The sequence below is a fragment of the Oncorhynchus nerka genome, linkage group LG16, assembly GCF_034236695.1.
Source record: "Oncorhynchus nerka isolate Pitt River linkage group LG16, Oner_Uvic_2.0, whole genome shotgun sequence".
NCBI classification, from domain to species: Eukaryota; Metazoa; Chordata; class Actinopteri; order Salmoniformes; family Salmonidae; genus Oncorhynchus; species Oncorhynchus nerka.
In genome coordinates, this window is record NC_088411.1 from 49423537 (window position 1) to 49567715 (window position 144179).

General features: G+C 46.0%; 1 protein-coding gene across 3 annotated transcripts; it reads right to left on the bottom strand.

Moving 5' to 3' along the window:
* Window positions 1-9735: 9735 nt before the first annotated feature.
* Window positions 9736-92444, bottom strand: LOC115125706 (striatin-like). Of its 3 annotated transcripts, XM_065002720.1 has the most exons (17): window positions 91875-92442; window positions 70949-71052; window positions 49945-50018; window positions 47665-47743; window positions 43233-43373; window positions 42500-42647; window positions 38719-38878; window positions 29172-29282; window positions 22617-22757; window positions 15536-15672; window positions 14441-14616; window positions 13968-14137; window positions 12842-13006; window positions 12594-12734; window positions 12128-12229; window positions 11500-11586; window positions 9736-11152 (listed from the first exon to the last, which is right to left on the bottom strand). In XM_065002720.1, the coding sequence occupies exons 1-17, from the start codon at window positions 92079-92081 to the stop codon at window positions 10983-10985; spliced, it is 2313 nt and encodes a 770-aa protein (XP_064858792.1). In that variant the 5' UTR covers window positions 92082-92442; the 3' UTR covers window positions 9736-10982. The 3 variants fall into 3 exon arrangements, with proteins under 3 accessions (XP_064858792.1, XP_064858793.1, XP_064858794.1); XM_065002721.1 differs by lacking the exon at window positions 29172-29282; XM_065002722.1 differs by lacking the exons at window positions 22617-22757; window positions 29172-29282 and having other exon boundaries at window positions 91875-92444.
* Between the last annotated feature and the right edge of the window lie 51735 nt (window positions 92445-144179).

Here is a 144179-nt window from a genome sequence, read left to right on the forward strand (position 1 = left end):
TGTTGATATAGAAACATAGTCTTATGGGGACATGGTGTTGATATAGAAACATAGCCTTATAGGGACATGGAGTTGATATAGAAACATAGCCTTATAGGGACATGGTGTTATTATAGGGACATGGTGTTGATATAGAAACACAGCCTTATGGGGACATGGTGTTATTATGGGGACATGGTGTTGATATAGAAACATAGCCTTATGGGGACATGGAGTTGATATAGAAACATAGCCTTATGGGGACATGGTGTTGATATAGAAACATAGCCTTATAGGGACATGTTGTTATTATAGGGACATGGGACATGGTGTTATTATAGGGACACAGTGTTATTATAGGGACATGGTGTTATTATAGGGACATGGTGTTGATATAGAAACATAGCCTTATGGGGACATGGTGTTATTATAGAAACATAGCCTTATAGGGACATGGTGTTATTATGGGGACATGGTGTTATTATAGGGACATGGTGTTGATATAGAAACATAGCCTTATAGGGGACATGGGGACATGGTGTTGATATAGAAACATAGCCTTATGGGGACATGGTGTTATTATGGGGACATGGTGTTGATATAGAAACATAGCCTTATGGGGACATGGTGTTATAGGGACATGTTATAGAAACATGGCCTTATAGGGACATAGCCTTATGGGGACATGGTGTTGATATAGAAACATAGCCTTATAGGGACATGGTGTTATTATAGGGACATGGTGTTATTATGGGGACATGGTGTTATTATGGGGACATGGTGTTATTATAGGGACATGGTGTTGATATAGAAACATAGCCTTATAGGGACATGGTGTTATTATAGAAACATACCCTTATGGGGACATGGTGTTGATATAGAAACATAGCCTTATGGGGACATGGAGTTGATATAGAAACATAGCATTATAGGGACATGGTGTTATTATGGGGACATGGTGTTATTATAGGGACATGGTGTTGATATAGAAACATAGCCTTATGGGGACATGGTGTTATTATAGAAACATAGCCTTATGTGGACATGGTGTTATTATAGAAACATAGCCTTATAGGGACATGTTGTTATTATGGGGACATGGTGTTATTATAGGGACATGGTGTTATTATAGGGACATGGTGTTGATATAGAAACACAGCCTTATAGGGACATGGTATTATTATAGGGACATGGTGTTATTATGGGGACATGGTGTTATTATAGGGACATGGTGTTGATATAGAAACATAGCCTTATGGGGACATGGTGTTATTATAGGGACATGGTGTTGATATAGAAACATAGCCTTATAGGGACATGGAGTTATTATAGAAACATAGCCTTATAGGGACATGTTGTTGACATAGAAACATAGCATTATGGGGACATGGTGTTGATATAGAAACATAGCCTTATGGGGACATGGTGTTATTATGGGGACATGGTGTTATTATAGAAACACAGCCTTATAGGGACATGGTGTTATTATAGGGACATGGTGTTATTATGGGGACATGGTGTTGATATAGAAACATAGCCTTATGGGGACATGGTGTTGATATAGAAACATAGCCTTATAGGGACATGGTGTTATTATAGGGACATGGTGTTATTATGGGGACATGGTGTTATTATGGGGACATGGTGTTATTATGGGGACATGGTGTTATTATGGGGACATGGTGTTATTATAGAAACACAGCCTTATAGGGACATGGTGTTATTATAGGGACATGGTGTTATTATGGGGACATGGTGTTGATATAGAAACATAGCCTTATGGGGACATGGTGTTGATATAGAAACATAGCCTTATAGGGACATGGTGTTATTATAGGGACATGGTGTTATTATGGGGACATGGTGTTATTATGGGGACATGGTGTTATTATGGGGACATGGTGTTATTATAGGGACATGGTGTTATTATGGGGACATGGTGTTATTATGGGGACATGGTGTTATTATAGAAACACAGCCTTATAGGGACATGGTGTTATTATAGGGACATGGTGTTATTATGGGGACATGGTGTTGATATAGAAACATAGCCTTATAGGGACATGGTGTTATTATAGGGACATGGTGTTATTATAGGGACATGGTGTTGATATAGAAACACAGCCTTATGGGGACATGGTGTTATTATGGGGACATGGTGTTATTATGGGGACATGGTGTTGATATAGAAACATAGCCTTATGGGGACATGGAGTTGATATAGAAACATAGCCTTATGGGGACATGGTGTTGATATAGAAACATAGCCTTATGGGGACATGGTGTTGATATAGAAACATAGCCTTATAGGGACATGGTGTTATTATAGGGACATGGTGTTATTATAGGGACATGGTGTTGATATAGAAACACAGCCTTATGGGGACATGGTGTTATTATGGGGACATGGTGTTATTATGGGGACATGGTGTTGATATAGAAACATAGCCTTATGGGGACATGGAGTTGATATAGAAACATAGCCTTATGGGGACATGGTGTTGATATAGAAACATAGCCTTATGGGGACATGGTGTTGATATAGAAACATAGCCTTATGGGGACATGGTGTTATTATGGGGACATGGTGTTATTATAGAAACACAGCCTTATAGGGACATGGTGTTATTATAGGGACATGGTGTTATAATGGGGACATGGTGTTATTATAGGGACATGGTGTTATTATGGGGACATGGTGTTATTATAGAAACATAGCCTTATAGGGACATGGTGTTATTATGGGGACATGGTGTTATTATAGGGACATGGTGTTATTATAGAAACATAGCCTTATAGGGACATGGTGTTATTATAGAAACATAGCCTTATAGGGACATGGTGTTATTATAGAAACACAGCCTTATGGGGACATGGTGTTATTATGGGGATATTGTGTTATTTTAGAAACATAGCCTTATGGGACATGGTGTTATTATAGGGACATGGTGTTATTATGGGGACATGGTGTTGATATAGAAACATAGCCTTATAGGGACATGGTGTTATTATAGGGACATGGTGTTATTATGGGGACATGGTGTTATTATAGGGACATGGTGTTATTATAGAAACATGGTAGTTATTATGGGGACATGGTGTTATTATAGGGACATGGTGTTATAGGGACATGGGGACATGGTGTTATTATAGGGACATGGTGTTATTATAGAAACATAGCCTTATAGGGACATGGTGTTATTATAGAAACACAGCCTTATGGGGACATGGTGTTATTATGGGGATATTGTGTTATTTTAGAAACATAGCCTTATGGGACATGGTGTTATTATGGGGACATGGTGTCACTATAGAAACACAGCCTTATGGGGACATGGTGTTATTATGGGGACATGGTGTTATTATAGAAACATAGCCTTATGGGGACATGGTGTTATTATGGGGACATGGTGTTATTATAGAAACATAGCCTTATGGGGACATGGTGTTATGATAGAAACACAGCCTTATGGGGACATGGTGTTATTATGGGGACTTGGTGTTATTATGGGGACATGGTGTTATTATAGAAACATAGCCTTATAGGGACATGGTGTTATTATAGAAACACAGCCTTATAGGGACATGGTGTTATTATGGGGACATGGTGTTATTATAGAAACACAGCCTTATAGGGACATGGTGTTATTATAGAAACATAGCCTTATAGGGACATGGTGTTATTATGGGGACATGGTGTTATTATAGAAACATAGCCTTATAGGGACATGGTGTTATTATAGAAACATAGCCTTATAGGGACATGGTGTTATTATATAACACAGCCTTATAGGGACATGGTGTTATTATGGGGACATGGTGTTATTATAGAAACACAGCCTTATGGGGACATGGTGTTATTAAGGGAACATGGTGTTATTATAGAAACACAGCCTTATAGGGACATGGTGTTGATATAGAAACATAGCCTTATAGGGACATGGTGTTATTATGGGGACATGGTGTTATTATAGAAACATAGCCTTATAGGGACATGGTGTTATTATATAACACAGCCTTATAGGGACATGGTGTTATTATAGAAACATATCCTTATAGGGACATGGTGTTATTATGGGGACATGGTGTTGATATAGAAACATAGCCTTATAGGGACATGGTGTTATTATGGGGACATGGTGTTATTATAGAAACACAGCCTTATGGGGACATGGTGTTATTAAGGGAACATGGTGTTATTATAGAAACACAGCCTTATAGGGACATGGTGTTATTATAGGGACATGGTGTTATTAAGGGGACATTGTGTTATTATAGAAACACAGCCTTATAGGGACATGGTGTTATTATAGGGACATGGTGTTATTATGGGGACATGGTGTTATTATAGAAACATATCCTTATAGGGACATGGTGTTATTATGGGGACATGGTGTTGATATAGAAACATAGCCTTATAGGGACATTTACATTTACATTTAAGTCATTTAGCAGACGCTCTTATCCAGAGCGACTTACAAATTGGTGCATTCACCTTATGACATCCAGTGGAGCAGCCACTTTACAATAGTGCATCTAAATCTTTTAAGGGGGTGAGAAGGATTACTTTATCCTATTCCTAGGTATTCCTTAAAGAGGTGGGGTTTCAGGTGTCTCCGGAAGGTGGTGATTGACTCCGCTGTCCTGGCGTCGTGAGGGAGTTTGTTCCACCATTGGGGGGCCAGAGCAGCGAACAGTTTTGACTGGGCTGAGCGGGAACTGTACTTCCTCAGTGGTAGGGAGGCGAGCAGGCCAGAGGTGGATGAACGCAGTGCCCTTGTTTGGGTGTAGGGCCTGATCAGAGCCTGAGGAGGTACTGAGGTGCCGTTCCCCTCACAGCTCCGCAGGCAAGCACCATGGTCTTGTAGCGGATGTACACACACACACAGTCTTCAACTGGAAGCCAGTGGAGAGAGCGGAGGAGCGGGGTGACGTGAGAGAACTTGGGAAGGTTGAACACCAGACGGGCTGCGGCGTTCTGGATGAGTTGTAGGGGTTTAATGGCACAGGCAGGGAGCCCAGCCAACAGCGAGTTGCAGTAATCCAGACGGGAGATGACAAGTGCCTGGATTAGGACCTGCGCCGCTTCCTGTGTGAGGCAGGGTCGTACTCTGCGGATGTTGGAGAGCATGAACCTACAGGAACGGGCCACCGCCTGATGTTAGTTGAGAACGACAGGGTGTTGTCCAGGATCACGCCAAGGTTCTTAGCGCTCTGGGAGGAGGACACAGTGGAGTTGTCAACCGTGATGGCGAGATCATGGAACGGGCAGTCCTCCCCCGGGAGGAAGAGCAGCTCCGTCTTGCCGAGGTTCAGCTTGAGGTGGTGATCCGTCATCCACACTGATATGTCTGCCAGACATGCAGAGATGCAGTCGCCACCTGGTCATCAGAAGGGGGAAAGGAGAAGATTAATTGTGTGTCGTCTGCATAGCAATGATAGGAGAGACCATGTGAGGTTATGACAGAGCCAAGTGACTTGGTGTATAGCGAGAATAGGAGAGGGCCTAGAACAGAGCCCTGGGGACACCAGTGGTGAGAGCACGTGGTGAGGAGACGGATTCTCGCCACGCCACCTGGTAGGAGCGACCTGTCAGGTAGGACGCAATCAAGCGTGGGCATGCGCACGGAGATGCCCAACTCGGAGAGGGTGGAGAGGAGGGTCTGATGGTTCACAGTATGAAGGCAGCCGATAGGTCTAGAAGGATGAGAGCAGAGGAGAGAGAGTTAGCTTTAGCAGTGCGGAGCACTCCGTGATACAGAGAAGAGCAGTCTCAGTTGAATGACTAGTCTTGAAACCTGACTGATTTGGATCAAGAAGGTCATTCTGAGAGAGATAGCGGGAGAGCTGGCCAAGGACGGCACGTTCAAGAGTTTTGGAGAGAAAAGAAAGAAGGGATACTGGTCTGTAGTTGTTGACATCGGAGGGATCGAGTGTAGGTTTTTTCAGAAGGGGTGCAACACACACACGCTCTCTTGAAGACGGAAGGGAGGTAGCCAGCGGTCAGGGATGAGTTGATGAGCGAGGTGAGGTAAGGGAGAAGGTCTCCGGAAATGGTCTGGAGAAGAGAGGAGGGGATAGGGTCAAGCGGGCAGGTTGTTGGGCGGCTGCCGTCACAAGACAGATTTCATCTGAGAGAGAGGGAGAAAGAGGTCAGAGCACAGGGTAGGGCAGTGTGAGCAGAACACGGTGTCGTTTGACTTAGCAAACGAGGATCGGATGTCGTCGACCTTCTTTTCAAAATGTTGAACACAAGTCATCTGCAGAGAGGGAGGAGGGGGAGGGGGAGGAGGATTCAGGAGGGAGGAGAAGGTGGCAAAGAGCTTCCTAGGGTTAGAGGCAGATGCTTGGAATTTAGAGTGGTAGAAAGTGGCTTTAGCAGCAGCGACAGAAGAGGAAAATGTAGAGAGGAGGGAGTGAAAGGATGCCAGGTCCGCAGGGAGGCAGTTTTCCTCCATTTCCGCTCGGCTGCCCGGAGCCCTGTTCTGTGAGCTGCAATGAACGTCGAGCCACGGAGCGGGAGGGGAGGACCGAGCCGGCCTGGAGGATAGGGGACATAGAGAGTCAAAGGATGCAGAAAGGGAGGAGAGGAGGGTTGAGGAGGCAGAATCAGGAGATAGGTTGGAGAAGGTTTGAGCAGAGGGAAGAGATGATAAGATGGAAGAGGAGAGAGTAGCGGGGGAGAGAGAGCGAAGGTTGGGACGGCGCGATACCATCCGAGTAGGGGCAGTGTGGGAAGTGTTGGATGAGAGCGAGAGGGAAAAGGATACAAGGTAGTGGTCGGAGACTTGGAGGGGAGTTGCAATGAGGTTAGTGGAAGAACAGCATCTAGTAAAGATGAGGTCGAGCGTATTGCCTGCCTTGTGAGTAGGGGGGGAAGGTGAGAGGGAGAGGTCAAAAGTGGAAAGAAGGAGGCAGAGAGGAATGAGTCAAAGGTAGGCGTGGGGAGGTTAAAGTCGCCCAGAACTGTGAGAGGTGAGCCGTCCTCAGGAAAGGAGCTTATCAAGGCATCAAGCTCATTGATGAACTCTCCGAGGGAACCTGGAGGGCGATAAATGATAAGGATGTTAAGCTTGAAAGGGCTGGTAACTGTGACAGCATGGAATTCAAAGGAGGCGATAGACAGAGGGGAGAAAGAGAGAATGACCACTTGGGAGAGATGAGGATCCCGGTGCCACCACCGGAGTGCTGACCAGAAGCTCTCACATGGTGTTATTATGGGGACATGGTGTTGATATAGAAACATAGCCTTATGGGGACATGGTGTTATTATGGGGACATGGTGTTGATATAGAAACATAGCCTTATGGGGACATGGTGTTATTATGGGGACATGGTGTTGATATAGAAACATAGCCTTATGGGGACATGGAGTTGATATAGAAACATAGCGTTATAGGGACATGGAGTTGATATAGAAACATAGCCTTATGGGGACATGGTGTTATTATAGGGACATGGTGTTGATATAGAAACACAGCCTTATGGGGACATGGAGTTGATATAGAAACATAGCGTTATAGGGACATGGAGTTGATATAGAAACATAGCCTTATAGGGACATGGTGTTATTATAGAAACACAGCCTTATAGGGACATGGAGTTGATATGGGGACATGGTGTTATTATAGAAACATAGCCTTATAGGGACATGGTGTTATTATGGGGACATGGTGTTGATATAGAAACATAGCCTTATAGGGACATGGAGTTGATATGGGGACATGGTGTTATTATGGGGACATGGTGTTGATATAGAAACATAGCCTTATAGGGACATGGAGTTGATATGGGGACATGGTGTTGATATAGAAACATAGCCTTATGGGGACATGGTGTTATTATGGGGACATGGTGTTGATATAGAAACATAGCCTTATGGGGGCATGGTGTTGATATAGAAACATAGCCTTATAGGGACATGGTGTTATTATAGGGACATGGTATTATTATGGGGACATGGTGTTATTATAGGGACATGGTGTTGATATAGAAACACAGCCTTATGGGGACATGGTGTTATTATGGGGATATGGTGTTATTATAGGGACATGGTGTTGATATAGAAACACAGCCTTATGGGGACATGGTGTTATTATAGGGACATGGTATTATTATGGGGACATGGTGTTATTATAGGGACATGGTGTTGATATAGAAACACAGCCTTATGGGGACATGGTGTTATTATAGGGACATGGTATTATTATGGGGACATGGTGTTATTATAGGGACATGGTGTTGATATAGAAACACAGCCTTATGGGGACATGGTGTTATTATAGGGACATGGTATTATTATGGGGACATGGTGTTATTATAGGGACATGGTGTTGATATGAACACACACACAGGGCACTGCATGAAACACAGCCTTATGGGGACATGGTGTTATTATAGGGACATGGTATTATTATGGGGACATGGTGTTATTATAGGGACATGGTGTTATTATATGAGGATTGAATTAATAATAAGGCTGTTACGTTCACTGTGACGTCAAGGGCTGAATACTTCCCGAACGCACTGCATGTACACACACAGTCTGCACTGCATGAACACACAGTCTGCACTGCATGAACACACAGTCTGCACTGCATGAACACACACACAGTCTGCACTGCATGAACACACACAGTCTGCACTGCATGAACACACAGTCTGCACTGCATGAACACACACACAGTCTGCACTGCATGAACACACACACAGTCTGCACTGCATGTACACACAGTCTGCACTGCATGTACACACACAGTCTGCACTGCATGAACACACACAGTCTGCACTGCATGAACACACACAGTCTGCACTGCATGTACACACACAGTCTGCACTGCATGAACACACACAGTCTGCACTGCATGTACACACACACACCGTCTTCACTGCATGAACACACAGTCTGCACTGCATGACACACAGTCTGCACTGCATGAACACACAGTCTGCACTGCATGAACACACAGTCTGCACTGCATGCACACACAGTCTGCACTGCATGGACACACAGTCTGCACTGCATGAACACACACAGTCTGCACTGCATGAACACACACACAGTCTGCACTGCATGTACACAACACACAGTCTGCACTGCATGTACACACAGTCTGCACTGCATGAACACACACACAGTCTGCACTGCATGAACACACACACAGTCTGCACTGCATGAACACACACACAGTCTGCACTGCATGAACACACACACAGTCTGCACTGCATGAACACACACACAGTCTGCACTGCATGAACACACAGTCTGCACTGCATGAACACACACACAGTCTGCACTGCATGAACACACACACAGTCTGCACTGCATGAACACACACACAGTCTGCACTGCATGAACACACACACAGTCTGCACTGCATGAACACACACAGTCTGCACTGCATGAACACACACACAGTCTGCACTGCATGTACACACACACAGTCTGCACTGCATGAACACACACACAGTCTGCACTGCATGAACACACACACAGTCTGCACTGCATGAACACACAGTCTGCACTGCATGAACACACAGTCTGCACTGCATGAACACACAGTCTGCACTGCATGAACACACAGTCTGCACTGCATGTTACTGCAGACTGAACCTGAGCCTGGTCCCAGATCTGTTTATGCTGCCTTACCAACTCCTATATAGTCAATAGCAAAACTGCACCAAGATCTGGGGACAAGGCTCATTTCCACTCATGCTATTTATCAAAAATTAACACTCAAACATCAACACAGTAAGTTAAGACTTAATATAGATTTATTATAGGTATTTGCAATTTTACACCCAATGTTTTGTAAAAACGGACACCATCGTGAAAACCTTTCCTCATTAACTCCACCTCCCTCAAAAAAACAGTTCTGTAAAATAACTTCTGTTTCAAGACCTTTTTAAAGCAAAGGCACATTTGTCAATAAGTGTTCTTAAAAGGAAAGCAGAGAGAGAGAAAGGCTGGCTGGAGGCAGGCAGGCAGAGCAGAAGCAGAAAAGAATAGTGAGATGCCACAGCCAGTCTTCAGTAAGTACCACACCTCTCCATCACAACACAACTCTGAACATGACTTGGAGGAGAAGGAGAGGAGGGACCAGGGAGCAGACAGGGGTCTAAATGGGAGAAGCCTGAGCCTAGAGATTGGGGAAAGGAGAGGCCCGGGGTTCTGGGGAAAGGAGAGGCCCGGGGTTCTGGGGAAAGGAGAGGCCCGGGGTTCTGGGGAAAGGAGAGGCCCGGGGTTCTGGGGAAAGGAGAGGCCCGGGGTTCTGGGGAAAGGAGAGGCCCGGGGTTCTGGGGAAAGGAGAGGCCCGGGGTTCTGGGGAAAGGAGAGGCCCGGGGTTCTGGGGTAAGGAGAGACCTGGGGTTCTGGGGAAATGAGAGGCCCGGGGTTCTGGGGAAATGAGAGGCCCGGGGTTCTGGGGAAAGGAGAGGCCCGGGTTTCTGGGGAAAGGAGAGGCCCGGGGTTCTGGTTAAATGAGAGGCCTGGGGTTCTGGTTAATGGGCTTGTTGACATGGGGAGGGGGTAGGGTTAGGGGGTTAGGGCATGGTGCTCCACTTCTCCAGTGAGTCTACACTATAAAACACCTGTCAGTCTATCTTCAACCCCTCGCTAGCTGCAGACAGACCATAAGATTAGTCTGAACCATAGTCAGTCTTTGTGGGTGTTCATTGGATGCAGGTTGAGGAGGAGGGTCTCTGTGGCCGGTCACACCCAGGGGCCTGCCTGGATTATAGAGGGAGGAGGAAGCCTTGTGCCCAATAGCAGTTCTCCTAACAGACCTCCCAGTCAACCACATCCCTGACCCTCTCCCTCTGGAGGAGGGCCTAGTCTAGGGCTTAGTAGAGGCTATTGGCTGCACCATCCACCAGTCAAAACAGGGAACCAGTAGCGTGAGAGGGGATATGTGTGAGATGAAGTCTGCGTAGCACCCCACACGCCCACATCTATTGGTCCCTGGAGCTGGGAAGCTGTGTCAGTGGACTGTGATTGGTCCTCGTCATACGAACACCTTGGCAAGAGCGTCTGCCCCGGCGGAGGCGATGTAGGCCTTAGAGGGGTGGAAGGCCACGTCATGGATAGACTCATCATTCTTCTTCCTGTGAGCTGTAAACTCCTGGATACACGTCTTAGTCTCCAGGTTCCACAGACGAATAGAACAGTCATGACCTGAGGGAGGAGAGGAGAAAGGGATTAGGGAGGGGAAAATGATCAAAGAGGAGGAGAGCAGGAAGAAGTTAGAGGAAAGTGAACAGGAGATGGGCGACAAGGCAGTTCATATAAAGTGTACAGCTCTGGTGTCCCCCAGGGCTCAGGTCTAGACCCTCTCCTGTTCTGGTGTCCCCCAGGGCTCAGTTCAGGGCCCTCTCCTGTTTTATAAAGTGTACAGCTCTGGTGTCCCCCAGGGCTCAGGTCTAGGCCCTCTCCTGTCTGTCATATCATCACATGCAGAATGACAAGGTATATATCTAGCTGAGTATGTTAGAAATCATTGTTATGGAGAGTTAGCTACTTACTGCCAGACATCAGATAGAGACCATTGGGGTCGACAGCTAAACTGGTAACAGCATCCAGGTGTGCCACCATCGAGTGGACCAGCTTTCCTGAAGAGTTCAAATGGACAACATTTGTTAATTGAATGTTTCTGCTTTCTGTGTGAAGGCTAAGCTCTCTGTGTGAAGGTTAAGCTCTGTGTGAAGGTTAAGCTTTCTGTGTGAAGGTTAAGCTTTCTGTGTGAAGGTTAAGCTCTCTGTGTGAAGGTTAAGCTCTCTGTGTGAAGGTTAAGCTTTCTGTGTGAATGTTTCTGCTTTCTGTGTGAAGGCTAAGCTCTCTGTGTGAAGGCTAAGCTCTCTGTGTGAAGGCTAAGCTTTCTGTGTGAAGGCTAAGCTCTCTGTGTGAAGGTTAAGCTCTCTGTGAGAGCTGTAATTAAAATGTGAATTCATTCCGCTTTTAAAAACATCTATAAAATAAACTGCCATGAGAAACCAAACGGTCAGGTCGAGGTAAAAACCTGGAGGACCGCGAGATTCCACATAGTTTCAGATTGACGGAGGACCATGAAGACATTTAGTTCTGTGAGGAAGACACTGTTGGAGTGAAAAACTCATAGAAAGTTTATATGTAGACCAGCAAAATGGCTGTTACCCGTGTTATTGTCGTAGAACTTGATGTGTTTGTCCTCCTCAGCGGTGATGGTGATGGGGAGGGTGGGGTGACTCAGCACCTTGTTGATCTGACAGGGGGTACCTGGGGAGAGGAGAGAGAGCTTGTTAGGTCATATCTGGCTCCAAGGACCATGTACATGAATAATATACCAAGGCTTCCAAAACTGGCTTCGAATAGCTTCCTTTACTTTTTAACAAAAAGGTCTGGAGGCTTCCCTCCCTCCCTCCTCCCTCCCCCTTCCCTCCCTCCCCCCCTCCCTCCCTCCCTCCCTCTCCCAGACCACGTCCACTCCCTCCCCCTCCCCTCCCTCCCTCCCTCCCTCCAGACCTACCCGTCTCCGCAGCAGACTCCAGGCTGAGCACCAGTTGCTGTGTCTCCATGTTGAACAGGCCGACCTGATCATCCCTCCCTCCCTCCCTCCTTCCCTCCCTCCCTCCAGACCTACCTGTCTTCGCAGCAGACTCCAGGCTGAGCACCAGTTGCTGTGTCTCCATGTTGAACAGGCCGACCTGACCGCTGGTGAACGATGTCACCATGTGGGCGGGGTCACTGCAGACCACGTCCACTGACGAGGGCACGCCAAACTCTGAAGCAGCGAACCATAGTTGTTGATTTCACCACAGAATTTGAATATGATAAACATACAACACAAATGAATCAGCGTAGGATTCTGTTGACATGAATGAGGAGTACCTTTAGTGTGGAAGGTGACCAGGGCAGGCTTGGTATCGGAGGCGTCCCATAGTTTGACGGTGCCGTCTCCAGAGCAAGACAGGAGTCTCTGATGAACACCACTGTACACCAGACCCCACACAGAGTCAGTATGACCACACAGCGCCCCACGCAGGACAGACGGCTCTATTACACACAGGGAGGAGGACAGGTTACACACAGGGAGGAGGACAGGTTACAGACAGACAGACAGACAGACAGACAGATGGAAAAACAGGGAGAGCGAGAGAGGGGGCAGTGTGAACAGACAGACACAGACAGACAAACACACACAGACAGAGACACAGACAGACAGAGACAGACAGACAGCCAGAGCACAGCTAGAGAGAACAGAGAGAGAGAGAACAGAGAGAGAGAGAGAGAGATAACAGAGAGAGAGATACCAGAAAGAGAGAGAGAGAGAACAGAGAGAGAGAGAGAGCAGAGAGAGAGAACAGAGAGAGAGAGAGAGAGAGAGACAGAGAGAGAGAGAGAGAGAGAGAGAGAGAGAGAGAGAGAGAGAGCAGAGAGAACAGAGAGCAGAGAGAGAGAGAGAGAGAGAGAGACAGGGAGAGAGAGAGAGAGAGAGAGAGAGCAGAGAGAACAGAGAGAGAGAGACAGAGAGAGAGAATAAGACAGAACAGAGAGAGAGAGAGAGAGAACAGAGAGAACAGAGAGAACAGAGAGAGAGAGAGAGAGAGAATAAGACAGAACACAGAGAGAGAGAGAGAGAGAGAGAGAGAGAGAACAGAGAGAACAGAGAGAGAGAGAGAGAGAGCAGAGAGAAGCAGAGAGAACAGAGAGAACAGAGAGAACAGAGAGGAGAGAGAGAACAGAGAGAGAGAGAACAGAGAGAGAGAGAGAGAGAGAGAGAGAGAGAGAGCAGAGAGAACAGAGAGGGAGAGAGAACAGAGAGGGAGAGAGAACAGAGAGGGAGAGAGAACAGAGAGAGAGAGAACAGAGAGGCAGAGAGAACAGAGAGAGAGAGGCAGAGAGAACAGAGAGAGAGAGAACAGAGAGAGAGAGAGAACAGAGAGGGAGAGAGAACAGAGAGGGAGAGAGAACAGAGAGAGAGAGAGAACAGACACAGCCAGCCCTCTGTTCTTACCGTATGAATCGTATGGGTCTAGGTTAGGGTTCGGTGTGTTCCAGCTCTGAATGGTGCCGTCCAGCCCTCCACTGAAACACTGCTCTCCTGTACTGCTCATCACAACACACAGCACTGCACCCTGGTGGGCCCTGAACGTGTGCATGGGTTCCACATCTACAGAGGCATTCCTGGAGATAGAGACTTAAACAATTTCTACACAATATAGACTGTATAAAAGGTAACATAGATGTCTTGTGAGAGACATTGGTCTCACCAAGTTTGGAGTCAATTCCTTTACCATTCAGTAAATTCAGGAAGGAAACTGAAATTCCGACTCTCCCCTGGTGAGAGCAATGTCTCAATGTCTTTAGTGAAGTAGACACAGGAGGGTTAACATTATAGTACTATTAGACAGGGAGGTTATCATTATAGTACTATTAGACAGGGAGGTTAACATTATAGTACTATTAGACAGGTAGGTTCAGTCTTACTTCTTGGTGGGGGAAGTCTTCTGCAGGTTCCACATCTTCAGCGTGTGGTCCTCTGAGGCGGTGACCAGAACCGCTTCTACGGGGTGGAACGCCAGACCTCGGATCCCGTCAAAGTGGCTCCGTAGGGTAAACTTAGGGTTCCATGTCCTCCTCAGGGCATCCTTGTTGTTGGACATCTGAGGGGAAACACCATGGATTATGGGTAGATAAAGTCTAAGTAAACTGCAATCCTTTGCATCCCCAAGGACAGCAGCAGAGCTGTAGTACTGTACACCCCCCAGGACAGCAGCAGGGCTGTAGTACTGTACATCCCCCAGGACAGCAGCAGGGCTGTAGTACTGTACACCCCCCAGGACAGCAGCAGGGCTGTAGTACTGTACATCCCCCAGGACAGCAGCAGGGCTGTAGTACTGTACATCCCCCAGGACAGCAACAGGGCTGTAGTACTGTACATCCCCCAGGACAGCAACAGGGCTGTAGTACTGTACAGGACAGCCCCACCAGGACAGCAAGCAGGGCTGTAGTACTGTACATCCCCCAGGACAGCAGCAGGGCTGTAGTACTGTACATCCCCCAGGACAGCAGCAGGGCTGTAGTACTGTACATCCCCCAGGACAGCAACAGGGCTGTAGTACTGTACATCCCCCAGGACAGCAGCAGGGCTGTAGTACTGTACATCCCCCAGGACAGCAGCAGGGCTGTAGTACTGTACATCCCCCAGGACAGCAGCAGGGCTGTAGTACTGTACATCCCCCAGGACAGCAACAGGGCTGTAGTACTGTACATCCCCCAGGACAGCAGCAGGGCTGTAGTACTGTACATCCCCCAGGACAGCAGCAGTACTATGAGAGCACTATAATACTAACCCTAACCTGAAAGCATATTCATTGAGGAAGGTATTGAGTGGACAGACATCGGTAATGTAAAGCACACAGATCATGTTCTTGGCTAGTGGAGAGTGCAGATTGTATTCCGGGTACCTAAGAGATTCGACTCATGTCGTAGGCCAGACTAACAGCCTCATTAGCTATGCTGAATCCAGCCAGTTCTCCCTCTGCAGTCTTCCTCCTCCCATAGAGGTATATGGATACTTACATCATAGGCCAGACTATCAGCCTCATTAGATACAGTAAGACCAGCCAGCTCTCCCAGGCCCAGTTCAGCCTCCATGTTCACACCAGGACCCAGGATAAAGGCCTTCCCAGAGGAAGGAGGGACCGTCAACACCTCCACTGGAAGAGAAACAGAGACAGTCAATTAATCAATCACCTGCAGGACACTTAAGATGTTAACACTGAGCAAATACATGGTACCATCTAACAGCCCTAGCCCTGGGTCCAACACCTAGTTGAGACTAGTGGTCCAACACCTAGTTTAGACTAGTCCTGGGTCCAACACCTAGTTTAGACTAGTCCTGGGTCCAACACCTAGTTTAGACTAGTCCTGGGTCCAACACCTAGTTTAGACTAGTGGTCCAACACCTAGTTTAGACTAGTCCTGGGTCCAACACCTAGTTTAGACTAGTCCTGGGTCCAACACCTAGTTTAGACTAGTCCTGGGTCCAATACCTAGTTTAGACTAGCCCTGGGTAGACTAGTGGTCCAACAAAGGCAAGGGCAGAGGAGCAGTACCTTTGTCAAAATTCAAGATGTGCACTGGGCAAATTTGTGACCTGTTTCAGGAAACTAGGCGTATGTCGCGGGTCCACTACAGGAGAGACGTTGGAAGGCAGAAATGTCTTCTGGAACATGTGAACTTTCATGTGCCTTAACCTCTTCAGTCGACCCTCTACTTTTTTGAACATTTTGTTAAAAATCGCCCTGCTACTCATGCCAGGAATATAGTACGTTCATATGGTTAGAATGTGTGTATAGGAAACCCTCGGACGTTTTTAAAACTGGTTAAATCACGACTGTGGCTATTACATAACGTGCGTTACATCGGAAAGCGCAGGAAAACCTGATCACAGAAAATGGAAATAAATATCCTTGCGCCACTACCGCAATTGTTAACAGTGAGCCGAATTAGATAAGACCGAGCATTCAACTCCCACAGCATCCCCATGTAGTCGAGTATCTTGTGAATTTAATCCTCTTTGATTCTTGGTTGAACCGAAAGAGGGGCACGACGTACCTCCGGTCTCCGCCCAGATCATTCCGGAAGAGCTCTTTCCTGAAATTTTTTCCAAGACGACAGCTAATGATATGTACATCGCCTACGGATGATTTTTATCGCTTATTAACGTTTACTCATACCTAAAGTAGCATTACAAACGTATTTCGAAGTGTTTTGTGAAAGTTTATCGTCTACTTTTTGAATTTTAAAAAATGACGTTACGTTTTGAAAACGCTGTTTTTTTCGTTTATCACACAGTCTACATATAACGATATCTTGGCTTTATATGGCCCGATTTAATCGAAATAAAGACCCAATAGTGTTTATGGGACATCTAGGAGTGCCAACAAAGAAGATGGTGAAAGGTAATGACTGTTTTCTATTTTATTGTGCGGTTTGTGTAACGCCGAAATGCTAATTATTTTGTTTACGTCCCCTGCTGTGCTTTTCTGTTGTAGTGTATTGGTGCATGCTATCAGATAATAGCTTAATAGCCGAATAGCATTTTAAAAATCTGACTTGTTGCCTGGATTCACAACGAGTGTAGCTTTAATTTGATACCCTGCATGTGTATTTTAATGAACTTTTGAGTTTTAACTAATACTATTAGCATTTAGCGTAGCGCATTTGCATTTCCAGAGCTCTAGTTGGGACGCAAGCGTCCCAGGTAGAGGTAAGAGGTTAATAACAACCGTCTATGCCGTCTGTAAATACGAATACAATGGTTAAATAAGGAGCCTAGTTGGTTTAGCCACAGAAAAATACAGCTGCTTTCTCACTAGCCATGATTGGCTGAGATAATGAGTGGGCTGGACATGCCAAGTGATGATGATGGTCTCCGGATTACATCTTCAAACTAAGGGCAACAATGGCAACAGGAGACGCGTCGATCCTTGAATGATGTATAAGGGTAAGATAGTCTAGCGAGCTATATTTTCAGATATTACATGTTTCTAATTTTGACAGAAAGAGACATTTGCTTGGCTAGCTATAGCCTAATGTTAGCTAGTGTCATGACGCTAGCCCTTACAGTGAATTGGCTAGCAGAGATGTTTAACAACCCCCCCACATCCTGTTAGGAGGGGAGGGGGGGCAGTTTTACATCTTAACCCCACGTCATAAATTCCGTAAAGAGACTCTCCCTGGCCACGCAGTATGGAAAGAGATTTTCACAGTAAGACAAAGAGATTCTCCCGCCCAATTCTACTCCATTCCCAGAATTTGAGAACTGAAAAAATATTCCTATTTTGGAGAATGTGTAAACGGTCGGTGGTGGAGAAGCCATGACCCGGTCCATTTCGTTTCATGTTTTGTGACCTCATGAAAGACAACACAGCCACATTACCCTAACTCTGTTTATACAGGTGGCTCAGTTATGAGGTTTGCATCTAATTTGTTTGGTTTGCATTTAATGAGTAAAGATGAAACTATTTGCGAAATTATGTAATGTGATGTTAACCTTCTAAACGAGAGAATCGTAAAATATGCTCACTCGGTGGCCACGCCCACGTGAATACGCATTGGTTGGAAATGATGAACCAACCCCGTTTCTACATTTTTACAAGAGCCCCGTTGACCCAATTCATGTCAGACTAAGCCAACCCCAGCGTGAGATGAACCTCTCAGACGACTCCCCAGCGTGAGCTGTGGTGGCGAATAGTTGAATAGCCACTCTACGTAACGAAAAGCCACTCAAGTGCTCACGTTTAAAAGGGCTAATTCTAATATCAACCACACAGGCCAGGAAACGTGGGAGCCAAGGGGTCTGAATACTTTCTGAATGCACCGTATAACGAGAGAGAGAAAGGGACAGAGAGAGAGCGCTACATGTGAAATGGTATCAACTCTGAACTAACTGATGACTCAAGAAGAAGTGAGTCCTAGATGACAGCCTAACAGACTGCAGCTGGAAAGGTAGTAAATCTAGTACGACAACACTGCCATACATGGACGACTCTCCAGAGTGAGATGAACCTCTCAGACGAATCTCCAGTGAGATGAACCTCTCAGACGAATCTCCAGTGAGATGAACCTCTCAGACGACTCTCCAGAGTGAGATGAACCTCTCAGACGACTCTCCAGAGTGAGATGAACCTCTCAGACGAATCTCCAGTGAGATGAACCTCAGACGACTCTCCAGAGTGAGATGAAACTCTCAGACGAATTTCCAGAGTGAGATGAACCTCTCAGACCACCCGGAACACTCCACAAAGGACAGGACAAACTCGAGCCTCACATCACCAGCTTCAGGTAAATACTATGCATTGCTTTTCCGAATGAGCGATCGTTAGTGGCATATGTATTTATTTGAGAATAGCTTCCCAGGTCCAATAGAGACCCATGTTCCTTAGTCTTCCTTCCCGAAACCCCCGTCTCTTCTCTCTGAATCTATCGTGTTATAGCTGTAAAGAATTGCTATTTCTTATGCAAGTGACCAGCCTACTGCTAAATACATGGCTACAACTCACAGTAAAGCCTGTGGGGTCCCCTACAGGATAGCTCCCACATTACACACATAATCTCCCTTTTAACCAAACACTGTGCCCGAAGAGGATTCTACGATGACGGACAGACAACTGAGCCAATGGCGGAAGACTACAGACTACACACAGCTGAACCAATCCGGAGATCCGATCTTCTGGAGTCAACCTACTTTCTGTGCCGTATATTAGGGCTGTACTGATTGTTGGCGGCCTCTTTTCCTGCTGTTCTGTGCGAGCGAACGGGAGAGCCGTAATTACGCTGTACTAGATATCTTCACTCTGAATAAACTGTCACTTGTCATAAAATTTACCACTTTGTCTGAATCGATCCTTGACTAGCTCACCCATCTACATATTTAATTACTAACATAGCCCAAATGTTTTTGTTGAGTCCACTAGGGACGGTATTTATTGTATAATGTTATGTATTGTATATTCTGTAATTGTTAAGTTAGTTAGGAAATAAATCATTGAGCCAATTGGTGTATAGCTGATTTATAGTAAAGGCTGGGTTCGTGCAGATAACCAACAATTTCTGACGTTCAGATGAGACTGAAGATAAAAAATATAAAAAATAATTAATGAATTAATAGAAGACTAATTGATCAGATATTAAAATATCTGAAAAGTTATATTATAAGTTATATATTAAGAAAATTATAACTATGTAATCTGAACATTTTCCTTGGTGCCCTGACTTCCTAGTTAATTACATGATTAGTTTCATCACGTAATAATAATCACAGAGATGATAATACTAACAGAGATAATGATACTAAAGACAAGACACTAGCTAAGATTCATGCAGGGCAGTAACATAATGAGTTGTGATTATGGTTCATTGTTTGCCTAGCAAGCTGGCTGGCTCGCTAGCTAACATTGCGTGTATGACCTTATTATTCGTATTGCAGAGTCATTTGCTTAGCTAATTATAGCCTGATGTTAGCTAGCTGACATTGAACCTGGTTGGTTAGCTACCTGCAGATTCTTGCAGGGTAGTAACGTCATGAGTTGTGATTATGGTTCATTGTTTACCTAGCTAGCTAGCTACATGTCTTAACAAAAGACTCCACCATGCAAGTAACCATTACGGGTGAGTTCATAAATTCAGTCTGGCCATCTACTCCGATTTCAGAGCACTCTCTTCTGAGTATGCCAGAGAGAGCAGAATAACTGCTGATTTTAAAAACACCCGTTGAATATGGCCGGTGTCAGTAAACGTCAGTAAACTGATCAGCCAGAGCATCCAACGCAAAACGCTCTGAACTTGGAATGGACAATCTGACAGCACGGTTACAGTCACCAACACTCTAGATAACATAACAGCCTAACCAGCTCTACTAGGGCGAGTAATGTTCAGTGAGCTGTTCTCTCTCTCTTAGATGTCTGGAAGTAGCTGGCAAGTTAGTACAGAACGGTTGGATCAACCCTTAAAGAGATGGGTGGGGCTAAGGCTTAACTTCTTGGATATAGGGGGCGCTATTTTAATTTTTGGATGAAAAATGTTCCCGTTTTAATCACGAAATCACGTGAAGATGCTCGACTATGCATATAATTGACAGCTTTGGAAAGAAAACACTCTGACGTTTCCAAAACTGCAAAGATATTGTCTGTGAGTGCCACAGAACTGATGTTACAGGCGAAACCCAGATAAAGATCCAAACAGGAAGTGCCGCATTTTTTTAAACAGCCTCATGCCAATTACTCCTTATATGGCTGTGAAGCAGCTAGGAGTCAGCTTACGTTTTCCACGTTTTCCCAAGGTGTCTGCAGCATTGTGACGTCTTTTTAGGCATTTCCATTGGAGAATGGCTCTAAGAGACCATATAGGGCGAGTGGACGCATGGTGTCTCCCGGAGAAAACGTTGCGTAAAATACTGAGCATTATGCCATGCTAAACGAGTGAAAGCATCTGAAATTCTTCAAAGGTAAATTATTTAATTTGGGTGCGTTTCTTATTTTTTTGTGAAAAGGTTGCCTGCTGCCAGCACAGCCTAGCATAGCATTATGCCATGCTAAACTTACACAAATGCTTGTCTAGTGTTGGCTGTAACGCATATATTGAAAATCTGAGATGACCGTGTTGTTAACAAAAGGCTAAGCTTGTGTTTCAATATATTTATTTCATTTCATTTGCGATTTTCATGAATAGGAAACGTTGCGTTATGGTAATGCGCTTGTGGCTATGATTACGCTCCCGGGAGCATCGCTCGTCGCTAGAGGTTAAGAGGGTGTGAACCACACAGAGGAGCTCTCCAGGAGGAGGACCAAAACATTCAAGGGCCATTTTCTCAAAAGTGTTTATCAACAAGTTTATCAACTTTCAAAGCAGAATGACTTTCCCATTGCTCCTCAAATACATTGTATAATATAAAATGTTCTAGCTCTGAGTCTCTACTTTTATCCAAAAAACACCATTTCAAATTTTGCTACATAAGACCGATGTGAGCCGGTCACATATGGTAGTACAGGGACAGGGACAGAGACAGGGACAGAGACAGGGACAGAGACAGAGACAGAGACAGGGACAGAGACAGGGTCAGAGACAGGGTCAGAGACAGGGACAGAGACAGAGACAGAGACAGGGACAGAGACAGGGACAGAGACAGGGACAGAGACAGAGACAGGGACAGGGACAGGGACAGAGACAGGGACAGAGACAGGGACAGAGACAGGGTCAGAGACAGGGACAGGGACAGGGACAGAGACAGGGACAGAGACAGGGACAGGGACAGAGACAGGGACAGAGACAGGGTCAGAGACAGGGACAGAGACAGGGACAGAGACAGAGACAGGGGACAGGGTCAGAGACAGGGTCAGAGACAGGGACAGAGACAGGGACAGGGTCAGAGACAGGGACAGACAGACAGGGACAGACAGGTACAGGGACAGAGACAGGGACAGAGACAGGGACAGAGACAGGGACAGAGACAGAGACAGAGACAGGGACAGAGACAGGACAGAGACAGGGACAGAGACAGGGACAGAGACAGGGACAGAGACAGGGACAGAGACAGGGACAGGGACAGGGACAGGGTCAGAGACAGGGACAGAGACAGGGACAGAGACAGAGATAGGGACAGAGACAGGGACAGAGACAGGGACAGAGACAGGGTCAGCGACAGGGTCAGAGACAGAGACAGGGACAGAGACAGGGACAGAGACAGGGACAGGGTCAGAGACAGGGTCAGAGACAGAGACAGGGTCAGAGACAGGGACAGAGACAGGGACAGACAGAGACAGGGACAGACAGGTACAGGGACAGGGACAGGGTCAGAGACAGGGACAGGGACAGGGACAGAGACAGGGACAGGGACAGGGACAGAGACAGGGTCAGAGACAGGGACAGAGACAGGGACAGAGACAGGGACAGACAGGTACAGGGACAGACAGGTACAGGGACAGACAGGTACAGGGACAGAGACAGGGACAGACAGGTACAGGGACAGAGACAGGGACAGAGACAGGTACAGAGACAGGTACAGGGACAGGGACAGAGACAGGGACAGAGACAGGGTCAGTACCTTCATCAGTAGTACAGAGACAGGGACAGAGACAGACAGGGTCAGGGTCAGTACCTTCATCAGTGTTGTTGTCCTGGTGGTTGAGCCTGGGTGCGTTGGAGCGGGACTGGGAAGTAGAGGAGGGTTCTTTGGGATTCATGTCCTCCTGGTCCCTCAGGTTGGCCAACATGTCCTGGAGCTTAGACCGGTTAGGTCCTGAGGGAGAGCAGACAGGGGACAATATAATGTTGGGTCAACAGAGGCTGTGTCCCAAATGGAAGCCCTATGTGCCCTGGTGAAAAAAAGAGCACTAGAAAGGGAACCGGGTGCCATTTGGGATGCAAACAGAGAGAACTTGGCTTGGAAAGGTGGTACAGCTACCTGTCCCCTCCCCCGAACACACTTCCTGAATACTCACCACCCCAACATAAAAAAATGAACAAAATAGAATTTGACGAAAAAAAGTGAAAGAAAGATTTTGGGAAGAAAAGAACAGCGACACAGGCTGTAGTGATCAGGGATGAATCTGGACAGAATGGAGACAGGCTGTAGTGATCAGAGGATGAATCTGGACAGAATGGAGACAGGCTGTAGTGATCAGAGGATGAATCTGGACAGAATGGAGACAGGCTGTAGTGAATCTGGACAGAATGAGACAGGCTGTAGTGATCAGAGGATGAATCTGGACAGAATGGTGACAGGCTGTAGTGATTAGAGGATGAATCTGGACAGAATGGAGACAGGCTGTAGTGAATCTGGACAGAATGAGACAGGCTGTAGTGAATCTGGACAGAATGAGACAGGCTGTAGTGATCAGAGGATGAATCTGGACAGAATGGTGACAGGCTGTAGTGATTAGAGGATGAATCTGGACAGAATGGAGACAGGCTGTAGTGATCAGAGGATGAATCTGGACAGAATGGAGACAGGCTGTAGTGAATCTGGACAGAATGGAGACAGGCTGTAGTGATCAGAGGATGAATCTGGACAGAATGGAGACAGGCTGTAGTGATTAGAGGATGAATCTGGACAGAATGGAGACAGGCTGTAGTGATCAGAGGATGAATCTGGACAGAATGGAGACAGGCTGTAGTGATTAGAGGATGAATCTGGACAGAATGGAGACAGGCTGTAGTGATTAGAGGATGAATCTGGACAGAATGGAGACAGGCTGTAGTGATCAGAGGATGAATCTGGACAGAATGGAGACAGGCTGTAGTGAATCTGGACAGAATGGAGACAGGCTGTAGTGATTAGAGGATGAATCTGGACAGAATGGAGACAGGCTGTAGTGATCAGAGGATGAATCTGGACAGAATGGAGACAGGCTGTAGTGGTCAGAGGATGAATCTGGACAGAATGGAGACAGGCTGTAGTGGTCAGAGGATGAATCTGGACAGAATGGAGACAGGCTGTAGTGATCAGAGGATGAATCTGGACAGAATGGAGACAGGCTGTAGTGATCAGAGGATGAATCTGGACAGAATGGTACAGGCTGTAGTGGTCAGAGGATGAATCTGGACAGAATGGAGACAGGCTGTAGTGAATCTGGACAGAATGGAGACAGGCTGTAGTGATCAGAGGATGAATCTGGACAGAATGGAGACAGGCTGTAGTGATTAGAGGATGAATCTGGACAGAATGGAGACAGGCTGTAGTGATCAGAGGATGAATCTGGACAGAATGGAGACAGGCTGTAGTGATTAGAGGATGAATCTGGACAGAATGGAGACAGGCTGTAGTGATCAGAGGATGAATCTGGACAGAATGGAGACAGGCTGTAGTGATCAGAGGATGAATCTGGACAGAATGGAGACAGGCTGTAGTGAATCTGGACAGAATGGAGACAGGCTGTAGTGATTAGAGGATGAATCTGGACAGAATGGAGACAGGCTGTAGTGATCAGAGGATGAATCTGGACAGAATGGAGACAGGCTGTAGTGGTCAGAGGATGAATCTGGACAGAATGGAGACAGGCTGTAGTGGTCAGAGGATGAATCTGGACAGAATGGAGACAGGCTGTAGTGGTCAGAGGATGAATCTGGACAGAATGGAGACAGGCTGTAGTGGTCAGAGGATGAATCTGGACAGAATGGAGACAGGCTGTAGTGATCAGAGGATGAATCTGGACAGAATGGAGACAGGCTGTAGTGATCAGAGGATGAATCTGGACAGAATGGTACAGGCTGTAGTGGTCAGAGGATGAATCTGGACAGAATGGAGACAGGCTGTAGTGAATCTGGACAGAATGGAGACAGGCTGTAGTGATCAGAGGATGAATCTGGACAGAATGGAGACAGGCTGTAGTGATCAGAGGGTGAATCTGGACAGAATGGAGACAGGCTGTAGTGATTAGAGGATGAATCTGGACAGAATGGAGACAGGCTGTAGTGAATCTGGACAGAATGGCGACAGGCTGTAGTGATTAGAAGATGAATCTGGACAGAATCATGTCAAATGGAGAGAGGATAGAGACTGATACTTAAGTAGGGAAATGGGACTGAGCATCGGTCTTGTTTTGTATCATGACATCAACTTAAATAGTCTCGTCTTTCAAGGTTGCAGAGTTGATTCTAAGTGCTGTTTAAGCCCAACCGTCACTTCTATGAGACTCTACTAGAAGATGGGTATGTTGAGTGCAATATGATTCAGTCAGGGTTTGATTCCTTGTCTTCTATGCGACTCTACTAGAAGATGGGTATGTTGAGTGCAATATGATTCAGTCAGACAATTCCTTGTCTTCTATAAGACTACTAGAAGATGGGTATGTTGAGTGCAATATGATTCAGTCAGGGTTTGATTCCTTGTCTTCTATAAGACTCTACTAGAAGATGGGAATGTTGAGTGCAATATGATTCAGTCAGGGTTTGATTCCTTGTCTTCTATAAGACTACTAGAAGATGGGTATGTTGAGTGCAATATGATTCAGTCAGGGTTTGATTCCTTGTCTTCTATAAGACTACTAGAAGATGGGTATGTTGAGTGCAATATGATTCAGTCAGGGTTTGATTCCTTGTCTTCTATAAGACTCTACTAGAAGATGGGAATGTTGAGTGCAATATGATTCAGTCAGGGTTTGATTCCTTGTCTTCTATAAGATTCTACTAGAAGATGGGTATGTTGAGTGCAATATGATTCAGTCAGGGTTTGATTCCTTGTCTTCTATGAGACTCTACTAGAAGATTGGTATGTTGAGTGCAATATGATTCAGTCAGGGTTTGATTCCAAGATGGGTATGTTGAGTGCAATATGATTCAGTCATGGTTTGATTCCTTGCAGACTAACTCCAATAGAGGTTCTATAGACTGCATTAAGACAGACAATGATAATATACATGGGGAATGATACACTGTAGCTAGCAGTGAACAAATGGATATCTAAACTAGAGACAGAGTGGAGCACTGAAGGAAATGAAGGAATAACTCAACAGATACACAGACAATGTTTACACAAAGAGTCAGAATATAGAGAGTTGAAGACAGAGTTATGGAATTAAGGGAGTTGAAGACAGAGAGTTGAAGACAGAGAGTTGAAGACAGAGAGTTGAAGACAGAGAGTTGAAGACAGAGAGTTGAAGACAGAGAGTTGAAGACAGGGAGTTGAAGACAGGGAGTTGAAGACAGGGAGTTGAAGACAGGGAGTTGAAGACAGGGAGTTGAAGACAGGGAGTTGAAGACAGGGAGTTGAAGACAGAGTTATGGAATTAAGGGAGTTGAAGACAGAGATATGGAATTAAGGGAGTTGAAGACAGAGGTATGGAATTAAGGGAGTTGAAGACAGGGAGTTGAAGACCAAGAGTTGAAGACAGAGATATGGAATTAAGGGAGTTGAAGACAGGGAGTTGAAGACCGAGAGTTGAAGACAGAGATATGGAATTAAGGGAGTTGAAGACAGAGGTATGGAATTAAGGGAGTTGAAGACAGAGATATGGAATTAAGGGAGTTGAAGACCGAGAGTTGAAGACCGAGATATGGAATTAAGGGAGTTGAAGACAGAGAGTTGAAGACCGAGATATGGAATTAAGGGAGTTGAAGACAGAGTTATGGAATTAAGGGAGTTGAAGACAGGGAGTTGAAGACCGAGAGTTGAAGACAGAGATATGGAATTAAGGGAGTTGAAGACAGAGTTATGGAATTAAGGGAGTTGAAGACAGAGATATGGAATTAAGGGAGTTGAAGACAGAGATATGGAATTAAGGGAGTTGAAGACCGAGAGTTGAAGACAGAGATATGGAATTAAGGGAGTTGAAGACAGAGTTATGGAATTAAGGGAGTTGAAGACAGGGAGTTGAAGACCGAGAGTTGAAGACAGAGATATGGAATTAAGGGAGTTGAAGACAGAGTTATGGAATTAAGGGAGTTGAAGACAGGGAGTTGAAGACCGAGAGTTGAAGACAGAGATATGGAATTAAGGGAGTTGAAGAGATATGGAATTAATTAAGGGAGTTGAAGACAGAGTTATGGAATTAAGGGAGTTGAAGACAGACAGAGTTATGGAATTAAGGGAGTTGAAGACAGGGAGTTGAAGACCGAGAGTTGAAGACAGAGATATGGAATTAAGGGAGTTGAAGACAGAATATGGAATTAAGGGAGTTGAAGACAGGGAGTTGAAGACCGAGAGTTGAAGACAGAGATATGGAATTAAGGGAGTTGAAGACAGAGTTATGGAATTAAGGGAGTTGAAGACATGGGGAGTTGAAGACCGAGAGTTGAAGACAGAGATATGGAATTAAGGGAGTTGAAGACAGAGTTATGGAATTAAGAAGGAGTTGAAGACAGAGTTGAAGACAGAGATATGGAATTAAGGGAGTTGAAGACAGAGTTATGGAATTAAGGGAGTTGAAGACAGGGAGTTGAAGACCGAGAGTTGAAGACAGAGATATGGAATTATATGGGGAGTTGAAGAAGAGTTATGGAATTAAGGGAGTTGAAGACAGAGATATGGAATTAAGGGAGTTGAAGACAGAGTTATGGAATTAAGGAGTTGAAGACAGGGAGTTGAAGACCGAGAGTTGAAGACAGAGATATGGAATTAAGGGAGTTGAAGACAGAGTTATGGAATTAAGGGAGTTGAAGACAGGGAGTTGAAGAAGACAGAGTTATGGAATTAAGAGTTGAAGACAGAGATATGGAATTAAGGGAGTTGAAGACAGAGTATGGAATTAAGTTGAAGACAGAGTATGGAAGACAGGGAGTTGAAGACCGAGAGTTGAAGACAGAGATATGGAATTAAGGGGGAGTTGAAGACAGAGTTATGGAATTAAGGGAGTTGAAGACAGGGAGTTGAAGACAGGGAGTTGAAGACCGAGAGTTGAAGACAGAGATATGGAATTAAGGGAGTTGAAGACAGAGTTATGGAATTAAGGGAGTTGAAGACAGAGATATGGAATTAAGGGAATTGAAGACAGAGTTATGGAATTAAGGGAGTTGAAGACAGGGAGTTGAAGACCGAGAGTTGAAGACAGAGATATGGAATTAAGGGAGTTGAAGACAGAGATATGGAATTAAGGGAGTTGAAGACAGAGATATGGAATTAAGGGAGTTGAAGACCGAGAGTTGAAGACCGAGATATGGAATTAAGGGAGTTGAAGACAGAGTTATGGAATTAAGGGAGTTGAAGACAGGGAGTTGAAGACCGAGAGTTGAAGACAGAGATATGGAATTAAGGGAGTTGAAGACAGAGTTATGGAATTAAGGGAGTTGAAGACAGGGAGTTGAAGACCGAGAGTTGAAGACAGAGATATGGAATTAAGGGAGTTGAAGACAGAGATATGGAATTAAGGGAGTTGAAGACAGAGTTATGGAATTAAGGGAGTTGAAGACAGAGATATGGAATTAAGGGAATTGAAGACAGAGTTATGGAATTAAGGGAGTTGAAGACAGGGAGTTGAAGACCGAGAGTTGAAGACAGAGATATGGAATTAAGGGAGTTGAAGACAGAGTTATGGAATTAAGGGAGTTGAAGACAGAGATATGGAATTAAGGGAATTGAAGACAGAGTTATGGAATTAAGGGAGTTGAAGACAGGGAGTTGAAGACCGAGAGTTGAAGACAGAGATATGGAATTAAGGGAGTTGAAGACAGAGATATGGAATTAAGGGAGTTGAAGACAGAGTTATGGAATTAAGGGAGTTGAAGACAGAGATATGGAATTAAGGGAATTGAAGACAGAGTTATGGAATTAAGGGAGTTGAAGGCAGAGTTATGGAATTAAGGGAGTTGAAGACAGAGAGTTGAAGACAGAGATATGGAATTAAGGGAGTTGAAGACAGAGTTGTAGAATTAAGGGAGTTGAAGACAGGGAGTTGAAGACAGAGATATGGAATTAAGGGAGTTGAAGACAGATATGGAATTAAGGGAGTTGAAGACAGAGAGTTGAAGACAGATATGGAATTAAGGGAGTTGAAGACAGAGATATGGAATTAAGGGAGTTGAAGACAGAGTTATGGAATTAAGGGAGTTGAAGACAGAGATATGGAATTAAGGGAGTTGAAGACAGAGCTATGAAAGAGCAGCCTCAGTAAAATAACAAGATGCTTGTTCTTGATATAAGGCTTTTGTTTATATTTTTCTTACTCTACAGAGAGAGAAGAGGAAGATGAGGAGGAGGAGGCATCGAGAGAGGACTTACTCTGCCCTACTTTTTTCCCCTTGCGTTCCTTCCTGTACTCCTCTTTGAGTTTGGATATCAGACCCTGGTCCATGTCCCAGGCCCCTGACATGGCAGTCTGCTGCTCCTCCTCTACAGGGGGACAAAACCAGAGCGATAGGAGAGGCTGTCCAGGATCTAGATGTGACCAGGAATGAAGTAGCAACCAATTCCTACTGTCCAGGAGGGTTTGCCCTGGTCTTGGATAGTCCCTCCAGTAAAAGTCGCTAAGCCCAGATACTATTTCAATAGTTATAAAGGAGTTGAAAGGGAAGGAGAATACCCCAAGGAGTGTAGACCTTTAGGAGTCACAAGGAGCTCAGAGACCCCCCCCCCCACATGGACAAGTCACTGTGGAGACAATCCTTAACCAAAACCACTCTGTCCATCTTTCTATCTTTCTTTTTATCAATCTTTATTTCTTGCAATCTTTCTAATCCATTTTCCAGGTTTTGGTTAAAATAAAAACTGTATGGTTCACAAAGCATGTGACAAAATGGTAAATTCCTTTGAAAGACCAACATTGAGTCACTGATGTGATCTTCCTGTCTGGGTTGGCGCCCCCCCTTGGGTTGTGGCGTGGTGGAGATCTTTGTGGGCTATACTCAGCCTTGTCTCAGGATGGTAAGTTGGTGGTTGAAGATATCCCTCTAGTGGTGTGGGGGCTGTGCTTTGGCAAAGTGGGTGGGGTTATATCCTTCCTGTTTGGCCCTATCCGGGGGTATCATCGGATGGGGCCACAGTGTCTCCTGAACCCTCCTGTCTCAGCCTCCAGTATTTATGCTGCAGTAGTTTATGTGTCGGGGGGCTAGGGTCAGTTTGTTATATCTGGAGTACTTCTCCTGTCCTATTTGGTGTCCTGTGTGAATCTAAGTGTGCGTTCTCTAATTCTCCCCTTCTCTCTTTCTTTCTCTCTCTCGGAGGACCTGAGCCCTAGGACCATGCCCCAGGACCACCTGACATGATGACTCCTTGCTGTCCCCAGTCCACCTGGCCGTGCTGCTGCTCCAGTTTCAACTGTTCTGCCTTATTATTATTGGACCATGCTGGTCATTTATGAATATTTGAACATTTTGGCCATGTTCTGTTATAATCTCCACCCGGCACAGCCAGAAGAGGACTGGCCACCCCACATAGCCTGGTTCCTCTCTAGGTTTCTTCCTAGGTTTTGGCCTTTCTAGGGAGTTTTTCATAGCCACCGTGCCTCTACACAAAACCTGGGTTTCTGTACAGCACTTTGAGATACCAGCTGATGTACGAAGGGCTATATAAATAAATTTGAACACAGAGGTGGAAAAGACCTGATTACCACAGACTTAGAACACACAATGGAACATAATACAGGCTACATAGGGGTAAAGACAGGCTACAGAGGGGTAGAGACAGGCTACAGAGGGGTAGAGACAGGCTACAGAGGGGTAGAGACATGCTACAGAGGGGTAGAGACAGGTTACAGAGGGGTAGAGACAGGCTACAGAGGGGTAGAGACAGGTTACAGAGGGGTAGAGACAGGCTACAGAGGGGTAGAGACAGGCTACAGAGGGGTAGAGACAGGCTACAGAGGGGTAGAGACAAGTAATACGTCTAAAGTAATGAGTTGGTGGATTATGGTGATGGACACCAAATCTCTATCAACAATCTGCAATCTGAACAAAAAACACCAGAGAAAAATAACAGAAAAATGACGTGAAATGACGTGTTTCAACAGGTTTCAGAATGAAACAATCAAATATATAATAGTTAGTGTGTGTAAAATAATGAATATTATATTTATATTATTTAAGGTAGTAAATACAAGTGATGTGCAGTTATTCATTAAAAACACTACAGTCTACCAGGTTGACAGTGACCTGAGCACTACAGTCTACCAGGTTGACAGTGACCTGAACACCACAGTCTACCAGGTTGACAGTGACCTGAACACTACAGTCTACCAGGTTGACAGTGACCTGAACACTACAGTCTACCAGGGTGTTGGTTGACAGTGACCTGAACACTAGTCTACCAGGGTGTTGGTTGACAGTGACCTGAACACTACAGTCTACCAGGTTGACAGTGACCTGAACACTACAGTCTACCAGGGTGTTGGTTGACAGTGACCTGAACACTACAGTCTACCAGGTTGACAGTGACCTGAACACTACAGTCTACCAGGTTGACAGTGACCTGAACACTAGTCTACCAGGGTGTTGGTTGACAGTGACCTGAACACTACAGTCTACCAGGGTGTTGGTTGACAGTGACCTGAACACTACAGTCTACCAGGTTGACAGTGACCTGAACACTACAGTCTACCAGGTTGACAGTGACCTGAATACTACAGTCTACCAGGGTGTTAGTTGACAGTGACCTGAACACTACAGTCTACCAGATTGACAGTGCCCTGAACACTACAGTCTACCAGGTTGACAGTGACCTGAACACTACAGTCTACCAGGTTGACAGTGACCTGAACACTACAGTCTACCAGGTTGACAGTGTGACCTACAGTCTACCAGGTTGACAGTGACCTGAACACTACAGTCTACCAGGTTGACAGTGACCTGAACACTAGTCTACCAGGGTGTTGGTTGACAGTGACCTGAACACTACAGTCTACCAGGTTGACAGTGACCTGAACACTACAGTCTACCAGGTTGACAGTGACCTGAACACTACAGTCTACCAGGGTGTTAGTTGACAGTGACCTGAACACTACAGTCTACCAGGTTGACAGTGACCTGACCACTACAGTCTACCAGGTTGACAGTGCCCTGAACACTACAGTCTACCAGGGTGTTGGTTGACAGTGACCTGACCACTACAGTCTACCAGGTTGACAGTGACCTGAACACTACAGTCTACCAGGTTAACAGTGACCTGAACACTACAGTCTACCAGGTTGAGAGTGCCCTGAACACTACAGTCTACCAGGTTGACAGTGACCTGAACACTACAGTCTACCAGGTTAACAGTGACCTGAACACTACAGTCTACCAGGTTGAGAGTGCCCTGAACACTACAGTCTACCAGGTTGAGAGTGCCCTGAACACTACAGTCTACCAGGTTGACAGTGCCCTGAACACTACAGTCTACCAGGTTGACAGTGACCTGAACACTACATTCTACCAGGTTGACAGTGACCTGAACACTACAGTCTACCAGGTTGACAGTGACCTGACCACTACAGTCTACCAGGTTGACAGTGACCTGAACACTACAGTCTACCAGGTTGACAGTGACCTGACCACTACAGTCTACCAGGTTGACAGTGACCTGAACACTACAGTCTACCAGGTTGACAGTAACCTGAACACTACAGTCTACCAGGTTGACAGTGACCTGACCACTACAGTCTACCAGGTTGACAGTGACCTGACCACTACAGTCTACCAGGTTGACAGTGACCTGAACACTACAGTCTACCAGGTTGACAGTGACCTGAACACTACAGTCTACCAGGTTAACAGTGACCTGAACACTACAGTCTACCAGGTTGAGAGTGCCCTGAACACTACAGTCTACCAGGTTGACAGTGACCTGAACACTACAGTCTACCAGGGTGTTGGTTGACAGTGACCTGAACACTACAGTCTACCAGGTTGACAGTGACCTGAACACTACAGTCTACCAGGTTGACAGTGACCTGAACACTACAGTCTACCAGGTTGACAGTGACCTGAACACTACAGTCTACCAGGTTGACAGTGACCTGACCACTACAGTCTACCAGGTTGACAGTGCCCTGAACACTACAGTCTACCAGGTTGACAGTGCCCTGAACACTACAGTCTACCAGGGTGTTGGTTGACAGTGACCTGAACACTACATTCTACCAGGTTGACAGTGACCTGAACACTACAGTCTACCAGGTTGAGAGTGACCTGAACACTAGTCTACCAGGATGACAGTGACCTAAACACTAGTCTACCAGGATGACAGTGACCTGAACACTAGTCTACCAGGGTGTTGGTTGACAGTGACCTGAACACTACAGTCTACCAGGGTGTTGGTTGACAGTGACCTGAACACTACAGTCTACCAGGTTGACAGTGACCTGAACACTACAGTCTACCAGGTTGACAGTGACCTCAACACTACAGTCTACCAGGTTGACAGTGACCTGAACACTACAGTCTACCAGGTTGACAGTGACCTGAAAACTAGTCTACCAGGGTGTTGGTTGACAGTGACCTGAACACCACAGTCTACCAGGTTGACAGTGACCTCAACACTACAGTCTACCAGGTTGACAGTGACCTGAAAACTAGTCTACCAGGGTGTTGGTTGACAGTGACCTGAACACTAGTCTACCAGGGTGTTGGTTGACAGTGACCTGAACACCACAGTCTACCAGGATGACAGTGACCTAAACACTAGTCTACCAGGTTGACAGTGACCTGAACACTACAGTCTACCAGGTTGACAGTGACCTGAACACTACAGTCTACCAGGTTGACAGTGACCTGAACACTACAGTCTACCAGGTTAACAGTGACCTGAACACTACAGTCAACCAGGTTGACAGTGACCTGAACACTACAGTCTACCAGGTTGAGAGTGACCTGACCACTACAGTCTACCAGGTTGACAGTGACCTGACCACTACAGTCTACCAGGTTGACAGTGACCTGACCACTACAGTCTACCAGGTTGACAGTGACCTGAACACTACAGTCTACCAGGTTGACAGTGACCTGAACACTACAGTCTACCAGGTTGACAGTGACCTGAACACTACAGTCTACCAGGTTAACAGTGACCTGAACACTACAGTCAACCAGGTTGACAGTGACCTGAACACTACAGTCTATCAGGTTGACAGTGACCTGAACACTACAGTCTACCAGGTTGACAGTGACCTGAACACTACAGTCTACCAGGTTGACAGTGACCTGACCACTACAGTCTACCAGGTTGACAGTGACCTGACCACTACTGTCTACCAGGTTGACAGTGCCCTGAACACTACAGTCTACCAGGTTGACAGTGACCTGAACACTACAGTCTACCAGGGTGTTGGTTGACAGTGACCTGAACACTACAGTCTACCAGGTTGACAGTGACCTGACCACTACAGTCTACCAGGTTGACAGTGCCCTGAACACTACAGTCTACCAGGGTGTTGGTTGACAGTGACCTGACCACTACAGTCTACCAGGTTGACAGTGACCTGAACACTACAGTCTACCAGGTTGACAGTGACCTGAACACTACAGTCTACCAGGTTAACAGTGACCTGAACACTACAGTCTACCAGGTTGAGAGTGCCCTGAACACTACAGTCTACCAGGTTGACAGTGCCCTGAACACTACAGTCTACCAGGTTGACAGTGACCTGAACACTACATTCTACCAGGTTGACAGTGACCTGAACACTACAGTCTACCAGGTTGACAGTGACCTGACCACTACAGTCTACCAGGTTGACAGTGACCTGAACACTACAGTCTACCAGGTTGACAGTGACCTGACCACTACAGTCTACCAGGTTGACAGTGACCTGAACACTACAGTCTACCAGGTTGACAGTGACCTGAACACTACAGTCTACCAGGTTGAGAGTGCCCTGAACACTACAGTCTACCAGGTTGACAGTGACCTGAACACTACAGTCTACCAGGGTGTTGGTTGACAGTGACCTGAACACTACAGTCTACCAGGTTGACAGTGACCTGAACACTACAGTCTACCAGGTTGACAGTGACCTGAACACTACAGTCTACCAGGTTGACAGTGACCTGAACACTACAGTCTACCAGGTTGACAGTGACCTGACCACTACAGTCTACCAGGTTGACAGTGACCTGAACACTACAGTCTACCAGGTTGACAGTGCCCTGAACACTACAGTCTACCAGGGTGTTGGTTGACAGTGACCTGAACACTACATTCTACCAGGTTGACAGTGACCTGAACACTACAGTCTACCAGGTTGAGAGTGACCTGAACACTAGTCTACCAGGATGACAGTGACCTAAACACTAGTCTACCAGGATGACAGTGACCTGAACACTAGTCTACCAGGGTGTTGGTTGACAGTGACCTGAACACTACAGTCTACCAGGGTGTTGGTTGACAGTGACCTGAACACTACAGTCTACCAGGTTGACAGTGACCTGAACACTACAGTCTACCAGGTTGACAGTGACCTCAACACTACAGTCTACCAGGTTGACAGTGACCTGAACACTACAGTCTACCAGGTTGACAGTGACCTGAACACTACAGTCTACCAGGTTGACAGTGACCTGAAAACTAGTCTACCAGGGTGTTGGTTGACAGTGACCTGAACACCACAGTCTACCAGGTTGACAGTGACCTGAACACTACAGTCTACCAGGTTGACAGTGACCTCAACACTACAGTCTACCAGGTTGACAGTGACCTGAAAACTAGTCTACCAGGGTGTTGGTTGACAGTGACCTGAACACTAGTCTACCAGGGTGTTGGTTGACAGTGACCTGAACACCACAGTCTACCAGGATGACAGTGACCTAAACACTAGTCTACCAGGTTGACAGTGACCTGAACACTACAGTCTACCAGGTTGACAGTGACCTGAACACTACAGTCTACCAGGTTGACAGTGCCCTGAACACTACAGTCTACCAGGTTGACAGTGACCTGAACACTACAGTCTACCAGGGTGTTGGTTGACAGTGACCTGAACACTACAGTCTACCAGGTTGACAGTGACCTGAACACTACAGTCTACCAGGTTGACAGTGACCTGAACACTACAGTCTACCAGGTTGACAGTGACCTGAACACTACAGTCTACCAGGTTGACAGTGACCTCAACACTACAGTCTACCAGGTTGACAGTGACCTCAACACTACAGTCTACCAGGTTGACAGTGACCTCAACACTACAGTCTACCAGGTTGACAGTGACCTGAACACTACAGTCTACCAGGTTGACAGTGACCTGAACACTACAGTCTACCAGGTTGACAGTGACCTGAACACTACAGTCTACCAGGTTGACAGTGACCTCAACACTACAGTCTACCAGGTTGACAGTGACCTGAACACTACAGTCTACCAGGTTGACAGTGACCTGAACACTACAGTCTACCAGGTTGACAGTGACCTGAACACTAGTCTACCAGGATGACAGTGACCTAAACACTAGTCTACCAGGTTGACAGTGACCTGAACACTAGTCTACCAGGGTGTTGGTTGACAGTGACCTGAACACTACAGTCTACCAGGGTGTTGGTTGACAGTGACCTGAACACTACAGTCTACCAGGTTGACAGTGACCTGAACACTACAGTCTACCAGGTTGACAGTGACCTCAACACTACAGTCTACCGGGTTGACAGTGACCTGAACACTAGTCTACCGGGTTGACAGTGACCTGAACACTACAGTCTACCAGGTTGACAGTGACCTGGACACTACAGTCTACCAGGTTGACAGTGACCTGGACACTACAGTCTACCAGGTTGACAGTGACCTGGACACTACAGTCTACCAGGTTGACAGTGACCTGAACACTACAGTCTACCAGGTTGACAGTGACCTGAACACTAGTCTACCAGGTTGGCAGTGACCTGAACACTAGTCTACCAGGTTGACAGTGACCTGAACACTAGTCTACCAGGTTGACAGTGACCTGAACACTAGTCTACCAGGTTGACAGTGACCTGAACACTACAGTCTACCAGGTTGACAGTGACCTGGACACTACAGTCTACCAGGTTGACAGTGACCTGAACACAACAGTCTACCAGGTTGACAGTGACCTGAACACTAGTCTACCAGGTTGACAGTGACCTGAACACTATAGTCTACCAGGATGACAGTGACCTGAACACTAGTCTACCAGGGTGTTGGTTGACAGTGACCTGAACACTACAGTCTACCAGGTTGACAGTGACCTGACCACTACAGTCTACCAGGTTGACAGTGACCTGAACACTACAGTCTACCAGGTTGACAGTGACCTGAACACTACAGTCTACCAGGTTGACAGTGACCTGACCACTACAGTCTACCAGGTTGACAGTGACCTGAACACTACAGTCTACCAGGTTGACAGTGACCTGAACACTAGTCTACCAGGTTGACAGTGACCTGAACACTACAGTCTACCAGGTTGACAGTGACCTGAACACTAGTCTACCAGGATGACAGTGACCTAAACACTAGTCTACCAGGTTGACAGTGACCTGAACACTAGTCTACCAGGGTGTTGGTTGACAGTGACCTGAACACTACAGTCTACCAGGGTGTTGGTTGACAGTGACCTGAACACTACAGTCTACCAGGTTGACAGTGACCTGAACACTACAGTCTACCAGGTTGACAGTGACCTGAACACTACAGTCTACCAGGTTGACAGTGACCTGAACACTACAGTCTACCAGGTTGACAGTGACCTGAACACTAGTCTACCGTGTTGACAGTGACCTGAACACTACAGTCTACCAGGTTGACAGTGACCTGGACACTACAGTCTACCAGGTTGACAGTGACCTGAACACTACAGTCTACCAGGTTGACAGTGACCTGAACACTAGTCTACCAGGTTGACAGTGACCTGAACACTACAGTCTACCAGGTTGACAGTGACCTGAACACTAGTCTACCAGGTTGACAGTGACCTGAACACTAGTCTACCAGGTTGACAGTGACCTGAACACTACAGTCTACCAGGTTGACAGTGACCTGGACACTACAGTCTACCAGGTTGACAGTGACCTGAACACAACAGTCTACCAGGTTGACAGTGACCTGAACACTAGTCTACCAGGTTGACAGTCACCTGAACACTACAGTCTACCAGGATGACAGTGACCTGAACACTAGTCTACCAGGGTGTTGGTTGACAGTGACCTGAACACTACAGTCTACCAGGTTGACAGTGACCTGGACACTACAGTCTACCAGGTTGACAGTGACCTGGACACTACAGTCTACCAGGTTGACAGTGACCTGGACACTACAGTCTACCAGGTTGACAGTGACCTGACCACTACAGTCTACCAGGTTGACAGTGACCTGACCACTACAGTCTACCAGGTTGACAGTGACCTGAACACTACAGTCTACCAGGGTGTTGGTTGACAGTGAACCTGAACACTACAGTCTACCAGGTTGACAGTGACCTGAACACTACAGTCTACCACGTTGACAGTGACCTGAACACTACAGTCTACCAGGGTGCTGGTTGACAGTGAACCTGAACACTACAGTCTACCAGGGTGTTGGTTGACAGTGAACCTGAACACTACAGTCTACCAGGTTGACAGTGACCTGAACACTAGTCTACCACGTTGACAGTGACCTGAACACTAGTCTACCAGGTTGACAGTGACCTGAACACTAGTCTACCAGGTTGACAGTGACCTGAACACTAGTCTACCAGGGTGTTGGTTGACAGTGACCTGAACACTAGTCTACCAGGGTGTTGGTTGACAGTGACCTGAACACTACAGTTTACCAGGTTGACAGTGACCTGAACACTAGTCTACCAGGGTGCTAATATTTTAGTCAGAGGGACAGGTTTTAACCTTGTTTATTTACGTGTGTAACTCACCCCAGTTGGTCCCGTTCCCTGCGCTGCGGGACTCAGGTGATGTGTCCATATCATCTGGACCAGACAGGAAGTCAAAGCCCTTCAGTGCATCCTCAGTGTCTGGGTCCTCACTTGTGTCCATACTGGTGGACAGGGCAGATGATGGCTTCTTCCTCACTATCTAAGAGACAGAGACAGAGGCAGAGACAGAGACAGAGACAGAGAAGGAGGCAGAGACAGAGAAGGAGGCAGAGACAGAGGCAGAGACAGAGGCAGAGACAGAGACAGAGACAGAGGCAGAGACAGAGGCAGAGACAGAGGCAGAGACAGAGACAGAGACAGAGACAGAGAAGGAGGCAGAGACAGAGAAGGAGGCAGAGACAGAGAAGGAGGCAGAGACAGAGACAGAGAAGGAGGCAGAGACAGAGAAGGAGGCAGAGACAGAGAAGGAGGCAGAGACAGAGGCAGAGACAGAGACAGAGACAGAGGCAGAGACAGAGACAGAGACAGAGGCAGAGACAGAGGCAGAGACAGAGACAGAGGCAGAGACAGAGAAGGAGGCAGAGACAGAGAAGGAGGCAGAGACAGAGGCAGAGACAGAGAAGGAGGCAGAGACAGAGAAGGAGGCAGAGAAGGAGGCAGAGAAGGAGGCAGAGACAGAGGCAGAGACAGAGACAGAGAAGGAGGCAGAGAAGGAGGCAGAGACAGAGACAGAGAAGGAGGCAGAGACAGAGACAGAGGCAGAGAAGGAGGCAGAGACAGAGACAGAGACAGAAGGAGGCAGAGACAGAGACAGAGAAGGAGGCAGAGACAGAGGCAGAGACAGAGACAGAGGCAGAGACAGAGAAGGAGGCAGAGACAGAGGCAGAGACAGAGGCAGAGGCAGAGACAGAGACAGAAACAGAGGCAGAGACAGAGACAGAGAAGGAGGCAGAGACAGAGACAGAGAAGGAGGCAGAGACAGAGGCAGAGACAGAGAAGGAGGCAGAGGCAGAGACAGAGACAGAGAAGGAGGCAGAGACAGAGGCAGAGACAGAGGCAGAGGCAGAGACAGAGAAGGAGGCAGAGACAGAGAAGGAGACAGAGGCAGAGACAGAGACAGAGGCAGAGAAGGAGGCAGAGACAGAGACAGAGGCAGAGACAGAGGCAGAGACAGAGGCAGAGACAGAGACAGAGGCAGAGACAGAGAAGGAGGCAGAGACAGAGAAGGAGGCAGAGACAGAGAAGGAGGCAGAGACAGAGAAGGAGGCAGAGACAGAGACAGAGAAGGAGGCAGAGACAGAGGCAGAGACAGAGAAGGAGGCAGAGAAGGAGGCAGAGAAGGAGGCAGAGACAGAGACAGAGAAGGAGGCAGAGAGAGGCAGAGACAGAGAAGGAGGCAGAGACAGAGAAGGAGGCAGAGACAGAGACAGAGAAGGAGGCAGAGACAGAGACAGAGACAGAGGCAGAGACAGAGGCAGAGACAGAGGCAGAGACAGAGAAGGAGGCAGAGACAGAGAAGGAGGCAGAGACAGAGAAGGAGGCAGAGACAGAGAAGGAGGCAGAGACAGAGAAGGAGGCAGAGACAGAGAAGGAGGCAGAGACAGAGAAGGAGGCAGAGACAGAGAAGGAGGCAGAGACAGAGACAGAGAAGGAGGCAGAGACAGAGACAGAGACAGAGACAGAGGCAGAGACAGAGAAGGAGGCAGAGACAGAGAAGGAGGCAGAGACAGAGAAGGAGGCAGAGACAGAGACAGAGAAGGAGGCAGAGACAGAGAAGGAGGCAGAGACAGAGAAGGAGGCAGAGACAGAGACAGAGACAGAGGCAGAGACAGAGAAGGAGGCAGAGACAGAGGCAGAGACAGAGGCAGAGACAGAGGCAGAGACAGAGAAGGAGGCAGAGACAGAGAAGGAGGCAGAGACAGAGAAGGAGGCAGAGACAGAGAAGGAGGCAGAGACAGAGAAGGAGGCAGAGACAGAGAAGGAGGCAGAGACAGAGACAGAGACAGACACAGAGAAGGAGGCAGAGACAGAGACAGAGAAGGAGGCAGAGACAGAGGCAGAGACAGAGAAGGAGGCAGAGACAGAGAAGGAGGCAGAGACAGAGACAGAGACAGAGAAGGAGGCAGAGACAGAGACAGAGACAGAGGCAGAGACGGAGGCAGAGACAGAGGCAGAGACAGAGACAGAGAAGGAGGCAGAGACAGAGAAGGAGGCAGAGACAGAGAAGGAGGCAGAGACAGAGAAGGAGGCAGAGACAGAGACAGAGACAGAGGCAGAGAAGGAGGCAGAGACAGAGAAGGAGGCAGAGACAGAGAAGGAGGCAGAGACAGAGACAGAGAAGGAGGCAGAGACAGAGAAGGAGGCAGAGACAGAGAAGGAGGCAGAGACAGAGACAGAGACAGAGGCAGAGACAGAGACAGAGAAGGAGGCAGAGACAGAGAAGGAGGCAGAGACAGAGGCAGAGACAGAGAAGGAGGCAGAGACAGAGAAGGAGGCAGAGACAGAGAAGGAGGCAGAGACAGAGAAGGAGGCAGAGACAGAGGCAGAGGCAGAGGCAGAGACAGAGAAGGAGGCAGAGACAGAGGCAGAGACAGAGAAGGAGGCAGAGACAGAGACAGAGAAGGAGGCAGAGACAGAGACAGAGAAGGAGGCAGAGACAGACACAGAGACAGAGACAGACACAGAGACAGAGACAGAGAAGGAGGCAGAGACAGAGACAGAGACAGAGGCAGAGACAGAGGCAGAGACAGAGAAGGAGGCAGAGAAGGAGGCAGAGACAGAGAAGGAGGCAGAGACAGAGAAGGAGGCAGAGACAGAGAAGGAGGCAGAGACAGAGACAGAGAAGGAGGCAGAGACAGAGACAGAGAGAGAGAAGAAGGCAGAGACAGAGACAGAGGCAGAGGCAGAGGCAGAGGCAGAGACAGTCACAGAGACAGAGACAGAGACAGTCACAGAGACAGAGGCAGAGGCAGAGACAGAGGCAGAGACAGAGACAGAGGCAGAGACAGAGACAGAGACAGAGGCAGAGACAGAGAAGGAGGCAGAGACATTGAGGCATATTGTGACTGCCAGCAGACAGAAATCCATTCTGATATTGTCAGATCAGTTCTGTTAATTGACTGATATTATCATGAACTTCAGAAGTAAAACGATTTAGCTAAGCGTTTGTCTGTGTGTGTGATGCATGTCTGTGTGTGTGATGCATGTCTGTGTGTGTCTGATGCATGTCTGTGTGTGTCTGATGCATGTCTGTGTGTGTCTGATGCATGTCTGTGTGTGTGTGATGCATGTCTGTGTGTGTGTGATGCATATCTGTGTGTGTGTGTGATGCATGTCTGTGTGTGTGTGTGATGCATGTCTGTGTGTGTGTGTGATGCATATCTGTGAGTGTGTGTGATGCGTATCTGTGTGTGTGTGTGATGCATATCTGTGTGTGTGTGATGCATATCAGTGTGTGTGTGATGCATATCAGTGTGTGTGTGATGCGTATCTGTGTGTGTGATGCATGTCTGTGTGTGTGTGATGCATATCTGTGAGTGTGTGTGTGTGTGTGTGTGTGTGTGTGTGTGATGCATATCTGTGTGTGTGTGTGATGCATATCTGTGAGTGTGTGTGTGTGTGTGTGTGTGATGCATATCTGTGTGTGTGTGTGATGCATATCTGTGTGTGTGTGTGTGTGTGTGATGCATATCTGTGTGTGTGTGTGTGTGTGTGTGTGTGTGTGTGTGTGTGTGTGTGTGTGTGTGTGTGTGATGCATGTCTGTGTGTGTGTGATGCATATCTGTGTGTGTGTGTGTGTGTGTGTGTGTGTGCACCTTACCGTCCCTGTAGGTCCTGTCTGTTCCATGATAGTCCTGTCATTCCCTGAACCGTCTTCATCATCATCTTCATCACTGTAGTCAGCTGCAGAGCTTTCTATGAACCTGAAGGCCTCCTGTACAACACTGGACTCAGATTGCTCTGTATTCCTGCTCTCACACACACACACACACACACACACACACACACACACACACACACACACTGGTTCACTCTGCCAGAGGCAACACGGACCTAGCTGTCCTAACAATATCAAGGCAGTTTCTCTAGGTTGGGGCCTGATCCACCATCTTGACCTCTCCATCTTACATATCAGTTTCTCTAGGTTGGGGCCATAGAAATAGAATGACAAGAATTATATTATTGGTCTGAGGTATTTTCTCCCTTCTAGTAATGCTATCATTGGCACCATCCTGTGGGGGCACCATCCTGTGGGGTACCATCCTGTGGGGGTACCATCCTGTGGGGGTACCATCCTGTGGGGGTACCATCCTGTGGGGGCACCATCCTGTGGGGTACCATCCTGTGGGGGCACCATCCTGTGGGGGCACCATCCTGTGGGGGTACCATCCTGTGGGGGTACCATCCTGTGGGGGTACCATCCTGTGGGGGCACCATCCTGTGGGGGCACCATCCTGTGGGGTACCATCCTGTGGGGGCACCATCCTGTGGGGGTACCATCCTGTGGGGGTACCATCCTGTGTGTGTATTGACAGTGAGGTGTGTTAACTTACCCTCCTCTGGTGCGCGTGTTTGTTCCGTTGGCCGTCCTCTCCACAGGGCCACCTCCGTCTCCGGCCAGACCCAGCAGGGTTTGCACCCTGCGCGCCTTCACATCCAGGATGGTGTCTGTGTACCCCACCTCCCGGAGATACCTGGACACATTAGACAGGCTGTGTGAGTGTTTTTTAGTCCCAGGAGGAGCTTGACCCTACGCCTCCCACTACTGTCAGTTGAGTCAGACTGCTGGGAGAGAAAGATGCACACAACATGACACAGGAGAGGAGACAGAGCCTTCGGGTCTGGTGAAGATCTCCTTTAAATCACACAAGGACATTTATATTACAGATGTATATTTCCTCCGATCAAACCTGCTGACAGAGAGAAAGACAGACATCATTACACTGGTGTCCTCTAACACACAACCAGCATCATTACACTGGTGTCCTCTAACACATAACCAGCATCATTACACTGGTGTCCTCTAACACATAACCAGCATCATTACACTGGTGTCCTCTAACGCATAACCAGCATCATTACACTGGTGTCCTCTAACGCACAACCAGCATCATTACACTGGTGTCCTCTAACACACAACCAGCATCATTACACTGGTGTCCTCTAACGCATAACCAGCATCATTACACTGGTGTCCTCTAACACACAACCAGCATCATTACACTGGTGTCCTCTAACGCATAACCAGCATCATTACACTGGTGTCCTCTAACACACAACCAGCATCATTACACTGGTGTCCTCTAACACATAACCAGCATCATTACACTGGTGTCCTCTAACACATAACCAGCATCATTACACTGGTGTCCTCTAACACACAACCAGCATCATTACACTGGTGTCCTCTAACGCATAACCATCTCAGCTGTGTTGAAGACAAGACAACCAGCATCATTACACTGGTGTCCTCTAACACATAACCAGCATCATTACACTGGTGTCCTCTAACACACAACCAGCATCATTACACTGGTGTCCTCTAACAAATAACCAGCATCATTACACTGGTGTCCTCTAACAAATAACCAGCATCATTACACTGGTGTCCTCTAACACATAACCATCTCAGCTGTGTTGAAGACAAGACAACCAGCATCATTACACTGGTGTCCTCTAACACATAACCAGCATCATTACACTGGTGTCCTCTAACACATAACCAGCATCATTACACTGGTGTCCTAACACATCTCATTAACACATAACCAGCATCATTACACTGGTGTCCTCTAACACACAACCAGCATCATTACACTGGTGTCCTCTAACACATAACCAGCATCATTACACTGGTGTCCTCTAACGCATAACCAGCATCATTACACTGGTGTCCTCTAACACATAACCAGCATCATTACACTGGTGTCCTCTAACACATAACCAGCATCATTACACTGGTGTCCTCTAACACATAACCATCTCAGCTGTGTTGAAGACAAGACAACCAGCATCATTACACTGGTGTCCTCTAACGCACAACCAGCATCATTACACTGGTGTCCTCTAACGCACAACCAGCATCATTACACTGGTGTCCTCTAACACATAACCAGCATCATTACACTGGTGTCCTCTAACACATAACCAGCATCATTACACTGGTGTCCTCTAACACATAACCAGCATCATTACACTGGTGTCCTCTAACGCATAACCAGCATCATTACACTGGTGTCCTCTAACACATAACCATCTCAGCTGTGTTGAAGACAAGACAACCAGCATCATTACACTGGTGTCCTCTAACGCACAACCAGCATCATTACACTGGTGTCCTCTAACGCACAACCAGCATCATTACACTGGTGTCCTCTAACACATAACCAGCATCATTACACTGGTGTCCTCTAACACATAACCAGCATCATTACACTGGTGTCCTCTAACACATAACCAGCATCATTACACTGGTGTCCTCTAACACATAACCAGCATCATTACACTGGTGTCCTCTAACACATAACCAGCATCATTACACTGGTGTCCTCTAACACATAACCAGCATCATTACACTGGTGTCCTCTAAGGTACTTTCTGCTTTCATTTTTCCTTTTTAGCAGTAATAAGGAGGTTTATCATCAGATTTGCCAAATGGAGAGCGAGGGAGAGCTTTGTATGCGTCTCTGTGTGTGGAGTAAAGGTGGTCCCAGAGTTCTTTTTCCCTCTGGTTGCACATTTAACATGCTGATAGAAATGAGGTAAAACTGATTTGACTGGCTGGCTAGCTGACTTTGACTGGCTGGCTAGCTGACTGGCTGGTTGACTGGCTGGCTCCCCGGCTACGAGGAGCGCCGCCTCTGGGTGAACGTTTTCTTATTGGCGGAATATCAATCATTCAATGCTATCAAAGTCCCAACCTCTGACTGAGGGTGGTATGTAAACAGCTATGAAGAACACAGATGAGAACTCTCTCGGTAGGTAGTGTGGTCTACAGCTTATCATGAGATACTCTACCTCAGGTGAGCAATAGCTCGAGACTTCCTTACATATGGTGCACCAGTGGTTGTTTACAAAAATACAAAAATACACAGACTGCCTCCCCTTGTCTTACCAGACGCCACTGTTCTATCCTGACGGTACATCGTATAACCAGCCAGCTGTATGTTGATGTTGTCGTCGTTCAGCCACGACTCCGTGAAATATAAGATGTTACCGTTTTTAATGTCCAGTTAGTAGTTTAATCTTCCCCGTAACTCGTCCATGATATTGTCCAAAGATTGCATGTTTGCGAGCAGAATTGGGGAAGTGGGGGTTTATTCAATCACCTTCGACTCCTCAGAAGGCAGTCCGCCCCCCGTCATCTCTTTCTCCGCCTCCTCTTCACGCAGACCACTGGAGTCAAATCAAATCAAATCAAATGTATTTATATAGCCCTTCGTACATCAGCTGATATCTCAAAGTGCTGTACAGAAACCCAGCCTAAAACCCCAAACAGCAAGCAATGCAGGTGTAAAAGCACGTCGGGGCCTGTTCCCAAGGGGGTCGGGGCCTGTTCCCAAGGGGGTCGGGGCCTGTTCCCAAGGGGGTCGGGGCCTGTTCCCAAGGGGGTCGGGGCCTGTTCCCAAGGGGGTCGGGGCCTGTTCCCAAGGGAGCCGTTTATCCTCCGCCTCGTGTTCGTCAGAGTGGTGAAAGAAGAAAAAGGATTCTGTCCGTGGTGTGTAATCGCAGACCTGATGTCCAGAAGTTATTTTCGGTCATAAGAGACGGTAGCGGAAAATGAGTAAAAAAATAAAGTTACAAACAACGCAGATAAACGAACAAAAAAACACAATCGGTTCAAGTAAAACGTCCTCCTTCTGCTCCGGCGCCACCTTAGAAAGGCCTGTCTGTCTGGCAGCAAGGTAGAGCAGTACTGTTTGTCTCAGACAACGAGTCTAAGTGTGACACTGCCATGCAGACTACACAACGGCCAGTCTGAAAAGAGGAGCCGCCAGAGCCGCTGAAAAGCCGTTTTGACTGGAGTCTGTCTGAGGTAATTCTGAGGAGACACTAAAGGTCAAATGCAATATCTTTGCATTCATTATGTGTATGTCTTGTATAACTACGGTTGTATAACTTCAGCTTGAAAGCATCTCTGTAGGGGGTCATGATGGTCCTCTGGAGAGTTGGGGTGGAACTCTGTTGATGTAACAGAGAGCCTGTATATTCCCTAGTTGTATTGGAGCCATGGCAATATAATAGAAACTCACTGAGGAGCTGATGACCTTGTTTCCAGGGTTAGTGGTAGTGGTAGTGGTATAGTAACTCACTGTCTGAGGAGCTGATGACCTTGTTTCCAGGGTTAGTGGTAGTGGTATAGTAACTCACTGTCTGAGGAGCTGATGACCTTGTTTCCAGGGTTAGTGGTAGTGGTAGTGGTAGTGGTATAGTAACTCACTGTCTGAGGAGCTGATGACCTTGTTTCCAGGGTTAGTGGTAGTGGTAGTGGTATGGTATAGTAACTCACTGTCTGAGGAGCTGATGACCTTGTTTCCAGGGTTAGTGGTAGTGGTATAGTAACTCACTGTCTGAGGAGCTGATGGCCTTGTTTCCAGGGTTAGTGGTAGTGGTATAGTAACTCACTGTCTGAGGAGCTGATGACCTTGTTTCCAGGGTTAGTGGTAGTGGTATAGTAACTCACTGTCTGAGGAGCTGATGACCTTGTTTCCAGGGTTAGTGGTAGTGGTATAGTAACTCACTGTCTGAGGAGCTGATGACCTTGTTTCCAGGGTTAGTGGTAGTGGTAGTGGTATAGTAACTCACTGTCTGAGGAGCTGATGACCTTGTTTCCAGGGTTAGTGGTAGTGGTATAGTAACTCACTGTCTGAGGAGCTGATGGCCTTGTTTCCAGGGTTAGTGGTAGTGGTATAGTAACTCACTGTCTGAGGAGCTGACGGCCTTGTTTCCAGGGTTAGTGGTAGTGGTAGTGGTATAGTAACTCACTGTCTGAGGAGCTGACGGCCTTGTTTCCAGGACAACTGGTTGTTCAAGGACCCAGGAGTCTCATTCTCAATCACCTCGTCTGTGGACAGAGAAACACAGAGAAACATGCTGAGCAACAATCACATAAACGTTAACCACAACACAACATCACACAGTGACAGAAACATCAACCACAACATCACACAGTGACAGAGACATCAACCACAACATCACACAGTGACAGAAACATCAACCACAACATCACACAGTGACAGAAACATCAACCACAACATCACACAGTGAGAGAAACATCAACCACAACATCACACAGTGAGAGAAACATCAACCACAACATCACACAGTGACAGAAACATCAACCACAACATCACACAGTGACAGAAACATCAACCACAACATCACACAGTGACAGAAACATCAACCACAACATCACACAGTGACAGAAACATCAACCACAACATCACACAGTGACAGAGAACATCAACCACAACATCACACAGTGAGAGAGAAACATCAACCACAACATCACACAGTGAGAGAGAAACATCAACCACAACATCACACAGTGAGAGAGAAACATCAACCACAACATCACACAGTGACAGAAACATCAACCACAACATCACACAGTGACAGAAACATCAACACAACTCCACTGTACATCGTGGTCTTATTCTTCTTAGAAGCCTGTTTCCTCTATGGCTCCTTATCATGAGTTCATTAGAGCCGTTCCATGGGTAAGACATTCAAATAGAAGCCAGAGAGACTTCTCCATGTAGGAGAACTTCCCTTAAGGCCCAGCACTAAGGTGTTAGCGGTAGCACTAAGGTGTTAGCGGCAGTGTTAAGGTGTTAGCGGGCGGCGCTAAGGTGTTAGCGGCAGTGTTAAGGTGTTAGCGGCAGTGTTAAGGTGTTAGCGGCAGTGCTAAGGTGTTAGCGGCAGCGTTAAGGTGTTAGCGGCAGCACTAAGGTGTTAGCGGTAGCACTAAGGTGTTAGCGGTAGCACTAAGGTGTTAGCGGTAGCACTAAGGTGTTAGCGGTAGCACTAAGGTGTTAGCGGTAGCACTAAGGTGTTAGCGGTAGCACTAAGGTGTTAGCGGCAGCGTTAAGGTGTTAGCGGCAGTGTTAAGGTGTTAGCGGCAGTGTTAAGGTGTTAGCGGCAGTGTTAAGGTGTTAGCGGCAGCACTAAGGTGTTAGTGGCAGTGTTAAGGTGTTAGCGGGCAGCACTAAGGTGTTAGCGGCAGCACTAAAGTGTTAGCGGCAGCACTAAGGTGTTAGCGGCAGCACTAAGGTGTTAGCGGCAGCACTAAGGTGTTAGCGGCAGCACTAAGGTGTTAGCGGCAGCACTAAGGTGTTAGCGGCAGCACTAAGGTGTTAGCGGCAGCACTAAGGTGTTAGCGGCAGCACTAAGGTGTTAGCGGCAGTGTTAAGGTGTTAGCGGCAGTGTTAAGGTGTTAGCGGCAGTGTTAAGGTGTTAGCGGCAGCACTAAGGTGTTAGCGGCAGTGTTAAGGTGTTAGCGGGCAGCACTAAGGACCGCTACTTCTTTAACAGGCATTCTCTCTTTACTGTGTCGCCACCATGCTCGATGCTAGGTACAAGGACCGCTACTTCTTTAACAGGCATTCTCTCTGAGCCTCTTTACTGTGTCGCCACCATGCTCGATGCTAGGTACAAGGACCGCTACTTCTTTAACAGGCATTCTCTCTGAGCCTCTTTACTGTGTCGCCACCATGCTCGATGCTAGGTACAAGGACCGCTACTTCTTTAACAGGCATTCTCTCTGAGCCTCTTTACTGTGTCACCACCATGCTGGATGCTAGGTACAAGGACCGCTACTTCTTTAACAGGCATTCTCTCTGAGCCTCTTTACTGTGTCGCCACCATGCTCGATGCTAGGTACAAGGACCGCTACTTCTTTAACAGGCATTCTCTCTGAGCCTCTTTACTGTGTCGCCACCATGCTCGATGCTAGGTACAAGGGCCGCTACTTCTTTAACAGGCATTCTATCTTTACTGTGTCGCCACCATGCTCGATGCTAGGTACAAGGACCGCTACTTCATTAACAGGCATTCTATCTTTACTGTGTCGCCACCATGCTCGATGCTAGGTACAAGGACCGCTACTTTGATGCAGACCAGAAACAGGGTTTACGTGAAATGTTACAGACAGAAGCACAGAGGAAGAGAGGCCACGGACAGACATGGCTGGACAAGATGGAAACAGACACAGTGACAGTGAAGCACTGAGGAAGAGAGGCCACGGACAGACATAAGTTGTCCTACCGTAGTCATAGCTGGGAGGTTTCACGTCTCCTTGGTTTAACTCCGTTCCATATTTTAACTTGTGGTACTTGGACCTGGAAGAGAAAGCAGAAACAACTGTTCAAAGATGCTGATGATTAAGATTGACAGAGAAACATTGTTCGCACTCAGTATAATAACTTGGGATCACAGTTCCTGTTATCTAGTCAGCGCATTCCTGTTAACTAGCCAGAACATTCCTGTTAACTAACCAGAACATTCCTGTTAACTAACCAGAACATTCCTGTTAACTAGCCAGAACATTCCTGTTAACTAACCAGAAAATTCCTGTTAACTAACCAGAACATTCCTGTTAACTAACCAGGGCATTCCTGTTAACTAGCCAGAGCATTCCTGTTAACTAGCCAGCGCATTCCTGATAACTAACCAGAACATTCCTGTTAACTAGCCAGAATATTCCTGTTAACTAGCCAGAATATTCCTGTTAACTAACCAGAATATTCCTGTTAACTAACCAGAACATTCCTGTTAACTAGCCAGAACATTCCTGTTAACTAACCAGAACATTCCTTTTAACTAACCAGAATATTCCTGTTAACTAGCCAGAACATTCCTGTTAATGTGCTAGTAGTCTAAGCCCTGTCTAAGTCGGTGGAAGGGGGTTCTACTAGATGGATGGCTTGAAGAAGGTCACACCGAGGACATTAAGATATTTCATTTGGAATGTTAACACCCCTTGAAGTATGACACTAAAATACATAAAACAATGTATTGATGAAAATGTGTATTTGTCCTTACTGCTATTAGCCCATAGAAACACATTGAATAACAGACAGTCCTTACTGCTATTAGCCCATAGAAACACATTGAATAACAGATAGTCCTTACTACTATTAGCCCATAGAAACACATTGAATAACAGACAGTCCTTACTGCTATTAGCCCATAGAAACACATTGAATAACAGACAGTCCTTACTGCTATTAGCCCATAGAAACACATTGAATAACAGATAGTCCTTACTGCTATTAGCCCATAGAAACACATTGAATAACAGATAGTCCTTACTGCTATTAGCCCATAGAAACACATTGAATAACAGATAGTCCTTACTGCTATTAGCCCATAGAAACACATTGAATAACAGATAGTCCTTACTGCTATTAGCCCATAGAAACACATTGAATAACAGACAGTCCTTACTGCTATTAGCCCATAGAAACACATTGAATAACAGACAGTCCTTACTGCTATTAGCCCATAGAAACACATTGAATAACAGACAGTCCTTACTGCTATTAGCCCATAGAAACACATTGAATAACAGATAGTCCTTACTGCTATTAGCCCATAGAAACACATTGAATAACAGTCTTTACTGCTATTAGCCCATAGAAACACATTGAATAACAGTCTTTACTGCTATTAGCCCATAGAAACACATTGAATAACAGATAGTCCTGACTGCTATTAGCCCATAGAAACACATTGAATAACAGACAGTCCTTACTGCTATTAGCCCATAGAAACACATTGAATAACAGATAGTCCTTACTGCTATTAGAAACACATTGAATAACAGATAGTCCTTACTGCTATTAGCCCATAGAAACACATTGAATAACAGATAGTCCTTACTGCTATTAGCCCATAGAAACACATTGAATAACAGATAGTCCTTACTGCTATTAGCCCATAGAAACACATTGAATAACAGATAGTCCTTACTGCTATTAGCCCATAGAAACACATTGAATAACAGATAGTCCTTACTGCTATTAGCCCATAGAAACACATTGAATAACAGATAGTCCTTACTGCTATTAGCCCATAGAAACACATTGAATAACAGATAGTCCTTACTGCTATTAGCCCATAGAAACACATTGAATAACAGACAGTCCTTACTGCTATTAGCCCATAGAAACACATTGAATAACAGATAGTCCTTACTGCTATTAGCCCATAGAAACACATTGAATAACAGATAGTCCTTACTGCTATTAGCCCATAGAAACACATTGAATAACAGATAGTCCTTACTGCTATTAGAAACACATTGAATAACAGATAGTCCTTACTGCTATTAGCCCATAGAAACACATTGAATAACAGTCCTTACTGCTATTAGCCCATAGAAACACATTGAATAACAGATAGTCCTTACTGCTATTAGCCCATAGAAACACATTGAATAACAGATAGTCCTTACTGAATAGAAACACATTGAATAACAGATAGTCCTTACTGCTATTAGCCCATAGAAACACATTGAATAACAGACAGTCCTTACTGCTATTAGCCCATAGAAACACATTGAATAACAGATAGTCCTTACTGCTATTAGAAACACATTGAATAACAGACAGTCCTTACTGCTATTAGCCCATAGAAACCCATTGAATAACAGACAGTCCTTACTGCTATTAGCCCATAGAAACACATTGAATAACAGACAGTCCTTACTGCTATTAGCCCATAGAAACACATTGAATAACAGACAGTCCTTACTGCTATTAGCCCATAGAAACACATTGAATAACAGACAGTCCTTACTGCTATTAGCCCATAGAAACACATTGAATAACAGATAGTCCTTACTGCTATTAGCCCATAGAAACACATTGAATAACAGATAGTCCTTACTGCTATTAGCCCATAGAAACACATTGAATAACATACAGTCCTTACTGCTATTAGCCCATAGAAACACATTGAATAAAAGATAGTCCTTACTGCTATTAGCCCATAGAAACACATTGAATAACAGATAGTCCTTACTGCTATTAGCCCATAGAAACACATTGAATAACAGATAGTCCTTACTGCTATTAGCCCATAGAAACACATTGAATAACAGATAGTCCTTACTGCTATTAGCCCATAGAAACACATTGAATAACAGATAGTCCTTACTGCTATTAGAAACACATTGAATAACAGACAGTCCTTACTGCTATTAGCCCATAGAAACACATTGAATAACAGACAGTCCTTACTATTAGCCCATAGAAACACATTGAATAACAGATAGTCCTTACTGCTATTAGCCCATAGAAACACATTGAATAACAGATAGTCCTTACTGCTATTAGCCCATAGAAACACATTGAATAACATACAGTCCTTACTGCTATTAGCCCATAGAAACACATTGAATAACAGATAGTCCTTACTGCTATTAGCCCATAGAAACACATTGAATAACAGATAGTCCTTACTGCTATTAGCCCATAGAAACACATTGAATAACAGATAGTCCTTACTGCTATTAGCCCATAGAAACACATTGAATAACAGTCCTTACTGCTATTAGCCCATAGAAACACATTGAATAACAGACAGTCCTTACTGCTATTAGCCCATAGAAACACATTGAATAACAGACAGTCCTTACTGCTATTAGCCCATAGAAACACATTGAATAACAGATAGTCCTTACTGCTATTAGCCCATAGAAACACATTGAATAACAGATAGTCCTTACTGCTATTAGCCCATAGAAACACATTGAATAACAGACAGTCCTTACTGCTATTAGAAACACATTGAATAACAGATAGTCCTTACTGCTATTAGCCCATAGAAACACATTGAATAACAGATAGTCCTTACTGCTATTAGCCCATAGAAACACATTGAATAACAGATAGTCCACTGCTATTAGCCCATAGAAACACATTGAATAACAGACAGTCCTTACTGCTATTAGAAACACATTGAATAACAGACAGTCCTTACTGCTATTAGCCCATAGAAACACATTGAATAACAGACAGTCCTTACTGCTATTAGCCCATAGAAACACATTGAATAACAGATAGTCCTTACTGCTATTAGCCCATAGAAACACATTGAATAACAGATAGTCCTTACTGCTATTAGCCCATAGAAACACATTGAATAACAGATAGTCCTTACTGCTATTAGCCCATAGAAACACATTGAATAACAGATAGTCCTTACTGCTATTAGCCCATAGAAACACATTGAATAACAGATAGTCCTTACTGCTATTAGAAACACATTGAATAACAGACAGTCCTTACTGCTATTAGCCCATAGAAACACATTGAATAACAGATAGTCCTTACTGCTATTAGCCCATAGAAACACATTGAATAACAGACAGTCCTTACTGCTATTAGCCCATAGAAACACATTGAATAACATACAGTCCTTACTGCTATTAGCCCATAGAAACACATTGAATAACAGATAGTCCTTACTGCTATTAGCCCATAGAAACAGATTGAATAACAGATAGTCCTTACTGCTATTAGAAACACATTGAATAACAGACAGTCCTTACTGCTATTAGCCCATAGAAACACATTGAATAACAGACAGTCCTTACTGCTATTAGCCCATAGAAACACATTGAATAACAGAGTCCTTACTGCTATTAGCCCATAGAAACACATTGAATAACAGACAGTCCTTACTGCTATTAGCCCATAGAAACACATTGAATAACAGACAGTCCTTACTGCTATTAGCCCATAGAAACACATTGAATAACAGACAGTCCTTACTGCTATTAGCCCATAGAAACACATTGAATAACAGACAGTCCTTACTGCTATTAGCCCATAGAAACACATTGAATAACAGATAGTCCTTACTGCTATTAGCCCATAGAAACACATTGAATAACAGACAGTCCTTACTGCTATTAGCCCATAGAAACACATTGAATAACAGATAGTCCTTACTGCTATTAGCCCATAGAAACCCATTGAATAACAGACAGTCCTTACTGCTATTAGCCCATAGAAACACATTGAATAACAGATAGTCCTTACTGCTATTAGCCCATAGAAACACATTGAATAACATACAGTCCTTACTGCTATTAGCCCATAGAAACACATTGAATAACAGATAGTCCTTACTGCTATTAGCCCATAGAAACAGATTGAATAACAGATAGTCCTTACTGCTATTAGAAACACATTGAATAACAGACAGTCCTTACTGCTATTAGCCCATAGAAACACATTGAATAACAGATAGTCCTTACTGCTATTAGCCCATAGAAACACATTGAATAACAGATAGTCCTTACTGCTATTAGCCCATAGAAACACATTGAATAACAGATAGTCCTTACTGCTATTAGCCCATAGAAACACATTGAATAACAGATAGTCCTTACTGCTATTAGCCCATAGAAACCCATTGAATAACAGACAGTCCTTACTGCTATTAGCCCATAGAAACACATTGAATAACAGACAGTCCTTACTGCTATTAGCCCATAGAAACACATTGAATAACAGACAGTCCTTACTGCTATTAGCCCATAGAAACACATTGAATAACAGACAGTCCTTACTGCTATTAGCCCATAGAAACACATTGAATAACAGATAGTCCTTACTGCTATTAGCCCATAGAAACACATTGAATAACAGATAGTCCTTACTGCTATTAGCCCATAGAAACACATTGAATAACAGATAGTCCTTACTGCTATTAGCCCATAGAAACACATTGAATAACAGATAGTCCTTACTGCTATTAGCCCATAGAAACACATTGAATAACAGATAGTCCTTACTGCTATTAGCCCATAGAAACACATTGAATAACAGATAGTCCTTACTGCTATTAGCCCATAGAAACACATTGAATAACAGATAGTCCTTACTGCTATTAGAAACACATTGAATAACAGACAGTCCTTACTGCTATTAGCCCATAGAAACACATTGAATAACAGATAGTCCTTACTGCTATTAGCCCATAGAAACACATTGAATAACAGACAGTCCTTACTGCTATTAGAAACACATTGAATAACAGACAGTCCTTACTGCTATTAGCCCATAGAAACACATTGAATAACAGATAGTCCTTACTGCTATTAGCCCATAGAAACACATTGAATAACAGATAGTCCTTACTGCTATTAGCCCATAGAAACACATTGAATAACAGATAGTCCTTACTGCTATTAGCCCATAGAAACACATTGAATAACAGATAGTCCTTACTGCTATTAGCCCATAGAAACACATTGAATAACAGATAGTCCTTACTGCTATTAGCCAATAGAAACACATTGAATAACAGATAGTCCTTACTGCTATTAGCCCATAGAAACACATTGAATAACAGATAGTCCTTACTGCTATTAGCCAATAGAAACACATTGAATAACAGATAGTCCTTACTGCTATTAGAAACACATTGAATAACAGACAGTCCTTACTGCTATTAGAAACACATTGAATAACAGATAGTCCTTACTGCTATTAGCCAATAGAAACACATTGAATAACAGATAGTCCTTACTGCTATTAGCCCATAGAAACACATTGAATAACAGATAGTCCTTACTGCTATTAGCCCATAGAAACACATTGAATAACAGATAGTCCTTACTGCTATTAGCCAATAGAAACACATTGAATAACAGATAGTCCTTACTGCTATTAGCCCATAGAAACACATTGAATAACAGACAGTCCTTACTGCTATTAGCCCATAGAAACACATTGAATAACAGACAGTCCTTACTGCTATTAGCCCATAGAAACACATTGAATAACAGATAGTCCTTACTGCTATTAGCCCATAGAAACACATTGAATAACAGATAGTCCTTACTGCTATTAGCCCATAGAAACACATTGAATAACAGACAGTCCTTACTGCTATTAGCCCATAGAAACACATTGAATAACAGATAGTCCTTACTGCTATTAGCCCATAGAAACACATTGAATAACAGATAGTCCTTACTGCTATTAGCCCATAGAAACACATTGAATAACAGATAGTCCTTACTGCTATTAGCCCATAGAAACACATTGAATAACAGATAGTCCTTACTGCTATTAGCCCATAGAAACACATTGAATAACAGATAGTCCGTACTGCTATTAGCCAATAGAAACACATTGAATAACAGATAGTCCTTACTGCTATTAGACACACATTGAATAACAGATAGTCCTTACTGCTATTAGACACACATTGAATAACAGATAGTCCGTACTGCTATTAGCCAATAGAAACACATTGAATAACAGATAGTCCTTACTGCTATTAGACACACATTGAATAACAGATAGTCCTTACTGCTATTAGCCCATAGAAACACATTGAATAACAGATAGTCCTTACTGCTATTAGCCCATAGAAACACATTGAATAACAGATAGTCCTTACTGCTATTAGCCCATAGAAACACATTGAATAACAGATAGTCCTTACTGCTATTAGCCCATAGAAACACATTGAATAACAGATAGTCCTTACTGCTATTAGCCCATAGAAACCCATTGAATAACAGACAGTCCTTACTGCTATTAGCCCATAGAAACACATTGAATAACAGATAGTCCTTACTGCTATTAGCCCATAGAAACACATTGAATAACAGATAGTCCTTACTGCTATTAGCCCATAGAAACACATTGAATAACAGACAGTCCTTACTGCTATTAGCCCATAGAAACACATTGAATAACAGATAGTCCTTACTGCTATTAGCCCATAGAAACACATTGAATAACAGACAGTCCTTACTGCTATTAGCCCATAGAAACACATTGAATAACAGACAGTCCTTACTGCTATTAGCCCATAGAAACACATTGAATAACAGACAGTCCTTACTGCTATTAGCCCATAGAAACACATTGAATAACAGATAGTCCTTACTGCTATTAGCCCATAGAAACACATTGAATAACAGATAGTCCTTACTGCATTGAATAGCCCATAGAAACACATTGAATAACAGATAGTCCTTACTGCTATTAGCCCATAGAAACACATTGAATAACAGATAGTCCTTACTGCTATTAGCCCATAGAAACACATTGAATAACAGACAGTCCTTACTGCTATTAGCCCATAGAAACACATTGAATAACAGATAGTCCTTACTGCTATTAGCCCATAGAAACACATTGAATAACAGATAGTCCTTACTGCTATTAGCCCATAGAAACACATTGAATAACAGACAGTCCTTACTGCTATTAGCCCATAGAAACACATTGAATAACAGACAGTCCTTACTGCTATTAGCCCATAGAAACACATTGAATAACAGACAGTCCTTACTGCTATTAGCCCATAGAAACACATTGAATAACAGATAGTCCTTACTGCTATTAGCCAATAGAAACACATTGAATAACAGTCCTTACTGCTATTAGCCAATAGAAACACATTGAATAACAGACAGTCCTTACTGCTATTAGCCCATAGAAACACATTGAATAACAGACAGTCCTTACTGCTATTAGCCCATAGAAACAGATTGAATAACAGATTAGAAACACATTGAATAACAGACAGTCCTTACTGCTATTAGCCCATAGAAACACATTGAATAACAGATAGTCCTTACTGCTATTAGCCCATAGAAACACATTGAATAACAGATAGTCCTTACTGCTATTAGCCAATAGAAACACATTGAATAACAGATAGTCCTTACTGCTATTAGCCCATAGAAACACATTGAATAACAGACAGTCCTTACTGCTATTAGCCCATAGAAACACATTGAATAACAGATAGTCCTTACTGCTAGCCCATAGAAACACATTGAATAACAGATTAACATTGAATAACAGTCCTTACTGCTATTAGCCCATAGAAACACATTGAATAACAGACAGTCCTTACTGCTATTAGCCCATAGAAACACATTGAATAACAGATAGTCCTTACTGCTATTAGCCCATAGAAACACATTGAATAACAGATAGTCCTTACTGCTATTAGCCCATAGAAACACATTGAATAACAGACAGTCCTTACTGCTATTAGCCCATAGAAACACATTGAATAACAGATAGTCCTTACTGCTATTAGCCCATAGAAACACATTGAATAACAGATAGTCCTTACTGCTATTAGCCCATAGAAACACATTGAATAACAGATAGTCCTTACTGCTATTAGCCCATAGAAACACATTGAATAACAGACAGTCCTTACTGCTATTAGCCCATAGAAACACATTGAATAACAGATAGTCCTTACTGCTATTAGCCCATAGAAACACATTGAATAACAGATAGTCCTTACTGCTATTAGCCCATAGAAACACATTGAATAACAGACAGTCCTTACTGCTATTAGCCCATAGAAACACATTGAATAACAGACAGTCCTTACTGCTATTAGCCCATAGAAACACATTGAATAACAGACAGTCCTTACTGCTATTAGCCCATAGAAACACATTGAATAACAGATAGTCCTTACTGCTATTAGCCAATAGAAACACATTGAATAACAGACAGTCCTGAAATAGAAACACATTGAATTAGCCCATAGAAACACATTGAATAACAGACAGTCCTTACTGCTATTAGCCCATAGAAACACATTGAATAACAGACAGTCCTTACTGCTATTAGCCCATAGAAACACATTGAATAACAGATAGTCCTTACTGCTATTAGCCCATAGAAACACATTGAATAACAGACAGTCCTTACTGCTATTAGCCCATAGAAACACATTGAATAACAGACAGTCCTTACTGCTATTAGCCCATAGAAACACATTGAATAACAGACAGTCCTTACTGCTATTAGCCCATAGAAACACATTGAATAACAGATAGTCCTTACTGCTATTAGCCCATAGAAACACATTGAATAACAGATAGTCCTTACTGCTATTAGCCCATAGAAACACATTGAATAACAGATAGTCCTTACTGCTATTAGCCCAGAAACACATTGAATAACAGATAGTCCTTACTGCTATTAGCCCATAGAAACACATTGAATAACAGACAGTCCTTATTGCTATTAGCCCATAGAAACACATTGAATAACAGACAGTCCTTACTGCTATTAGCCCATAGAAACATTGAATAACAGATAGTCCTTACTGCTATTAGCCAATAGAAACACATTGAATAACAGACAGTTACTGCTATTAGCCCATAGAAACACATTGAATAACAGACAGTCCTTACTGCTATTAGCCCATAGAAACACATTGAATAACAGATAGTCCTTACTGCTATTAGCCCATAGAAACACATTGAATAACAGATAGTCCTTACTGCTATTAGCCCATAGAAACACATTGAATAACAGACAGTCCTTACTGCTATTAGCCCATAGAAACACATTGAATAACAGACAGTCCTTACTGCTATTAGCCCATAGAAACACATTGAATAACAGATAGTCCTTACTGCTATTAGCCCATAGAAACACATTGAATAACAGACAGTCCTTACTGCTATTAGCCCATAGAAACACATTGAATAACAGATAGTCCTTACTGCTATTAGCCCATAGAAACACATTGAATAACAGACAGTCCTTACTGCTATTAGCCCATAGAAACACATTGAATAACAGACAGTCCTTACTGCTATTAGCCCATAGAAACACATTGAATAACAGATAGTCCTTACTGCTATTAGCCCATAGAAACACATTGAATAACAGACAGTCCTTACTGCTATTAGCCCATAGAAACACATTGAATAACAGACAGTCCTTACTGCTATTAGCCCATAGAAACACATTGAATAACAGATAGTCCTTACTGCTATTAGCCCATAGAAACACATTGAATAACAGACAGTCCTTACTGCTATTAGCCCATAGAAACACATTGAATAACAGACAGTCCTTACTGCTATTAGCCCATAGAAACACATTGAATAACAGATAGTCCTTACTGCTATTAGCCCATAGAAACACATTGAATAACAGATAGTCCTTACTGCTATTAGCCCATAGAAACACATTGAATAACAGATAGTCCTTACTGCTATTAGCCCATAGAAACACATTGAATAACAGATAGTCCTTACTGCTATTAGCCCATAGAAACACATTGAATAACAGATAGTCCTTACTGCTATTAGCCCATAGAAACACATTGAATAACAGATAGTCCTTACTGCTATTAGCCCATAGAAACACATTGAATAACAGATAGTCCTCACTGCTATTAGCCCATAGAAACACATTGAATAACAGATAGTCCTTACTGCTATTAGCCCATAGAAACACATTGAATAACAGACAGTCCTTACTGCTATTAGCCCATAGAAACACATTGAATAAGACAGTCCTTACTGCTATTAGCCCATAGAAACACATTGAATAACAGATAGTCCTTACTGCTATTAGCCCATAGAAACACATTGAATAACAGATAGTCCTCACTGCTATTAGCCCATAGAAACACATTGAATAACAGATAGTCCACTGCTATTAGCCCATAGAAACACATTGAATAACAGATAGTCCTTACTGCTATTAGCCCATAGAAACACATTGAATAACAGATAGTCCTTACTGCTATTAGCCCATAGAAACACATTGAATAACAGACAGTCCTTACTGCTATTAGCCCATAGAAACACATTGAATAACAGATAGTCCTTACTGCTATTAGCCCATAGAAACACATTGAATAACAGACAGTCCTTACTGCTATTAGCCCATAGAAACACATTGAATAACAGACAGTCCTTACTGCTATTAGCCCATAGAAACACATTGAATAACAGATAGTCCTTACTGCTATTAGCCCATAGAAACACATTGAATAACAGATAGTCCTTACTGCTATTAGCCCATAGAAACACATTGAATAACAGATAGTCCTTACTGCTATTAGCCCATAGAAACACATTGAATAACAGATAGTCCTTACTGCTATTAGCCCATAGAAACACATTGAATAACAGATAGTCCTTACTGCTATTAGCCCATAGAAACACATTGAATAACAGATAGTCCTGCTATTAGCCCATAGAAACACATTGAATAACAGATAGTCCTTACCATAGAAACACATTGAATAACAGATAGTCCTTACTGCTATTAGCCCATAGAAACACATTGAATAACAGACAGTCCTTACTTAGCCCATAGAAACACATTGAATAACAGATCAGTCCTTACTGCTATTAGCCCATAGAAACACATTGAATAACAGATAGTCCTTACTGCTATTAGCCCATAGAAACACATTGAATAACAGACAGTCCTTACTGCTATTAGCCCATAGAAACACATTGAATAACAGATAGTCCTTACTGCTATTAGCCCATAGAAACACATTGAATAACAGATAGTCCTTACTGCTATTAGCCCATAGAAACACATTGAATAACAGATAGTCCTTACTGCTATAGCCCATAGAAACACATTGAATAACAGATAGTCCTTACTGCTATTAGCCAATAGAAACACATTGAATAACAGATAGTCCTTACTGCTGAATTAGCCCATAGAAACACATTGAATAACAGATAGTCCTTACTGCTATTAGCCCATAGAAACACATTGAATAACAGATAGTCCTTACTGCTATTAGCCCATAGAAACACATTGAATAACAGATAGTCCTTACTGCTATTAGCCCATAGAAACACATTGAATAACAGATAGTCCTTACTGCTATTAGCCCATAGAAACACATTGAATAACAGACAGTCCTTACTGCTATTAGCCCATAGAAACACATTGAATAACAGACAGTCCTTACTGCTATTAGCCCATAGAAACACATTGAATAACAGACAGTCCTTACTGCTATTAGCCCATAGAAACACATTGAATAACAGACAGTCCTTACTGCTATTAGCCCATAGAAACACATTGAATAACAGACAGTCCTTACTGCTATTAGCCCATAGAAACACATTGAATAACAGATAGTCCTTACTGCTATTAGCCCATAGAAACACATTGAATAACAGATAGTCCTTACTGCTATTAGCCCATAGAAACACATTGAATAACAGATAGTCCTTACTGCTATTAGCCCATAGAAACACATTGAATAACAGATAGTCCTTACTGCTATTAGCCCATAGAAACACATTGAATAACAGATAGTCCTTACTGCTATTAGCCCATAGAAACACATTGAATAACAGATAGTCCTTACTGCTATTAGCCCATAGAAACACATTGAATAACAGACAGTCCTTACTGCTATTAGCCCATAGAAACACATTGAATAACAGATAGTCCTTACTGCTATTAGCCAATAGAAACACATTGAATAACAGATAGTCCTGAATACTGCTTATTAGCCCATAGAAACACATTGAATAACAGATAGTCCTTACTGCTATTAGCCCATAGAAACACATTGAATAACAGATAGTCCTTACTGCTATTAGCCCATAGAAACACATTGAATAACAGATAGTCCTTACTGCTATTAGCCCATAGAAACACATTGAATAACAGACAGTCCTTACTGCTATTAGCCCATAGAAACACATTGAATAACAGATAGTCCTTACTGCTATTAGAAACACATTGAATAACAGATAGTCCTTACTGCTATTAGCCCATAGAAACACATTGAATAACAGATAGTCCTTACTGCTATTAGCCAATAGAAACACATTGAATAACAGATAGTCCTTACTGCTGCAGGCTGCCTGTATTTATTCATCATCATCATCATCATCAAGGATCTGCTGCAGGCTGCCTGTATTTATTTATCATCATCATCATCATTAAGGATCTGCTGCTGGCTGCCTGTATTTATTCATCATCATCATCATCAAGGATCTGCTGCAGGCTGCCTGTATTTATTCATCATCATCATCATCATCATCAAGGATCTGCTGCAGGCTGCCTGTATTTATTCATCATCATCATCAAGGATCTGCTGCTGGCTGCCTGTATTTATTCATCATCATCATCATCATCATCAAGGATCTGCTGCTGGCTGCCTGTATTTATTCATCATCATCATCATCATCAAGGATCTGCTGCAGGCTGCCTGTATTTATTCATCATCATCATCATCATCATCAAGGATCTGCTGCAGGCTGCCTGTATTTATTCATCATCATCATCATCATCAAGGATCTGCTGCTGGCTGCCTGTATTTATTCATCATCATCATCATCATTAAGGATCTGCTGCTAGCTGCCTGTATTTATTCATCATCATCATCAAGGATCTGCTGCAGGCTGCCTGTATTTATTCATCATCATCATCATCAAGGATCTGCTGCAGGCTGCCTGTATTTATTCATCATCATCATCAAGGATCTGCTGCAGGCTGCCTGTATTTATTCATCATCATCATCATCATCAAGGATCTGCTGCTGGCTGCCTGTATTTATTCATCATCATCATCATCAAGGATCTGCTGCAGGCTGCCTGTATTTATTCATCATCATCATCATCAAGGATCTGCTGCAGGCTGCCTGTATTTATTCATCATCATCATCATCATCAAGGATCTGCTGCAGGCTGCCTGTATTTATTCATCATCATCATCATCATCAAGGATCTGCTGCAGGCTGCCTGTATTTATTCATCATCATCATCATCAAGGATCTGCTGCAGGCTACCTGTATTATTCATCATCATCATCATCATCAAGGATCTGCTGCAGGCTGCCTGTATTTATTCATCATCATCATCATCATCATGCTGCAGGCTGCCTGTATTTATTCATCATCATCATCAAGGATCTGCTGCAGGCTGCCTGTATTTATTCATCATCATCATCATCATGATCTGCTGCAGGCTGCCTGTATTTATTCATCATCATCATCAAGGATCTGCTGCTGGCTGCCTGTATTTATTCATCATCATCATCATCATCAAGGATCTGCTGCTGGCTGCCTGTATTTATTCATCATCATCATCATCATCAAGGATCTGCTGCAGGCTGCCTGTATTTATTCATCATCATCATCATCATCAAGGATCTGCTGCAGGCTGCCTGTATTTATTCATCATCATCATCAAGGATCTGCTGCAGGCTGCCTGTATTTATTCATCATCATCATCATCAAGGATCTGCTGCAGGCTGCCTGTATTTATTCATCATCATCATCATCATCATTAAGGATCTGCTGCAGGCTGCCTGTATTATTCATCATCATCATCATCATCATCAAGGATCTGCTGCAGGCTGCCTGTATTTATTCATCATCATCATGATGCTGCTCTGTATTTGAGTCCCTCCTGTACTCCCTGTTCATCATCATCATCACGCACAACTCCAACACCATCAGGCTGCCTGTATTTAGAGACACACGGTGGTAGGATGTGGCAGTGTGGTGCCAGGACAACAACCTCTCCTCAACAAGACAAAGGAGCTGATTGTGGCTACAGGAAACGGATTTGATCATCATCATCATCCACGGGGCTGTAGTGGAGTGGGTCAAGGATTCAAGATCCTCAGTGAAAAAAAATGGAAAAAAAAGGCCCTCAGATTCTAAAAAGTCATACAGCTGCACCATTGAGAGCAGCTTGATTGGCTGCATCACCACTGGTATGGTGTCAGAGGAAGAACCTCAAAATGGTCAAAGATCAGCCACCCAAGTCTAGACTGTATTCTCATCTCATCATCATGGCAAGGATCTGCTGCAGTATGAAACCAACAGGACCTTGAACAGTTTCCATCCTCAAGCTAGAAGACTGCTAAATAGTTGGTTAAATAGCTACCTGGAATATATGCATTGACCTGTATTTTTGCACTAATCTCTTGACTCATCAGGATCTGCTGCAGGCTGTTTCTGTTTATTATCTATCCCAGGCTAACTAGTAACTTTATCCCTACTTATATTGGGCATATCTACCGCAGTTATCCCGTATCCATGCACATTGACTCAGTACTGGTGGCCTGTGTATATAGCCAAACTCCAACACCATGGTGTGTTAACCTTACTCAGTACTGGTACCCCGTGTATATAGCCAAGTTACTCAGTTGTGTGTTAATGGACTCAGTACTGGTCCCTGTATATAGCCAAGTTACTCATTGTGTGTTAATGGACTCAGTACTGGTACCCCCATATAGCCAAGTTACTCATGTGTTAATCGACTCAGTACTGGTAGCCTGTGTATATAGCCAATGGAAAAAAGGCCCTCATGGTTGTTAATCGACTCAGTACTGGTACCCATGTATATGTTACTCATGTGTTAAGACCAGTACTGGTAGGTGTATATAGGTTGCATCACCTCATGGTGTGTTAAAGACTCAGTACTGGTACCAGCCAGCCAAGTACTCATGTGTTAATGTACTGGTACCCTGTGTATATAGCCAAGCGGTACTCATGGTGTGTTAATCGACCAGTACTAGGACCTTGTATATAGCCAAGTTTCCACCCTCATGTGTTACTGCTAAATGGTGGTTAAATCATGTGTTAAGTACTACCTGTGAATATAGCATTACCTTTTGCACTCAGTACTAGGTAATCTGTTATTACTATCCATACTCATGTGGTGCTATAGCTGTTTATTATCTGTGTTAAACTCAGTACTAGTACCCTGTGTATATAGCCAAGTTACTCATGTGTTAATGGACTCAGTACTAGTACCCTGTGTATATAGCCAAGTTACTCATGTGTTAATGACTCAGTACTGGTGGCCTGTGTATATAGCCAAGTTACCGTTACTCATGGTGTGTTAACCGACTCAGTACTAGTACCCTGTGTATATAGCCAAGTTACTCATATAGCCCAGTTACCGTTACTCAGTGGTGTGTTAATTCAGTACTGGTACCCTGTGTATATAGCCAGTTACTCATTGTGTGTTAATGGACTCAGTACTGGTACCCGTGTATATAGCCAGTTAGTTACTCATGTGTTAATCGACTCAGTACTAGTACCCTGTGTATATAGCCCAGTTACCGTTACACATGGTGTGTTAATCGACTCAGTACTGGTACCCTGTGTATATAGCCAAGTTACCGTTACTCATTGTGTGTTAATCGACTCAGTACTGGTACCCCGTGTATATAGCCAAGTTACTCATGTGTTAATGTACTGGTACCCTGTGTATATAGCCAAGTTACCGTTACTCATGGTGTGTTAATCGACTCAGTACTAGTACCCCGTGTATATAGCCAAGTTACTCATGTGTTAATGTACTGGTACCCTGTGTATATAGCCAAGTTACTCATTGTGTGTTAATCGACTCAGTACTAGTACCCTGTGTATATAGCCAAGTTACCGTTACTCATGGTGTGTTAATCGACTCAGTACTAGTACCCCGTGTATATAGCCAAGTTACTCATGTGTTAATGGACTCAGTACTAGTACCCCGTGTATATAGCCAAGTTACTCATGTGTTAATGTACTGGTACCCTGTGTATATAGCCAAGTTACCGTTACTCATTGTGTGTTAATCGACTCAGTACTAGTACCCTGTGTATATAGCCAAGTTACCGTTACTCATGGTGTGTTAATCGACTCAGTACTAGTACCCCGTGTATATAGCCAAGTTACTCATGTGTTAATGGACTCAGTACTAGTACCCGTGTATATAGCCAAGTTACCGTTACTCATTGTGTGTTAATGGACTCAGTACTGGTACCCCATTGTGTGTTAATGGACTCAGTACTGGTACCCCGTGTATATAGCCAAGTTACTCATGGTGTGTTAATCGACTCAGTACTAGTACCTTGTGTATATAGCCAAGTTACTCATGTGTTAATGGACTCAGTACTAGTACCCCGTGTATATAGCCAAGTTACCGTTACTCATGGTGTGTTAATGGACTCAGTACTGGTATTGTGTGTTAATGGACTCCTGTGTATATAGCCAAGTTACTCATGGTGTGTTAATCGACTCAGTACTAGTACCCTGTGTATATAGCCAAGTTACTCATGTGTTAATCGACTCAGTACTAGTACCCTGTGTATATAGCCAAGTTACTCATGTGTTAATCGACTCAGTACTAGTACCCTGTGTATATAGCCAAGTTACTCATGTGTTAATCGACTCAGTACTAGTACCCTGTGTATATAGCCAAGTTACTCATGTGTTAATCGACTCAGTACTAGTACCCTGTGTATATAGCCAAGTTACTCATGTGTTAATCGACTCAGTACTAGTACCCTGTGTATATAGCCAAGTTACTCATGTGTTAATCGACTCAGTACTAGTACCCTGTGTATATAGCCAAGTTACTCATGTGTTAATCGACTCAGTACTAGTACCCTGTGTATATAGCCAAGTTACTCATGTGTTAATCGACTCAGTACTAGTACCCTGTGTATATAGCCAAGTTACTCATGTGTTAATCGACTCAGTACTAGTACCCTGTGTATATAGCCAAGTTACTCATGTGTTAATCGACTCAGTACTAGTACCCTGTGTATATAGCCAAGTTACTCATGGTGTGTTAATCGACTCAGTACTAGTACCCTGTGTATATAGCCAAGTTACTCATGGTGTGTTAATCGACTCAGTACTAGTACCCTGTGTATATAGCCAAGTTACTCATGGTGTGTTAATCGACTCAGTACTAGTACCCTGTGTATATAGCCAAGTTACTCATGTGTTAATGTACTGGTACCCTGTGTATATAGCCAAAGTTACTCATGGTGTATTAACCTGTTGAAGCTAGTATTTCATCATTGGTAAGAAAACCCTGTGTTTAAGCGCAATATTTTGTCACAAAAAGATGCTCCTATGCATATAATTGACAGCTTTGGAAAGAAAACACTCTGACGTTTCCAAAATGCAAAGATATCTGTGAGTGCCCCAGAACTGATGCTACCAGGCGAAACCAAGATGAAACTCAAACAGTGAAATGAGCAGATTTTTGACGCCTGTTTTTTCATTGTCTCCTTATATGGCTGTTACGAATGAGCCTGTGTTAATCGTTTCTCCAAGTTGTCTACACAAATGCTTGTTTTGCTATGGTTGAGAAGCATATTTTTTGAAAATCTGAGATGACAGTGTTGTTTAAGCTTGAGAGCGCATATTTATTTCATTTCATTTCATGAATAGTTACCGTTGTGTATACTTGAGGCAACGATCCCGATCCTGGATGGTGTTAATGGACTCAGTACTGGTACCCTGTGTATATAGCCAAGTTACTCATTGTGTGTTAATGGACTCAGTACTAGTACCCTGTGTATATAGCCAAGTTACTCATGTGTTAATCGACTCAGTACTAGTACCCTGTGTATATAGCCAAGTTACTCATGTGTTAATCGACTCAGTACTAGTACCCTGTGTATATAGCCAAGTTACTCATGTGTTAATCGACTCAGTACTAGTACCCTGTGTATATAGCCAAGTTACTCATGTGTTAATCGACTCAGTACTAGTACCCTGTGTATATAGCCAAGTTACTCATGTGTTAATCGACTCAGTACTAGTACCCTGTGTATATAGCCAAGTTACTCATGTGTTAATCGACTCAGTACTAGTACCCTGTGTATATAGCCAAGTTACTCATGTGTTAATCGACTCAGTACTAGTACCCTGTGTATATAGCCAAGTTACTCATGTGTTAATCGACTCAGTACTAGTACCCTGTGTATATAGCCAAGTTACTCATGTGTTAATCGACTCAGTACTAGTACCCTGTGTATATAGCCAAGTTACTCATGTGTTAATCGACTCAGTACTAGTACCCTGTGTATATAGCCAAGTTACTCATGTGTTAATCGACTCAGTACTAGTACCCTGTGTATATAGCCAAGTTACTCATGTGTTAATCGACTCAGTACTAGTACCCTGTGTATATAGCCAAGTTACTCATGTGTTAATCGACTCAGTACTAGTACCCTGTGTATATAGCCAAGTTACTCATGTGTTAATCGACTCAGTACTAGTACCCTGTGTATATAGCCAAGTTAGTTACTCATGTGTTAATCGACTCAGTACTAGTACCCCGTGTATATAGCCAAGCTACCGTTACTCATGGTGTGTTAATCGACTCAGTACTAGTACCCCGTGTATATAGCCAAGTTACTCATGTGTTAATGTACTGGTACCCCGTGTATATAGCCAAGCTACCGTTACTCATGGTGTATTAACCTGTTGAAGCTATGGGGGCGCTATTTCATCATTGGATAAGAAAACGTGCCCGTTTTAAGCGCAATATTTTGTCACAAAAAGATGCTCGACTATGCATATAATTGACAGCTTTGGAAAGAAAACACTCTGACGTTTCCAAAACTGCAAAGATATCTGTGAGTGCCCCAGAACTGATGCTACAGGCGAAACCAAGATGAAACTTCAAACAGGAAATGAGCAGGATTTTTGACGCTCTGTTTTTTCATTGTCTCCTTATATGGCTGTGAAAGCGCCACGAATGAGCCTGCCCTTTCTATCGTTTCTCCAAGTTGTCTACACAAATGCTTGTTTTGCTATGGTTGAGAAGCATATTTTTTGAAAATCTGAGATGACAGTGTTGTTAACAAAAGGCTAAGCTTGAGAGCTAGCATATTTATTTCATTTCATTTGCGATTTTCATGAATAGTTAACGTTGTGTTATGCTAATGGACTTGAGGCTGTATTCACGATCCCGGATCCTGGATGGCTCGACGCAAGAAGTTAATGGACTCAGTACTGGTACCCCGTGTATATAGCCAAGTTACCGTTACTCATTGTGTGTTAATGGACTCAGTACTGGTAGCCCGTGTATATAGCCAAGTTACTCATTGTGTGTTAATCGACTCAGTACTGGTAGCCTGTGTATATAGCCAAGTTACTCATTGTGTGTTAATGGACTCAGTACTGGTACCCATTGTGTATTAATGGACTCAGTACTGGTACCCATTGTGTATTAATGGACTCAGTACTGGTACCCCGTGTGTATTAATGGACTCAGTACTGGTACCCCGTGTGTATTAATGGACTCAGTACTGGTACCCCGTGTGTATTAATGGACTCAGTACTGGTAACCCGTGTGTATTAATGGACTCAGTACTGGTACCCCGTGTGTATTAATGGACTCAGTACTGGTACCCCGTGTGTATTAATGGACTCAGTACTGGTACCCCGTGTGTATTAATGGACTCAGTACTGGTACCCCGTGTACAGGCTGTACAGACACGTCACACCAGGGACTCCCTTTATCCCCCTGGCATTGTAGACCCTCTGATTTCTGCTGTGTTAAGTCTCATGGTCATTTGAAGACGTCATGTAGAGATGTAACTTTTGGCTGTCAGGCCCTCTGTCATTATCAGTGTGGTGAATTAAATGTGAAAGGTCACAGGGGTTAAATGTGATGACGTCAGTATGATGTCAGAAGGCCGTGTAATGTGGTAAGATGCAGGGTGCGTACCTCTCCTGTTTGAGGGCATATTCCAGCATCTTAATCCTCCTGACGAGATCCTTCTTCAGGTTCTCCTGTCCTTTCCTCTCTCCCTGCAGGAAGGCTATCTGGGCCTGAGGAGACACACCACATACACACACCATGAATACTAGGCTTGGGTAGTATACCATATATACAGAATACAGGGGTATTTGGAAAAAAGACAGGTGGGTTTTCAAAACCGTCAATACCGTTGAAACAATTTATTTTGAAGTGTTTAAGAAAATACCGATATCAATTCGTTAGAATTAACTTCTTAATTTCATTATGATGACGCTTAGCAACAGAACAGTATACTGTTTACACGCTTAGCAACAGAACAGTATACTGTTTACACGCTTAGCAACAGAACAGTATACTGTTTACACTCTGGCTGTTGTTTTGATTCAATCGTATCTAATGTTAGTTTTTGCTACGGATTCCGCAAATTTGTGTCCCGGATTCCTGTTATGTAGCTGTAGCTGTTAGCCATCATGAAAATGTAGCAGGCTAATGCTAGCAGTGCTAGCCCACCAGTGTTTTTATCCACAACTAGACACAAATCAAATTGTATTTGTCATATGCGCCAAATACAACAGGAGTTATAAAAAAAAATGAAATTAAAAAGTAATAATTACAGAGCAGCAGTAAAATAACAATAGAAGGTCAATGTGGAGGGTATATACAGGGGGTACCAGTACAGAGTCATTGTGGAGGCTATATACAGGGGGGTACCAGTACAGAGTCATTGTGGAGGCTATATACAGGGGTACCGGTACAGAGTCAATGTGGAGGCTATATACAGGGGGTACCAGTACAGAGTCAATGTGGAGGCTATATACAGGGGGTACCAGTACAGAGTCAATGTGGAGTCTATATACAGGGGGTACCAGTACAGAGTCAATGTGGAGGCTATATACAGGGGGTACCAGTACAGAGTCAATGTGGAGGCTATATACAGAGGGTACCGGTACAGAGTCAATGTGGAGGGTATATACAGGGGGTACCGGTACAGAGTCAATGTGGAGGCTATATACAGGGTATTACGGTACAGAGTCAATGTGGAGGTTATATACAGGGGGTACCGGTACAGAGTCAATGTGGAGGCTATATACAGGGGGTACCGGTACAGAGTCAATGTGGAGGCTATATACAGGGGGTACCAGTACAGAGTCAATGTGGAGGCTATATACAGGGGGTACCGGTACAGAGTCAATGTGGAGGCTATATACAGGGGGGTACCAGTACAGAGTCAATGTGGAGGCTATATACAGGGGGTAGGGTACAGAGTCAATGTGGAGGCTATATACAGGGGGTACCGGTACAGAGTCAATGTGGAGGCTATATACAGGGGGTACCAGTACAGAGTCAATGTGGAGGCTATATACAGGGGGTACCGGTACAGAGTCAATGTGGAGACTATATACAGGGGGTACTGGTACAGAGTCAATGTGGAGGCTATATACAGGGTATTACGGTACAGAGTCAATGTGGAGACTATATACAGGGGGTACTGGTACAGAGTCAATGTGGAGGCTATATACAGGGTATTACGGTACAGAGTCAATGTGGAGGCTATATCCAGGGAGTACAGAGTCAATGTGGAGGCTATATACAGGGGGTACCGGTACAGAGTCAATGTGGAGGCTATATACAGGGGGTACCAGTACAGAGTCAATGTGGAGGCTATATACAGGGGGTACCGGTACAGAGTCAATGTGGAGGCTATATACAGGGGGTACCGGTACAGAGTCAATGTGGAGGCTATATACAGGGGGTACCGGTACAGAGTCAATGTGGAGACTATATACAGGGGTACTGGTACAGAGTCAATGTGGAGGCTATATACAGGGGTACCGGTACAGAGTCAATGTGGAGGCTATATACATACCTGCACAGAGACAATGGGAGGCTATATACAGGGTATTACGGTACAGAGTCAATGTGGAGGCTATATCCAGGGTATTACGGTACAGAGTCAATGTGGAGGCTATATACAGGGTATTACGGTACAGAGTCAATGTGGAGGCTATATACAGGGTAATACGGTACAGAGTCAATGTGGAGGCTATATACAGGGGTACCGGTACAGAGTCAATGTGGAGGCTATATCAGGGGTGTACAGAGTCAATGTGGAGGCTATATACAGGGTATTACGGTACAGAGTCAATGTGGAGGCTATATACAGGGTATTACGGTACAGAGTCAATGTGGAGGCTATATACAGGGTATTACGGTACAGAGTCAATGTGGAGGCTATATACAGGGGGTACCGGTACAGAGTCAATGTGGAGGCTATATACAGGGTATTAAGGTACAGAGTCAATGTGGAGGCTATATACAGGGTATTACGGTACAGAGTCAATGTGGAGGCTATATACAGGGTATTACGGTACAGAGTCAATGTGGAGGCTATATACAGGGGTATTACGGTACAGAGTCAATGTGGAGGCTATAAACAGGGTATTACGGTACAGAGGGTACAGAGTCAATGTGGAGGCTATATACAGACAGAGTCAATGTGGAGGCTATATACAGGGCTATACAGAGTCAATGTGGAGGCTATATACAGGGTATTACGGTACAGAGTCAATGTGGAGGCTATATACAGGGTATTACGGTACAGAGTCAATGTGGAGGCTATATACAGGGGGTACCGGTACAGAGTCAATGTGGAGGCTATATACAGGGGGTACTGGTACAGAGTCAATGTGGAGGCTATATACAGGGGGTACCGGTACAGAGTCAATGTGGGCTATATACAGGGTATTACGGTACAGAGTCAATGTGGAGGCTATATACGGGGGTTACCGGTACAGAGTCAGTTTGGAGGCTATATACAGGGCGTACCGGTACAGAGTCAATGTGGAGACTATATACAGGGGGTACCGGTACAGAGTCAATGTGGAGGCTATATACGGGGGGTACCGGTACAGAGTCAATGTGGAGGCTATATACAGGGGGTACCGGTACAGAGTCAATGTGGAGGCTATATACAGGGTATTACGGTACAGAGTCAATGTGGAGGCTATATACAGGGTATTACGGTACAGAGTCAATGTGGAGGCTATATACAGGGGGTACCGGTACAGAGTCAATGTGGAGGCTATATACAGGGTATTACGGTACAGAGTCAATGTGGAGGCTATATACAGGGTATTACGGTACAGAGTCAATGTGGAGGCTATATACAGGGTATTACGGTACAGAGTCAATGTGGAGGCTATATACAGGGTATTACAGTACAGAGTCAATGTGGAGGCTATATACAGGGGGTACCGGTACAGAGTCAATGTGGAGGCTATATACAGGGGGTACCGGTACAGAGTCAATGTGGAGGCTATATACAGGGGGTAACAGTACAGAGTCAATGTGGAGGCTATATACAGGGGGTACCGGTACAGAGTCAATGTGGAGGCTATATACAGGGGGTACCGGTACAGTCAATGTGGAGGCTATATACAGGGTATTACGGTACAGAGTCAATGTGGAGGCTATATCCAGGGTATTACGGTACAGAGTCAATGTGGAGGCTATATACAGGGGGTACCGGTACAGAGTCAATGTGGAGGCTATATACAGGGGGTACCGGTACAGAGTCAATGTGGAGGCTATATACAGGGGGTACCGGTACAGAGTCAATGTGGAGGCTATATACGGGGGGTACCGGTACAGAGTCAATGTGGAGGCTATATACAGGTGGTACCGGTACAGAGTCAATGTGGAGGCTATATATACAGGGGGTACCGGTACAGAGTCAATGTGGAGGCAATATACAGGGGGTACCGGTACAGAGTCAATGTGGAGGCTATATACAGGGGGTACCAGTACAGAGTCAATGTGGAGGCTATATACGGGGGGTACCGGTACAGAGTCAATGTGGAGGCTATATACAGGGGGTAACAGTACAGAGTCAATGTGGAGGCTATATACAGGGGGTACCGGTACAGAGTCAATGTGGAGGCTATATACAGGGGGTACCGGTACAGTCAATGTGGAGGCTATATACAAGGGGTACTGGTACAGTCAATGTGGAGGCTATATACAGGGGGTACCGGTACAGAGTTAATGTGGAGGCTATATACAGGGGGTACCGGTACAGAGTCAATGTGGAGGCTATATACAGGGGGTACCGGTACAGAGTCAATGTGGAGGCTATATACAGGGGGTACCGGTACAGTCAATGTGGAGGCTATATACAGGGGGTACCGGTATAGAGTCAATGTGGAGGCTATATACAGGGGGTACCGGTACAGTCAATGTGGAGGCTATATACAGGGGGTACCGGTACAGAGTCAATGTGGAGGCTATATACAGGGGGTACCGGTACAGAGTCAATGTGGAGGCTATATACAGGGGGTACCGGTACAGAGTCAATGTGGAGGCTATATACAGGGGGTACCGGTACAGTCAATGTGGAGGCTATATACAGGGGGTACCGGTACAGTCAATGTGTGGGGCCAACGGTTAGTCGAGATAATTGAGGTAATATGTACAAGTGACTATGCACAGATAACAGAGAGTAGCATCAGTGTAGGGGGGGGCAATGCAAATAGTCTGGGTAGCCCTTTGATTAGATGTTCAGGAGTCTTATGGCTTGGGGGGTAGAAGCTGTTAATAAACCTCTTGGACCTAGACTTGGACCTAGACTTCCTCTGACACCGCCTGGTGGTCCTGGATAGCAGGAAGCTTGGCCCCAGTGATGTACTGGGCCGTACGCACTGCCCTCTGTAGCACCTTGCGTTCGGAGGCCGAGCAGTTATCATACCAGGCAACCAGCTCTCGATGGTGCAGCTGTCGAACCTTTTGAGGATCTGAGGACCCATGCCAAATTTTTCAGTCTCCTGAGGGGGAATATATTTTTTTCGTGCCCTCTTCACAGCTGTCTTGGTGTGATTGGACCATGGTAGTTTGTTGTTGATGTGGACACCAAGGAACTTGAAGCTCTCAACCTGCTCCACTATAGCCCCGTCGATGAGAATGGGGGCGTGCTCCTCATTTTCCTGTAGACCACAATAATCTTTTTCTTGATCGTGTTGAGGGAGAGGTTGTTGTCCTGGTACCACACGGCCAGGTCTCTGACCTCCTCCCTATAGGCTGTCTCGTTGTTGTCGGTGATCAGGCCTACCACTGTTGTGTCATCGACAAACTTAATGATGGTATTGGAGTCGTGCTTGGCCTTGCAGTCATGAGTGAACAGGGAGTACCAGGAGGGGACTGAGCACGCACCCCTGAGGGACCCCCGTGTTGAGGATCAGCGTGGCGGATGTGTTGTTACCTACCCTTACCACCTGGGGGCGGACCATCAGGAAGCCCAGGATCCATTTGCAGAGGGAGATGTTAAGTCCCAGGGCCCTTAGCTTAGTGATGAGCTTTGAGGGCACTATGGTGTTGAACGCTGAGCTCTCGTCAATGAACAACATGCTCACATAGGTGTTCCTTTTGTCCAGGTGGGAAAGGGCAGTGTGGAGTGCAATAGATATTGCAGCGTCTGTGGACCTATTGGGGCAGTAAGCAAATTGAAGTGGGTCTAGGGTGACAGTTAAGGTGGGGGTGATATGACCCTTGACTAGCCTCTCAAAGCACTTCATGACGACAGAAGTGAGTGCTATGGGGCGATGGTAACTGAACTGAATGACTTTCTTGGATACAGCAAAAATGGTGGCCATCTTGAAGCATATGGGAACAGCAGACTGGAGAGATTGAATATGTCCGTAAACACACCAGCCAGCTGGTCTGCGCATGCTCTGAGGATGCGGCTAAGGATGCCGTCTGGGCTGGCAGCCTTGTGAGGATTAAAATGTTTAAATGTCTTACTCACATCGGGCATGGAGAAGGAGAGCCCACAGTCCTTGGTAGCAGGTCGCGTCGGTGGCACTGGGTTATCCTCAAAGCGGGCAAAGAAGGTGTTTAGTTTGTCTGGATGCAAGACGGTGTCTGCGATGTGGCTGGTTTTTCTTTTGTTGCCCGTGATTGTCTGTAGACCCTGCCACATACATCTCGTGTCTGAACTGTTGAGTTCCGACTCCACCTTGTCCCTGTACTGGCATTGTGCCTGTTTGATTGTCTTGCGGAGGGAATAACTACACCGTTTATGTTCAGCCATATCACCAGTCATCTTGCCATGGTTAAATGCGGTGGTTCTTACTTTCAGTTTTGCACGAATGCCACCATCTATCCATGGTTTCTGGTTAGGGTAGGTTTTAATAGTCACAGTGGGTACAACATCTCTTACACACTTCCTTATAAACTCACTCACCGATTCTGCGTATACGTCGATATTATTCTCTGAGGATACCCGGAACATGTCCCAGTCCGCGTGATCAAAACTATCTTGAAGTGTGGATTCCAATTGGTCAGACCAGCGCGGAATAGTCCTTGGCACAGGTACTTCCTGTTTGAGTTTCTGCCTATAGGAAGGGAGAAGCAAAATGGAGTCGTGGTCAGATATGCCGAAAGGAAGGCGGGGCCTCGTATGCAGCAGTGATCCAGTGTTTTACCGGTGAGAGTGCTACAGTCAATATGAATTTAGGGAGTCTTGTTCTCAAAGTTGCTTTGTTAAAATACCCAGGTACAATAAATGCAGCCTCATAACATATGGTTTCCAGTTTGCATAAAGTCCAGTGAAGTTCCTTGAGGGCCGTCGTGGTATCAGCTTGAGGGGGGATATACACGGATGTGACAATAACCAACGAGAATTCTCTTGGGAGATAATTCGGTTGGCATTTGAAGGGTGGTTACTTTGAAGAGTCTCAAATATAAAATACATTTAGATTGTTTTGGGTTACTACATGATTCCATATGTGTCATTTCATAGTTTTGATGTCATCTTCACTATTATTCTACAATGGAGAAAAACCCTTGAATGAGAAGGCGTTCTAAAATGTTTAACTGTATGGCAATTAGAAATGCCAGACGGGCTCGTTTTTCGTACTTGGTCACTATTAAATCAGAATAATTTGAGAGTGCTCTTCTCCACCATTGATGGCCTGATAAATTATACCTGTGAATGTTCCTCCACATGGAAGTTTGTGGCATATTTCAGAGATAAGACAACCAACACAAGGCTGGGTATCAGTCAAGACCTGATGAGAAGTTTGATGATATGAGCCCTAGCCTACCACACAAAGGCACTGTGGATTTATTTCCCTGGTTGACACAGACATACTCAGGAGAGTGATATCACAACTTAAGCCCTCTACCTGCCTTCTCCATCCTATCCCCACCACCTTCAAAACTATTTTTAATAGCATATCTGAAGAAGTACAAGCTATTGTTAATCCCTCCCTGTTTTCGGGCACTTTTCCCACCTCACTAAAAACTGCTATGGTGAAACACCTTCTGAAGAAAAGCTCTTAGCATCTTTCTTCAATCTCCAGCCTTCCATTCTTAATCAAACTTCTGTAGAAATTGGTGTTCAAACAGCTAAATCATTTAAGTGTGAACTGTATTTTTGAAAAATTGGTTTTCATTCCCACCACAACACGGCCTTAGTTAAGTGGTAAATGATCCTAGAGCCAACACAGAGACAGTCTTAGTGGTAAATGATCCTAGAGCCAACACAGAGACAGTCTTCGTGGTAAATGATCCTAGAGCCAACACAGAGACAGTCTTAGTTAAGTGGGAAATGATCCTAGAGCCAACACAGAGACAGTCTTAGTGGTAAATGATCCTAGAGCCAACACAGAGACAGTCTTAGTGGTAAATGATCCTAGAGCCAACACAGAGACAGTCTTAGTGGTAAATGATCCTAGAGCCAACACAGAGACAGTCTTAGTTAAGTGGTAAATGATCCTAGAGCCAACACAGAGACAGTCTTAGTAAATGATCCTAGAGCCAACACAGAGAGTCTTCCTGGTAAATGATCCTAGAGCCAACACAGAGACAGTCTTAGTGGTAAATGATCCTAGAGCCAACACAGAGACAGTCTTAGTGGTAAATGATCCTAGAGCCAACAAATAGACAGTCTTAGTTAAGTGGTAAATGATCCTAGAGCCAACACAGAGACAGTCTTAGTTAATGATCCTAGAGCCAACACAGAGACAGTCTTAGTGGTAAATGATCCTAGAGCCAACACAGAGACAGTCTTAGTGGTAAATGATCCTAGAGCCAACACAGAGACAGTCTTAGTGGTAAATGATCCTAGAGCCAACACAGAGACAGTCTTAGTGGTAAATGATCCTAGAGCCAACACAGAGACAGTCTTAGTGGTAAATGATCCTAGAGCCAACACAGAGACAGTCTTAGTGGTAAATGATCCTAGAGCCAACACAGAGACAGTCTTAGTGGTAAATGATCCTAGAGCCAACACAGAGACAGTCTTAGTGGTAAATGATCCTAGAGCCAACACAGAGACAGTCTTAGTGGTAAATGATCCTAGAGCCAACACAGAGACAGTCTTAGTGGTAAATGATCCTAGAGCCAACACAGAGACAGTCTTAGTGGTAAATGATCCTAGAGCCAACACAGAGACAGTCTTAGTGGTAAATGATCCTAGAGCCAACACAGAGACAGTCTTAGTTAAGTGGTAAATGATCCTAGAGCCAACACAGAGACAGTCTTAGTGGTAAATGATCCTAGAGCCAACACAGAGACAGTCTTAGTGGTAAATGATCCAAAATCCCAAAGCCTGGGACCTAGAGCCAACACAGAGACAGTCTTCCTGGTAAATGCCCAGAGCCAAGAGGCATGGAGAGACAGTCTTAAGTGGTAAATGATCCTAGAGCCAAGAGGCAGAGACAGTCTTAGTGGTAAATGACCAAGAGGCATAGACAGCCTTTTAACTATCCCAAAGCCTTGGACAAGAGTGGAGAGACAGGCTTTTAAATCCCAAAGCCTAGAGCCAAGATGCATGGAGAGACAGCCTTTTAACTATCCCAAAGCCTGGGACCAAGAGGATGGAGAGAGCCTTTTAACTATCCCAAAGCCCAGCCAAGAGGCATGGAGAGACACCTTTAAAGATCCCAAAGCCTGGGACCAAGAGGCATGGAGAGACAGCCTTTTAACTATCCCAAAGCCCAGGACCAAGAGGCATGGAGAGACAGCCTTTTAACTAATCCAAAGCCTAGGACCAGGAGGCATGGAGAGACAGCCTTTTAACTAATCCAAAGCCTAGGACCAGGAGACATGGAGAGACAGCCTTTTAACTAATCCAAAGCCTAGGACCAGGAGGCATGGAGAGACAGCCTTTTAACTAATCCAAAGCCTAGGACCAGGAGACATGGAGAGACAGCCTCTAGTTACTTTGACCCCAGCCTCTGGAATAGCCTGCCAGAGAACCTGAGGGGGGCTGAAACTGTGGACATATTTAAGAGATCTTGAAACACATTTGTAGCTTTTCAGTCATTCTTTTGCTTTTTTTTATCTTGTTTGTTGTGTAGTAAATATTTCAGCTTTTAATTTCATAGTGTTTTTCCCTGTAAAGCACATTGTGTTGTATTCCATGTCTGAAATGGGCTGTATAAATAAAGCTTGATTTGATTTAGTCCCCAATCACGTGGGGTTTGTTTACAAGCACACAACGATGAGAGACCAGAGCCTTGTGAGTCACAACGATGAGAGACCAGAGCCTTGTGAGTCCCAACGATGAGAGACCAGAGCCTTGTGAGTCACAACGATGAGAGACCAGAGCCTTGTGAGTCACAACGATGAGAGACCAGAGCCTTGTGAGTCACAACGATGAGAGACCCAGAGCCTTGTGAGTCACAACGATGAGAGAGACCAGAGCCTTGTGAGTCACAACGATGAGAGACCAGAGCCTTGTGAGTCACAACGATGAGAGACCAGAGCCTTGTGAGTCACAACGATGAGAGACCAGAGCCTTGTGAGTCACAACGATGAGAGACCAGAGCCTTGTGAGTCACAACGATGAGAGACCAGAGCCTTGTGAGTCACAACGATGAGAGACCAGAGCCTTGTGAGTCACAACGATGAGAGACCAGAGCCTTGTGAGTCACAACGATGAGAGACCAGAGCCTTGTGAGTCACAACGATGAGAGACCAGAGCTGGATGGCTAGCCATCATCCAGCTAGCCATCCAGTCAGCTAGCAATCCCAGCTAGCCATCCAGTCAGCTAGCAATCCAGCTAGCCATCCAGTCAGCTAGCAATCCAGCTAGCCATCCAGTCAACTAGCAATCCAGCTAGCCATCCAGTCAACTAGCAATCCAGCTAGCCATCCAGTCAGTTAGCAATCCAGCTAGCCATCCAGTCAGTTATCCAGTCAGCTAGCCATCCAGCCAGTTATCCAGTCAGTCAGTTATCCTGCTAGCCATCCAGTCAGCCAGCCAGCTAGCCATCCAGCCAGCTAGCCATCCAGTCAGCTAGCAATCCAGTCAGCCATCCATCCAGTCAGCCAGCCATCCATCCAGACAGTCAGCAAGTCAGCTAGCCATCCAGTCAGCTAGCCATTCAGTCAGCCAGCCATCCAGTCAGCCAGCAATCCAGTCAGCCAGCAATCCAGTCAGGCATCCATCCAGTCAGCCAGCCACCCAGTCAGCCAGCCACCCAGTCAGCCAGCCAACCATCCAGTCAGCCATCCATCCAATCAGCCAGCCATCCAGTCAGCTAGCCATCCAGTCAGCTAGCCATCCATCCATCCAGTCAGCCATCCATCCAGTCATCCAGTCAGCTAGCCATCCATCCAGCTAGCCATCCAGTCAGCCAGCCATCCAGTCAGCTATACTTCCAGTCAGCCATCCATCCAGTCAGCTAGCCATCCATCCATCCAGTCAGCCATCCATCCAGTCAGCCATCCATCCAGTCATCCAGTCAGCTAGCCATCCATCCAGCTAGCCATCCAGTCAGCCAGCCATCTAGTCAGCTACACTTCCAGTCAGCCAGCCATCCAGTCAGCCAGCCATCCAGTCAGCCAGCCATCCAGTCAGCCAGCCATCCAGTCAGCCAGCCACCCAGTCAGCCAGCCACCCAGTCAGCCATCCAGTCAGCTAGCCATAACTTAGGGGCCATAACTCTCGCTCTCCTGTCTCAGTCCATGCTGCAGGTAGTGGACACCACTCTCTCTCTCCTGTCTCAGTCCATGCTGCAGGTAGTGGACACCACTCGCTCTCTCTCCTGTCTCAGTCCATGCTGCAGGTAGTGGACACCACTCTCTCTCTCCTGTCTCAGTCCATGCTGCAGGTACTCCCTAAATTTTACCAGCATATCGATTGCGCAACCAGGGGTGGTAAAACCTTGGATCATTGTTACTCTAACTTCCGCGACGCATATAAGGCCCTGCCCCGCCCCCCTATCGGAAAAGCTGACCACGACTCCATTTTGCTGATCCCTGCCTACAGGCAGAAACTAAAACAAGAGGCTCCCACGCTGAGGTCTGTCCAACGCTGGTCAGACCAAGCTGACTCCACACTCCAAGACTGCTTCCATCACGTGGACTGGGACATGTTTCGACAAGGGCCAGATGGAAATATTGACGAATACGCTGATTCGGTGTGCGAGTTCATTAGAACGTGCGTCGAAGATGTCGTTCCCATAGCAACGATAAAAACATTCCCAAACCAGAAACCGTGGATTGATGGCAGCATTCGCGTGAAACTGAAAGCGAACCACTGCTTTTAATCAGGGCAAGGTGTCTGGTAATATGTCCGAATATAAACAATGCAGCTATTCCCTCCGCAAGGCTATTAAACAAGCTAAGCGCCAGTACAGAGACAAAGTGGAATCTCAATTCAATGGCTCAGACACAAGAGGCATGTGGCAGGTCTACAGTCAATCACGGACTACAAGAAGAAACCCAGCCCAGTCACGGACCAGGATGTCTTGCTCCCAGGCAGACTAAATCACTTTTTGCCCGCTTTGAGGACAATACAGTGCCACTGACACGGCCTGCAACGAAAACATGCGGTCCTCCTTCACTGCAGCCGAGGTGAGTAAGACATTTAAACGTGTTAACCCTCGCAAGGCTGCAGGCCCAGACGGCATCCCCAGCCGCGCCCTCAGAGCATGCGCAGACCAGCTGGCCGGTGTGTTTACGGACATATTCAATCAATCCCTATACCAGTCTGCTGTTCCCACATGCTTCAAGAGGGCCACCATTGTTCCTGTTCCCAAGAAAGCTAAGGTAACTGAGCTAAACGACTACCGCCCCGTAGCACTCACTTCCGTCATCATGAAGTGCTTTGAGAGACTAGTCAAGGACCATATCACCTCCACCCTACCTGACACCCTAGACCCACTCCAATTTGCTTACCGCCCAAATAGGTCCACAGACGATGCAATCTCAACCACACTGCACACTGCCCTAACCCACCTGGACAAGAGGAATACCTATGTGAGAATGCTGTTCATCGACTACAGCTCGGCATTCAATACCATAGTACCCTCCAAGCTCGTCATCAAGCTCGAGACCCTGGGTCTCGACCCCGCCCTGTGCAACTGGGTACTGGACTTCCTGACGGGCCGCCCACAGGTGGTGAGGGTAGGCAACAACATCTCCTCCCCGCTGATCCTCAACACGGGGCCCCACAAGGGTGCGTTCTGAGCCCTCTCCTGTACTCCCTGTTCACCCACGACTGCGTGGCCATGCACGCCTCCAACTCAATCATCAAGTTTGCGGACGACACAACAGTGGTAGGCTTGATTACCAACAACGACGAGACGGCCTACAGGGAGGAGGTGAGGGCCCTCGGAGTGTGGTGTCAGGAAAATAACCTCACACTCAACGTCAACAAAACTAAGGAGATGATTGTGGACTTCAGGAAACAGCAGAGGGGAACCCCCTATCCACATCGATGGATCAGTAGTGGAGAGGGTAGCAAGTTTTAAGTTCCTCGGCATACACATCACAGACAAACTGAATTGGTCCACTCACACTGACAGCGTCGTGAAGAAGGCGCAGCAGCGCCTCTTCAACCTCAGGAGGCTGAAGAAATTCGGCTTGTCACCAAAAGCACTCACAAACTTCTACAGATGCACAATCGAGAGCATCCTGGCGGGCTGTATCACCGCCTGGTACGGCAACTGCTCCGCCTCAACCGTAAGGCTCTCCAGAGGGTAGTGAGGTCTGCACAACGCATCACCGGGGCAAACTACCTGCCCTCCAGGACACCTACACCACCCGATGTTACAGGAAGGCCATAAAGATCATCAAGGACATCAACCACCCGAACCACTGCCTGTTCACCCCGCTATCATCCAGAAGGCGAGGTCAGTACAGGTGCATCAAAGCTGGGACCGAGAGACTGAAAAACAGCTTCTATCTCAAGGCCATCAGACTGTTAAACAGCCACCACTAACATTGAGTCGCTGCTGCCAACACACTGTCATTGACACTGACCCAACTCCAGCCACTTTAATAATGGGAATTGATGGGAAATTATGTAAATATATCACTAGCCACTTTAAACAATGCTACCTTATATAATGTTACATACCCTACATTATTCATCTCATATGCATACGTATATACTGTGCTCTAGATCATCGACTGCATCCTTATGTAATACATGTATCACTAGCCACTTTAACTATGCCACTTTGTTTACTTTGTCTACATACTCATCTCATATGTATATACTGTACTCGATACCATCTACTGTATGCTGCTCTGTACCATCACTCATTCATATATCCTTATGTACATATTCCTTATCCCCTTACACTGTGTATAAGACAGTAGTTTTGGAATTGTTAGTTAGATTACTTGTTGGTTATCACTGCATTGTCGGAACTAGAAGCACAAGCATTTCGCTACACTCGCATTAACATCTGCTAACCATGTGTATGTGACAAATACAATTTGATTTGATTTGATTTTAGGTAGTGGACACCACTCTCTCTCTCCTGTCTCAGTCCATGCTGCAGGTAGTGGACACCACTCTCTCTCTCCTGTCTCAGTCCATGCTGCAGGTAGTGGACACCACTCTCTCTCTCTCCTGTCTCAGTCCATGCTGCAGGTAGTGGACACCACTCTCTCTCTCCTGTCTCAGTCCATGCTGCAGGTAGTGGACACCACTCTCTCTCTCCTGTCTCAGTCCATGCTGCAGGTAGTGGACACCACTCTCTCTCTCCTGTCTCAGTCCATGCTGCAGGTAGTGGACACCACTCTCTCTCTCTCCTGTCTCAGTCCATGCTGCAGGTAGTGGACACCACTCTCTCTCTCCTGTCTCAGTCCATGCTGCAGGTAGTGGACACCACTCTCTCTCTCCTGTCTCAGTCCATGCTGCAGGTAGTGGACACCACTCTCTCTCTCCTGTCTCAGTCCATGCTGCAGGTAGTGGACACCACTCTCTCTCTCCTGTCTCAGTCCATGCTGCAGGTAGTGGACACCACTCTCTCTCTCCTGTCTCAGTCCATGCTGCAGGTAGTGGACACCACTCTCTCTCTCCTGTCTCAGTCCATGCTGCAGGTAGTGGACACCACTCTCTCTCTCCTGTCTCAGTCCATGCTGCAGGTAGTGGACACCACTCTCTCTCCTGTCTCAGTCCATGCTGCAGGTAGTGGACACCACTCTCTCTCTCCTGTCTCAGTCCATGCTGCAGGTAGTGGACACCACTCTCTCTCTCCTGTCTCAGTCCATGCTGCAGGTAGTGGACACCACTCTCTCTCTCCTGTCTCAGTCCATGCTGCAGGTAGTGGACACCACTCTCTCTCTCCTGTCTCAGTCCATGCTGCAGGTAGTGGACACCACTCTCTCTCTCCTGTCTCAGTCCATGCTGCAGGTAGTGGACACCACTCTCTCTCTCCTGTCTCAGTCCATGCTGCAGGTAGTGGACACCACTCTCTCTCTCCTGTCTCAGTCCATGCTGCAGGTAGTGGACACCACTCTCTCTCTCCTGTCTCAGTCCATGCTGCAGGTAGTGGACACCACTCTCTCTCTCCTGTCTCAGTCCATGCTGCAGGTAGTGGACACCACTCTCTCTCTCCTGTCTCAGTCCATGCTGCAGGTAGTGGACACCACTCTCTCTCTCCTGTCTCAGTCCATGCTGCAGGTAGTGGACACCACTCTCTCTCCTGTCTCAGTCCATGCTGCAGGTAGTGGACACCACTCTCTCTCTCCTGTCTCAGTCCATGCTGCAGGTAGTGGACACCACTCTCTCTCTCTCCTGTCTCAGTCCATGCTGCAGGTAGTGGACACCACTCTCTCTCTCCTGTCTCAGTCCATGCTGCAGGTAGTGGACACCACTCTCTCTCTCCTGTCTCAGTCCATGCTGCAAGTAGTGGACACCACTCTCTCTCCTGTCTCAGTCCATGCTGCAGGTAGTGGACACCACTCTCTCTCTCCTGTCTCAGTCCATGCTGCAGGTAGTGGACACCACTCTCTCTCTCCTGTCTCAGTCCATGCTGCAGGTAGTGGACACCACTCTCTCTCTCCTGTCTCAGTCCATGCTGCAGGTAGTGGACACCACTCTCTCTCTCTCCTGTTTCAGTCCATGCTGCAGGTAGTGGACACCACTCTCTCTCTCCTGTCTCAGTCCATGCTGCAGGTAGTGGACACCACTCTCTCTCCTGTCTCAGTCCATGCTGCAGGTAGTGGACACCACTCTCTCTCTCCTGTCTCAGTCCATGCTGCAGGTAGTGGACACCACTCTCTCTCTCCTGTCTCAGTCCATGCTGCAGGTAGTGGACACCACTCTCTCTCTCTCCTGTCTCAGTCCATGCTGTAGGTAGTGGACACCACTCTCTCTCTCTCCTGTCTCAGTCCATGCTGTAGGTAGTGGACACCACTCTCTCTCTCCTGTCTCAGTCCATTCTGCAGGTAGTGGACACCACTCTCTCTCTCAGTCCATGCTGTAGGTAGTGGACACCACTCTCTCTCTCCTGTCTCAGTCCATTCTGCAGGTAGTGGACACCACTCTCTCTCTCAGTCCATGCTGCAGGTAGTGGACACAACTCTCTCTCTCCTGTCTCAGTCCATGCTGCAGGTAGTGGACACCACTCTCTCTCCTGTCTCAGTCCATTCTGCAGGTAGTGGACACCACTCTCTCTCTCAGTCCATGCTGTAGGTAGTGGACACCACTCTCTCTCTCCTGTCTCAGTCCATGCTGCAGGTAGTGGACACCTCTCTCTCTCCTGTCCACAGAGCCGAAGTCCACAGACACAGAGCCGAAGTCCACAGAGCCGAAGTCCACAGAGCCGAAGTCCACATCTACATTCAGGAGGATGCCATGTTGAGAAGTGCCAAAACGCCTAGGCTGGAGAGACGCTGGAGAGCAGAGCATAAAATACTTGGTATTCCTATTAGCCTAGCTATATTCTGATGTGGCTGAAACAAGCCACTGTTGTCCAGTACAATCCTCAAGTGACAGGAAGGGAGGAGAGGCCAGAGGAAGAGCATTAGGGAGTGAACAGAGGACAGGTCGTTAAAGAAGGATTTTGGTTCAGCATCCCTTCATCCCTCCCGAGTGTCCTTCAGAGTCCAGTGTTAGAGACAGTCGGGGACTATGGAGAGGGGAGAGGATATACGGAAGAGAGAACACAAGGAAGAGAGAATAGAAGGAAGAGAGAACACAAGGAAGAGAGGGTAGAAGGAAGAGAGGGTAGAAGGAAGAGAGGGTAGAAGGAAGAGAGGGTAGAAGGAAGAGAGGGTAGAAGGAAGAGAGGGTAGAAGGAAGAGAGGGTAGAAGGAAGAGAGGATAGAAGGAAGAGAGGATAGAAGGAAGAGAGAACACAAGGAAGAGAGGATAGAAGGAAGAGAGGGTAGAAGGAAGAGAGGGTAGAAGGAAGAGAGGGTAGAAGGAAGAGAGGGTAGAAGGAAGAGAGGGTAGAAGGAAGAGAGGATAGAAGGAAGAGAGGGTAGAAGGAAGAGAGGATAGAAGGAAGAGAGGGTAGCTCTTTAGAGAATGAGTCCCCTCACACTCCATCCCTCACTCGCCAATCAGACATTAACCTTGGCTGGAATGCTGCTATGAGTCAAGTGGGCCATCATTTTATTATTTTTTTAAACAGGAAGCGTTTTATTAACAACGTTACAGTCCTTACTGGCTGACTGACTGCTTTTTCAGGCCAGAGGATAAGGGTCTCTCAGTCCACTGAGCTAAAGCAGTTGCATCAGGCCAGAGGATAAGGGTCTCTCAGTCCACTGAGGTAAAGCAGTTGCATCAGGCCAGAGGATAAGAGTCTCCCAGTCCACTGAGCTAAAGCAGTTGCATCAGGCCAGAGGATAAGGGTCTCCCAGTCCACTGAGCTAAAGCAGTTGCATCAGGCCAGAGGATAAGGGTCTCTCAGTCCACTGAGCTAAAGCAGTTGCATCAGACCAGAGGATAAGGGTCTATCAGTCCACTGAGGTAAAGCAGTTGCATCAGACCAGAGGATAAGGGTCTCTCAGTCCACTGAGCTAAAGCAGTTGCATCAGGCCAGAGGATAAGGGTCTCCCAGTCCACTGAGCTAAAGCAGTTGCATCAGGCCAGAGGATAAGGGTCTCTCAGTCCACTGAGCTAAAGCAGTTGCATCAGACCAGAGGATAAGGGTCTATCAGTCCACTGAGGTAAAGCAGTTGCATCAGACCAGAGGATAAGGGTCTATAAAAAGTCCACTGAGCAAAAAGCAGTTGCATCAGACCAGAGGATAAGGGTCTCTCAGTCCACTGAGCTAAAGCAGTTGCATCAGACCAGAGGATAAGGGTCTATCAGTCCACTGAGGTAAAGCAGACATCAGACCAGAGGAAGGGTCCTCAGTCCACTGAGCTAAAGCAGTTGCATCAGGCCAGAGGATAAGGGTCTCAGTCCACTGAGGTAAAGCAGTTGCATCAGGCCAGAGGATATCTCAGTCCACTGAGGTAAATTTTGCATCAGGCCAGAAATAAGGGTCTTCAGTCCACTGAGGTAAAGCAGTTGCATCAGGCCAGAGCTTGAGGGGTTATTAAGGGGTGAGGAAGGGGTAGGTAGGTAGCTACACTGAACAAAAATAAAAACACAAAGTATTGGTCCCATGTTTCAGGAGCTAAAATAATATATATACACATTTTCCATTTGGACAAAAAGCTTATTTCTCTCCAGTTTTGTTCACAGATTTGTTTACATCCCTGTCAGTGAGCATTTCTCCTTTGCCAAGATAATCCATCCACCTGACAGGTGTGACATATCAAGAAGCCCATTAAACAACAAGATCATTACACAGGTGCAAAAGTGTTAAAATAAATGGCCATGTGACATCATCCAAAAGTATCTCAAATTGATTTTGAAGCTGAAAAAAAAAAGTTTATTCTAGATGATTTGAACATTGTGTGTGAGAAATGCCAATAGAGGCAGTGTTTAAAAGTTCCTTTGTGGAATTTCTGTCCTTCTTAATGCATTTGAGCCAATCAGTTGTGTTGTGACAAGGTAGGGGTGGTGTCCAGAAGATAGCCCTATTTGGTAAAAGACCAAGTCCATATTATTGTAAGAACAGCTAAAATAAGCAAAGAGAAATGACAGTCCATTATTTTAAGACATGAAGGTCAGTCAATAAGGAAAACTTCAAGAATTTTTTAAGTTTCTTCAAGTGCAGTCGCAAAAACCATCAAGCGCTATGATGAAACTGGCTCTCATAAGGACAGCCACAGGAAAGGAAGACCCAGAATTACCTCTGATCCTGAGTTACGTCTGTTGCCCAAATAAATGCTTCAGAGATCAAGTAACAGACATCTCAAAATGTTTAGAGGAGACTGCGTGAATCAGGCCTTCATGGTCAAATTACTGCAAAGAAACCCCTACTAAAGGACACCAATATTAAAGAAGTGACTTGCTTGGGCAAAGAAACACGATCAATGGACATTAGACCGGTGGAAATTTGATATTTTTGGTTCCAACCTCTGTGTCTTTGTGAGACGCAGAGTAGCTGAACAGATTATCTCCGCGTGTGTGGTTCACACCGTGAAGCATGGAGGAGGAGGTGTGATGGTGCTTTGCTGGTGAAACTGTGATTTATTTAGAATTCAAGGCACACAACCAGCATGGCTACCACAGCATTCTGCAGTGATACACCATCCCATCTGGTTTGGGCTTAGTGGGACTATCATTTCTCTTTCAACAGGACAATGACCCAACACACCTCCAGGCTGTGTAAGGGCTATTTGATCAAGGAGAGTGATGGAGTGCTGCATCAGATGTCCAGGCCTCCGTAATTACCGGATGAGTTGGACCTCAGAGTGAAGAAAAAGCAGCCAAAAAAATGGAAAAGCATTCCCCGTGAAGTTGGTTGAGAGAATGCCAAGAGTGTACAAAGCTGTCATCAAGACAAAGGGTGGCTACTTCGAAGAATCTTGGCCCAAGCAAGTCTCTTCATATTGTTGGTGTTCTTTAATGTGGCAGCTGGCACCACCATGCCAGTAGATAACTATGGCCTAGCATTAGCATCGACTCCTGTGAAAACAGATCATCCACCATGCCAGTAGATAACAGGAAGGAGGAAAAGATGTCAGGGGCAGGAAGGAGGAAAAGATGTCAGGGGGAGGAAGGAGGAAAAGATGTCAGGGGCAGGAAGGAGGAAAAGATGTCAGGGGGCAGGAAGGAGGAAAAGATGTCAGGGGGCAGGAAGGAGGAAAAGATGTCAGGGGCAGGAAGGAGGAAAAGATGTCGGGGGCAGGAAGGAGGAAAAGATGTCAGGGGCAGGAAGGAGGAAAAGATGTCAGGGGGCAGGAAGGAGGAAAAGATGTCAGGGGGAGGAAGGAGGAAAAGATGTCGGGGGGGCAGGAAGGAGGAAAAGATGTCAGGGGCAGGAAGGAGGAAAAGATGTCAGGGGCAGGAAGGAGGAAAAGATGTCAGGGGGCAGGAAGGAGGAAAAGATGTCAGGGGCAGGAAGGAGGAAAAGATGTCAGGGGGCAGGAAGGAGGAAAAGATGTCAGGGGCAGGAAGGAGGAAAAGATGTCAGGGGGCAGGAAGGAGGAAAAGATGTCAGGGGAGGAAGGAGGAAAAGATGTCAGGGGCAGGAAGGAGGAAAAGATGTCAGGGGCAGGAAGGAGGAAAAGATGTCAGGGGCAGGAAGGAGGAAAAGATGTCAGGGGCAGGAAGGAGGAAAAGATGTCAGGGGCAGGAAGGAGGAAAAGATGTCAGGGGCAGGAAGGAGGAAAAGATGTCAGGGGCAGGAAGGAGGAAAAGATGTCAGGGGCAGGAAGGAGGAAAAGATGTCAGGGGCAGGAAGGAGGAAAAGATGTCAGGGGCAGGAAGGAGGAAAAGATGTCAGGGGCAGGAAGGAGGAAAAGATGTCGGGGGCAGGAAGGAGGAAAAGATGTCAGGGGCAGGAAGGAGGAAAAGATGTCAGGGGGCAGGAAGGAGGAAAAGCCATTACACAGGAAACGTCTCCTACAGATTGTTCTGTCCTTCCTCCATCTTCAGATGGCCAATGCATAAATGTGTGGAGTGTGTTCATTGGGGGGTGGCATCACTCAGATACAGGCAATGTAATACGTTATTAACTTTATACCATCACAGGGTTCAGCAGCTTCAATGCCTGTATTTTCCAAGACAACAGCAGAGGGAGCAGATTGACTAGCTAACCAGTTGGTTTGCTAGATTGTTAGCCGACTCCCTGGTTAGTCACTCTTGGGAGGTTTCATCAGCTTTGCCAGATGTCAGTTACTAACTTGCTAGTGAGTTTGCTACACAAATAAACATCCAATTTTAAGGCACTAGACACAACAGATTAGCTAACTAACAATAGCTAGGTTTTGAAAAAGGACTAAAATAGCAAGTAAATTACACCTCATCCAGAACTAACTACATGCAGCTAGACAAGCTAGAGTTGTCCTCACGACTCAACTAATTAACTAACTAACTAGTAGCTTGTCAAGACAGAATGGCTACTTAGCATGTGCTAACCAACCAGGAGACAATGCACGCTAACTAATGCTAACTAAAACAATCCCATGTATGCATTGAATAGCTATGTAGTTATCCTGATAAGACCATTGGACAAACCTGCCATTTCACCAAAAACATCCTTTCAAAAAAAAAGTGAATATACAAAATATCAAAGTTATTCACCTGTAATTCGGCGCGTTGCAACTCCCATTGCACCTTCTCCACGTCGAAGCGGGCCCATTCGTGTTGCAGGAAGTGTAGGATCCCCGGGATACTGTACGGTGACCTGGCTGCCTCCGCTGCGTCGTCCTCCGGTAGCAGTCCTTTCCCACCGCCCGATAAGATAGAGTTGTTGTTGAAGAAATCCCCTGGCCCTGCCTGTTCGTCCATGGCCTGGGCTCGGGTCACGGACAGAGTGACAGCGCCTCTTTGTGTCGCTGATTCGTGAGATTGTTCGCCAAGCCAAATGAATGTACGGTGTTCAATCGGAAGGATAGTAACTACTACCGTATACTGACAGCTCTCTCTCTCTCTCTCTCTCTCTCTCTCAATCGGAAGGATAGTAACTACTACCGTATACTGACATCTCTCTCTCTCTCTCTCTCTCTCTCAATCGGAAGGATAGTAACTACTACCGTATACTGACAGCTCTCTCTCTCTCTCTCTCTCTCTCTCTCAATCGGAAGGATAGTAACTACTACCGTATACTGACAGCTCTCTCTCTCTCTCTCTCTCTCTCTCTCTCTCTCTCTCTCTCTCTCTCTCTCTCTCTCAATCGGAAGGATAGTAACTACTACCGTATACTGACAGCTCTCTCTCTCTCTGTGTGTCTCTCTGTGTCTCGGGCTTTTAAAAAAAATTGTTTTTATTAACAACAAATCAATACATCAACGAGGGAACACAAGCATACATAGATTACAAACAATGGACAATCGAGCTAGGGGCGGGGCTGGGGGCGGGGCTAGGGGCGGGGCTGGGGGCGGGGCCAATTTCACATTACAATTACACAAGGACCTTACATTTACATTTAAGTCATTTAGCAGACGCTCTTATCCAGAGCGACTTACAAATTGGTGCATTCACCTTATGACCTTAAGGGACATGCATATACTTACAATTCTAACAGCTTTTTTGTTAGTAGAGCATTTAACCGTCTTAAAATACAGTTCAATTTATTTTTGTAGGATACGAAAATGTGGTTTTCTGTTTGTAAATTTACATTTGTGTATATGAAATTTGGCCAAAAGAATAATGAAATTAATTACATAAAAATGATTCCGCTTATTTCTATTGTATGTAAAGAATCCAAACAGTACATCTCTCCACAATAGTGTAAAATCTTCATAAATGTGTTCAATTATAAACCTACTGATGTCTTGCCACAGTTTTCTTACATGCATACAATGCCAAAAAATATGCACAACTGTTTCTGGGTGGTCATTACAAAAGGAGCAATTTGAGTTGATGTTTTCCTTAAACTTCTTCATATAGTGGTTGGCAGGATAGTATTTATGAATCATTTTAAAGGAAACTTCCTTAATTTTGTTAACAAGTAGGTATGTTTGTGGCAACATCCAAACTTTTTTCCAACAGATATTATCAATAAATCCATTCCAATAAGGCATGACATAAGGTATAGATACAACATCCTGCTGAAACAAGGATCGTATCGCTCTGTTGTTGAATGGACCAAAAGAGAAACAAATCTTTCCTACTGATGAGTCAACAGGGTCAATAGAAGGTAGGCTCTGAGGGTCAGGTCTTGACATGTTAAGTATGTAAATATGTAATTTCTTCTTTTACTGGAATACCATAATATGAAGGTGTCACACAATCTTTGACAGCCATGAGTTCACATTTCTTAATGTTAAGATATAGACCAGACGCTTTGGAAAAGGATTGTATCACAGTGTCTCGGGCTTTCTGACAGCCAGCTGTCATTGACTGACGTCAGAGAACATCATCACGCCCACACCATGTATGGATGTAGTGAGAAAACACACAAGACCACAAGGGGACACATCAACACTGAGTGGACAAGGAACACAATTTGCATAATAAAAACATTTACATACAACTGGTCAATTTAAGATATCTGTATTTGTATCTATTGATTGTATTTACCTGTTTTGCTCTAGGACGCTCACGTACCTCACAAGACTAGTCTGAAAGTCCCCTGTAACTGCCGGGAAAATGAATAGAAGTACTGGAAAGGTTGCTGGATCGAATCCCAGAGCAGACAAGGTAAAAATATGTTGTTCTGCCCCTGAACAAGACAGTTAACCCACTGTTCCCCTGAACAAGGCAGTTAACCCACTGTTCCCCTGAACAAGGCAGTTCACCCACTGTTCCCCTGAACAAGGCAGTTAACACACTGTTCCCCTGAACAAGGCAGTTTAACCCACTGTTCCCCTGAACAAGGCAGTTAACCCACTGTTCCCCTGAACAAGGCAGTTAACCCACTGTTCCCCTGAACAAGGCAGTTAATCCACTTTTCCCCTGAGAACAAGGCAGTTAACCCCACTGTTCCCCTGAACAAGGCAGTTAATCCACTTTTCCCCTGAGAACAAGGCAGTTAACCCCACTGTTCCCCTGAGCAAGGCAGTTAACCCACTGTTCCCCTGAGCAAGGCAGTTAACCCACTGTTTCTCTGACCAAGGCAGTTAACCCACTGTTCCCCTGAGAACAAGGCAGTTAACCCACTGTTCCCCTGAACAAGGCAGTTAACCCACTGTTCCCCTGAACAAGGCAGTTAACCCACTGTTCCCCTGAACAAAGTAGTTAACCCACTGTTCCCCTGAACAAGGCAGTTAACCCACTGTTCCCCTGAGCAAGGCAGTTAACCCACTGTCCCCCTGAACAAGGCAGTTAACCCCACTGTTCCCCTGAGCAAGGCAGTTAACCCACTGTCCCCCTGAACAAGGCAGTTAACCCACTGTCCCCCTGAGCAAGGCAGTTAACCCACTGTTCCCCTGAGCAAGGCAGTTAACCCACTGTTACCCTGTGCAAGGCAGTTAACCCACTGTTCTCTGGGATTAAGGCAGCCCCCTTACCTCTCTGATTCAGAGGGGTGGGGCTCCTGAGTGGTGCAGCGGTCTAAGGCACTGCATCTCAGTGCAAGAGGCGTCACTGCAGTCCCTGGTTCGATTCCAGGCTGCATCACACCTGGCTGTGATTGGGAGTCCCATAGTGTGGTGCACAATTGGCCCAGCGTTGTCCAGGTTTGGCCAGGGTAGGCCGTCATTGGGAGTACCATAGGGAGATTTAGATAGGATACGGCCCAGCATTGTCCAGGTTTACTAGCGTTTAAGAGCAGTTGGAGGCCACGGAAGGAGTGTTGTATGGCATTGAAGCTCGTTTGGAGGTTAGATAGCACAGTGTCCAATGACGGGCCGAAAGTATATAGAATGGTGTCGTCTGCGTAGAGGTGGATCAGGGAATCGCCCACAGCAAGAGCAACATCATTGCGTCGGCCCGAGAATTGAACCCTGTGGCACCCCCATAGAGACTGCCAGAGGACCGGACAGCATGCCCTCCGATTTGACACACTGAACTCTGTCTGCAAAGTAATTGGTGAACCAGGCAAGGCAGTCATCCGAAAAACCGAGGCTACTGAGTCTGCCGATAAGAATATGGTGATTGACAGAGTCGAAGGCCTTGGCCAGGTCGATGAAGACGGCTGCACAGTACTGTCTTTTATCGATGGCGGTTATGATATCGTTTAGTACCTTGAGTGTGGCTGAGGTGCACCCGTGACCGGCTCGGAAACCAGATAGCACAGCGGAGAAGGTACGGTGGGATTCGAGATGGTCAGTGACCTGTTTGTTGACTTGGCTTTCGAAGACCTTAGATAGGCAGGGCAGGATGGATATAGGTCTGTAACAGTTTGGGTCCAGGGTGTCTCCCCCTTTGAAGAGCGGGATGACTGCGGCAGCTTTCCAATCCTTGGGGATCTCGGACGATATGAAAGAGAGGTTGAACAGGCTGGTAATAGGGGTTGCGACAATGGCGGCGGATAGTTTCAGAAATAGAGGGTCCAGATTGTCAAGCCCAGCTGATTTGTACGGGTCCAACTAGGCATCCCCCTTTCTGTTGTATAACTGACTAGGTATCCCCTTTACAACTGACTAGGTATCCCCCTTTCTGTTGTATAACTGACTAGGTATCCCCTTTACAACTGACTAGGTATCCCCCTTTGTTGGTCAACTGACTAGGTATCCCCTTTGTTGGTCAACTGACTAGGTATCCCCTTTGTTGGTCAACTGACTAGGTATCCCCCTTTGTTGGTATCACTGACTAGGTACAATGACCCCCTTTGTTGGTCAACTGACTAGGTATCCCCCCCTTTACAACTGACTAGGTATCCCCCTTTGTTGGTCAACTGACTAGGTATCCCCCTTTACAACTGACTAGGTATCCCCCTTTGTTGGTCAACTGACTAGGTATCCCCCTTTACAACTGACTAGGTATCCCCCTTTGTTGGTCAACTTAGGTCAACTGACTAGGTATCCCCTTTGTTGGTCAACTGACTAGGTATCCCCCTTTTTGGTCAACTGACTAGGTATCCCCTTTGTTGGTCAACTGACTAGGTATCCCCTTTTTACAACTGACTAGGTATCCCCTTTGTTGGTCAACTGACTAGGTATCCCCCTTTACAACTGACTAGGTATCCCCCTTTGTTGGTCAACTGACTAGGTATCCCCCTTTACAACTGACTAGGTATCCCCTTTGTTGGTCAACTGACTAGGTATCCCCCTTTACAACTGACTAGGTATCCCCCTTTGTTGGTCAACTGACTAGGTATCCCCCTTTACAACTGACTAGGTATCCCCCCTTTGTTGGTCAACTGACTAGGTACCCCCTTTGTTGGTCAACTGACTAGGTATCCCCGTTTGTTGGTCAACTGACTAGGTATCCCCCTTTGTTGGTCAACTGACTAGGTATCCCCCTTTGTTGGTCAACTGACTAGGTATCCCCCTTTGTTGGTCAACTGACTAGGTATCCCCCTTTACAACTGACTAGGTAACCTCTTTGTTGGTCAACTGACTAGGTACCCCCCTTTGTTGGTCAACTGACTAGGTATCCCCCTTTACAACTGACTAGGTATCCCACTTTACAACTGACTAGGTACCCCCATTTGTTGGTCAACTGACTAGGTATCCCCCCTTTGTTGGTCAACTGACTAGGTATCCCCCCTTTGTTGGTCAACTGACTAGGTATCCCCCTTTGTTTGTCAACTGACTAGGTATCCCCCTTTACAACTGACTAGGTATCCCCCTTTGTTGGTCAACTGACTAGGTATCCCCCTTTGTTGGTCAACTGACTAGGTATCCCCCTTTACAACTGACTAGGTATCCCCCTTTGTTGGTCAACTGACTAGGTATCCCCCTTTGTTGGTCAACTGACTAGGTATCCCCCTTTGTTGGTCAACTGACTAGGTATCCCCCTTTGTTGGTCAACTGACTAGGTATCCCCCTTTACAACTGACTAGGTATCCCCCTTTGTTGGTCAACTGACTAGGTATCCCCCTTTACAACTGACTAGGTATCCCCCTTTACAACTGACTAGGTATCCCCCTTTGTTGGTCAACTGACTAGGTATCCCCCTTTACAACTGACTAGGTATCCCCCTTTACAACTGACTAGGTATCCCCTTTGTTGGTCAACTGACTAGGTATCCCCCTTTACAACTGACTAGGTATCCCCCTTTGTTGGTCAACTGACTAGGTATCCCCCTTTACAACTGACTAGGTATCCCCCTTTGTTGGTCAACTGACTAGGTATCCCCCTTTGTTGGTCAACTGACTAGGTATCCCCCCCCTGACTAGGTATCCCCCTTTGTTGGTCAACTGACTAGGTACCCCCCTTTACAACTGACTAGGTATCCCCCTTTACAACTGACTAGGTATCCCCTTTGTTGGTCAACTGACTAGGTATCCCCCTTTACAACTGACTAGGTATCCCCCTTTGTTGGTCAACTGACTAGGTATCCCCCTTTACAACTGACTAGGTATCCCCCTTTGTTGGTCAACTGACTAGGTATCCCCCTTTGTTGGTCAACTGACTAGGTATCCCCCTTTGTTGGTCAACTGACTAGGTATCCCCCTTTGTTGGTCAACTGACTAGGTATCCCCCTTTGTTGGTCAACTGACTAGGTATCCCCCCTTTGTTGGTCAACTGACTAGGTATCCCCCTTTACAACTGACTAGGTATCCCCCTTTGTTGGTCAACTGACTAGGTATCCCCCCTTTGTTGGTCAACTGACTAGGTATCCCCCTTTACAACTGACTAGGTATCCCCCTTTACAACTGACTAGGTATCCCCCCTTTGTTGGTCAACTGACTAGGTATCCCCTTTGTTGGTCAACTGACTAGGTATCCCCTTTGTTGGTCAACTGACTAGGTATCCCCCTTTGTTGGTCAACTGACTAGGTATCCCCCTTTACAACTGACTAGGTATCCCCCTTTGTTGGTCAACTGACTAGGTATCCCCTTTGTTGGTCAACTGACTAGGTATCCCCCTTTACAACTGACTAGGTATCCCCCCCTTTGTTGGTCAACTGACTGGTCAACTGGTATCCCCCTTTGTTGGTCAACTGACTAGGTATCCCCTTTTTGACTAGGTATCCCCCTTTACAACTGACTAGGTATCCCCCTTTGTTGGTCAACTGACTAGGTATCCCCCTTTGTTCCCCTTTACAACTGACTAGGTATCCCCCTTTGTTGGTCAACTGACTAGGTATCCCCTTTGTTACAACTGACTAGGTATCCCCCTTTTTACAACTGACTAGGTATCCCCCTTTGTTACAACTGACTAGGTATCCCCCTTTTTGGTCAACTGACTAGGTATCCCCCTTTACAACTGACTAGGTATCCCCCCCCTTTGTTGGTCAACTGACTAGGTATCCCCCTTTGTTGGTCAACTGACTGTATCCCCCTGGTCAACTGACTAGGTATCCCCCCCTTTGTTGGTCAACTGACTAGGTATCCCCCTTTACAACTGACTAGGTATCCCCCTTTGTTGGTCAACTGACTAGGTATCCCCCTTTACAACTGACTAGGTATCCCCTTTTTACAACTGACTAGGTATCCCCCTAGGTATCCCCCTTTGGTCAACTGACTAGGTATCCCCCTTTACAACTGACTAGGTATCCCCCTTTGTTGGTCAACTGACTAGGTATCCCCTTTGTTGGTCAACTGACTAGGTATCCCCTTTGTTGGTCAACTGACTAGGTATCCCCCTTTGTTGGTCAACTGACTAGGTATCCCCCTTTACAACTGACTAGGTATCCCCCTTTGTTGGTCAACTGACTAGGTATCCCCCTTTGTTGGTCAACTGACTAGGTATCCCCCTTTACAACTGACTAGGTATCAACTGACCCCTTTGTTGACTAGGTATCCCCCTTTACAACTGACTAGGTATCCCCCTTTGTTGGTCAACTGACTAGGTATCCCCCTTTGTTGGTCAACTGACTAGGTATCCCCCTTTGTTGGTCAACTGACTAGGTATCCCCCCTTTGTTGGTCAACTGACTAGGTATCCCCCTTTGTTGGTCAACTGACTAGGTATCCCCCTTTACAACTGACTAGGTATCCCCCTTTGTTGGTCAACTGACTAGGTATCCCCCTTTACAACTGACTAGGTATCCCCCTTTGTTGGTCAACTGACTAGGTATCCCCCTTTACAACTGACTAGGTATCCCCCTTTGTTGGTCAACTGACTAGGTATCCCCTTTTTACAACTGACTAGGTATCCCCCTTTGTTGGTCAACTGACTAGGTATCCCCCTTTCAACTGACTAGGTATCCCCCCCTTTGACTGGTCAACTGACTAGGTATCCCCCTTTGTTGGTCAACTGACTAGGTATCCCCCTTTACAACTGACTAGGTATCCCCTTTACAACTGACTAGGTATCCCCCTTTGTTGGTCAACTGACTAGGTATCCCCCTTTACAACTGACTAGGTATCCCCTTTGTTGGTCAACTGACTAGGTATCCCCCTTTGTTTACAACTGACTAGGTATCCCCTTTGTTGGTCAACTGACTAGGTATCCCCTTTGTTGGTCAACTGACTAGGTATCCCCCTTTGTTGGTCAACTGACTAGGTATCCCCCTTTGTTGGTCAACTGACTAGGTATCCCCCTTTACAACTGACTAGGTATCCCCCCCTTTGTTGGTCAACTGACTAGGTATCCCCCTTGGTATCCCCCTTTACAACTGACTTACAACTGACTAGGTATCCCCCTTTGTTGGTCAACTGACTAGGTATCCCCCTTTACAACTGACTAGGTATCCCCCTTTGTTGGTCAACTGACTAGGTATCCCCCTTTGTTGGTCAACTGACTAGGTATCCCCCTTTGTTGGTCAACTGACTAGGTATCCCCCTTTGTTGGTCAACTGACTAGGTATCCCCCTTTGTTGGTCAACTGACTAGGTATCCCCTTTACAACTGACTAGGTATCCCCCTTTGTTGGTCAACTGACTAGGTATCCCCCTTTACAACTGACTAGGTATCCCCCTTTACAACTGACTAGGTATCCCCCTTTGTTGGTCAACTGACTAGGTATCCCCCTTTACAACTGACTAGGTATCCCCTTTGTTACAACTGACTAGGTATCCCCCCAACTGACTAGGTATCCCCCTTTACAACTGACTAGGTATCCCCCTTTACAACTTGGTCAACTGACTAGGTATCCCCCTTTGTTGGTCAACTGACTAGGTATCCCCCTTTACAACTGACTAGGTATCCCCCTTTTTACAACTGACTAGGTATCCCCCTTTACAACTGACTAGGTATCCCCTTTGTATGGTCAACTGACTAGGTATCCCCCTTTTTACAACTGACTAGGTAACAACTGACTAGGTATCCCCTTTGTTGGTCAACTGACTAGGTATCCCCCTTTACAACTGACTTGGTATCCCCCTTTGTTACAACTGACTAGGTATCCCCCTTTGTTTCAACTGACTAGGTATCCCCTTTGTTGGTCAACTGACTAGGTATCCCCCTTTGTTGGTCAACTGACTAGGTATCCCCCTTTACAACTGACTAGGTATCCCCTTTTGGTCAACTGACTAGGTATCCCCTACAAGGTATCCCCCTTTTCAACTGACTAGGTATCCCCCTTTACAACTGACTAGGTATCCCCCTTTGTTGGTCAACTGACTAGGTATCCCCCTTTGTTGGTCAACTGACTAGGTATCCCCCTTTACAACTGACTAGGTATCCCCCTTTACAACTGACTAGGTATCCCCCTTTGTTGGTCAACTGACTAGGTATCCCCCTTTGTTGGTCAACTGACTAGGTATCCCCCTTTGTTGGTCAACTGACTAGGTATCCCCCTTTGTTGGTCAACTGACTAGGTATCCCCCTTTACAACTGACTAGGTATCCCCCTTTGTTGGTCAACTGACTAGGTATCCCCTTTGTTGGTCAACTGACTAGGTATCCCCCTTTGTTGGTCAACTGACTAGGTATCCCCCTTTACAACTGACTAGGTATCCCCCTTTGGTCAACTGACTAGGTATCCCCTTTGTTGGTCAACTGACTAGGTATCCCCCTTTACAACTGACTAGGTATCCCCCTTTTTACAACTGACTAGGTATCCCCTTTGTTGGTCAACTGACTTCAACTGACTAGGTATCCCCCTTTGTTGGTCAACTGACTAGGTATCCCCCCTTTGTTGGTCAACTGACTAGGTATCCCCCTTTGTTGGTCAACTGACTAGGTATCCCCCTTTACAACTGACTAGGTATCCCCCTTTACAACTGACTAGGTATCCCCCTTTACAACTGACTAGGTATCCCCTTTGTTGGTCCCCTTTGTTGGTCAACTGACTAGGTATCCCCCTTTACAACTGACTAGGTATCCCCCCCTTTGTTGGTCAACTGACTAGGTATCCCCCCCCTAGGTATCCCCCTTTTGACTAGGTATCCCCCTTTCAACTGACTAGGTATCCCCTTTGTTGGTCAACTGACTAGGTATCCCCTTTACAACTGACTAGGTATCCCCCTTTGTTGGTCAACTGACTAGGTATCCCCTTTGTTGACTAGGTATCCCCCTTTACAACTGACTAGGTATCCCCTTTGTTGGTCAACTGACTAGGTATCCCCCTTTTTACAACTGACTAGGTATCCCCCTTTTTAGGTATCCCCTTTCAACTGACTAGGTATCCCCCTTTACAACTGACTAGGTATCCCCCTTTGTTTGACTAGGTATCCCCCTTTACAACTGACTAGGTATCCCCCTTTGTTGGTCAACTGACTAGGTATCCCCCTTTACAACTGACTAGGTATCCCCCTTTGTTGGTCAACTGACTAGGTATCCCCCTTTACAACTGACTAGGTATCCCCCTTGTTGGTCAACTGACTAGGTATCCCCCTTTGTTGGTCAACTGACTAGGTATGACCCCTTTGTTGGTCAACTGACTAGGTATCCCCCTTTGTTTTACAACTGACTAGGTATCCCCCTTTGTTGGTCAACTGACTAGGTATCCCCCTTTGTTGGTCAACTGACTAGGTATCCCCCTTTGTTGGTCAACTGACTAGGTATCCCCCTTTGTTGGTCAACTGACTAGGTATCCCCCTTTACAACTGACTAGGTATCCCCCTTTACAACTGACTAGGTATCCCCCTTTGTTGGTCAACTGACTAGGTATCCCCCTTTGTTGGTCAACTGACTAGGTATCCCCCTTTGTTGGTCAACTGACTAGGTATCCCCCTTTGTTGGTCAACTGACTAGGTATCCCCTTTTTACAACTGACTAGGTATCCCCCTTTGTTGGTCAACTGACTAGGTATCCCCCTTTGTTTCAACTGACTGGTATCCCCTTTACAACTGACTAGGTATCCCCCTTTACAACTGACTAGGTATCCCCCTTTTTGGTCAACTGACTAGGTATCCCCCTTTGTTGGTCAACTGACTAGGTATCCCCCTTTGTTGGTTTGACTTGGTATCCCCCTTTACAACTGACTAGGTATCCCCTTTTTGGTCAACTGACTAGGTATCCCCTTTGTTGGTCAACTGACTAGGTATCCCCTTTACAACTGACTAGGTATCCCCCTTAGGTATCCCCCTTTACAACTGACTAGGTATCCCCTTTGTTGGTCAACTGACTAGGTATCCCCCTTTGTTGGTCAACTGACTAGGTATCCCCCTTTGTTGGTCAACTGACTAGGTATCCCCCTTTACAACTGACTAGGTATCCCCCTTTGTTGGTCAACTGACTAGGTATCCCCCTTTACAACTGACTAGGTATCCCCTTTGTTGGTCAACTGACTAGGTATCCCCCTTTTTACAACTGACTAGGTATCCCCCTTTTGACTAGGTATCCCCCTTTACAACTGACTAGGTATCCCCCTTTACAACTGACTAGGTATCCCCCTTTACAACTGACTAGGTATCCCCCTTTGTTGGTCAACTGACTAGGTATCCCCCTTTGTTGGTCAACTGACTAGGTATCCCCCTTTGTTGGTCAACTGACTAGGTATCCCCCTTTACAACTGACTAGGTATCCCCTTTGTTGGTCAACTGACTAGGTATCCCCCTTTGTTGGTCAACTGACTAGGTATCCCCCTTTACAACTGACTAGGTATCCCCCTTTACAACTGACTAGGTACCCCCCTTTGTTGGTCAACTGACTAGGTATCCCCCCTTTGTTGGTAAACTGACTAGGTATCCCCCCTTTGTTGGTCAACTGACTAGGTATCCCCCTTTGTTGGTCAACTGACTAGGTATCCCCTTTTTGGTCAACTGACTAGGTATCCCCCTTTGTTGTTGACTAGGTCAACTGACTAGGTATCCCCCTTTTTGTTGGTCAACTGACTAGGTATCCCCCTTTGTTGGTCAACTGACTAGGTATCCCCCTTTGTTGGTCAACTGATCCCCTTTGTTGGTCAAGGTATCCCCCCTTTACAACTGACTAGGTATCCCCTTTGTTGGTCAACTGACTAGGTATCCCCCTTTTGGTCAACTGACTAGGTATCCCCCTTTACAACTGACTAGGTATCCCCTTTACAACTGACTAGGTATCCCCTTTGTTGGTCAACTGACTAGGTATCCCCGTTTGTTGGTCAACTGACTAGGTATCCCCTTTGTTGGTCAACTGACTAGGTATCCCCCTTTGTTGGTCAACTGACTAGGTATCCCCCTTTGTTGGTCAACTGACTAGGTATCCCCCTTTGTTGGTCAACTGACTAGGTATCCCCCCTTTGTTGGTCAACTGACTAGGTATCCCCCTTTACAACTGACTAGGTATCCCCCTTTGTTGGTCAACTGACTAGGTATCCCCCTTTGTTGGTCAACTGACTAGGTATCCCCCTTTGTTGGTCAACTGACTAGGTATCCCCCTTTGTTGGTCAACTGACTAGGTATCCCCCTTTGTTGGTCAACTGACTAGGTATCCCCCTTTACAACTGACTAGGTATCCCCCTTTGTTGGTCAACTGACTAGGTATCCCCCTTTACAACTGACTAGGTATCCCCCTTTACAACTGACTAGGTATCCCCCTTTGTTGGTCAACTGACTAGGTATCCCCCTTTGTTGGTCAACTGACTAGGTATCCCCCTTTGTTGGTCAACTGACTAGGTATCCCCCTTTACAACTGACTAGGTATCCCCCTTTGTTGGTCAACTGACTAGGTATCCCCCTTTATTGGTCAACTGACTAGGTATCCCCCTTTGTTGGTCAACTGACTAGGTATCCCCCTTTGTTGGTCAACTGACTAGGTATCCCCCTTTGTTGGTCAACTGACTAGGTATCCCCCTTTGTTGGTCAACTGACTAGGTATCCCCCTTTGTTGGTCAACTGACTAGGTATCCCCCTTTACAACTGACTAGGTATCCCCCTTTACAACTGACTAGGTATCCCCCTTTACAACTGACTAGGTATCCCCCTTTACAACTGACTAGGTATCCCCCTTTGTTGGTCAACTGACTAGGTATCCCCTTTGTTGGTCAACTGACTAGGTATCCCCTTTGTTGGTCAACTGACTAGGTATCCCCCTTTTTGGTCAACTGACTAGGTATCCCCCTTTACAACTGACTAGGTATCCCCCTTTGTTGGTCAACTGACTAGGTATCCCCTTTGTTGGTCAACTGACTAGGTATCCCCCTTTACAACTGACTAGGTATCCCCCTTTGTTGGTCAACTGACTAGGTATCCCCTTTGTTGGTCAACTGACTAGGTATCCCCTTTACAACTGACTAGGTTCCCTTTGTTGGTCAACTGACTAGGTATCCCCCTTTGGTCAACTGACTAGGTATCCCCCTTTACAACTGACTAGGTATCCCCCTTTGTTGGTCAACTGACTAGGTATCCCCCTTTACAACTGACTAGGTATCCCCTTTTTACAACTGACTAGGTATCCCCCTTTGTTACAACTGACTAGGTAATCCCCTTTGTTGGTCAACTGACTAGGTATCCCCTTTTTACAACTGACTAGGTATCCCCCTTTGTTGGTCAACTGACTAGGTATCCCCCTTTGTTGGTCAACTGACTAGGTATCCCCTTTGTTGGTCAACTGACTAGGTATCCCCCTGGTCAACTGACTAGGTATCCCCCTTTTTACAACTGACTAGGTATCCCCCTTTGTTGGTCAACTGACTAGGTATCCCCCTTTGACTAGGTATCCCCCTTTACAACTGACTAGGTATCCCCCTTTACAACTGACTAGGTATCCCCTTTGTTGGTCAACTGACTAGGTATCCCCCTTTTACAACTGACTAGGTATCCCCCTTTGTTGGTCAACTGACTAGGTATCCCCCTTTGTTGGTCAACTGACTAGGTATCCCCCCCTGACTGTTGGTCAACTGACTAGGTATCCCCCTTTGACTTGGTCAACTGACTAGGTATCCCCCTTTGTTACAACTGACTAGGTATCCCCCTTTGTTGGTCAACTGACTAGGTATCCCCCTTTGTTGGTCAACTGACTAGGTATCCCCCTTTTACAACTGACTAGGTATCCCCCTTTGTTGGTCAACTGACTAGGTATCCCCTTTTTACAACTGACTAGGTATCCCCTTTACAACTGACTAGGTATCCCCCTTTGTTGGTCAACTGACTAGGTATCCCCTTTGTTGGTCAACTGACTAGGTATCCCCCTTTGTTGGTCAACTGACTAGGTATCCCCCTTTACAACTGACTAACAACTTGTTGGTCAACTGACTAGGTATCCCCCTTTTTGGTCAACTGACTAGGTATCCCCTTTACAACTGACTAGGTATCCCCCTTTACAACTGACTAGGTATCCCCCTTTGTTGGTCAACTGACTAGGTATCCCCCTTTGTTGGTCAACTGACTAGGTATCCCCCTTTGTTGGTCAACTGACTAGGTATCCCCCTTTACAACTGACTAGGTATCCCCTTTGTTGGTCAACTGACTAGGTATCCCCCTTTGTTGGTCAACTGACTAGGTATCCCCTTTACAACTGACTAGGTATCCCCTTTGTTGGTCAACTGACTAGGTATCCCCCTTTGACTAGGTCAACTGACTAGGTATCCCCCTTTGTTGGTCAACTGACTAGGTATCCCCCTTTGTTGGTCAACTGACTAGGTATCCCCTTTGTTGGTCAACTGACTAGGTATCCCCCTTTGTTGGTCAACTGACTAGGTATCCCCCTTTACAACTGACTAGGTATCCCCCTTTGTTGGTCAACTGACTGGTCAAGGTATCCCCTTTGTTGGTCAACTGACTAGGTATCCCCTTTGTTACAACTGACTAGGTATCCCCTTTGTTGGTCAACTGACTAGGTATCCCCCTTTGTTGGTCACTGAACTGACTAGGTATCCCCTTTGTTGGTCAACTGACTAGGTATCCCCCTTTGTTGGTCAACTGACTAGGTATCCCCCTTTTGACTAGGTATCCCCTTTACAACTGACTAGGTATCCCCCTTTGTTACAACTGACTAGGTATCCCCCTTTGTTACAACTGACTAGGTATCCCCCTTTGTTGGTCAACTGACTAGGTATCCCCCTTTGTTGGTCAACTGACTAGGTATCCCCTTTGTTGGTCAACTGACTAGGTATCCCCTTTGTTGGTCAACTGACTAGGTATCCCCCTTTGTTGGTCAACTGACTAGGTATCCCCTTTTTACAACTGACTAGGTATCCCCCTTTGTTTGTTGGTCAACTGACTAGGTATCCCCCTTTGTTGGTCAACTGACTAGGTATCCCCTTTGTTGGTCAACTGACTAGGTATCCCCCTTTGTTGGTCAACTGACTAGGTATCCCCCTTTGTTGGTCAACTGACTAGGTATCCCCCCCCTTATCCCCCTTTGTTGGTCAACTGACTAGGTATCCCCCTTTACAACTGACTAGGTATCCCCCTTTACAACTGACTAGGTATCCCCCTTTACTTTACAACTGACTAGGTATCCCCTTTTTGGTCAACTGACTAGGTATCCCCCTTTACAACTGACTAGGTATCCCCCTTTGGTCAACTGACTAGGTATCCCCCTTTACAACTGACTAGGTATCCCCCTTTGTTACAACTGACTAGGTCAACTGACTAGGTATCCCCCTTTGTTGGTCAACTGACTAGGTATCCCCCTTTGTTGGTCAACTGACTAGGTATCCCCCTTTGTTGGTCAACTGACTAGGTATCCCCTTTGTTGGTCAACTGACTAGGTATCCCCCTTTACAACTGACTAGGTATCCCCCTTTGTTGGTCAACTGACTAGGTATCCCCCTTTACAACTGACTAGGTATCCCCCTTTGTTGGTCAACTGACTAGGTATCCCCCTTTGTTGGTCAACTGACTAGGTATCCCCCTTTGTTGGTCAACTGACTAGGTATCCCCCTTTGTTGGTCAACTGACTAGGTATCCCCTTTGTTGGTCAACTGACTAGGTATCCCCCTTTACAACTGACTAGGTAACCTCTTTGTTGGTCAACTGACTAGGTACCCCCCTTTGTTGGTCAACTGACTAGGTATCCCCCTTTACAACTGACTAGGTATCCCCCCCCTTTGTGGTCACTGACTAGGTATCCCCCTTTTGGTCAACTGACTAGGTATCCCCTTTACAACTGACTAGGTATCCCCCTTTTTACAACTGACTAGGTATCCCCTTTTGTTGGTCAACTGACTAGGTATCCCCCTTTGTTGGTCAACTGACTAGGTATCCCCTTTGTTGGTCAACTGACTAGGTATCCCCCTTTGTTGGTCAACTGACTAGGTATCCCCCCTTTGTTGGTCAACTGACTAGGTATCCCCCTTTGTTGGTCAACTGACTAGGTATCCCCCTTTGTTGTCAACTGACAACTGACTAGGTATCCCCCTTTGTTGGTCAACTGACTAGGTATCCCCCTTTACAACTGACTAGGTATCCCCCTTTGTTGGTCAACTGACTAGGTATCCCCCTTTACAACTGACTAGGTATCCCCCTTTACAACTGACTAGGTATCCCCCTTTGTTTACAACAACTGACTAGGTATCCCCCTTTGTTGGTCAACTGACTAGGTATCCCCCTTTACAACTGACTAGGTATCCCCCTTTGTTGGTCAACTGACTAGGTATCCCCCTTTTTGGTCAACTGACTAGGTATCCCCTTTGACTAGGGTCAACTGACTAGGTATCCCCCTTTGACTAGGTATCCCCCTTTACAACTGACTAGGTATCCCCTTTTTACAACTGACTAGGTATCCCCCTTTTTGGTCAACTGACTAGGTATCCCCCTTTACAACTGACTAGGTATCCCCCTTTACAACTGACTAGGTATCCCCCTTTTTTTCAACTGACTAGGTATCCCCCTTTACAACTGACTAGGTATCCCCCTTTGTTGGTCAACTGACTAGGTATCCCCCTTTACAACCTAGGTATCCCCCTTTACAACTGACTAGGTATCCCCCTTTCAACTGACTAGGTACTTACAACTGACTAGGTATCCCCCTTTACAACTGACTAGGTATCCCCTTTGTTGGTCAACTGACTAGGTATCCCCTTTGTTGGTCAACTGACTAGGTATCCCCTTTTTACAACTGACTAGGTATCCCCCTTTGTTGGTCAACTGACTAGGTATCCCCTTTACAACTGACTAGGTATCCCCTTTGTTGGTCAACTGACTAGGTATCCCCCTTTACAACTGACTAGGTATCCCCCTTTACAACTGACTAGGTATCCCCTTTTCAACTGACTGGTCAACTGACTAGGTATCCCCTTTGTTACAACTGACTAGGTATCCCCCTTGGTCAACTGACTAGGTATCCCCTTTACAACTGACTAGGTATCCCCCTTTACAACTGACTAGGTATCCCCCTTTGTTGGTCAACTGACTAGGTATCCCCCTTTGTTGGTCAACTGACTAGGTATCCCCCTTTGTTGGTCAACTGACTAGGTATCCCCTTTGTTGGTCAACTGACTAGGTATCCCCCTTTACCCCCTTTACAACTGACTAGGTCCCCCTTTGTTGGTCAACTGACTAGGTATCCCCCTTTACAACTGACTAGGTATCCCCTTTTTACAACTGACTAGGTATCCCCCTTTACAACTGACTAGGTATCCCCCTTTTGGTCAACTGGTATCCCCCTTTGTTTACAACTGACTAGGTATCCCCCTTTACAACTGACTAGGTATCCCCCTTTGTTGGTCAACTGACTAGGTATCCCCTTTACAACTGACTAGGTATCCCCCTGTTGGTCAACTGACTAGGTATCCCCCTTGTTGACTAGGTATCAACTGACTAGGTATCCCCCTTTCAACCTGACTAGGTATCCCCCTTTGTTGGTCAACTGACTAGGTATCCCCCTTTGTTGGTCAACTGACTAGGTATCCCCCTTTTTGTTGGTACAACTGACTAGGTATCCCCCTTTTTGGTCAACTGACTAGGTATCCCCCTTTACAACTGACTAGGTATCCCCTTTGTTGGTCAACTGACTAGGTATCCCCCTTTGACTTGGTCAACTGACTAGGTATCCCCCTTTTTACAACTGACTAGGTATCCCCCTTTGTTGGTCAACAACTGACTAGGTATCCCCCCCTTTGTTGGTCAACTGACTAGGTATCCCCCTTTGTTGGTCAACTGACTAGGTATCCCCTTTGTTGGTCAACTGACTAGGTATCCCCCTTTGTTGGTCAACTGACTAGGTATCCCCCTTTGTTGGTCAACTGACTAGGTATCCCCCTTTGTTGGTCAACTGACTAGGTATCCCCCTTTACAACTGACTAGGTATCCCCCTTTACAACTGACTAGGTATCCCCCTTTGTTGGTCAACTGACTAGGTATCAACTGACTAGGTATCCCCTTTTTGGTCAACTGACTAGGTATCCCCTTTGTTGGTCAACTGACTAGGTATCCCCCTTTGTTGGTCAACTGACTAGGTATCCCCCTTTGTTGGTCAACTGACTAGGTATCCCCTTTACAACTGACTAGGTATCCCCCTGGTCAACTGACTAGGTATCCCCCTTTACAACTGACTAGGTATCCCCTTTGTTGGTCAACTGACTAGGTATCCCCTTTGTTGGTCAACTGACTAGGTATCCCCCTTTACAACTGACTAGGTATCCCCCTTTACAACCTAGGTATCCCCCTTTGTCAACTGACTGGTCAACTGACTAGGTATCCCCTTTGTTGGTCAACTGACTAGGTATCCCCTTTTGACTAGGTATCCCCCTTTTTACAACTGACTAGGTATCCCCCTTTGGTCAACTTAGGTATCCCCCTTTACAACTGACTAGGTATCCCCCTTTACAACTGACTAGGTATCCCCTTTGTTGGTCAACTGACTAGGTATCCCCCTTTGTTGGTCAACTGACTAGGTATCCCCCTTTGTTGGTCAACTGACTAGGTATCCCCTTTGTCAACTGACTAGGTATCCCCCTTTGACTGTAGGTATCCCCCTTTACAACTGACTAGGTATCCCCCTTTGTTGGTCAACTGACTAGGTATCCCCTTTTTGGTCAACTGACTAGGTATCCCCTTTGTTGGTCAACTGACTAGGTCAACTGACTAGGTATCCCCTTTGTTGGTCAACTGACTAGGTATCCCCTTTGTTGGTCAACTGACTAGGTATCCCCCTTTGTTGGTCAACTGACTAGGTATCCCCCTTTTTACAACTGACTAGGTATCCCCCTTTGTTTCAACTGACTAGGTATCCCCCTTTTTACAACTGACTAGGTATCCCCCTTTTTACAACTGACTAGGTATCCCCTTTGTTGGTCAACTGACTAGGTATCCCCTTTACAACTGACTAGGTATCCCCTTTGTTGGTCAACTGACTAGGTATCCCCCTTTGTTGGTCAACTGACTAGGTATCCCCCTTTACAACTGACTAGGTATCCCCTTTACAATCCCCTGACTAGGTATCCCCCTTTACAACTGACTAGGTATCCCCCTTTGTTACAACTGACTAGGTATCCCCCTTTTTACAACTGACTAGGTATCCCCTTTGTTGGTCAACTGACTAGGTATCCCCTTTTTACAACTGACTAGGTATCCCCTTTGTTACAACTGACTAGGTATCCCCCTTTGTTGTTGGTCAACTGACTAGGTATCCCCCTTTGTACAACTGACTAGGTATCCCCCTTTGGTCAACTGACTAGGTATCCCCTTTACAACTTAGGTATCCCCTTTACAACTGACTAGGTATCCCCTTTGTTGGTCAACTGACTAGGTATCCCCCTTTTGGTACAACTGACTAGGTATCCCCCTTTTACAACTGACTAGGTATCCCCCTTTACAACTGACTAGGTATCCCCTTTGTTTCAACTGACTAGGTATCCCCCTTTGTTACAACTGACTAGGTATCCCCCCAACTGACTAGGTATCCCCTTTGTTGGTCAACTGACTAGGTATCCCCTTTACAACTGACTAGGTATCCCCCTTTCAACTGACTAGGTATCCCCCTTTACAACTGACTAGGTATCCCCTTTACAACTGACTAGGTATCCCCTTTTTGGTCAACTGACTAGGTATCCCCCTTTTTACAACTGACTAGGTATCCCCCTTTGTTGGTCAACTGACTAGGTATCCCCTTTACAACTGACTAGGTATCCCCCTTTTTGGTCAACTGACTAGGTATCCCCCTTTGTTGGTCAACTGACTAGGTATCCCCTTTACAACTGACTAGGTATCCCCTTTTTACAACTGACTAGGTATCCCTTTTTACAACTGACTAGGTATCCCCCTTTGTTGGTCAACTGACTAGGTATCCCCTTTACAACTGACTAGGTATCCCCCTTTGTTGGTCAACTGACTAGGTATCCCCCTTTACAACTGACTAGGTATCCCCCTTTACAACTGACTAGGTATCCCCCTTTGTTGGTCAACTGACTAGGTATCCCCCTTTGTTGGTCAACTGACTAGGTATCCCCCTTTACAACTGACTAGGTATCCCCCTTTGTTGGTCAACTGACTAGGTATCCCCCTTTACAACTTACAAACTGACTTTACAACTGACTAGGTATCCCCCTTTGTTGGTCAACTGACTAGGTATCCCCCTTTACAACTGACTAGGTATCCCCCTTTACAACTGACTAGGTATCCCCCTTTGTTGGTCAACTGACTAGGTATCCCCCTTTACAACTGACTAGGTATCCCCCTTTACAACTGACTAGGTATCCCCCTTTACAACTGACTAGGTATCCCCCTTTACAACTGACTAGGTATCCCCTTTACAACTGACTAGGTATCCCCCTTTACAACTGACTAGGTATTACAACTGACTAGGTATCCCCCTTTGTTACAACTGACTAGGTATCCCCCAACTGACTAGGTATCCCCCTTTACAACTGACTAGGTATCCCCCTTTGTTGGTCAACTGACTAGGTATCCCCCTTTGTTGGTCAACTGACTAGGTATCCCCTTTACAACTGACTAGGTATCCCCCCTTTGTTGGTCAACTGACTAGGTATCCCCCTTTGTTGGTCAACTGACTAGGTATCCCCCTTTACAACTGACTAGGTATCCCCCTTTGTTGGTCAACTGACTAGGTATCCCCTTTACAACTGACTAGGTATCCCCCTTTGTTGGTCAACTGACTAGGTATCCCCCTTTACAACTGACTAGGTATCCCCCTTTGTTTACAACTGACTAGGTATCCCCCTTTGTTGGTCAACTGACTAGGTATCCCCCTTTAGGTATCCCCTTTACAACTGACTAGGTATCCCCTTTGTTGGTTGTTGGTCAACTGACTAGGTATCCCCCTTTTGGTCAACTGACTAGGTATCCCCTTTGTTGGTCAACTGACTAGGTATCCCCCTTTACAACTGACTAGGTATCCCCCCTTTGTTGGTCAACTGACTAGGTATCCCCCCTTTGTTGGTAAACTGACTAGGTATCCCCCCTTTGTTGGTCAACTGACTAGGTATCCGCCTTTACAACTGACTAGGTATCCCCTTTGTTTACAACTGACTAGGTATCCCCCCTGACTAGGTATTACAACTGACTAGGTATCCCCCTTTACAACTGACTAGGTATTTTACAACTGACTAGGTATCCCCCTTTGTTGGTCAACTGACTAGGTATCCCCCTTTACAACTGACTAGGTATCCCCCTTTCAACTGACTAGGTATCCCCTTTGTTGGTCAACTGACTAGGTATCCCCCCTTTGTTGGTCAACTGACTAGGTATCCCCCTTTACAACTGACTAGGTATCCCCCTTTACAACTGACTAGGTATCCCCTTTGTTGGTCAACTGACTAGGTATCCCCCTTTACAACTGACTAGGTATCCCCCTTTGTTGGTCAACTGACTAGGTATCCCCCTTTACAACTGACTAGGTATCCCCCTTTACAACTGACTAGGTATCCCCTTTGTTGGTCAACTGACTAGGTATCCCCTTTTTGGTCAACTGACTAGGTATCCCCCTTTACAACTGACTAGGTATCCCCCTTTACAACTGACTAGGTATCCCCCTTTACAACTGACTAGGTATCCCCTTTGTTGGTCAACTGACTAGGTATCCCCCTTTACAACTGACTAGGTATCCCCCTTTACAACTGACAACTGACTAGGTATCCCCCTTTACAACTGACTAGGTATCCCCTTTGTTGGTCAACTGACTAGGTACCCCCTTTACAACTGACTAGGTATCCCCCTTTACAACTGACTAGGTATCCCCTTTGTTACAACTGACTAGGTATCCCCCTTTACAACTGACTAGGTATCCCCTTTACAACTGACTAGGTATCCCCCTTTACAACTGACTAGGTATCCCCCTTTACAACTGACTAGGTATCCCCCTTTACAACTGACTAGGTATCCCCCTTTACAACTGACTAGGTATCCCCCTTTACAACTGACTAGGTATCCCCCTTTGTTGGTCAACTGACTAGGTATCCCCCTTTACAACTGACTAGGTATCCCCCTTTACAACTGACTAGGTATCCCCCTTTACAACTGACTAGGTATCCCCCTTTGTTGGTCAACTGACTAGGTATCCCCTTTGTTGGTCAACTGACTAGGTATCCCCCTTTGTTGGTCAACTGACTAGGTATCCCCCTTTACAACTGACTAGGTATCCCCCTTTACAACTGACTAGGTATCCCCCTTTACAACTGACTAGGTATCCCCTTTGTTGGTCAACTGACTAGGTATCCCCCTTTGTTGGTCAACTGACTAGGTATCCCCCTTTACAACTGACTAGGTATCCCCCTTTGTTGGTCAACTGACTAGGTATCCCCCTTTGTTGGTCAACTGACTAGGTATCCCCCTTTACAACTGACTAGGTATCCCCTTTACAACTGACTAGGTATCCCCCTTTACAACTGACTAGGTATCCCCCTTTACAACTGACTAGGTATCCCCCTTTACAACTGACTAGGTATCCCCCTTTACAACTGACTAGGTATCCCCCTTTGTTGGTCAACTGACTAGGTATCCCCTTTGTTGGTCAACTGACTAGGTATCCCCCTTTACAACTGACTAGGTATCCCCCTTTACAACTGACTAGGTATCCCCCTTTGTTGGTCAACTGACTAGGTATCCCCCTTTGTTGGTCAACTGACTAGGTATCCCCCTTTGTTGGTCAACTGACTAGGTATTTGTTGGTCAACTGACTAGGTATCCCCTTTACAACTGACTAGGTATCCCCTTTGTTGGTCAACTGACTAGGTATCCCCCTTTGTTTCAACTGACTAGGTATCCCCTTTACAACTGACTAGGTATCCCCCTTTGTTGGTCAACTGACTAGGTATCCCCCTTTGTTGGTCAACTGACTAGGTACAATCCCCCTTTGTTACAACTGACTAGGTATCCCCCTTTGTTGGTCAACTGACTAGGTATCCCCCTTTGTTGGTCAACTGACTAGGTATCCCCCTTTGTTGGTCAACTGACTAGGTATCCCCCTTTACAACTGACTAGGTATCCCCCTTTACAACTGACTAGGTATCCCCTTTGTTGGTCAACTGACTAGGTATCCCCCTTTGTTGGTCAACTGACTAGGTATCCCCTTTACAACTGACTAGGTATCCCCCTTTACAACTGACTAGGTATCCCCTTTGTTGGTCAACTGACTAGGTATCCCCCTTTTTACAACTGACTAGGTATCCCCTTTGTTGGTCAACTGACTAGGTATCCCCCTTTGTTAGTCAACTGACTAGGTATCCCCCTTTACAACTGACTAGGTATCCCCCTTTGTTGGTCAACTGACTAGGTATCCCCCTTTACAACTGACTAGGTATCCCCCTTTGTTGGTCAACTGACTAGGTATCCCCTTTGTTGGTCAACTGACTAGGTATCCCCCTTTGTTGGTCAACTGACTAGGTATCCCCTTTGTTGGTCAACTGACTAGGTATCCCCCTTTACAACTGACTAGGTATCCCCCTTTACAACTGACTAGGTATCCCCCCTTTGTTGGTCAACTGACTAGGTATCCCCCTTTGTTGGTCAACTGACTAGGTATCCCCCCTTTACAACTGACTAGGTATCCCCCTTTGTTGGTCAACTGACTAGGTATCCCCCTTTGTTGGTCAACTGACTAGGTATCCCCCTTTACAACTGACTAGGTATCCCCCTTTACAACTGACTAGGTATCCCCTTTGTTGGTCAACTGACTAGGTATCCCCCTTCACAACTGACTAGGTATCCCCCTTTGTTGGTCAACTGACTAGGTATACCCCTTTACAACTGACTTGGTACCCCCCTTTACAACTGACTAGGTATCCCCCTTTGTTGGTCAACTGACTAGGTATCCCCCTTTGTTGGTCAACTGACTAGATATCCCCCTTTACAACTGACTAGGTATCCCCCTTTGTTGGTCAACTGACTGGGTATCCCCCTTCACAACTGACTAGGTATCCCCCTTTGTTGGTCAACTGACTAGGTATACCCCTTTACAACTGACTTGGTACCCCCCTTTGTTGGTCAGCTGACATAGGACAGGCTCAGCCAGAAGAGTACTGGACAGCCCCCTGGTTCCTCTCTAGGTTTCTTCCTAGGTTTTGGCCTTTCTAAGGAGTTCCCAGCCACCTTGCGTCTACACCTGCATTGCTGGTTGTTTGGTGTTTCAGGCTGGATTTCTGTACAGCACTTTGTGACATCTGCTGATATAAAAAGAGCTTCATAAATACATTTTATTTGATTTTAATTTGACACTTCACAACAAACTTCCTTTAGATTTTTTTGGGGGGGTGGGACTCTGTCGTTTAATGTGGTGAATCTGTTATTCAATGTGTTTCTATGGGCTAATAGCAGTAAGGACTATCTGTTATTCAATGTGTTTCTATTGTTTCATATAAAGCACCGACTGAAAACAGTCTTCGAGGGACAAACGAGTGATGCATTTCTGGGAAGAATTCATTCCTTCCTTCTTCGCCCTTCGCCCTGCAAGTGTAAACTCGTCAGATGTCAGGATACGTAATCAAAGTGTCCATTTAATTTGATTGAGGGGAGAGGGCGTGTCTGTTGACTGTTTGGAATGTAGCCAAAACCACTTCCTGATTTCCTTTGTGGTCTGTATTTACACAGGCAGCCCAGTTCTGATCTAGTTCATTCTTCACTAAGGCAGTATTTACTTCACATTTCCAGTGCTTTGCCTGCTGATAGAATAGATGCTTATTGTCCATTTTAATCCAAATAAATTGATCCGCTGTCAAACCTCAGACGCTACGTATATCCCCCTTCCCCAAAACCTACCACTGCACAATGTAAACACATATCCCCCTTCCCCAAAACCTACCACTGCACAATGTAAACACATATCCCCCTTCCCCAAAACCTACCACTGCACAATGTAAACACATATCCCCCTTCCCCAAAACCTACCACTGCACAATGTAAACACATATCCCCTCAGACGCTACGTATATCTACCACTGCACAATGTAAAGACATATCCCCCTTCCCCAAAACCTACCACTGCACAATGTAAACACATATCCCTTCCCCTATCTTCCCCAAAACCTACCACTGCACAATGTAAACACATATCCCTTCTCAAAACCTACCACTGCACAATGTAAACACCCCTTCCCCAAAACCTACCACTGCACAATGTAAACACATATCCCCTTCCCCAAAAACCTACCACTGCACAATGTAAACACATATCCCCTCAGACCTACAAAACCTACCACTGCACAATGTAAACACATATATCCCCTCAGGCCTACGTATAACCTACCACTGCACAATGTAAACACATATCCCCTCAGACGCTACGTATATCTACCACTGCACAATGTAAACACATATCCCCTCAGACGCTACGTATATCTACCACTGCACAATGTAAACACATATCCCCTCAGACGCTACGTATATCTACCACTGCACAATGTAAACACATATCCCCTCCCCCTTCCCGTATATCTACCACTGCACAATGTAAACACATATCCCCTCAGGTAGCTACGTATATCTACCATGTCCCCTCCCAATGTAAACTATCTCACTGCACAATGTAAACACATATCCCCCTTCCCCAAAACCTACCACTGCACAATGTAAACACATATCCCCTCCCCAAAACCTACCACTGCACAATGTAAACACATATCCCCCTTCCCCAAAACCTACCACTGCACAATGTAAACACATATCCCCTTCCCCAAAACCTACCACTGCACAATGTAAACATATCCCCCTTCCCCAAAACCTACCACTGCACAATGTAAACACATATCCCCCTTCCCCAAAACCTACCACTGCACAATGTAAACACATATCCCCCTTCCCCAAAACCTACCACTGCACAATGTAAACACATATCCCCCTTCCCCAAAACCTACCACTGCACAATGTAAACACATATCCCCCTTCCCCAAAACCTACCACTGCACAATGTAAACACATATCCCCCTTCCCCAAACCACCACTGCACAATGTAAACACCCAATCCTTCCCCCAAAACCTACCACTGCACAATGTAACATATCCCCCCTTCAAAACCTACCACTGCACAATGTAAACATATCCCCCCCCTTCCCCCAAAACCTACCACTGCACAATGTAAACACATATCCCCCTCCCCCCAAAACCTACCACTGCACAATGTAAACACATATCCCCCAATCCCCCTTCCCAAAACCTACCACTGCACAATGTAAACACATATCCCCCAATCCCCAAAACCTACCACTGCACAATGTAAACACATATCCCCCTTCCCCCAAAACCTACCACTGCACAATGTAAACACATATCCCCAATTCCCCAAAACCTACCACTGCACAATGTAAACACATATCCCCCTTCCCCAAAACCTACCACTGCACAATGTAAAAACACATATCCCCCCCTTCTCCCCAAGACCTACCACTGCACAAGTGTGGCTTACATATCCCCCTTCCCCAAAAGACCTACCACTGCACAGTGTATAAACACATATCCTTCCCCAAAACCTACCACTGCACAATGTAAACACATATCCCCCCTTCCCCCAAAACCTACCACTGCACAGTGTGACACATATCTGATCCCCCTTCCCCAAAACCTACCACTGCACAATGTAAACACATATCCCCCTTCCCCAAAACCTGCCACTGCACAATGTAAACACATATCCCCTTCCCCCAAAACCTACCCTGCACAATGTAAACATATATCCTTCCCCAAAACCTGCCACTAACAGTGTAAACACATATCCCCAAATCCCCCTTCCCCAAAGCCCTACCACTGCACAATGTAAACACATATCCCCCTTCCCCAAAACCTACCACTGCACAATGTAAACACATATCCCCAATCCCTTCCCCCAAAACCTACCACTGCACAATGTAGCCACATATCCCCATATCCCCCTTCCCCAAACCTACCACTGCACAATGTGGTACATATCCCCTTCCCCAAAACCTGCACATATGTAAACACATATCCCCTTCCCCAAAACCTACCACTGCACAATGTAAACACATATCCCCTTCCCCAAAACCTACCACTGCACAATGTAAACACATATCCCCTTCCCCCAAAACCTACCACTGCACAATCCCCAATCCCCCTTCCCCAAAACCTACCACTGCACAATGTAAACACATATCCCCTTCCCCAAAACCTACCACTGCACAATGTAAACACATATCCCCCCAATCCTTCCCCAAAACCTACCACTGCACAAGTACAAACACATATCCCCTTCCCCCAAAACCTACCTGCACAATGTAAACACATATCCCCCTTCCCCAAAACCTGTCACTGCACAATGTAAACACATATCCTTCCCCCAAAACCTACCACTGCACAATGTAAACACATATCCCCTTCCCCAAAACCTGTCACTGCACAATGTAAACACATCCCCAATCCCCCAATCCCCTTCTTCCCCAAAACCTGTCACTCTGCTGCACCCAAATGTAAACCTGCTCACATGCAAATCCCCTTTACAAAACCTACCACTGCACAATGTAAACACATATCCCCTTCCCCAAAACCTACCACTGCACAATGTAAACCATATCCCCCTTCCCCCAAAACCTACCAAATGTAAACACATATCCCCTTCCCAAAACCCTACCACTGCACAATGTAAACACATATCCCCCTTCCCCAAAACCTACCACTGCACAATGCTATAAACACATATCCCCTTCCCCAAACCTACCACTGCACAATGTAAACACATATCCCCTTCCCCAAAACCTACCACTGCACAATGTAAACACATATCCCCCTTCCCCAAAACCTACCACTGCACAATGTAAACACATATCCCCAATCCCCCTTCCCCAAAACCTACCACTGCAATGTAACACATATCCCAATCCCCCAAAACCTACCACTGCAATGGAAACGTATCCCCCTTCCCCAAAGACCTACCACTGCACAATGTAAACACATATCCCCCAATCCCCCCAAAACCTACCACTGCACAATGTAAACACATATCCCCCTTCCCCCAAAACCTACCACTGCACAATGTAAACACTTATCCCCCTTCCCCCAAAACCTACCACTGCAATGTAAACACATATCCCCCTTCCCCCAAAACCTACCACTGCACAATGTGTAGCCCACTTATCCCCCAATTCCCCAAAATACCATGGTAACACCTCTCCCCCCTTCCCCCAAAACCTACCCACTGCACAATGTAAACACATATCCCCCAATTCCCCAAAACCTACCACTGCAAATGTAAACACATATCCCCCAATCCCACTTTAAAACCTACCACTGCACAATGTAAACACATATCCCCCAATCCCCCTTCCCCAAAACCTACCACTGCACAATGTAAACATATCCCCAATTCCCCCAAAACCTACCACTGCACAGTAGCAAGCACAATCCTTCCCTTTAAAACCTACCACTGTAAACATGTAAACACATATCCCCTTCCCCAAAACCTACCACTGCACAATGTAAACACATATCCCCCAATCCCCCTTTCCCCCAAAACCTGCCACTGCTGCACAATGTACTCCCCCTTCCCCAAAACCTACCACTGCACAATGTGACACATATCCCCCCTTCCCCAAAACCTACCACTGCACAATGTAGGCATATCACAATCCCCTTCCCCAAAACCTACCACTGCACAGTAAACACATATCCCCTTCCCCCAAAACCTACCACTGCTGAAATGTAAACACATATCCCCCAGTCCCCCTTCCCCAAAACCTGCCACTGCACATGTAGCACACATATCCCTTCCCCAAAACCTACCACTGCACAATGTAAACACATATCCCCTTCCCCCAAAACCTACCACTGCACAATGTAAACACATATCCCCCTTCCCCAAAACCTACCACTGCACAATGTAAACACATATCCTTATGCCCTGCACCCATATCCTTCCCCAAAACCTACCACTGCACAATGTAAACACATATCCCCTTCCCCAAAGACCTACCACTGCACAATGTAAACACATATCCCTTCCCCAAAACCTACCACTGCACAATGTAAACACATATCCCCTTCCCCAAAACCTACCACTGCACAATGTATACATATCCCTTCCCCAAAACCTGCCACTGCACAATGTAAACACATATCCCCCTTCCCCAAAACCTGCCTGCACAATGTAAACACATATCCCCAATCCCTTCCCCAAACCTACCACTGCACAATGTAAAACACATATCCCCCAATCCCCCAAGACCTACCACTGCACAATGTAAACACATATCCCCCTTCCCAAAACCTACCACTGCACAATGTATATCACAATCCCCCTTCCCCCAAAACCTACCACTGCACAATGTAAACACATATCCCCCAATCCCCTTCCCTACCACAGACCATGCTGCTGTGTGGCACGTGTCCACGACTCCCCAAGACCTGCCGCCACCCAGTGATGAGCGCGTAATCACAGCTTCCCCCCCAGAGACCTGCCATAACAGTGTGAGCACATGTCCACACAGTCCACGGCCCCTACAAAGACCTGCTGCTGAGTGTAGGCACATATCACGACCTACAGGCCTGCTGCTGCTGCAGTGTAGGCGCATAATCACACAGTCACATTCCCCCAAGACCTGCCACTTAACAGTGTGAGCCACGTGATCCCCTTCCACAAAGACCTGCCCAGCAACAGTGTGACGCCACCGTATAGCCTACCCAAGACCTGCCCTTAACAGTGTGAGGCTGCATCACATTACACAAGACCTGCCGCTGCTGATGAGCCCCGCAGTCCCATTCCCCCAGACCACTGCCAAGCTTAACAGTCGTGAGCACCATGTCCACAGTCATCCCCCAAGACCTGCTGCTGCAGTGTGAGCCTGTGAGCCCTGATCCACATTCCCCCAAACCTACCACTGCACAGTATAAACACATATCCCCCTTCCCCCAAAACCTGTCACTGCACAAATGTAAACACATATCCCCCAATCCCCCTTCCCCAAAACCTACCACTGCACAATGTAAACACATATCCCCCTTCCCAAAAACCTACCACTGCATAATGTAAACACATATCCCTTCCCCCAAAACCTACCACTGCACAATGTAGAAACACATATCCCCCTTCCCCAAAACCTACCACTGCACAATATAAACACTCAATCCCCTTCCCCAAAGACTACCACTGCACAATGTAAACACATATCCACAATCCCCTTCCCAAAACCCTACCACTGCACAGTAAACACATATCCCACCTTCCCCAAAACCTACCACTGCAATGTAAACACATATCCCTTCCCCAAAACCTACCACTGCACAATGTAACCACATAATCCCCCTTCCCCAAAACCTACCACTGCACAATGTGTATCATATCCCCCTTCCCCAAAACCTACCACTGCACAGTGTAAACACATATCCCCCAGTCATCGGCCTACCCAAAACCTACCACTGCACAATGTAAACACATATCCCCCTTCCCCAAACCACCACTGCACAATGTAAACACATGTCCCCCTTCCCAAAACCTACCACTGCACAGTGGCAAGCACATATCCCCTTCCCCCAAGAGCCTACCCCACAGTGTCCCCTTCCCCAAGACCTGCCACTGCACAATGTAAGCACATATCCCCCAATCCCCCTTCCCCAAAACCTACCACTGCACAATGTAAACACATATCCCCCTTCCCCAAAACCTACTGCACAATGTAAACACATATCCTTCCCCAAAACCTACCACTGCACAAATGTAAACACATATCCCCTTCCCCAAAACCTACCACTGCACAATGTAAACACATATCCCACAATATCCCTGCACAATGTAAATCATCCAAACCTTCCACCACAATGTAAACCTATCCCCCACTGCAAAACCCACTGCACAATGTAAACACATATCCCCCTTCCCCAAAACCTACCACTGCACAATGTAAACACATATCCCCCTTCCCCAAAACCTACCACTGCACAATGTAAACACATCCCAAAATCCCCTTCCTTCCCAAAACCTACCACTGCACAATGTAAAAACACATATCCCCCTTTCCCAAAACCTGTGCACAATGTAAACATATCCCCCAATCCCCCTTCCCCAAAACCTACCACTGCACAATGTAAACACATATCCCCTTCCCCAAAACCTACCACTGCACAATGTAAACACATATCCCCCTTCCCCAAAACCTACCACTGCACAATGTAAACACATATCCCCCTTCCCCAAAACCTACCACTGCACAATGTAAACACATATCCCCCAATCCCCCTTCCCCAAAACCTACCACTGCACAATGTAAACACATATCCCCTTCCCCCAAAACCTACCACTGCACAATGTAAACACATATCCCCCTTCCCCAAAACCTACCACTGCACAATGTAAACACATATCCCCCAATCCCCTTCCCCAAAACCTACCACTGCACAATGTAAACACATATCCCCTTCCCCAAAACCTACCACTGCACAATGTAAACACATATCAATCCCCTTCCCCAAAACCTACCACTGCACAATGTAAACACATATCCCCCTTCCCCAAAACCTACCACTGCACAATGTAAACACATATCCCCCCCCTTCCCCAAAACCTACCACTGCACAATGTAAACACATATCCCCCTTCCCAAAACCTGCCACTGCACAAATGTAAACACATATCCCCATCCCCTTCCCCCAAACCTACCACTGCACAATGTAAACACATAAACACCTACCACTGCACAATGTAAACCCATATCCCCCCCCAAAACCTACCACTGCACAATGTAAACACATATCCCCCTTCCCCAAAACCTACCACTGCACAATGTAAACCATATCCCCCTTCCCCAAAACCTACCACTGCACAATGTCCCCAAAAAAACACATATCCCCCAATCCCCCTTCCCAAAACCTACCACTGCACAATGTAAACACATCCCCCTTCCCCAAAATCCCCTTCCCCAAAACCTACCACTGCACAATGTAAACACATATCCCCTTCCCCAAAACCTACCAAAACTGCACAATGTAAACACATATCCCAATCTAAAACCTACCACTGCACAATGTAAAACACATCCCCCTTCCCAAAACCTACCACTGCACAATGTAAACAATCCCCAAAAACCACATATAAACCATATCCCCTTCCCCAAAACCTACCACTGCACAATGTAAACACATATCCCCCAATCCCCCTTCCCCAAAACCTACCACTGCACAATGTAAACACATATCCCCTTCCCCCAAAACCTACCACTGCACAATGTAAACACATATCCCCCTTCTTCCCAAAACCTACCACTGCACAATGTAAACACATATCCCCTTCCCCAAAACCTACCACTGCACAATGTAAACACATCTCAATCCCTTCCCAAATCCCCCTTCCCCAAAACCTACCACTGCACAATGTAAACACATATCCCCCAATCCCCTTCCCAAAACCTACCACTGCACAATGTAAACACATATCCCCCTTCCCCAAAACCTACCACTGCACAATGTAAACACATATCCCCTTCCCCAAAACCTACCACTGCACAATGTAAACACATATCCCCCTTCCCCAAAACCTACCACTGCACAATGTAAACACATATCCCCTTCCCCAAAACCTACCACTGCACAATGTAAACACATATCCCCTTCCCAAAATACCCCAACAATGTAAACACCCCTTCCCAAAACCTACCACTGCACAATGTAAACACATATCCCCTTCCCCAAAACCTACCACTGCACAATGTAAACACATATCCCCATCCCCAAAACCTACCACTGCACAATGTAAACACATATCCCCTTCCCCAAAACCTACCACTGCACAATGTAAACACATATCCCCCTTCCCAAAACCTACCACTGCACAATGTAAACACATATCCCCTTCCCCAAAACCTACCACTGCACAATGTAAACACATATCCCCTTCCCCAAAACCTACCACTGCACAATGTAAACACATATCCCCCTTCCCCCAAAACCTACCACTGCACAATGTAAACACATATCCCCCTTCCCCAAAACCTACCACTGCACAATGTAAACACATATCCCCCTTCCCCAAAACCTACCACTGCACAATGTAAACACATATCCCCTTCCCAAAAACACTGCACAATCCCCCTTCCCCAAAACCTACCACTGCACAATGTAAACACATATCCCCTTCCCCAAAACCTACCACTGCACAATGTAAACACATATCCCCCTTCCCCCAAAACCTACCACTGCACAATGTAAAACATACATATCCCCCAATCCCCTTCCCCAAAACCTACCACTGCACAATGTAAACACATATCCCCCAATCCCCCTTCCCCAAAACCTACCACTGCACAATGTAAACACATATCCCCCTTCCCCAAAACCTACCACTGCACAATGTAAACACATATCCCCCTTCCCCAAAACCTACCACTGCACAATGTAAACACATATCCCCCTTCTTCCCCAAAACCTACCACTGCACAATGTAAACACATATCCCCCAATCCCCTTCCCCAAAACCTACCACTGCACAATGTAAACACATATCCCCCAATCCCCTTCCCCAAAACCTACCACTGCACAATGTAAACACATATCCCCCAATCCCCTTCCCCAAAACCTACCACTGCACAATGTAAACACATATCCCCCAATCCCCTTCCCCAAAACCTACCACTGCACAATGTAAACACATATCCCCCAATCCCCTTCCCAAAACCTACCACTGCACAATTTAAACACATATCCCCAATCCCCCTTCCCCAAAACCTACCACTGCACAATGTAAACACATATCCCCCAATCCCCTTCCCAAAACCTACCACTGCTACCAAAACCTACCAATGTAAACACATATCCCCCAATCCCCTTCCCCAAAACCTACCACTGCACAATGTAAACACATATCCCCCAATCCCCTTCCCCAAAACCTACCACTGCACAATTTAAACACATATCCCCCAATCCCCTTCCCCAAAACCTACCACTGCACAATTTAAACACATATCCCCCAATCCCCTTCCCCAAAACCTACCACTGCACAATTTAAACACATATCCCCCAATCCCCCTTCCCCAAAACCTACCACTGCACAATTTAAACACATATCCCCCAATCCCCCTTCCCCAAAACCCATGTAAATACCGGACTATAAATGGTGCATTCCTGTTTTATACACTGAAAGGTTTATTCTATTCTACTGAGACATTTACTTGATGTCTTATCTTTTAGTATTTCTTATCGTTTCCAGAAGGAATCTGCAGTCAGCATCTGGCTGGATGGTGTAGACCATGTGTGTCCTGTACAAACAACTAATACAACTAAAACCTTGAACTCATAACTTGAGAATAGAATATACACACTAAATAAACAGCAGTATGTGGACACCAATTCAAATTAGTGGATTATTTCAGCCGTTGCTGACAGGTGTATAAAATCGAGCCCTGCTAGAGTTGCCGGGGTCAACTGTAAGTCAAATCAAATCAAATCCTATTTTATTTGTCACATACACATGGTTAGCAGATGTTAATGTGAGTGTAGCGAAATGCTTGTGCTTCTAGTTCCGACAATGCAGTGATAACCAACAAGTAATCTAACTAACAATTCCACAACAACTACCTTATACACACAAGTGTAAAGGAATGAGGAATATGTACATAAAAATATATGAATGAGTGATGGTACAGAACGGCATAGGCAATACAGTATATACATATGAGGTGAGTAATGTAGGGTATGTAAACAAGATGCAGTAGGTGGTATAGAGTACAGTATATACATATGAGGTGAGTAATGTAGGGTATGTAAACAAGATGCAGTAGGTGGTATAGAGTACAGTATATACATATGAGGTGAATAATGTAGGGTATGTAAACAAGATGCAGTAGGTGGTATAGAGTACAGTATATACATATGAGGTGAGTAATGTAGGGTATGTAAACAAGATGCAGTAGGTGGTATAGAGTACAGTATATACATATGAGGTGAGTAATGTAGGGTATGTAAACATTATATAAAGTGGCTAGTGATACATGTATTACATAAAGATGACAAGATGCAGTAGGTGGTATAGAGTACAGTATATACATATGAGGTGAATAATGTAGGGTATGTAAACAAGATGCAGTAGGTGGTATAGAGTACAGTATATACATATGAGGTGAGTAATGTATGGTATGTAAACAAGATGCAGTAGGTGGTATAGAGTACAGTATATACATATGAGGTGAGTAATGTAGGGTATGTAAACATTATATAAAGTGGCTAGTGATACATGTATTACATAAAGATGACAAGATGCAGTAGGTGGTATAGAGTACAGTATATACATATGAGGTGAATAATGTAGGGTATGTAAACAAGATGCAGTAGGTGGTATAGAGTACAGTATATACATATGAGGTGAGTAATGTAGGGTATGTAAACAAGATGCAGTAGATGGTATAGAGTACAGTATATACATATGAGGTGAGTAATGTAGGGTATGTAAACAAGATGCAGTAGGTGGTATAGAGTACAGTATATACATATGAGGTGAGTAATGTAGGGTATGTAAACATTATATAAAGTGGCTAGTGATACATGTATTACATAAAGATGGCAAGATGCAGTAGGTGGTATAGAGTACAGTATATACATATGAGGTGAGTAATGTAGGGTATGTAAACATTATTAAGTGGCGTTGGTTAAAGTGGCTGGAGTTGAGTCAGTATGTTGGCAGCAGCCACTCAATGTTAGTGGTGGCTGTTTAACAGTCTGATGGCCTTGAGATAGAAGCTGTTTTTCAGTCTCTCTGTCCCTGCTTTGATGCATCTGTACTGACCTCGCCTTCTAGATGGTAGCGGGGTGAACAGGCAGTGGCTCGGGTGGTTGATGTCCTTGATGATCTTTATGGCCTTCCTGTGACATCGGGTGGTGTAGGTGTCCTGGAGGGCAGGTAGTTTGCCCCCTGTGATGCGTTGTGCAGACCGCACCACCCTCTGGAGAGCCTTACGGTTGAGGGCGGAGCAGTTGCCGTACCAGGCGGTGATACAGACCGTCAGGATGCTCTCGATTGTGCATCTGTAAAAGCTTGTGAGTGCATTTGGTGACAGCTGAATTTCTTCAGCCTCCTGAGGTTGAAGAGGCACTGCTGCACCTTCTTCACCACGCTGTCTGTGTGGGTGGATCAATTCAGTTTGTCCGTGATGTGTACGCTGAGGAACTTAAAACTTACTACCCTCTCCACTACTGTCCCGTTAATGTGGATAGGGGGGTGCTCCCTCTGCTGTTTCCTGAAGTCCACGATCATCTCCTTTGTTTTGTTGACGTCGAGTGTGAGGTTATTTCCTCACACCACACTCCGAGGGCTCTCACCTCCACCCTGTAGGCCGTCTCGTCGTTGTTGGTAATCAAGCCTACCACTGTAGTGTCGTCTGCAAACTTGATGATTGAGTTCGAGGTGTGCATGGCCACGCAGTCGTGGGTGAACAGGGAGTACAGGAGAGGGCTCAGAACGCACCCTTGTGGGGCCCCAGTGTTGAGGATCAGCGGGGTAGAGATGTTGTTACCTACCCTCACCACCTGGGGGCGGCCCGTCAGGAAGTCCAGTACCCAGTTGCACAAGGCAGGGTCGAGACCCAGGGTCTCAAGCTTAATGACAAGTTTGGATGGTACTATGGTGTTAAATGCTGAGCTGTAGTCAATGAACAGCATTCTCACATAGGTATTCTTCTTGTCCAGATGTGGACCTATTGGGGTGGTAAGCAAATTGAGAGTGGGTCTAGGGTGTCAGGTAGGGTGGGGGTGATATGGTCCTTGACTAGTCTCTCGAAGCACTTCATCATGACGGAAGTGAGTGCTACGGTTTGATAGTCATTTAGCTCAGTTACCTTAGCTTTCTTGAGAACAGGAACAATGGTGGCCCTCTTGAAGCATGTGGGAACAGCAGACTGGGATAAGGGTTGATTGAATATGTCCGTAAACACACCAGCCAGCTGGTCTGCGCATCCTCTGAGGGCGCGGCTGGGGATGCCGTCTGGGCCTGCAGCCTTGCGAGGGTTAACACGTTCAAATGTTTTACTCATGTCAGCTGCAGTGAAGGAGAGTCCGCAGGTTTTTGTCGCGGGTCGTGTCAGAGGCACTGTATTGTCCTCAAAGCGAGCAAAAAAGTTATTTAGTCTGTCTGGGAGCAAGACATCCTGGTCCGTGACTGGGCTGGTTTCGTGTCTGAGCCGTTGAATTGCGACTCTACTTTGTCTCTATACTGACGCTTAGCTTGTTTGATTGCCTTGCGGAGAGAATAACTACACTGTTTGTATTCGGTCATGTTTCCGGTCACCTTGCCCTGATTAAAAGCAGTGGTTCGCGCTTTCAGTTTCACGCGAATGCTGCCATCAATCCACAGTTTCTGGTTGGGGAATGTTTTAATAAACACTGTGGGTACAACATCACCGATGCACTTGCTAATCAACTTGCTCACCAAATCAGCGTATTCGTCAATGTTGTTGTTTGACGCAATGCGGAACCCAGTCCATGTGATCGAAGCAATCTTGAAGTGTGGAATCAGATTGGTCGGACCAGCGTTGGACAGACCTGAGTGTGGGACTTTCCTTTTAGTTTCTGTCTATAGGCTGGAAGCAACAACAGCTTTTCCGAAAGGAGGGCCTATTATGCGTCGCGGAAGTTAGAATAACAATGATCCAGGGTTTTGCCCTGGTTGCACAATCGATATGCTGATAGAATTTAGGGAGTCTTGTTTTCAGATCAACCTTGTTAAAATGAACAGCTACAATGAATGCAGCCTCGGGATATGTGGTTTTCAGTTTACATAGAGTCAAATGAAGTTCGTTCAGGGCCATCAATGTGTCTGCTTGGGGGGAAATATATGCGGCTGTGATTATAATCGAAGAGAATTCTCTTGGTAGATTGGCATTTGATTGTGAGGAATTCTAAATCAGGTGAACAGAAGGATTTGAGTTCCTGTATGTTTCCTTCATCACACCATGTCTCGTTAGTCATGAGGCATACGCCCTCGCCCCTCTTCTTACCAGAAAGATGCTTTCTGTCGGCGCGATGCGTGAAGAAACCAGCTGGCTGCACCGACTCCAATGGCGTCTCTCGAGTGAGCCATGTTTCCATGAAGTTACAGTCTCTGATGTCTCTCTGGAATGCTACCCTTGCTCGGATTTCATCAACCTTGTTGTCAAGAGACTGGACATTGGCTAGTAGTATGCTTGGGAGCAGTGCGTGATGTGCCCGTCTCCGGACCCTCACCGGAATACCGCTTCGTCTGCCCCTTTTAAGGCGTCGTGGTTTTGGTTCGCCGGCTGGGATACAATCCATTGTCCTGGGCAAAACAGAGGATCCGCTTGGGGAAAGTCGTATTCCTGGTCGTAATGATGGTGAGTTGACGTTGCTCTTATATTCAGTAGTTCCTCCCGACTGTATGTAATAAAACCTAAGATGACCTGGGGTAACAATGTAAGAAAGAACACATAAAAAAACAAAATACTGCATCGTTTCCTAGGAACGTGAAGCGAGGCGGCCATCTCTTTTAGCGCCTTGCTTATGAGTGCTGTTATTGTGAGTGCTGTTATTGTGAAGTGGAAACGTCCAGGTATAACAACGGCTCAGCCGCGAAGTGATAGGCCACACAAGCTCACAGAACGTGTCACGCCCTGGTCTTAGTTATCTTTGTTTTCTTTATTATTTTGGTTAGGCCAGGGTGTGACATGGGTGATTTATTGTGTTTCGTCTTGTCTAGGGGTTTATTAGATTTATGGGGTTGTGTTCAGTGTAGTTGTCTAGGTAAGTCTATGGTTGCCTAGAGTGGTTCTCAATCAGAGGCAGGTGTTTATCGTTGTCTCTGATTGGGAACCATATTTAGGCAGCCATATTTGAGTATTTTGGTGGGTGGTTGTCTCCTGTGTCAGTGTTTGTGCCACACGGGACTGTTTTCGGGTTTTCACGTTTCTTGTTTTGTATTCTGTTCATGTATAGTTTCTCTGATTAAAGAAACATGAACACTTAGCACGCCGCATATTGGTCCTCCGATCCTTTTCACCTCTCCTCTTCGGAAGAAATCCCTTACAGAACGTTGGAACATTGCGCCGAGTGCTGAAGCACATAGCGCGTATAAATTGTCTGTCCTCAGTTGCAACACTCACTACAGAGTTCTAAACTGCCTCTGGAATCAACATCAGCACAAGAACTGTTTGTCGGGAGCTTCATGAAATGGGTTTCCATGGCTGAGCAGCCGCACAAAAGCCTAAGATCACCAAGCGTAATGCCAAGCGTCGGCTAGAGTGATGTAAAGCTCTCCGCCATTGGATTCTGGAGCAGTGGAAATGTTTTCTCCAGAGTGATGAATCACGCTTCACCATCTGGCAGTCCGAAATGGACTGGGTTAGGTTTGGCGGATGCCAGGAGAATGCTACCTTCCCCAACACATAGCGCCAACAGTAAAGTTTGGTGGAGGAGGAATAATGGTCTGGGCTGTTTTTCATTGTTCTGGCCCCTTAGTTCCAGTGAAGGGAAATCTTAACATTTTAGACGATTCTGTGCTTCCAACTTTGTGGCAATAGTTTGGGGAAGGCCCTTTCCTGTTTCAGCATAACAATGCCCCCGTACACAAAGCGAGGTCCATACACAAATGGCTTGTTGAGATCGGTGTGGAAGAACTTGACTGGCCTACACAGAGCTCTGAACTGAACCCCATCAAACACCTTCGGGATGAATTGGAACACCGACTGCGAGCCAGGCCTAATCACCCAACATCAGTCCCCAACCTCACTAATACTCTTGCGGCTGAATGGAAACAAGTCTCCACAGCAATGTTCCAACATCTAGTGGAAATCCTCAGAAGAGGGGAGGCTGTTACAGCAGCAAAGGGGGGATCAACTCCAGGTGTCCACATACTTTTGGTTGTGTAGTGTATTTTATTGCCTGTCACAATAGACATAAAAACACACATGGTCCACTGTGACATTGGAGCTGCACCAGACACTGTCTTTCCATGTACTGGAGGGGGTTAGAGGCCGGAGAGGGAGCACACGTGACAGAGAGAAAAAGAGAGAGAGGATTAGAGAGCTTAAATTCACACAGGACACCGGATAAGACAGGAGAAATACTCCAGATATAACAGCATGGATATAACCCAACAAACATTGCCAACAAACATTGCCACACCACTAGAGGGATATTTTCAACCACCAGCCTACTACCCTGAGACAAGTCATATAGCCCACGAAGATTTCCCCCACAGCATGAATCCGAGGGGGGTGTCCTGGTAATCCGTCTGGCCCGGCGACTTTGTGAATGTTGACCTGTTTAAAGGTCTTGCTCACATCGGCTACCGAGAGCGTTATCACACCGTCACCAAGAACAGCTGGTGATCTTGTGCATGCTTCAGTGTTGCTTGCCTCAAAACGAGCATAAAAGGCATTTAGCTCATCTGGTAGGCTCGTGTCACTGGGCAGCTCTCATCTGGGGTTTTCTTTGTAGTTCATAATAGTTTTCATGCCCAGTCTGTAATAGTTTGCAGGCCCTGCCACATCCGACGAGCTTCAGAGCCGGTGTAGTAGGATTCAATCTTAATCTTGTATTGATGCTTTGCTTGTTTGATGGTTCGTCTGAGGGCATAGCAAGATTTCTTAGAGGCGTCCGGATTAGTGTCCCGCTCCTTGAAAGCGACAGCTCTAGCCTTTAGCTTGATGCGGATGTTGCCTGTAATCCATGGCTTTTGGTTGGGAAATGTACATACCGTCACAGTTGGGACGAAATCGTCGATGCACTTATTGATGAAGCCGATGACTGAGGTGGTATACTCCTCAATGCCATTGGATGAATCCCGTAACATATTCTAGTCTGTGCTGCAAAACAGTCCTGCAGCGTAGCATCCGCGTCATCTGACCACTTTCGTATCGAGCGAATCTCTGGTACTTCTTGCTTTAGTTTTTGCTTGTAAGGAGGAATCAGGAGGATTGATTTATGGTCAGATTTGCCAAATGGAGAGCGAGGGAGAGCTTTGTATGCATCTCTGTGTGATGTAAAGTTTTTTTCAAAATCTGGTTGCACATGTGACATGCTGATAAATATGTGGTTAAACTGATTTAGGTTTGCCTGCATTAAAGTCCCCGGCCACTACGAGCGCTGCTTCTGGGTGAGCATTTTCCTGTTTGCTTATGGCCTTATAGAGTTGGTTGAGAGCGGTTTTAGTGCCAGCATCGGTCTGTGGTGGTCAATAGACGGCTACGAATAATATAGATGAGAACTCTTGGGAGATAGTGTGGTCTACAGCTCATCATGAGGTACTCTATCTCAATACCTTGAGACTTCTTTAATATTAGACATCTCGCACCAGCTGTAATTGACAAAAAGACACACACCACCACCCCTCATCTTACCAGACACAGCTTCTCTGTTCTGCCGGAAGATCCCTCAAGCTCTATGGTATCTGTGTCGTCGTTTAGTCACGACTCTGTGAAACATGAGATATTACAGTTTTTAATGTCCCGTTGTTAGGATAATCGTAATTGTAGACCATCAATTTAATTTTTCCAGTGATTGCATACTAGCAAGTAGAATTGATGGCAGTGGGAGTTTACTTGCTCGCCTACGGATTCTCAAAAGCAGCCTGATCTGCGTCCTCTTTTCCTCCGTCTTTTCATCACCAAATGACGGGGATCCTGGGAGAGCGGTATATCTTTCTCTTCGGACTCGTTAAAGGAAAAAGCTTCTTCCAGTCCATGGTGAGTAATCCCAGTTCTGATGTCCAGAAGGTATTTTCGGTCATAAGAGAAAATAGCAACAACATGATGTACAAAATACATTTTAAAAAAATTACTAACAAAGCAAAAAAATAAATAATAATAATTGGTTGAAATTCTTGGTCTCCTGCGCCTGACTCCACCTCTCCTAGGGAGATACTGACAATCTGATCCTCATCTAAGTCACAACAACAGACAAACACAGTCTGCTTAAACTAATAACACACAAACACTGCAGGCCAACCTGACCCCTGTCTACAGTGGTACCAGGGTATTAACACTGCAGGCCAACCTGACCCTTGTCTACGGTGGTACCAGGGTATTAACACTGCAGGCCAACCTGACCCCTGTCTACGGTGGTACCAAGGTATTAACACTGCAGGCCAACCTGACCCCTGTCTACAGTGGTACCAAGGTATTAACACTGCAGGCCAACCTGACCCCTGTCTACATCTTGATCCAATATGGCGTAGCAGTCGGACGTGTGTTTTGTCTTGTCCCGTCCTGTATAGTGTAAATATAGTTTTTCCTCGTTTTTTTCTGTATATATTTCGTACATATTTTATTTTAATCTCACTTTCCAACTACAGGCTGAATATACTCTCCTGCAACCCGCATCACCCAATGTGGTACGGATCTGCTTTTTCTATACTTTAGAATCGGAACCCTCATCAGAAGCTAGCCAGCTAACTAGCTACTAGCTAGTAGCTAGCCACTGCTAGCGGTCTTCAACGCTAACTAGGACACCAGCGCGACATCTACCCAAAGCATATCAGACTGCTTTTTCTCTACCACATCTCCGGATTCCTACCGCAAGCTCTGAACCTTTACACCGGATCGTCGCAACTAGCTAGCTGCAATCCGAGTGGCTACTCCTGGCTAACGTCTCTGTCCCAGAGCAAGCACCAGTTAGCCTGGAGCTAGCCTCGAGCTAAGCCCATCTCCCGACTAGCCGAAGAGGTCCAACAATACCTATTTTGCCAATTGGCCTGGACCCTCTACTGCCGACACGGAGCCCCGCCGATCCATCACGACTGGTCCGCCGACATAATCGTCCGAGGGGGTTTCAACAGGCTTTTCCGCTGCGACATCGCCAAAGATCCATCTGCTGGCCAAGGCCCGCGAGCTTTCTGAATCGCTGTATCTCCAGCTCACCGCATGAAGAGGAATAAACAGACTCACCCCATCGCGACGTCCCCCAAAGGTTAACTCTCTAGCCCTCGCTATCTCCCTGCTTGCTAATTCGGCCTGCTAACGGCTAGCTTGTCAAGCTCCGGTCCGCTAACTGCTACCTTGTCTAGCTCGGGCCTACGAACTGTTAGCTTGTTAGCACAGGCCTGCTAACCGTCTGAACCACCGCGTCCCAATCACTCTCTGACCCCATTTACTTTCTATCTCTTTTTGATTTTTAATTTGTTTATACCTTCCGGAAACCTGCCTCACCCAATGTGATACGGAATCGCTATTACTTTTACTCTTATTTTTATTTTTATGACACACTCAAGAACCTCCAGACGCTAACCAGCTAACTAGCTACAAGCTATTTAGTCATTGTTAGTTTTTTAAAAACCTGGATAACACTCGCCAGCCCAGCCTCCCTGCCCATCCACCGCTGCCCCCTGGACACTGATCTCTTGGCTACATAGCTGACGCACGCTGGACTGTCCATTAATCACGGTACTCCTTTCTGCTTGTTTGTCTTACCTGTTGGCCCCGTTGCCTAGTCAACGCCATTTTACATTTACATTTACATTTAAGTCATTTAGCAGACGCTCTTATCCAGAGCGACTTACAAATTGGTGCGTTCACCTGCTGTTTGTTGTGCTAGCGGATTAGCCTCGCCTACTGTTTTAGCTAGCTTTCCAAATTCAACACCTGTGATTACTGTATGCCTCGCTGTATGTCTCTCTCAGATGTCAATATGCCTTGTATACTGTTGTTCAGGTTAGTTATCATTGTTTTAGTTCACAATGGAGCCCCTAGACCCACTCTGCATACCCCTGTTACCTCCTTTGTCCCACCTCCCACACATGCGGTGACCTCACCCATTACAACCAGCATGTCCAGAGATACAACCTCTCTCATCATCACCCAGTGCCTGGGCCTACCTCCGCTGTACCCGCACCCCACCATACCCCTGTCTGCGCATTATGCCCTGAATATATTCTACCATGCCCAGAAACCTGCTCCTCTTATCCTCTGCCCCCAACGCTCTAGGTGACCAGTTTTGATAGCCTTTAGCCGCACCCTCATACTACTCCTCCTCTGTTCCGCGGGTGATGTGGAGGTAAACCCAGGCCCTGCATGTCCCCAGGTACCCTCATTTGTTGACTTCTGTGATCAAAAAAGCCTTGGTTTCATGCATGTCAACATCAGAAGCCTCCTCCCTAAGTTTGTTTTACTCACTGCTTTAGCACACTCTGCTAACCCTGATGTCCTTGCCGTGTCTGAATCCTGGCTCAGGAAGGCCACCAAAAATTCAGAGATTTCCATACCCAACTATAACATCTTCCGTCAAGATAGAACTGCCAAAGGGGGCGGAGTTGCAGTCTACTGCAGAGATAGCCTGCAAAGTAATGTCATACTTTCCAGGTCCATACCCAAACAGTTCGAACTACTAATTTTGAAAATTACTCTCTCCAGAAATAAGTCTCTCACTGTTGCCGCCTGCTACCGACCACCCTCAGCTCCCAGCTGTGCCCTGGACACCATTTGTGAATTGATCGCCCCCCATCTAGCTTCAGAGTTTGTTCTGTTAGGTGACCTAAACTGGGATATGCTTAACACCCCGGCAGTCCTACAGTGTAAGCTAGATGCCCTCAATCTCACTCAAATCATCAAGGAACCCACCAGGTACAACCCTAACTCTGTAAACAAAGACACCCTCATAGACGTCATCCTGACCAACTGGCCCTCCAAATACACCTCCGCTGTCTTCAACCAGGATCTCAGCGATCACTGCCTCATTGCCTGTATCCGCCACGGAGCCGCAGTCAAACGACCACCCCTCATCACTGTCAAACGCTCCCTAAAACACTTCTGTGAGCAGGCCTTTCTAATCGACCTGGCCCGGGTATCCTGGAAGGACATTGACCTCATCCCGTCAGTTGAGGATGCCTGGTCATTCTTTAAAAGTAACTTCCTCACCATTTTAGATAAGCATGCTCCGTTCAAAAAATGCAGAACCAAGAACAGATACAGGCCTTGGTTCACTCCAGACCTGACTTCCCTCGACCAGCACAAAAACATCCTGTGGCGGACTGCAATAGCATCGAATAGCCCCCGTGATATGCAACTGTTCAGAGAAGTCAGGAACCAATACACACAGTCAGTCAGGAAAGCTAAGGCCAGCTTCTTCAGGCAGAAGTTTGCATCCTGTAGCTCCAACTCCAAAAAGTTCTGGGACACTGTGAAGTCCATGGAGAACAAGAGCACCTCCTCCCAGCTGCCCACTGCACTGAGGCTAGGTAACACGGTCTCCACCTATAAATCCACGATTATCGAAAGCTTCAATAAGCACTTCTCAACGGCTGGCCATGCCTTCCGCCTGGCTACTCCAACCTCGGCCAACAGCTCCGCCCCCCCGCAGCTCCTCGCCCAAGCCTCTCCAGGTTCTCCTTTACCCAAATCCAGATAGCAGATGTTCTGAAAGAGCTGCAAAACCTAGACCCGTACAAATCAGCTGGGCTTGACAATCTGGACCCTCTATTTCTGAAACTATCTGCCGCCATTGTCGCAACCCCTATTAGCAGCCTGTTCAACCTCTCTTTCATATCGTCTGAGATCCCCAAGGATTGGAAAGCTGCCGCAGTCATCCCCCTCTTCAAAGGGGGAGACACCCTGGACCCAAACTGCTATAGACCTATATCCATCCTGCCCTGCCTATCTAAGGTCTTCGAAAGCCAAGTCAACAAACAGGTCACTGACCATCTCGAATCCCACCGTACCTTCTCCGCTGTGCAATCTGGTTTCCGAGCCGGTCACGGGTGCACCTCAGCCACGCTCAAGGTACTAAACGATATCATAACCGCCATCGATAAAAGACAGTACTGTGCAGACGTCTTCTTCGACCTCGCCAAGGCTTTCGACTCTGTCAATCACCATATTCTTATCGGCAGACTCAATAGCCTCGGTTCTCGGATGACTGCCTTGCCTGGTTCACCAATTACTTTGAAGACAGAGTTCAGTGTGTCAAATCGGAGGGCATGCTGTCCGGTCCTCTGGCAGTCTCTATGGGGGTGCCACAGGGTTCAATTCTCGGGCCGACTCTTTTCTCTGTATATATCAATGATGTTGCTCTTGCTGCGGGCGATTCCCTGATCCACCTCTACGCAGACGACACCATTCTATATACTTTCGGCCCGTCATTGGACACTGTGCTATCTAACCTCCAAACGAGCTTCAATGCCATACAGCACTCCTTCCGTGGCCTCCAACTGCTCTTAAACGCGAGTAAAACCAAATGCATGCTTTTCAACCGATCGCTGCCTGCACCCGCATGCCCGACTAGCATCACCACCCTGGATGGTTCCGACCTTGAATATGTGGACATCTATAAGTACCTAGGTGTCTGGCTAGACTGCAAACTCTCCTTCCAGACTCACATCAAACATCTCCAATTGAAAATCAAATCAAGAGTCGGCTTTCTATTCCGCAACAAAGCCTCCTTCACTCACGCCGCCAAGCTTACCCTAGTAAAACTGACTATCCTACCGATCCTCGACTTCGGCGATGTCATCTACAAAATGGCTTCCAACACTCTACTCAGCAAACTGGATGCAGTCTATCACAGTGCCATCCGTTTTGTCACCAAAGCACCTTATACCACCCACCACTGCGACTTGTATGCTCTAGTCGGCTGGCCCTCACTACATATTCGTCGCCAGACCCACTGGCTCCAGGTCATCTACAAGTCCATGCTAGGTAAAGCTCCGCCTTATCTCAGTTCACTGGTCACGATGGCAACACCCATCCGTAGCACGCGCTCCAGCAGGTGTATCTCACTGATCATCCCTAAAGCCAACACCTCATTTGGCCGCCTTTCGTTCCAGTACTCTGCTGCCTGTGACTGGAACGAACTGCAAAAATCGCTGAAGTTGGAGACTTTTATCTCCCTCACCAACTTCAAACATCAGCTAACCGATCGCTGCAGCTGTACATAGTCTATTGGTAAATAGCCCACCCATTTTCACCTACCTCATTCCCATACTGTTTTTATACTGTTTTTTTTTTTCATTTATTTACTTTTCTGCTCTTTTGCACACCAATATCTCTACCTGTACATGACCATCTGATCATTTATCACCCCAGTGTTAATTTGCAAAATTGTATTATTCGCCTACCTCCTCATGCCTTTTGCACACATTGTATATAGACTGCCCATTTTTTTTCTACTGTGTTATTGACTTGTTAATTGTTTACTCCATGTGTAACTCTGTGTTGTCTGTTCACACTGCTATGCTTTATCTTGGCCAGGTCGCAGTTGCAAATGAGAACTTGTTCTCAACTAGCCTACCTGGTTAAATAAAGGTGAAATAAAATACAGTGGTACCAGGGTATTAACACTGCAGGCCAACCTGACCCCTGTCTACAGTGGTACCGTGGTATTAACACTGCAGGCCAACCTGACCCCTGTCTACAGTGGTACCAGGGTATTAACACTGCAGGCCAACCTGACCCCTGTCTACAGTGGTACCAGGGTATTAATACTGCAGGCCAACCTGACCCCTGTCTACAGTGGTACGAGGGTATTAACACTGCAGGCCAACCTGATCCCCTGTCTACTCCAGGTGGTACCAGTGGTATGGTATTAACACTGCAGGCCAACCTGACCCCTGTCTACAGTGGTACCAGGGTATTAATACTGCAGGCCAACCTGACCCCTGTCTACAGTGGTACCAGGGTATTAACACTGCAGGCCAACCTGACCCCTGTCTACAGTGGTACCGTGGTATTAACACTGCAGGCCAACCTGACCCCTGTCTACAGTGGTACCGTGGTATTAACACTGCCTGTCTGAATTTTCCACAGTCTTTTTAAAACAATGTTTTGGTTTGTGTCGATCTTGTCAGTGTGATCATTAAAGACTACCACCAGGGGGAGCTGTGGCATCATGCTGCAGGCTACGGACTCCTATGGAGAACCATTCAGGATCAGTAGTGGTTCTGTCTGACTAGTGTTCTCAGTCCATAACATAATGGAACCAAATCATTCTCTCTCCCTCACTCTTCCTCCCTCTCTCATCCAGAACCAAAACATTCTCTCTCTCCCTCACTCTTCCTCCCTCTCTCATCCAGAACCAAAACATTCTCTCTCTCCCTCGCTCTTCCTCCCTCTCTCATCCAGAACCAAATCATTCGCTCTCCCTCTCTTCACACGTTTTCTCAGTCAGTCCAGAGCACAATGGCTACAACATGGTCACATCTGACTTCTACCCTATTTTAGTTGAGGTAAATTAGGTAATATGTACATATAGGTATAGTTAAAGTGACTATACATAGATAATAAACAGAGTGTAGGAGCAGCGTAAAAGAGGGGTCCGGGTAGGCTTTTGATTCGCTGTTCAGGAGTCTTATGGCTTGGGGGTAGAGGCTGTTCAGGAGTCTTATGGCTTGGGGGTAGAAGCTGTTCAGGAGTCTTATGGCTTGGGGGTAGAAGCTGTTCAGGAGTCTTATGGCTTGGGGGTAGAAGCTGTTCAGGAGTCTTATGGCTTGGGGTAGAAACTGTTCAGAGTCTTATGGCTTGGGGCTGTTCAGGAGTCTTATGGCTTGGGGGTAGAAGCTGTTCATGAGTCTTATGGCTTGGGGGTAGAAGCTGTTCAGGAGTCTTATGGCTTGGGGGTAGAAGCTGTTCAGGAGTCTTATGGCTTGGGGGTAGAAGCTGTTCAGGAGTCTTATGGCTTGGGTCTGTTGGAGTCTTATGGCTTGGGGGTAGAAGCTGTTCAGGAGTCTTATGGCTTGGGGGTAGAAGCTGTTCAGGAGTCTTATGGCTTGGGGGTAGAAGCTGTTAAGAAGCCTTAGAGGGTCACAAATTTAAGAGTGACTGGTCTGTGTTCATGGTGACAAGTCTGGGAGACACATTACCACCTCTCTAGCAGTCTCTCTCACAATGTCCCCACAAATCAGCTATTATGATGTGGCTGTAGAGACAGAATCCCAGGTGAGAGCAGTTTAGCAGAGACAAAGAGAGAGCAAAGGTGACCTTAATGTCTCAGCAGACACTCAGAAGGGGCCTTAATGTCTCAGCAGACACTCAGAGGGGGCCTTAATGTCTCAGCAGACACTCAGAGGGGGCCTTAATGCTTCTCTTATTGATCATTCATCAGAGGCAGGGAGACAGACGGGAAGGAAAGAGAGGCAGGGAGAAAGACATGCAGGAAAGAGAGGCAGGGAGACAGATGGGAAGGAAAGAGAGGCAGGGAGACAGACAGGCAGGAAAGAGAGGCAGGGAGACAGACATGCAGGAAAGAGAGGCAGGGAGACAGGCATGCAGGAAAGAGAGGCAGGGAGACAGACAGGCAGGAAAAATAGGCAGGGAGACAGACAGGCAGGAAAGAGAGGCAGGGAGACAGACAGGCAGGAAAAAGAGGCAGGGAGACAGATGGGAAGGAAAAAGAGGCAGGGAGACAGATGGGAAGGAAAGAGAGGCAGGGAGACAGACAGGCAGGAAAAAGAGGCAGAGAGACAGACAGGCAGGAAAGAGAGGCAGAGAGACAGACATGCAGGAAAGAGAGGCAGGGAGACAGACAGGCAGGAAAAAGAGGCAGGGAGACAGACAGGCAGGAAAGAGAGGCAGGGAGACAGACAGGCAGGAAAAAGAGGCAGGGAGACAGATGGGAAGGAAAGAGAGGCAGGGAGACAGACAGGCAGGAAAAAGAGGCAGGGAGACAGACAGGCAGGAAAGAGAGGCAGAGAGACAGACGGGAAGGAAAGAGAGGCAGGGAGACAGATGGGAAGGAAAGAGAGGCAGGGAGACAGACAGGCAGGAAAAAGAGGCAGGGAGACAGACATGCAGGAAAGAGAGGCAGGGAGACAGACATGCAGGAAAGAGAGGCAGGGAGACAGACATGCAGGAAAAAGAGGCAGGGAGACAGACAGGCAGGAAAGAGAGGCAGGGAGACAGACATGCAGGAAAAAGAGGCAGGGAGACAGACAGGCAGGAAAGAGAGGCAGGGAGACAGACAGGCAGGAAAGAGAGGCAGGGAGTCAGACATGCAGGAAAAAGAGGCAGGGAGACAGACGGGAAGGAAAGAGAGGCAGGGAGACAGACGGAAAGGAAAGAGAGGCAGGGAGACAGATGGGAAGGAAAGAGAGGCAGGGAGACAGACAGGCAGGAAAAAGAGGCAGGGAGACAGACAGGCAGGAAAGAGAGGCAGAGAGACAGACGGGAAGGAAAGAGAGGCAGGGAGACAGACATGCAGGAAAGAGAGGCAGGGAGACAGACAGGCAGGAAAAAGAGGCAGGGAGACAGACAGGCAGGAAAGAGAGGCAGAGAGACAGACGGGAAGGAAAGAGAGGCAGGGAGACAGACAGGCAGGAAAGAGAGGCAGGGAGACAGACAGGCAGGAAAGAGAGGCAGGGAGACAGACAGGCAGGAAAGAGAGGCAGGGAGACAGACAGGCAGGAAAAAGAGGCAGGGAGACAGACAGGCAGGAAAGAGAGGCAGAGAGACAGACGGGAAGGAAAGAGAGGCAGGGAGACAGATAGGCAGGAAAGAGAGGCAGGGAGACAGATGGGAAGGAAAGAGAGGCAGGGAGTCAGACATGCAGGAAAGAGAGGCAGGGAGACAGACAGGCAGGAAAGAGAGGCAGAGAGACAGACGGGAAGGAAAGAGAGGCAGGGAGACAGACAGGCAGGAAAGAGATGCAGGGAGACAGACAGGAATGGGAGAGTGGCAGCGAGTGGGACAGGGGAATGGGGAGAGGAGGAGGGGAGGAGACGGAGGAGTGGGAGAGGAGAAGATGAGGAGCAGGAGACGTAGGAGGAGGAAAGTAATGATAGAATGCGTTTGAAAGAGGCCGAAGCAAATGCAATGTGCTGACGCCCTCCCTCCCTCCCTCCTATCCCTCCCTCCCTCCCTCCCTTCCTGACAGTGTTATTTTTCCTCCTCTCAGGATTCCAGCAGCAGTCAGGTCAACTCCAGGCCAGCTCTTCAGAAGAGAAATAGTTGGCCTGTTGCCCTGGACCTGCCTGGCACATGCTCAAATACGCCCTTTTCAAAAGATTACTGTGCTGCAACAGCAGTGTGTACATTTTGCCACTGCCAAAGCCTCCTGGGGGGCAGGGCAGATCTAATGAGGGGAGAGGAATGTGAATGAGGGAGAAGGGAGGGGGAGAGGACGGTACAGAGAGGGGAAAGTCTTGGCAACAGTGTTGGTGCACGTGGAATGGACTAGCACTGCAGATGAAGGGATAGGAGGGAGGGAGGGATAGGAGGAAGGAAGGGAGGGAGGGAGGGAGGGAGGGATAGGAGGAAGGGAGGGAGGGAGGGATAGGAGGGAGGGAGGGATAGGAGGAAGGGAGGGAAGGAGGGATAGGAGGGAGGGAGGGAGGGATAGGAGGGAGGGAGGGAGGGATAGGAGGAAGGGATAGGAGGGAGGGGGAGGGATAGGAGGAAGGGAGGGAGGGAGGGAGGGAGGGAGGGAGGGATAGGAGGAAGGGAGGGATAGGAGGAAGGGAGGGAGGGATAGGAGGAAGGGAGGGAGGGATAGGAGGAAGGGAGGGAGGGAGGAAGGGAGGGATAGGAGGAAGGGAGGGAGGGATAGGAGGGAGGGAGGGAGGGATAGGAGGGAGGGAGGGAGGGATAGGAGGAAGGGAGGGAGGGAGGGATAGGAGGAAGGAAGGGAGGGAGGGATAGGAGGAAGGAAGGGAGGGAGGGAGGAAGGGAGGGATAGGAGGAAGGGAGGGATAGGAGGAAGGAGGAAGGAAAGGGAGGGATAGGAGGGATAGGAGGGAGGGAGGGATAGGAGGGGGAGGGATAGGAAGGGAAGGGAGGGAGGGAGGGAGGGATAGGAGGGAGGAGGAGGAGGAGGGATGGAGGGGGAGGGATAGGAGGAAGGAGGGAGGGGGAGGGATAGGAGGAAGGGGGAGGGAGGGATAGGAAGAAGGGAGGAGGGAGGGATAGGAGTGAGGGAGGGAGGGATAGGAGGAAGGGAGGGAGGGAGGGATAGGAAGAAGGGAGGGAGGGAGGGATAGGAGGAAGGGAGGGAGGGATATGAGGAAGGGAGGGAGGGAGGGAGGGATAGGAGGAAGGGAGGGATAGGAGGGAGGGAGGGAGGGATAGGAAGAAGGGAGGGAGGGAGGGATAGGAGGAAGGGAGGGATAGGAGGAAGGAGGGATAGGAGGAAGGGAGGGATAGGAAGAAGGGAGGGAGGGAGGGATAGGAGGAAACGAGGGAGGGAGGGAGGGATAGGAGGAAGGGAGGGAGGGAGGGAGGGATAGGAGGAAACAAGGGAGGGAGGGAGGGAGGGAGGGAGGGATAGGAGGAAGGGAGGGAGGGAGGGAGGGATAGGAGGAAGGGAGGGAGGGATAGGAGGAAGGGAGGGAGGGAGGGATAGGA

What these genes read in the sequence shown, in the direction of transcription:
- LOC115125706 (XM_065002720.1), bottom strand. Translation starts at nt 92,081, where the DNA reads ATGGACGAACAGGCAGGGCCAGGGGATTTCTTCAACAACAACTCTATC. An exon ending in TATGCCCTCAAACAGGAGAG is followed by an intron (nt 50,019 to 70,948) that starts GTACGCACCCTG and finishes TTTCTCTTCCAG; the next exon opens with GTCCAAGTACCACAAGTTAA. An exon ending in TCTCTATCTGATGTCTGGCA is followed by an intron (nt 11,153 to 11,499) that starts GTAAGTAGCTAA and finishes CTCCTCCCTCAG; the next exon opens with GTCATGACTGTTCTATTCGT.